Source organism: Ursus arctos, unplaced genomic scaffold (genome assembly GCF_023065955.2).
Source record: "Ursus arctos isolate Adak ecotype North America unplaced genomic scaffold, UrsArc2.0 scaffold_22, whole genome shotgun sequence".
Taxonomy (NCBI): Eukaryota; Metazoa; Chordata; class Mammalia; order Carnivora; family Ursidae; genus Ursus; species Ursus arctos.
Window position 1 is genome coordinate 27,998,359 of NW_026622897.1, and position 140,436 is coordinate 28,138,794.

Sequence of the window (140,436 nt, forward strand, 5' to 3'; positions counted from 1 at the left end):
TAAAAATGTAGACAGAAAAGGAACATTCATGTGTTTTTAAGATGTGAATGTGACTGAAGACTCGAAGATTCTACAAGGCTGTTGTGGCCTCTGGTGTGGCTGTTGCTGTACATAGACGTTGCAGACTTGTACTAACACACCTATAAGTTGGTATTTGTTAAACCTCATTTATAAAAGCTTTAAGAAAAAAATCAACTTTGCCTCGTTTTTTTCCTCTTATGTGCTCTTATGTTGAGTTTACCTCGTTTTCCTAGCATTTTGTTAGGCAAGTACAATTAAAATGGCACAATCTCAGGTTTAAAGAGAGACTGCCATCAGTTACCATCTACTTGATTTGGAGAGAAGAGTCTTTACTCAAGAGCAGCTTTGTGACTCTCTGCCAAGGACATGTCCATGTGTGTCACCGTTCATATATGGGAGAACTGTAGACTAGAGCACAATGACATTCTACCCCTCAAATCCAACTACCACATTTATACTAAAAACATATCAACACAGTAACCCTGTATTTTTGTTTCTGTAGTACTCGGATTAAAAACTGAACTGACTGAATTTTCTTCTGGTCACTTTTGGACAAAACATGAATTACACGTGTTTTAAGGTCACCTAACGGCATCAGCAGAAGACACCAAAGCCCTTCCCCCCCTTGTGGGAGCAGTCTTTGTGGACTAATGTTAACACAAACCAGCATTAGGGCATGCCACACATAGGCGAACTTTCAGGAGCAGGCCCACATTTACATTTGAAGAAGGATGTGTGCTGTTAGGAGACAGCTTCTTTCGGCACAGAGGCAGAGGGACAGATGAGCTGAACCTTAAAGACAAAGGGAGTCTTTTTTTTTTTTTAAACAACACATTTCTTTCTCACAGTTCTTGAGGCTGGGAGGGTTTTATTATTCTTAAACACTTAATGTAAATTAAAATGACTACCAGTAAAAGCCCTGTTCTAAAAGTAGAAATATTCTATTGAATACCAGAAGGCTGTATTTATGCTTAACCTTTATTATTCCATTTTAGAAAGCTGTACACTTTAAAAACCTGCGATTTATAAATAAGAATAAAAAAAATAATTACAATCAAAATTTCATCATTAGATACAGGAAACTACTGTACTGTAGGGAATTCCGACCAGATAACAGAAGCTTCATTTATATAAAAGAAAGCTGATCTGTTAAAGTTGTGTTCCTTAAAGACCAGAGTATGCTTTATCAGAATGAACTTGATACTTTCAAATGGAGTAAAGTTAGAATATTAAATAGCTAAGGCATTTCTCTATTATTTTACTTTTTTTTTTTTTTTTTTTAAACCACATATTGCTTAAAGAGAAATGTAAAAGGTTGGCCAGCCACACAGGTGAACGGTTAGAGTGCTGAAGTCACAAGAAAAATCTCGGCATCACACAGTAAAAGCCTCCCTCTCCCTGGTGGTGACGGAGGTGGACTCTGCCTTCCCACAGGCAGGAGACACGTCCATAGAGCTCTTGCCTCCTGGACACTCCCGAACGATTGTTTCAGTTGGCTGTTTTCAGGGGGGTCTTTCGGAGTGACCTCCTGGTAGGGGCTGGGTTATCTTTATTTCTGGCTGGGGACTTCACATTCCATTGCTGAGGCTGTGGAGGCCTAGGGAAAGGAAACAGACAATCATTCTCGAACTAAAGATAAAACCCTGACAAAAACATTTACCTCAAAAGGAACTCTTGGTAAACTTACGGTTTATCAGGAAGCGATAAACATAAAATGTCATTTCCTGGACACTGGGCTTCAGTTTTTTCTGAAAGGGAGTCAGACAAACAAATTCAGATTTCCCAGAACTCAAAAGGAGCTAATGCATCTGACAGGAAAGGAACTTGCCTTTGACTGAAGAAGGTGTCCGTGGTGTGCCTATGTAGCTGACTTCTGCCCCAAATGTGACATCATTGATGGTCTCTGGGTAAACATGGGGAAAACAACACCATTAACAAAAAGCCCGAGGAGACAGAGCTACGTAAAGTCCCCTGAGCAAGGTCAGTCCTGGAGCTTCCCCTACAGTTTCACTCAGTCACTCGTATCAATCCCTAAGCACTGTCAAATCCAAATCCAGGCGTGCTGTCAGGCCTCCATTTGACTTTTTGTGGGACTCAGTGGAGACTCTGTCCTCCTGGACACTCATCCCATCCGTGGTCTCCTGGCTCCCTCCTCCTCTGACCACTCCCTCAGACAGCTTTGTGGCCCCTGCATACCCACTGCTCACTGCCTCTGGCTTCTCACCCTCCCCATGTCTCTACTTACTGCCGGCACACCACTGACCCCCAACTCTATCCAGCTCCGGCCTCTCTTCTGAGTCCTGCATTTCCTACTGTCCCTCACTGCACTCCCTGAAGACACCTGGCCACCTCATTTCCTTCTGAATCTCAATCCTGTCAGTGGACTGTCCGAGACGGGACTGTCAGGCGTGAGAGGCTCCTTCTCCGTACCTAATCACTAACCGGTTACATTCGCCTTCCTCCTGTCTCCTGCCATTGCCTCCTCTCCTCCTCACTTGATATCCGCTCCTCTCACCCTGACTTAGCACAGTGGTCTCCACCCAGGGCCGCCTCTTCTTTTCAGTCCGCCCCTAGGAGGCAGGGAGCAGAGTGTAGGAACAGACTTGAATCAGACTTGAATTCTGGCTCGGGGTCTTAGCTGTGTGAACTACTCGAAAAACCTCGTTTCTTTATCTCCAAAATGGGATCCAGATGTACCCACCTCAGGGGAGTTATAGGGATTAAATGAGATTATTTCTGTTAAGTCCTCACCACAGGACTTGGTAAAGGTATGTGCTGAATAAAGGTGTTAACTACTGTAATCCATTAGCTGTTATTCCCTGCGTCCCTAGAGTTAAGTTTAAAGAAGTGGTGAGGCTGCCGGCTCCGTGTTCTAGAGGAAGGCCTGAAATCCAGCCTCTGTCCGAGCTGGACAGAACCACCTCTGTGCAAGCCGGTCCCCAGCTGCCTTTAGGAACCCGCGAGGTGCATTCACACGCTGCAGGCCACCATGTCCGATCCTCACTGTTCTCTTCCTGGTCTGGGCATGCAGTTCTGCCGCCTGGAGTGCCTCCCTCGTCTGACTACCATGCCAGTCCTTTGAGGCCTGGGTGGCGATGCCTCTCCCAGGGACTTGGTCCCTCCTTTGTGTCCTGTACCTTTCTGCATGCGCTGTCAGCCCACTTGTCAGGAACAGAACAAGGCTCAACAGCTGGCAGCTGACCGTTCTGTCAGAGCCCGCATGCCTCCCAAGAACACGTGTGACGTCAACTTTCTCCCCCACGCTGTAGCCTTCTTAGGAGTACCGATGAGATCCTCCTAGTCTGTTTTAAAGTCCACAGAACATCTGCAGTGCTATGTGCCTGTGAACGACTGAAGCTATTTAACTGGTAAGAGACCAGTATTTTCATCGTGCTGCCACTCAGCTGCAGTTCAAACTGCTCTTCCCTACGTACACATTTCCTTCTCCAGTTTGGAAGCCTGAGCACATCCAGGTAGGTACTGGGTCTCCAACCTTGGCAAAGGCAGCTATGCGGTGGCTCTCAGATCCCCTGTGCACTTTGTAAGCGCTTAGAACCAAAGGCAGGAGCATCTCTGCTGCCTGAGTGACAGCAGTAAGAGGGACTTGCTGAACCCCGCACGGATTTTCAGTTAAGACCTAGCTCTGAAAAGGACTCCTTTCCATTTAGCAAAGCCACTTTGCTCATGCTGAATACCACCGGTGTGCCGGCACAGTGGAGCTGGCTAGCTTTTTCCTCCTGCCTTCGTAGAGCTGAGACCGCTTCCTGACAGTCACCCCACCCGAGTTGTCAACAGAATGTGTATTTACAAACCACAAAACAGGACTCAGTGTTTTTACGTGATCTGATAATTTTCCCAGGAAGGAGAGCTAATAGGAGACCTTCTTCAAGCATTCTTTCCTGGTTCAGAATAAGGAAAGATGGCCACAAATTTTACATTCAAGAGCCTAGAGAGAGAAAAGTACTCCGTTGACCTGGGGACACCTGAGGGTCTTATTTCCAGTGCAAAGACAGCTCCGGACGTGCAAATTCAAGCAGTATTAATGCAGCACGCCAGGCTTCGCTGCTGAAGAACTCGGGCTGCTAGGAAACCAACCAAAGACTGGAATCGGACTCCTGGGGATGAGCAAAACTAAAATGAGACGCATTCGCCCTGTTTCTGCAGCATATGGTTCCTAATGCCAAAATAGAAGCACTCGGTTCCTCCGAACCAGGAACAAAGAACATACAGAAAATCTGTTTCAAAGAGGCTGAATTTTTCACATATATAACATGACACCTGTTCAATATACAGGAACCCCAAATTACTGCTTTTAATGACAAAAGCAGTTACAAGTCAGTTGTCATCTGAGGAGATGTGGGGTAGGAGCTCTGTTCATCAGGTACTCTCCCTTAAAAGGAGGACTTGATGGAAATTCTCTATAACCCAGTAAATACTCTAACAGATCACAGCATCACAGGTCAAAGAACTGCCCAGCAACTAGCCAGAACACACTAAGTGCTCAATAAATTTGTACTGACTGAACGTACAACCAAATGAACGGCTTGCTCCCGGGCTGCACCACTACCAAAGAGAAGAACACCCTAATGTGTTCTCGTCTTGCAGTCACACCCACGAGCAGCATGTGAGAGCAAAGGCTGTAGAAGGACACGGGAACTGCAATCAGGAGACCTGAGCTCAGGCCCCAGCTCTGCCATTCGTGCCATCACTTAACCCACTAACATCTGCTTCGCTCCTCCCGTGTCCCAGGCACTGTGGCAGGCCTGGTGGGTACAGTGAAGAGTGAAACAGCTTAGAAACTAGTTGCAAGGACAAAGCGGTACAGCTGATCCTGAACAACGTGGGGGTTGGAGCTGCCAACCCCTGCAATAGTCGAAAATCTGTATGTAACTTTTAACTCTCCCCAAAGTCAACTACCGACAGCCTGCTGTTGACCAGAAGGAAGCCTTACCAGCAATATCAACAGCCGACTAACGCATATTTTGTATGTTATGTGCATCGCACACTGTACCCTTATAATAAAGTAAGTTGGAGAACAGAAAATGCTGCTAAGACCATCACAAATGCTTTTAAGACAATTTTTGGTGCTGCACTGTAAACAGTCTGCACTAAGTGGACCCGCGCAGTTCAAACCAGCGCAGTTCAAGGGTCTGCTGTTTGTGGAGGTAGCAAGTACTGCCGAGGAGGTCAGAGTGCTAGGAGGGGGCACCTCATCTCGTCCGAAGGGTCAGGGAGGGCTGCTGCTGGAGGGTGAAGCAGCGGCCACCGGGGAATGGGAAGTTCTAGATGAGGACGTGGCGCACGAACGCCCCACGTGTGGCAAGAGAGGGTGTATGCGGGACCTGAGAACCCGGCACGGGGCTGGCGGGCAGAGGAAGGGGGAGGTGGAGAGCGAAGAGGTGGGAGGCACACCCACACATGCCGTGGACAGTAAGAAGCTATAACACAAGGTAATAAGAAACAATCCTCTACACTTCTAACTCACCTCGACTTTGAAATAACAGGAAAGAACAGAATGGGAGTGAGAAGACAGAGGCTCTTGGCACAGCTGGTGGTGGGTCCCCAACAGGCCACTGAACCCGAAGGCTCAGCTGGCTCCCGGAGCTGGCCTCGATGATGTACACGGTGCCTGCCGGCGTCGACTTGAGTCAGCAACAAAGCAGGGCTGCCCGAGGCAGCAGGGGCACTCAAGGGCTGGCTCCAGCTAGAATGGCAAGCACGCCACTGCCCGGGGACACTGTGCCTCAGCCTCCCTGTCTGTCCAACAGGGAAGCTCACGGGTGGCTGCGAGTTTAACTGAGCTCATGCATGTGAACACACTCAGAAGAGCGCCTGACTGACATTCGGCTAGTGCTCGGGCTGTTGCGTTATAAGTATCACGAGACACCATGTGACAAGGCACCACAATGCTGCTGACCACCAGGAGCACCTTCATCTAGTAAAAGACCTCCTTCAACAGGAGGAGTCTTATTGCAGCTCCCACAGACACACAGTGACTGAGGAGAGACTCAGCAGAAGCCGGCTCGTCAGAGGAGTACTTACTCTCGGGAGTACTGATCGCTCGCTTAGTTACGCGGTCCACAGCTCCACTGGACTCCTGCTCCAGGCTGTAGGATGTTGCTAGGATGAAACAGGAAAGTTTTAGCTGTCCAAAAAAACCCAACACAATTAGCAAGATCTATGATAAAGTTAATATCCCAAATAACGTGTTCTTACAATGAAGTAATTCAGAAAGACACCAAAAAATGATAAACATGAGAAACCACGTCCATTTTCACTAGGACTCAAAGAGAAGGAAATTACCATAGCCAGTTTTGATCTAGAAAGCCTGGCAAAGAAGATGGGGAACTGTAAGACCAATGTTTCTACGGAGGAAAATAGACACCGGTGTGCCACTGGCTCCTGCCGACATACAACTGCAGTGAATTACAGAAGGCAATCTGACACCACCAAAGGCTTTAAAAATATTCATGGGCTCTGAGTGCTGGGAATAAATCCTAAAGATTATATACTTCACTGTGACATTACTTCAAAAAATTGAAAAACACCTATATTTCTGAGAAGAGTGTAACAGTAAATAGGTTTCAGTACTTCCACAAGATAGAATGCTACAAAGCCACGGGGAGAAAAGTTAGGAAAGAACAGCTCATGGGCAAATGTTCACTATTATTGTCAGTATGTGCAGGGAAGTAGATTACAAACCAGAAATGCACACTAAGATCACAACTTTATAAATAAGGCCTAACACGTGTGTGTGAAGAGTGGAAAGACAGGAAGAATGAACACTTTGCTGCTAATGGGTGAGTTTTCCACTTCACTCTCTTTTCCAAATCTCTTCTTACCCAGAATCCCAAATCCCCAAAGTTGTTTGTTTTGAATATCAGAAAACAGAAATCATTTAAAAAAGGATGTGTCTTCGTCTGTATCCTCACTGTGTCCGAGGTACCAAACCCAGCTCTGCCATCGGCCCCTGGAGCTGCCCGGGACTTGGGACTTACCACGATGGCACATTTTGTCCAGGCTCTGAGAGCTCAACGCGAGCGGCAACCCTCCTGTGCTCCGCCTCCGGTGCCTGCTGTTGGACTCCACAGCTTTCTTGACAGAATTCAGGATTGCGATGGTGCTTAGGGACATGGGCCTGCGGAGGAAAACATGCCACAGACGTGCAGAGAGGAAGGGGGCGAAAACGCTGCAGTAACCGCCCTCTGCCTCTCAGGTGCGCCCTCATCCACACTCCCTGCAAATCTGAGCGAGGAGCCTGGAAGAGGCCACCGCGAAAACGCCCAGGGGGAAGGCACGGAGGCCCCGGAGAACGTGGTGAGAGGCAGTCAGCCCCGTTCCTGACGCACCGGCTCCATACCTGCCTTTGGGCATGAACCTCTTCAACAGCCCAGTCTCAAGGGAAGGAGACAGAGGCGGTGCTTGGCCAGCAACCGCTCTGGGTGTTGAGGGCTGGCTCGCAGCGGCGGGCACAGTGGCACCTTCCTGGCCAGCAAGAGCTGGCATTACTTCTAAACTCGGAGCAACCTGTCAGGGAAGAGAAATAAAGACTATTTACCTACTGACACTTTCTTTTTTAATGGAACCTTTACATGCCCTGAGCAAGTCCCGAAGTAATTTATTTTAAAAAATATGTCAGGGGCGCCTGGGTGGCGCAGTCGTTAAGCACCTGCCTTCAGCTCAGGGCGTGATCCCGGTGTTATGGGATCGAGCCCCACGTCAGGCTCCTCCACTATGAGCCTGCTTCTTCCTCTCCCACTCCCCCTGCTTGTGTTCCCTCTCTTGCTGGCTGTCTCTCTCTCTGTCAAATAAATAAATCAAATCTTAAAAAAATAAAAATAAATAAATAAATAAAAAATAAAAAACATGTCAGCCCTGGGCAAGTAGAACTTTCCCTTTAGAAAGTTACGGCAGATGTTATGGCATTAAAGAGAAAAAGGACTGAGTTAGTTTGCCTTCATCAATTTTTAATACAGCAGATCTGTGTGGATTTCTCAGAGAAGTGAGCACACTGCGTCTGGAAGTGAACAGCAGCTTACTACAAGTGACATTCTGTCCGAAACAGGGGCACTTAGGGAGCAGGACCACAAACTGAGACACCGAGGGGGCTCCAGTTAGCTCTGATCACTAGAACCACAGATTAAATAACCCGACGACCAGCTTGCTTTCTGGGCATTCACACACGGCCCCCAAGTATTACTATGATGACTTTCCAGACAAGTTCATGTGGCCTGCCGTGAGGGAAGGGAAGCCTCCCTGATCGAGTGATCCGTGTGGCACACATGGCAAAGGAACACACAGCGGTCCACGACCAGCAACCCGAAAGGGCTCGCCCCAACCAACCTCGGCTCCTGTGTGGGTTTCGAGAAGCACTGGGAAAGCTCGCAGCCGAGGGCAGACTGGAGAGGAGGGTCACACGCTACTTGTGCTGTGTCCCCCTGGCCCTGTAAGCCACCCCACTCACATCTGCTTGTCTTGCCAGCTCCTGCTCCTGGGCTAGCTGCTCGTTGTACTTCTTGATGTCGTACTCGAGTTCTGATGCCAGCTGCTTGTCTAATGCAAAGAAATCCTTGATTTCATCGCGGTAATCCTGCATCACCTCCTAAAACAGACCCAGAAGCATCTTTTAGTGTTTTCTTGAATAAATACATAAGCTCTGCAACACAACCTGATAAATATTAACAGGAACAGTAAGACGTGTTTTGCTGAGAGCAGACTATTTCTAGTACATAAACCAACAAGTTAAGTAACATGATGGTATTCTCCTGGGAAATGCCAACTGCACTTGTATTGACCACAGAAGCTAGTAAGCATGATGTGAGAGAATAACTATCAGTTCTGATCTTAGGGAGCGTCCTGTCTATCCGCCATTCAACAGGCAGTTTCCCAGGTTCCTGATGAGGAAGAAAGGTCATGGAACCACACAATCTGAGCCTCAAGCAGGCCTTATACCAGGGCACAGAACTGCCACTGATAAGCTACGCCCTTTCCATTCCGGAAGGCACGGTTGGGGATAGTGCTGGAGCTCGGTGGTCGGGCTTGGCTCTGGGTCACCACCAGTTTAAAGACTCTTGTAGTGTCACTGAGGCAGGCCCCTTAGGAATTCAAGTCAGATGTTAGATGGGCAGGTGGTACATGGCACTGTCCTGGCTCTGACAGGGCCTCTGGAGCAAGTGACAGGAAGCTGTGCAGTCTAAAAGTTGCTCATCTGTCTACACTAGCTTTCTCAGAGGACTGCAACTATGGTTCTACTCCCATCCTGTGTCTTCCTCTGAAGATAAGACAGAAAAGCTTTTATCACATGAGGCTAAGAACATTCTCAGGTCTTACAAGGGGATGCCGGGGACCAGGCCTCTTTGCTAAGAGGAAGAAACCATTTCACCTAACAGTATTAGAGGGAGATTTATCATAGCCCCACCTGTGAGAGAAGTCCCGACAAAGGGAAGGAAGTCTATGAACGCTGCCAGCCACCGTGAAGACAGGGCTACCCAGGCCGGGGGAGAGGACGGCTGCACGGCTTTCACGGAAAGCCGACAGTGAAGGAGCACGGTGCTGCTCAAGGCACCTGTGTGGCCCTCCTCCGGGCGTGTGCTCAGAAACCGGGGACAGACTTACTGTTCAGAGGCCTTTAAGTAGTTCATTAAGGACCTAAACTCTTTTTTTCCTCTCAGAGCTTTAAAACAGTCAGGGCAATAAAAGCATAAGAATAACTGGAAGTTCTCCTTTTTTCCCACACAATGAGCCTATCTTTCCTACCTTAACTTCCTTTAGTTTAAAGAGGTATTTGAAGAATCTACATTAAATGCAATTTGGTTGTAGCCCTTACTGAAAACAATTTTTAGCATTTTTTGAGGAAGAAAATAGCGTAGTGTAAACAGAGAAAGGAATAAAAATGTTCCGTTTATTTCGGATTGAAAAATTTTGCCAGAAAGGCCAGGGCCTCATTTATGTCTGCATGGCATGTGAACATATTCTGGGTGCTCAGACCACGACTTTTCATGGCCTCGGATCCCACCAGTGACGGCGGCCCAACCCCCATCAGTGCGCCCCAAGACCCACTGTTATTTCCTGATGTGGAGGCAGTGTTAAAGGAAAACATCCCCAGACTGAACATGATGCCCAATGTCACTTTATCCCTCACCAGAAGGAGCTAAGATGATGCCTTTGTATTTGACCCCAGTTGAGAAAGCCTTCCAAACGGCATCTCGAAACTGGCATCAAGGACACACGTGCTCCGCACAGAGAGTCAGCCCTTCATAAACTCAACAGCACGAAAAAGGCAAGAAGCAGCTTCTGTGGAACCTACGGTCAAACTCTCTCTCTGTTGAAAGGCCTGTCTGGCTGGTCGAATTCTAAAAAAGTGTAAAGCTGGTTTTTGTAGCATTTTGAGTTCCTGTGTTCACCGACCAACTGCACCATCGTAACTGTGACAGATCCTGAGTATTGAGCTAGAGGCGGGAGACACTGACCACAAAGCACAAGGTCATCTTTTACCCTGAGATAGGTCATGAGTTCCCGCAAAGCTGGGATCTTATTTTTCTCTAGCACGGTCTTCAGGGAGATGATAATTGGAATAATATTTTCTATGAAATTCTTCTTCTGAACCTGTAGTAACAGAAACAAAGGCATGTTTTATACAGATAAAGTTCTGAGACAAAGGCTTCTCCCTGACCTAGCTCCTTCTGCACGGCCGATCTACGGTACTACGGGGGCTTCCTGTTTATCTTTTATTATGATGCTGGGAACTGTCTAGGACCCAGCACCTTTGTCCTGGAGACTTTATAAGCATTATCTCAAAACACTCAGAAGGCTTTGTGAAGTAGGTTGGGGATGAGTGCTATTCTTATTTTCTAAACAAGAAACAGGAATTAGAAATAGGCTGAATAACTTGACAACAAACACTAAACCTCCACACAAACCCATCTCGGATCCAGTCAATTCCTCCCCTCGGCATGCTCCCTCTGGAATGAAAATGAGTTCATTTCTGACTACCCAAAAGGGCCATTTTGTATTCCTGCTGTGAAATGAAACATGGTTGAGAATGTCTAAGCATGAAAGAGTCAGTGTTGTATTTCTCTCTTCTTGTGTAACTTTGCACACATTTAGAAAAGGTTTATGTATTCATATAACACCTGATTTGACCAAGCCTTCATATTCTTAACCATGAATGATCACTAACCACAGATATTTTCTAATAAATCTCTTAGAATTAAAAATCATCATTATGGTAGCCCACATATGTAGTAAGACTTATCCTTCTGAATTTGGAAAGTATTCTTTTTCTTCTTAAAGTCACTAGGTTCCTCGCTTGTAAATCACCATTTCTAAAAAGTCTTATCAGAGTTCCTGAAATAGAAGGTCAATCAGTAGAGAAATAAACACTTTAATAAATATGAGACTGAGCAGGTGTAAGTATAGGGATAGGCTTAAAATGTGACTTAAATGCATTCAACTCAATAAATACTATCAAATGCCTTCTCTGTGCCAGACACAAAGCTAACCTCTGGGGATGTAAAAATGAAGCCAAGAATTCTTGCCTCCAAGCTACGTCTAGACCACACCGTGTGCTATGATGTGTGGCATGGTGTGACAAGTGGCAGGATGCTGAAGAACTTACAGAAGAGGAATGCCTAGGGAGGCAGGTGCATCTTTTGAAAAGATGTAGGAATTTGGCAGCAGGAAAGGAGGACAGGGTGGGAGAGGCCCTGCAGGCAGACAGACAGACCATGTGCAAAGGCACAACAGCAGGAGCGCACACCTCCCACTCGAGGAATCAACAGTGACCTGGAATGGAGAGGTCAGGGAGGGGAGCATGGAGACGGGAGGCGTGGGGCAGTACGGACACCCAAGACCTCTGTGTGCCTGGGCGAAGAATAAGGATTTTATTTAGAAGATGACAGAAAGCCACCAAACTAGACTAAAGGTAGCATTAGTGAGGTATAACTTATATGCAGTAAAATTTACCCATGCTAAGTGAACAATTTGACACATCTGACAATATGCGTCAGTATAGACAATAAATATGACAGTATAGGGTAACCAATACCACAGTCTGCATCATCACCCGTAATCCATCACCCTGAAAGTTCCCTGCTGAGCTCTGCAGCCAATCTGCTTCTAGTCTCTTTTAAGCAGGAGAATAAAATGATCAAATTTGTCCTTAAGAAAGACTGCCGTGGCAGCAAGGTGGTACACAGCCTGGACCAGAAAGAAACTAGAGACACGAAGGGTGCTGAGTAAGGAAACCACCGGGAACGGCACCAGCTTAAATAAGTGCAGAATGGGTAAGGGAGATGGGTTTGTGAGGTAAAATGGACAGCATCTGGAGACACATTGGATGGCGTCAAAGTCTATTTCTTTAGGGTCCAAAGCTTTTGAGACTCAGGTGGGAAATACAACCTAGTGATCGAGGCTAGTGTAAGAACCGGAACCTGGTGAGGATTATGGCAATTAAGCACCACTCTGAATCAGTCTGATTCCAATATTCACACTCTGGCCAAAGAAACCATGAGCCTGGCATGCCAGACTCCAGACTGGGGTAGTACTGGGTTCCCTTGTGGACAAGTTGGTAGATAACGGTTTGCTTCTCTACAATAGAGACCAGGAGAGAAGACAAAGAGGAGGAAGGAGAGGAGTAACTCAGTTTTGGCAGAGGAAGTCTGAGATGCCTGTGGCACACCCAAGCAGACAACTGGGGTGGGTCAGGCCACGAGGGAAGGTGGAGCTGGAAAGACAGAGGCAGAGTCGTCATCACTGCGGTGAGTGTTAAGGCCATGGGTGAGAATAAAATCCTCATCTGAGGTAGACTGCCAGTACTCAGGGAGTGGACGGAGGAGCACAGGGCTGTAACCAGGCCTGTTTATGGAACGACACACTCACTTGCGAGATGAGCCTCTTCTGAGCTTCCTGCATGACTGCACTGGCCAACGCCGTGTCATCTTCTTCCATAAGAAGGTCCTTATCTGCTTTAGCTCTCATAGCCAAAAGCTTGATCTCCTTTGAGCTGAGGACCTCAAATGTATCTGAGAGCAATTCACTGGCTTCCATGTCTAGGGGAAGGATGCCATCGGCAAAGGATGCTGAGAGAGAGCACAAAAGATCAGCTTCTGAGAAACAGTCCAGCCCCAGGGGGGGAAGGGTATCCCACAGAGCTAGGAGGGCCCATCTTGGCTTCAAGTGGGGGTCTGCATGGGCCCAGCTGATGTCAAAGAAGGAAAAAAATGGGGTCTTCCCATAGCATCGAGGTCTCACTTGTTATAGATCTGCTGAACCATTAGCCACAGGGCATTTCATTTTTAAATATACATTTTATCCCAAACACACCAGGCCTACCCAAAATACTAAGGCAGATTTTGGAAGTGATATTGAATCGTTGTTCATCTGTGAAGTGCTCCAGAAGAAATTTGTAGATTTTCATTCGCTTCTGCTTGTTTGTCTTTCCCTTCAGTGAAAACAGCCGCTTCTCTCTATGGTGAAACAGGACAATTTTACCACATCACGTGGGCAAGGGTACGGATGTTACTTTCAACAGCAGTTTGCAGCATCCTAAAAGCTGTCTACCCAAGGTGTAAGTGCACAGATGAGAGGACCGTGCTTCCCGGCGGCACTTCCCTCAGGACGCTGTTGCAGGGTGAATTGTCTAGCATCACCCCGCCCAGGAAGGCAGTCCCACTGCAAGGAGCGTGGGGCCCGGGGTCTGTGCCTCACCACGTGTACAGAGCAGCCACCCACCTCCCACTGCTTGCCCGACCCTTCCCGAGAGCTCCGCTGACCTCTCTGACTGGGGGAACTTGTTATACTTCTCATGCTTCTCGTAGTTATTGAAGTGGAAGATACACTCAATGAAGTGCTGAAAGAACATGACAGGGTTCCTCTTCAGTAACAGGTGAGCCAGGCAAAACTCCCCAAAACTGCAAAGAAGGCGAGAGAGGAGAAAGAGACCCGTTTGCTGTTTGCAGACAGCCTCTAAAATTACACGGAGAACGCAGAGGTGCTGGGGGAAACTGTGAATAAGGGAAAGGAATACGAAATCTATCCTAATACACAGCTTTGTCCAGACCAAAAGCAAGATATAAATTTAGCTTCTTTTGTCTGTCCTTGCTCAACAGCATCCTTTATGAATCCAAGGTCAGCATAAAGGCTTTTTATACCAGGATTCCTTTCAAAATTCTAACAAGGTGTTATTATTCAGCTACACTTCAAATGCGGGAAAACAACCAACTGACCCCAAACTGCTCTTCAAGCAGAATTCTGTGGTCCTCATGGCTGATGCAACGACAAACCACCACCTGAAAATGAACACTTGGCTTCCCCCACTCAACTTGAGGTTTGCTGCCCACAAGAATGAATAAAAACCAATTTTTGTAATTGGGACTTTTTCAAGAATTGGGATTAATTACAAGAGCCTCACAGTTCGGGTCAGTACACAGAGTGAAGCACTCTCACTGAGCTTTGGACTCATCAGCAAGCCCCAGGCACTCTCCTTTCTCCTGTGCCCCCAAATCTGGAAGAGGCATCTGACATGCACATACCAGGCTACCCATCTGAAGGGCAAAACATTAGTGGTTTCCGAAGCCAAAAGTACATGGACAAAAGCCAGGTTATCCAACCGCAGGCCCCAGACAGTTTGTCTAGTAGGGGAGAGAAGGCCAAGGCACAGGTGTTTGCTCAGGGGTCAGCACGGGGTGGTGCAGGGCCGGCTCTGATCCATTTATACTGTCCAGAAGAATGTTTTAATTTCATTTCAGAGTTAAATGCAATTTCCACGTACACAGGAATGCCGGCCAGCTCTCAAGGAGGGAGGAGCAGTAATGAGGATGACCCAAAGTGATTCTTGGCTTTGGGAGGCACGGGACTCATGAGAGATTCACCTTCTCTTTTTTTTTTTTTTTTTAAAAGATTTTATTTATTTATTTGACAGAGATAGAGACAGCCAGAGAGAGAGGGAACACAAGCAGGGGGAGTGGGAGAGGAAGAAGCAGGCTCATAGCAGAGGAGCCTGATGTGGGGCTCCATCCCATAACTCTGGGATCATGCCCTGAGCCGAAGGCAGACGCTTAATGACCAAGCCACCCAGGCGCCCCAGATTCACCTTCTCTTAATGGTCCTCCTGAGGCTAATATTAAAATCACTTTATATTCGAAGCATACACATCAATGAAAACACAGAGAAGGCAGTTCCAGAAACTTGATAGAAGTAAACCTAGGTAAAAGCTCCACTGCAAACAACGGCACTCTGACCACTCACCTAGCCTGACATAATTCTGAACACAAAACCAACAAAACTCTGTATCGAAAAGGGAATCCCCCGAGAAGTTCACGTGAGGCCAGCTAGAAGCCCCTGCTGATCCAGGAGCAGTCAGTACGTTCTACACAAACTGCTGTTTAGTAGACCTGGCTGAAGGGCAAATAAGGTCACAGCACAAGGTGAAGTTCTTTCTAAACAAGGCTTACTCTGGTAAGTTATCTGTGACCAAGAGTGGAGAAAACCATTAAGTAAACCAAAACCATTCCCCTAGAAACGAGACTTCACCTTCCTTTATTACAGTTAACCTACCATGGCATGGCAGCTCTTACAACTACCCGCATTTTCTCTTCGTATCTGAAGTCATTCGTGTGAAAATGAGATCAGACAGAACCCAGTACTCTCCACAAGAAGAGGGGTTGCTCTGAGCTTCAATTTGTGAGCTTCGACTTGATGTCCACTCAGAATTTAGGTCAAGAATATATACCAGTAGAGGTAACTGATGGGCAAGATACTGCAGTCTACCCTCTAGTGAATACCTGGCTTAACCAACTGCACAGATAAATCCAACAGTAACATAAATTATGCGAAGGATTCACATGCTCAGGGCTGGAAGCAGAGTCAAAGGACTTTGCATCATAGAAGCCGGAAACCACGGTCAATGGGTAATATTCAGCACTGTCTTGCTGTTATATTTACTGGGACTAAAAGGGCACATTTCAGCCTTGACTGCATTAAACTCACCAATCTTTCTAGCCTGATAAACTGGGGAACAGAGGTAATTTTGGGTTTTTTTGTTTGTCAGCTGAAAAGTTAAAAGAAATTAACATTCCAAGGAATTCTTCCTGGAGCATTCCTTTTAGAGTGGCAGAGGACAGCACTTTTCAGGAAACAGAAAACTTACACCGCCAAAGACACCTTCCTAAGAACTCTGCTTCTTTTCCCACCTCTTCTCATCCCTCAGGAAAATTAAAAGGAACTATATGTAATCACACCACCAATTCGGGGATACTGTCTAGCCATCTTACACAGCATTAATTACATTATACAGAAAACAAAAAGACCGGCTAAATCTGAGTCATAATAATCTTATACAAAACAGTTATTCTCTTACTAAGAATCTAAATCCAGGTTTCAAACAGCCTTACTTTCACTTTCACTTTTTAAATTCAGTATCAGTCGGAACATAAAATCGGACTTTTCTCATGTTTCCCATGCCGAATGCTATTCTGAAGCATCTATCTGCTCAATAAAGGCCACTGTTCACGGACTCCTATTCCCGATCTGTCCTACCTGGTCTATCTCAGACCCATTTATACCAAAATTCGATCTGAAAATCGAGGAAAGTTATTTCCTATAGCCATGTGATTCTTGGCTACCACCTCACATCCAGGCCCCCTTGTTCCCCTGTCCTCATCACCTCTATCACATCCCTACACTGTTCTGTTTTTTCTCTCCTGGTCTCACCTCCCCTGACGTGAGCGTACTCTGTACTCCAGTTCCAGGAGGAGTCAAGTGTTTACCCTCTCCACACTTCATAAATCAGGGCTGGCTTTCCTCTAGGGACACCATTTCCCACAGCCCTCTAAAGGGAAGGCCACTTGCTGCTTCTCCCAAATGCCAGAGTCAAGGCATGAGGACCACACTTTCCCTCCATATTATTTTCATTCATTCTTTTGCCAAATGTTCATTGGGGTGTCTCCTTAGTCTCAAGCTCTCTTTCAGGTGCTAGGGATACTGCAGTCAACAAAACAAAATCTCTGCTCCTCCCGGACGCTTATATTCTAGTAGGTAGTCAGATATTACATATACAACACAAAATATGTTGCCACAAGTGCTCTGAAGAAAAAGCTGCTTGGAGAAGGTATAGGAAAGAGGGAAGGGAGGGCTGGATTCTTCTACCTGACCCACGTGACAATACATAGCCTCCTCTACTGAGGCTCTGGCTATCTATTTTGCACCCCCCCCCCCCCCCCCAGTACTTGATAACTGCTTCCTAGTTTTCCCCATTCCAAATAATACCAACATCACTGCTATGGTCTGCATGTTTGTGTCCCCACCAACCCCATTCCTATGTTGGAAACCTAGCCCTAAGGAGACGGTATTAGGAGACTGGGCCTTTGGGATTAGTGTATGAGATTAGTGTCTTTATAAAAGATGCCCTGGAAAGATTCCTTGTCCCTTCTGCCACGTGAAGACACAATGAGAAGCTTGCTGTCTGGAAGATGACCTTTGCCAGAACCCAATCATGCTGGTGACCTGGCTTCAGACTTCTAGCTTCTAAACTGTGAGAAAGAAATTTCTGTTGTTTATAAGCTATTCAGCTGTGGTATTTTTTTTTTTTAAGATTTTATTTATTCGACAGAAAGAGAGAGCAGAAGCAGGGTGAGTGGCAGGCAGAGGGAGAGGGAGAAGCAGGCTTCCTGGTGAGTAGGGAGCCCAATGCAGGGCTTGATCCCAGGACCCTGGGATCTCGACCAAGCCAAAGGCAGAGGCCTAACCGACTGAGCCACCCAGGCGCCCCCAGTCTGCGGTATTTTGTTATAGCTGCTTAAACGGACCAAGACAATTTCTCAGAGAATCTTCAATGTCCATACTGATGAGCTCATTTAACCCCTAACTTTCTATTTTTTTTAATTTCATCAACTCAAGTGACCCTCCCATGTATGTTCTGTGAGCTACTCTGCAGCCCCATCCTGGACCATGTCACTACACCCGCAACACTCACTTCTGATATAAGATAATCCACTTCATGACCACACACACCTGTCCTTCCAGCTTTCTGACCACCCCCCTTCCCATTCCACTTGTTCTACAACCTCAATAACCCCTCTAGATGCTCAATTACCTCTTCTCCCAACCGATCTCTGTCTTCACTTTCTTTTCTAACTCAGTGACCATTATCTTAGTCATTCTCTTGCCTTGAACCTCTCTGGCCCTGCCCTGTGACACTTCTGCAGCATTTCCCCACTTGAGCCCAAACGCACTTGTTACGTATCACCCCCATGACTGCTGTACTACAAGGACACCACCTAGTGGGCAAAGGGGAAAATACATCATACAATTTTGGAGTCCCTGAACATTAGTGGGTGTATATGACAATTAAAAATGTCATTCAAATTTGCTCATGCCAGAATCTTCAGGAATTCCACCTGGGCCAGAAATAAATGCAACAGGCTCTGCCACTATAGTATCTTTAGAAGACTTGTATTAGCAGATGTGTATGGAAAAATTAATGTGTTTAATGCAAGTATATAGGCCCGACCTAAAAATAGGGGAACAGACTAATTTAAATTATAGTTAACAAAGGTAATCATTAGCTTATCAAAGCTGAAAATCAGGGCCCACATTTGAACCATGTGGTTTAAACAAACACAGAATATAGAGATAAAATGGAAAGTTTAAAAGGGATGTATCAAAATATTACAAGAGGCACCGATAATCTTACTATATAGTGTAAATACCTATCCATCCTTCTAATTTCTTTCTGATTCATGCTCTGATCAATTTTTTTTTAAAGATTTTATTTACTTATTTGACAGAGAGAAAGAGACAGCACAAGCAGGGGTAGCAGCCAGCAGAGGGAGAGGGAGAAGCAGGCTCCCCGCTGAGAGCAGGGAGCCCAATGTGGGGCTCGATCCCAGGACCCTGAGATCATGACCTGAGCCAAAGGCAGATGCTTAACAAACTGAACCACTCAGGTGCCCCTCTGATCATCTTTATAACAGGTTCTGTGTATGTTACATACATACTGACCAATGCTCTTGTTCACATACATGTATAGGAGCTGAGAAAAGGGAGTAAACCCAGAAGTGTAGGTTAAATAACCAATCTCACCTTCCTGGCTCATCACTTGAGAGCCTCCCAACACTTCTAATTATGCCTGCTTCTGGGCTACACATTGTAGAGAGGAGAGAGGGATGACAGCCAGTCTTATGGTAGCAGAGTAAAGGTAAAAGGGCATTACATCATTATTTTGGTCCGTTCTCAGTTATATAAACAAAAAGTAATAGTCTTAGTTTTTTATTTCTGACTCTAGATAGCATTAATTAGAATGTTAACCTTTTACTAGTTTATTATGCAAAATATTCCTCCTTGGAAAATTATACCCAAAGAAAACCGAACAGAAATTCTTCCATGGAACTCAGAGTAAATCACTGGTGACCATATTTAGAACCAGAGGGACCCATTATTATAAGCTATTTATAGCTAATGAACTCTATAAAGACTTTTTCCCAACTGTAGTAGCTTTTGCCATGGCATTCAACATTCCATTTTCCAATTGCAGAACTGCTTTAAAAAGAATTATTCATACAACATAATCTAGATTAACAAATTCTGTAAGATCATTCCTCAACCTCCTGAAAATAAATCCTCAAAAAAATTATAGAATGATAGTTATTAACAAGTGGCAAATCAATTCCCTTCCCTTCCAATTCTCAAGAAACACCCATTTCCAAGAAGCCTTGTAATTTGTGTACTCTCATTTCATACTGATTGTTTTAAAATTCCTAGAATTTCTTCCTTACAATTTCTGCACTTACAAGAAAGCATGAACTCTATCAAAATTGACATTTTATTGGCCTAGAAATCAACATAGTTAAGTCAACAGTTAATGGCTACAATTCCATATAATTTACCATGACAAACTCATATACTGCTCTTCATTACTCCTTTAGGGATAGTCAACAATGATAGCAAATGTAGTCAATGCTGAGATTATTTAACAGTCAAACTGGATGAGGGATTTTTTTTTTTAACTTATATGCAAAATAAAGCTTTGTTATATAGCTTAAAAATCTAATTCTCTGACAACTGCCAAAAGCTCACTAAATTCTAAATAACTCAACTCTAAACCAATTTTAAAGAAAGAGAACTAATATACACCAGAAATTAGGTAAATCATTCAGTTGTCTGACATGTGAGGAAAGAGTTACCTGGCGATGTCTGGGTGTGAATCTATCAGAGTGCTGACAAATCGAAAGAACAGAGAGCCCTTCCATTTCACAAATTCCTCCTGTATAAAAGAAACCAGCTTGTTTAAGGATGAATTTTAATATACAAACCCCAAATACGTTCAGTCATAAAACCAACTGCTAACTTTCTTTTGTTTAACATCACACCTGTCAGCTCCTCGGTCTGTCTGCGGCACATTAGCACATCTGGAGCACTCACTTCCCCACCATCTTGAAAGCACGTGTATTTGTTAATCACAAAGAGAAGTGGAGGGATATTTGGGTAGAACAGCATCATACCTACTCTATTAGGAAAATGACTCAAAGCACGTGGCTTAAAAGGGAGAGTGCCAATGGTGCGTTTGTCAGGTATCTAACCATATAAAGAAGCAAGTACATAGAACATACTAGACTAGATGTACAACTTAGTTAAATGCCTTCATATTAAAGGTCAAATATTATTTCTCCCTCACTTCAGGCTAAACATATGTTCTCGATGGCAAGAAAAACACTGAGTGCTCTGTTCACTAAGAGTGTAGAGTTCAGTAAGTTCTTTTGCACACTGAAATGTCTCATTGGACTCTCAAAGCAACTCTGAGACAGCCAGGGCAAACATGATCCTCATTCACAAAAGAAGAAGTTATGTCTAGAAACACTGACTAGTTCAAAGTCAAGGAGAATGACAAATTGGAACTAGAAGTACTCGTCCACTGAGTGTGTTCTTCTCTACACGGAACTGATTCACAAAATGAAACCTCACACTGGTTGACAGGATATCTGAACAAACACCCAAAATAAACATTAGGAAGTAACAATCTGTTTGAAAGGCTGTGCAGAACATCAGAAGAGTGGTATTTTAAACCAGAGACAAGGCTGATTATTTTTGGATTCTACTACAGAGCAGCGCATTTCTTGCGCTACTCAAATATTCCCTGAAACCAGAAGCAATAGCGGAAGGAAAAAAATGACACGTCCTGTTCTCAGACATACCTGCAAAAGATTGGTAAGCAAGATGAGTGTTTGCTTTCGGATGAATGGATGTGAATCCTTCAGACACACGGAGATATTGGGAATGTACTTATCCACCATGACAGTGTACCGGATACAAAGATCACACATGACGATGACAACATTGTTGCGAACGGCCACATCATCACACACTTCCAGCTCTCGCACAAGGGCCGGGATGCTCTTCTTTGCAAGATCCTCATGTTGTAAGCACAGCTTGCCTGTCACAGAAGAGATTAAGGTGTCTTGATTCTAATCCTATGCCTACATTTTCTCCAGATATATCTTGCTATGGGTTTTACTCGATCAAAGTTAAAACAGCATGTCAAGAATCACAAAAAACCAAAGGCAGACAAACCCATATTATTAAATATAAGGAAGTTCAAAATAACTAAAAAATAATGTCCCCCCACCCCTCCAGGGTTTTATGAGACATACACTAAGAGATGTTCCTTCACTGGAGTAAAACTTCCCTTTTAAAGTCAACATTTGAATTTCAGAATTATCTACTCATCTGGAAAATGACCAATAAAATCTAACAGATGATACGTTTTATTTTGATTATACACATACTCCATTGAAGCCAAAAAGTTTAATAATGAATTTGAAATCTGAGCTAGGTAAGTAGGAAAGAATGACCACCTCATTTTATTTCTTATTCACACTTAGAAGGAAGGCTGTTATTGAGTTTTGTTTGTATTTTTTTTTTAAGATTTTGTTTATTTATTTGAGAGAGAGAGCACAAGCAGGCAGAGGGACAAGCAGGCTCCCCACTCAGCCACACGGGGCTCAATCCCAGGACCCTGAGATCACGACCTGGCCAAAGTCAGAAGCTTAACTGACTGTGCCACCCAGGTGCCCGTTTGTATTTTTTTGCAGCCCGGAGAAATGTTTTGCTCTTATTCACAGTTCTTAGATTTTTGAAAAATAACCATTATCACAAAAAATATTCATAAATTTTATCCAGCATAAAATACACAATCATACTAAAACAAAATTCAAATTATAGCACAGAGGTCAGTCTTTTCGAGACTCACAATTTGATTCCATGGGGAAATATGTTTATTAATTAATTAGCTCATCTACCAGTTCTGGTAGGTATCAAATAAACTATCTCCTTTTATGAACTGAACTGCAAATTTATTTTTTCATTTCCAGAAATCAGTGTAGTACCTGGCATATAGTTCTTGATAAACAAACTTCATGGTGCCACATTATGAGTATTAAAAAAAACCACAAAAACAGGAACAGGTATAATTGTAATAAATTAACATAAAAACCAAAAGCTCCCTACAGGCAATGTCTTGAGTCTGATCATCTTGGGTATTTGCCAACCGGGAGCTCTCATTATCAGCTCTCTTTATCAGCATGCCTCTGAGCTGGGTGCTCCTATCTGAATTCCCTCCAAAATTCGTAAGAGCTAGAGTAAATATGAGCTCAGCATATGTAACACATAACTAAGGCTGGCTTATAAGAGACAAAAAGCTACCTATGGAACTAGATGGTATAAGCAATACTTTCTTCATGTTATTCTTGCTTACCCAAGGTAATGATGGCGTGTGCTCTAATCATGGAAGGCATGACACAGCCTCTGACTTGGGAGAGCGGCTGAAAGACTGGGGCTTCACTGCTACCTTGAGATGATGTTGCTACAAGGAAGGAAAAGAGGGCTTATTTACAGTATCTCAGGGGCTAACCCCGCCTTAAGACAGCATGTGATGAGGATAATTTCAAGTGTCTTACGATGATCCGCATCAACAGAAGAAGCTACAATGGACTGAATCAGAAGGAATGCTCGCTTCTCCACTCTGGCTGGACAAAGCTGGGCTATATCTCCTAAGGTAAAAATGTACTTCACCTGCAAAAAGAATTGGTTTTGCAGTAAAAATAAGGCAAAAGAAAAATTAACTCCAGCTAAAGACATGTCAATATTTTTTTTTGTGCCCCAAATTAAAAGAACTATTTTTTTTCCATAAAAACACATGGCCACTGTAAAAAACCAGTCACTACATGGTAAAATTCACCTAACCTTTTTTGTCACTATATATAGTAAATATATTTAGTGACTACATAAGTATGTTAAAAACTATTGATGTCATCATAATTTACTTCACTATTAGTGAACATTTATTTACAATGTTTGTAATCCTTTGCTATTGTTTGCATTTCTTGTGAAGAACACCTTTGTACCTTTAAACATTGTTTTACTTCCTTAGAAGTAATCCAGAGTTAAAGGGCATAAAACTGTTTTACATTTTAAAACATATTTCCAAACTGTCTTCCTGATTGGTTTACTATTTAGACTCCTATCAAAAACATAACTACCATCTTCCTCATAGCTGCCACTACTGTGTGTTTATGAAGAACATTCAACTTGATAGTTAATAACACCGTTTTTTCCTTATCCTAAAAATGCAAGGGTGAGGCTAAATAGTAAAATGTAAAAGGCTTATTTTATTTTTGCAAAGATTTACTTACTTATTTTAGAGAGAGTGTGTGCAAGAGGGGGGAGGGGCAGAGGGAGAGAGAGAATCTTAAGCAGGCTCTGCCCAGTGCAGAGCCCAACGTGGGGCTCGATCTCATGACCTGAGCCGAAATCAAGAATATGTATATTTAAAAAATCCTGAACATATGTGTGTTAGTGATTAAAGGACAATTTACATTCTATTTAAAGAAGAGTGAAGTAAACAATATTATACAAGGCAAAATGTCGCCATATATATTTTGACTGAAGGGAAGATTCTGGTGACATATTTAATAGTTGAAAAAAAAATTTTAGAGGGAAAAATTCATTGGTCAGCATAAGCATTTTTCTTAGTTTGGGCAGTGACCGCTCTGACAAATTAGAGGCAAGAGAGCCTCTAGAAACCCTGGGACAGGACCATCTTTTTCTTTTCTTTTTTTTTTTTTTTTAAAGATTTTATTTATTTATTCAACAGAGATAGAGACAGCCAGCGAGAGAGGGAACACAAGCAGGGGGAGTGGGAGAGGAAGAAGCAGGCTCATAGCGGAGGAGCCTGATGTGGGGCTCGATCCCACAACGCTGGGATCACGCCCCGAGCCGAAGGCAGACACTTAACCGCTGTGCCACCCAGGCGCCCCGGGACAGGACCATCTTACACATCACAGCCCTCTGAACTGAAAAGTCTGGATTCCTACTGATATTTTTATTACTAAAGTGTGCCTATTAATGCCTCAGCACAAATGGTCTCTTCTCACAAATCTAAACATGGTCCTCAGACTCTGGGTGCAAGTGTAAGTTGGCAAAGCAGAACACAGAGGAAACGTGCTCTACTAATTTTCAAATAGATGAGAAAAATAGCCAATTCTGGTGCAATGATGGCCTCTACTGAAGGGCATCAAAAAGTTTTCTTTACCGAGTGTCAGATGTTGGAGTCAGAATTACTACCCCATGTTTTGTTGATGGTCAGCCACTCGAATCAGGAAACTGGCTCTACATTTACTGGCCCACAGGCATCAATTGCACCGACACAATTTCTAAAGCAGGGTGCCATGTCATACAGTCTTGCTGCTTCAAGGTTATTTGTATTTTCAATTTTCAAATAATTTCACTGTATCATAGACATGGCTTCAGAACTACTAAGCACTATTCCCTAGTTCTACAGTCTGATATTCGAACAGCTTAGCAGACACATTATAATTTAAAAACACATCAGACAAGCCAAAAGAACAAAGAGCATACTCCCTTTATTACTTTCTTACCTTATTATTTCACGATACATACTGTGTTTTCCCTATGGGATCAGGTACCTCATAGGTTAACTGGATGAAGCATATCCCATCAAGTTTTTCCCCCAGATAATATGTACGTGACAGAAAAATGAATAGGACACCAACACAAAAATTCTTCTAAAAAAAAAATAAGCTCTAGGCTAGGAAAATCCTTTTCTTGCTAATAGCGTAAGAAATGCACATTAGAAAGTCATCATTAAAAAATCCCAACCGATATAAAGGAAAGGCATGTTTGAGAAAAGTAATTACTTACAAACAGGTCTTCATCCATATTCCCGGGTCCACTTTGCTTCAGAACTATTTCGGAGAGGGACTGCACACAGGTGGAGAGGACATCCCCACACACCTGCTTCAGTAATTCCTGTGGCAAGTCAAAGGTAATCTCTGAAGGACGCCATACATCTACAAGACTATCCATAAGACAACTTTCTCTGAAGAAACTTTACTGTCTCAAAGGCATAAATGATAAGCCATGAGAAGCCCTAGCCATCATGCTTTCGAATCTCTGCTCTTTCAGCAATCTGGCTAGAAGAACTAAGCAGAATTCACAAAGAACAGTATATACATACAGTATATACACACACACATATAATACACACACACCCCTTTCTTTCTCCATGTGCCCTTTAAGAGTAAAAAGCAAATATGTGGGAAGATCTAGTGACCTGATAAGAGATCTATAAACAGTGGTGCTCCTACATCAATAGAGGAAACATCACAATTCTTCTAGCACATGTAGATGGCGAATTAACTACTAGAGCAACCAATAAACTTTGAAAAGACATAGAATAAAAAAGAACAGTTGTTATCATTTTGAAATGTATTCATTAAAGACAAGTTTTCAGCCTCTTGTTAGTTAAAATAAACTCAAGTGGTCACCATCTCTAGTATACAACACTTCATGCCAGCTGAGAGCTCAGTCACATTCTACAGCTCTTTGACTACATTTTCTCTAGGAGGCCAGTCCAAAACACCCAGGTTGAGCTAAGTGGCTCCACTCTAAGACTTCCATGTTCTCCTGTGCACATTTCTATTTTAGGAATGATTATATTATTATTATTATTTTTAAAGATTTATTTGAGAGAGAGCAAGCGGGGGCGGGGGGGGGGGAGAAAGAGAGAGAGAGGGAGGAACAGACTCCACACTGAGTGCAGAGCCCGACCTGGGGCTCAATCCCACAATCACGACCTGAGCCTAAATCAAAAGTTGGGAAGCTCAACCAACTGAGCCACCCAGGCATCCCAGGAATAATTATATTACGTTGAAATCATCTGTTTCCATGTGCATCTATCCTACTATGCTGTGGGTGCCTGAGGAAGGGACTCTGTTTTAACCATCACCCCAGGGCCCAGCAGTACTACCACAAAATGGTGCTCAATGTTTACCACACTGCGGCAAACTATCAGTGTGATCCAAACGTTTTTTAGTTTTACTTGGCCTAAAGTGTTTCAAAATGATTGTCTTTATTACTTTTTATAAAATTACTATTCTTATTTTAATAGATTTGCACAGCCTGAGCTGTCCACCAGAACTTCTGAAATCTGTATGCTTTATCTTGGCAAGAAGACAAAGGTTATCTTGTGTGAGACCTCGAGCCTAGAACTGAACTGGGCTGGGAGTTGGACTGGAACTTTTGGAATCAAAGAATCCGGGAAAGAACCGTCATGGCCATCTAATCCTGGGGTTCTCTCCACACAGGGACTTATGTCAAGTTGTCTAGCTTCTCTGTGGACACCTCCAATGACTTAGGATGTGTCCTGAGACAAGTCCCTCCATTTTAGGCAGAACTCAGTATGTTTTTTTCTTTAGTTGGCCAATATTTGTCTCCTTGCAATTTCTACTCATTGGTCCAAATCAGTTCTCTGTGATGCCAAATAAATCTAATTCTTCTTTCATTTTAAGGTCCTTCATATATTTGAACTTAGCTAGGCAGCGTATCCCACATAATTCTTCCCTTCACCAGCTAAACACCCAGGTCCTTCAGCTGTTCCTTATACAACCCATTTTGCAGCTGCCTCACCGAATTGCTCTCCCATTGATATATTCAATTTTATCAACATTTCTCTAAGGAGTTGCCACTCAAGTTAAATTAGAACATGCCAACTTACATTTCACCAGTACAAAGAGAAGGACCATCACCCCACTTATTGTAGACACTATTTCTATTAATACAGTCCAACATCTCACAGACGGTTTCCAGTGATAGCCACAAAACACTATTAACTGGTACCAAGCTTACAGACAGCAACAATGCCACAAAACCTACGTCTTTTCATATACAGTGCTGGTGAGCTAGAGCCTAATCACCTATTCTTTGGGCAATTTGTTTTTCTCAGTAAAATACAGAATGTTCACTTACAGAGAAAAGGAAAAGAGAAGTATGTTTAAGGGAAACAACCAGTTTATACAAATTTAAAATATCCTAAGATTCTGGAAAATCTCAGGGCCTCAGTCCATTGTCTACTACCAAGGGAAGTGGTGTTGGCAAAGCTACAACCGTGGCCTTTTTTCAAACGTCATAGTAACTCTCTTCTAGTTCTCAATTTTTAAATGTGAAGATAACTGTCTTCCTCACAGACTCTAACAATGATGTAACTTACTGAGCTAACAATGTGGGCCATTAGTGAGCAGCCAGTGGCTTCTTAAGGCCCCAAGCCCACCGGTATTATAGGCCACTCTTCCTCCAGCCAGTGTTGGTGAAAAGAGACTGGGAATGCAATGTGAGGCCTTAGTTCCAGGCATGGCTCTGCCATTGATCAGCTGTGTGCCACCGAGACATGCAGGATCACAGTTTCATAATCTGCCATATACATTTCTCCCCACTTTTTCCTACATCTTTTTCCCTTGTGAAGAGCTTTTTGTTTTGTTTTGACCTGTTTTCTGCTATTCAAATATGCTCCCTGCTTAGGTAATGTTCCTTATTTAAAAGTTTTTCTTGGATCAAGAGATAAACGGCTAGAAAAATCAAACAAAGCAAGTATCCCTTTCACAAGACGAGCCAAAAGGTACATGCCAGGAAAACACCAGACACCATTTACATGGAAAGAGCTGGGCATTTTTAGTTAAGTACATTTCAACCTGTTTTCAGTCCTAAGCAAAAAAAGTTATAATATACTTTCTTATTATATCTGTTACTACAAATAGAAGATGTAACTTATCAAGGAAGGACTTTGTTTAAGGAACTTATATAAGAAAAGGAAGCATAGAAATGTAGCTGAATGAAGCAAAAAATATTTTTATTCTGGAAAACTTAAAAATATTCCAGCAGTTACTTAAATTAACTTTTGACTTCTAGAATCATTGTTAATAACCCCAGTCCTAAAATTTTTCATTATGATTAGCATTGTCTAGGAGTATATTTCATGATAAAAACAGAATGCATGGTAATAAAATAACTTATTAGAGAAACTGATATGAACATCTTTTAGGAAGTCAAAGTAATGGCTCTGTCTCATGCAAAACCCTGTTTTGGATTTGTGTGTATGCTCTACGGAAAACATGAGCTGTAGGCTCTGGACAGCTTTGGGGATGTGATACAAGAAGAGGTATAGAGTAATATAGCCTATGGTAACAGGACAGGTATTTTCCAGGAATATGACCTCTCAAATGATCAGAAATCATTTCCTAGAGGACACTTGTACCTAGAACCAGGGTGGTGACTCCCTGAGGGAACCCTGTGTCATTAGTAGCCAAGATCTTCTCGGGGAATGTCAACTGCTTATCACGTAAGTATTTCCTTGTAGTATTAGCTGCTGGAGACTATCCATTCTTGCAGGTTCTCCACAAAGAACACTCTTCAAACTTCAAAACAGAGTAATGTGTCTAAGTACAAATAAACGACAAACATATCCACGAGAGTTTGTAGCCTACCTGTTCCTCCACGGGTGTCTCTGCAGATGCTCTGCAGAGTCTTTGCAAAGTATCAACAGCTGAGCTGATCAACTCTAGAGACCACTGGAAGCCATTCAGCTTACACTTGACCACATCTAAAAAGAAAGTCAAAACCCTCCAAATTTAACTGCTTAAAATATATATAAAGTGAGAAGCAAAGCCTTTGCAAGATTCTCCAATAGACACTCACCAGTCACCTTGTCCCGGGTGCTCTTAGGAAGATGTTTTGCAATACGCCCAATAACACACAGAATATGTCCTAAGGTGTTTGAATTGGGATTCTGTTGACTAGGAAAAGGACATAAGGAGTATCAATATAGAGCCAAAATAAACTCTGTTGCCAACAAAATAGTCTCTGGATTGTTAATACCGGAAGAATGTAGGGTAGCATGGTTTAGGAGTCAAGTTGTAGGAGCATTAAGGCACGTAAATTACTGGGACAAGGGGTAAATTGAAAGGTTAAAACTTATTCTTATCCTTCATGTTTGTTTTTATACCAGAATTTAAAGACAAGATCTATGTATATGAATAGCTATGAAATAGCCCACTTCCTTAAAGACATGAGCTTTGTTTCCAAGAATCTTCAGTGTCTATCAGCAACTACATTATAAGCATGCAAACCTGCTGATTTTCTCCCAGGACTCTATTATTTTGGTGTAGTCCAGCCTGGGTGATGAGCAAGCAATCTTGGAGAGCAGCATCCAGGCTGGTGCAGAATGTTCTGTGTCAGTGTAGGATATTACATTGTTTATAAAACTGGATGAGAATTTCTCCTTCTTGGACCAGATATGAAAAGCCTTATTTAAATAGCGGCTGGAAAAAAAAAAGATGGGAAAGAACAATTGTAACTGTAAATATACAAAACTGTTCAGAGCAGCCCTCAGTGAAAGGTTACCAACTTCTGTTGCTCCAGGACTCCTCTGGCACATCAAACGTCTATGCAGAAGTTCCTGGCTAGTGACATATTTGATATCAAACTAGGTATCTTTAAAAAAATTTTTATTATCCAGAAGATATATTTATTCCTCCCCTTATAAAGTATTTATTTTTAAAGCAAAGAATAAAATTTCATAATTCATTTGAGACCCTTCTTATCCTCATTCCCTCCAAAATTACTATACAAACATAAAGGATAGGTTACCAACAACAAATGCAGCCAGAGTTTAGAGGGTTTTAGTGACAAAAAGCATAGACATTGCTGTTTTTTTCAATGGAAGGACTGGAGACAAATGACATCCTAGCATTTAAATATGGTGATATTAAAAGAGTTAAACTTTGCCATGACCTGCCAATACCACTCAGAAATACATATTTCAAACCCTCTAAAAATTAAAAAAAAATGCTTCTGGTGTATTAAAACGCTGGTGTTATGTCATTGTTTTATATCATTTCTTATTTGACTTCTTCCCACAGCACTGAACAAGATAACATGACTGATGAGATAAATGCAGTGTTACATATTTAAGTGAAGAGAAAAATACACTTCTTCCCCCAATTAATTTTTCCTAAACCGCTAGGAACATACACACTCACACACACTCACATACCAAGACTTTCTCATTAAGTGAAAATAAAAGGAATTCTCAAAGCATGGAGAAGACAACTGTAACAAAATAAACACATCTTCACATAATAAGCATATCCATATAAATTAATGGTTTTAATAAATAAGCTGCTGATTAAAAATCTATAAACATCTAGAATTTTACTGCAGTTACCTCATAACATAATTTATATCTGATTATGGTTCAAAAACGATATACATACAATTAACAAATACTTTAAAATTTATTAAGAAGAATCACACAAAATATTAAGTAATGTGTACTATAAGAGGTGAACAGAATGGGAAAAAAAGTCCTCTGAACTTCCAGTTTTAAAACCTCAAGTTTGGCTCTTCTGACAACTAACACCCTTCCACATCAGCTGAACAGCTCCCCAAAAGCCTCCCTCGATTAGCTTACCCCTCAGCCCCACTGTTGATCACCAGCCACTCCCTATCAAGTCAGAATGTTCTCAACAGATACTAGCCTGGTTCTTTTGTACAATACCATTGACCTCTATCCTAACATCAAAACCAATGGACTATATTCAGTCCCCATTTTCCATGACCTCTGCCAGACATTATTGACCACTCTCTCTGCCCTTGTACTCTGGTCTGTGGTCTACTTGTTGGATCTCTCTTCTTTTCCCTTCACTAATTCCTTTTCTTCAAACCACTCTAATGGCTGATTTTGAAAATTTCTATTCTTAGTCCTCTTATCTACAACAGAACCCTGGATGATCTCATTCATTACCAAAAGCTCTCCACTTAGACACGACAAAACATCACAAGCACACTTTTTTTTTTTTTAAGTTCCAGTTAGTTAACATATAGTGTAGTACTGGTTTTAGGAGTAAAATTTTGTGATTCATCACTCACATATAATACCCAGTGCTCATCACAACAAGTGTCCTTAATGCTCATCACCCCACTCACCTCCCCTCCAATAAAACTCAGTTTGTTCTTTATATTTAAGAGTCTCTCATGGTTTGCCTCCCTGTTTTCATCTTATTTTATTTTTCCTTCCCTTCTCCCCCATGTTCATGTTTTGTTTCTTAAATTCCACATATGAGTGAAATCATGTATTTCTTTCTCTGACTTGCTTCACTTAGCATAATACATTCTAAGTTCCATCCACATTGTTGCAAATGGCAAGATTTCATTCTTTTTGATCACCGAGTAATATTCTCTTACACACATCCCCCACATCTTCTTTATTCATTCTTCAGTTGATGGACATCTGGGCTCTTTCCATAATTTATCTATTGTTGATAGTGCTATAAACACTGTGGTGCATGGGCCCCTCAAATCAGTATGTTTGTATCCTTTGGATAAATTCCTTGTAGTGCAATTGCTGGGTCATACGGTAGTTTTATTTTTCACTTCTTGAGGAACCTCCATGTTTTCCAGAGTGGCTGCACCAGCTTGCATTCCCACCAACAGTGCAAGAGGGTTCCCCTTTCTCCACATCCTCGCCAACATCTGTTGTCTCCTGACTTGTTAATTTTAGCTATTGTGACAGGTGTGAGGTGGTATCTCATTGTGGTTTTGATTTGTGTTTCCCTGATAATGAGTGATGTTGAGCATATTTTAATGTGTCTGTTAGCCTTCTGGATGTCTTCTTTGGAAAAGTGTCTATTCATGCCTTCTGCCAATTTCTTAACTGGATTATTTGTTTTTTGGGTGTTGAGCTTGATAAGTTGTTTATAGATTTTGGATATTAACCCTTTACATGATGTGTCACTTGCAAATATCTTCTCCCATTCCGTAGGCTGGCTTTTAGTTTTGTTGATTGTTTCCTTTGCTGTGCAGACATTTAAACTGGACTTCCAACTCCTGCCCTCCCTCTGTTCAGAAATCTGCCCTGCCTCTACTTTCCGTACCTCAGTGAATGGAAATCCCATTGACCAGTTATTCTGGATAGAATCATGGAGACTTCAGGCCTCTAAGCCTTTGCATTGCTATTTTCTGTCTGGAAACACTCACTATTATGGCTGCCTGGTTAATTCCTACTTAGTCCACCTCTGGGAATAATTCAGCTCTTGCCACCATCAATAGGAAGCCAACCTAAGCTAAAAAAAGAAAAAAAGTTTAAAAAAAAATCACCAAACTGCTCTATGCCCTCCCTCTTTGTTCCTAAAACTCACTTTCTACTTAAATTGTGAATTTATTTTATCTCTTTCCATCTTCAAATCAAAACTTTATCAATTCTATACTTTTACTAAATATCTTTAAATATACTTCATTCTCCTCATTTCTACTGCCTTCTCCTTGATGCAGGCCCTCATCATCTTTAACTTAAATCATTTCAGTGCTGGCCTGTTTTCTTAGATTCTGGTTGTCTCCTGGTCACCAACCACAAACCCTTGCTACATAGCCTGTGAAACTGAAAGTGGAGCTGAGAGGCCTGCAGGGGGAGCTCTCAGGCCTACCACTGGTCATCAACCCTCCCCAACAGGAAGGGTTATGACTTGTATTCCCAAGAGGAACAAGCTGACTTTACTACTCCAGCCAAGAGAAAGGATTCCTCCTAGCCTGGCAACAGCCCAGCCAATGGAGAGTCACAACTCAGCCATTGGGAAAGCATCACCACCGTGAAATCTCACTTTCTTTCAATGGGCTTTCCTTCAAAGCAGCCCCTCCCAAAGTCCCCCTTTTCTCTAAATACTAACAGTTCCTCTCCTTTGATCACCAGACTTGCCTGTGGTTTGTCACAGCTATCCTATTCCTGTATAAACCCATTTTGCTGACTGGGTGTTTTATTTTCAAGGTTAACACTTCCTAAAATATAAAATCCTATATTACCCATCCACTTTAAATTCATCAGCAGCCTCCCCCTCTGTTTTCAATCTAAAGTTAAACTTTTTGGTATACTATGTTACAACTCTGCAGTGTGTGGGTCCTGCTTAACATCTCAGTTTCATTTTATGTACAGTCGGACAAGCACTGTTTCCCCACCCACTGGCTGTTTGTTTCCCATGGACATGCCCTTTTGCCTCCTTGTTAGCCTTCAAGATTCAAATTCAAAAGTCATCTGTTCTGTGAAGTCTCTCTCCTCCTGAACACTTCCTGATGTTCCAGCTACTTTGTTTATTAAAGAACATACCACAAGATATTGTTTACAAATGTTTATAGAACTCTATTGCACCAGCCCTTACTTTTCTTAATAATCCTTTTTGAAAAACTGATTCCCAAGCTCAGTGGTTCTCATACTTTTTCATCTTTGGGCACTTCTGAACTCAAAAAATTATGCACTACCTTGAAGAGCTTTGGTTTATGTGGCCTATATCCTGCTGTGCAGAAATTAAAACTGAGAAATTTAAAAATATTTATCTATTAATCTAAAAATAACAATAAGCCAATTACATGTTAACATAAATGCACTGTTTTACAAAAAAAATAACAATTTTTCTCGAAACAAAATAAAGTTGGTGAGAATAGTGTCACTACTTTTACTTTTTGTAAATCTCTTTATGATCTGGCTTAAACAGAAGACAGGTGGATTATTATAACTGCTTCTGTGTTCAATTTGCTTCAATATTTTATCATACAGTTCCGGAAAACTCTATTGTGAAAGAAAAAAAGTAGAAAACGGCACATAGGGGCGCCGGGGTGGCTCAGTCGTTAAGCGTCTGCCTTCAGCTCAGGGTGTGATCCCGGCGTTATGGGATCGAGCCCCGCATCGGGCTCCTCCGCTGGGAGCCTGCTTCTTCCTCTCCCACTCCCCCTGCTTGTGTTCCCTCTCTCGCTGGCTGTCTCTCTCTCTCAAATAAATAAATAAAATCTTTAAAAGAAAACGGCACTTAACAGCTTAATATTATGATCAAAATAGTCTGAGCTCATGAATCTATCACACTTTGAGGACTGCTGCCCTAGCTCATTTTCTATAATGGCTATTCCAAAACTCTTTTACACTTAGCACCCTAATTTTATACTCTCCTTCCTAACTTTGGGCAAATAATTTTTTTTTCTTGTGGTAAATATACATAATAAAATCTTTCATTTTAACAATTTTTAGGTGTACAGTTCAGTGGGGTCACACTGTTGTGCAATCATCCATCCCCAGGACTTTGTTATCACACCACAGTGAAATTTTGTACCCATTTAACAGCAACTTCCCATTGCCTTCTCCACAGCCTCTGCTAAGCACCATTTTACTGGTGATTTGCCAGGGCCACAGAATGGAATTTTACAATACAAAATCTAATATGTTTCTATTGTATGATAATTCCTCCATGACTACATGTAAAAGAGTAGAGAAGTATTTCTTACATTATAAAAAAAAAAAAAAAGTCAGTCAAAGTAGTGTAAACACAAGGTAATTGTAAGATCACTGCAGTATAGATTAAAATTTACCAATACAACAGGTGCTAACCCCTCACTACAGTATTCACTCTATAGTGTATGCTCAGTAAATGTTATCATCAAATGGGAAAAAAATACTGCAGTGGTATTAAGTCAACCAATCCAATAAGATGTCAGGAAAAGTTTAATTTGAAAGAACTAGGAAATCATCTTTCATAAAAATGAGTATGTGGAAAGTTACTATTAATATATCATGTTCATCAGTGCTTTTTACTACATATTAAGACATTAATTTAAACACTCAGAGAAAAGCAAAGGAGGTAATCAAAGGCTTCACAAAAAATTGTCACCCCAAAAATGCTAAGCAATTTGAATTGCGTCAAGAAAAAAAAAGACCAAAAATTGAGTCTTCATATATGTTAAGTAATTTGGAAAGCTAATTTTCCAAGATCAATACAGAAATTTTAATAAAAAACTTCTATGGCTTTCTATATGGAAAAGAAGTCACACAATTAACATACCTCAGTTCCTGGTTTTCTGTACTAAGGAGAGTAAGAAGTGCCCAAGCCAATACCTGGCTATTGTCTCCATTATGGAATTTATTGTAATGCTTAATGTTCTGTAACAGGAGCTGGTCAAGGCATTCCAGAGCCTTTTCCTGCACTGTGCTCTCACAGTCCATCACAGCTGGGATGATCCCTGTCAGCCAGGCTTTCTGCATCTGGACACATTCAGGCTGGGCCTGAGGAATTAAACATCATGAAGTCATAAAGAAGTCTGACACTACCAGAAGTCTAAATATAAGTCAGTGAGGCTGTGGTTGATACTTCGAGTCAGGTTAAAAACAGTCACACACACAAATAAACCATCGAAAATGAAAAAAAAAGAAATCAACATTTGAAATATATGTTAAAACAAAGTTCAATCTCCAATTACCGTGTATCAGTGCATACTGAAATTTTAAACTTAGGAAGTCATTACTGTATTATTAGTAGTAAATCAGCACATTTTGGTTAATTCAAGATCAAGAGCAAAAGATAAATATTTATCCCAAGAAGCAATTAGAATAGATGCTCACAGCGGAAGTCAAAGTATGCATTACTTATTGCTTCTATCATGAAGTAAAGAAATAAACATGCTTTTAAGATTCTTCAAAAGCTAATTATTTGGCAGAAGTAAATTACATATCACGTTAGTGTATCTGTTCTTTTGGCTGTATCATCTAACAGGTCTTAATGTGCAAAAATTAATCTAGGCCTCTGACCTAACCAAATTCATTTTAAAATTCATATTTCTATGTGAGATTTAAGCTGAAGTCAAGAAAAGGCTAATCACTAGCATTCTCTAGCATTAGTTCATAATTATATTAATGAGACATAATCTATTATATGTAATTGAAATACCTCTTCTCTTATACTGCATAATCCTATAATAGACTTAGTAGAATTTCCAATAGTCAACTTAATATTTAACAAGAGGTAATTGTTTATGCTGAATTATTTTTAATGTAAAAATCCACTGTTTCTCACCATAAGAAGTTCAGTAAGAGACTGTAAGGCCTGCTTTCGGACAGATACTGCAGGGTCCCGACATTGGTCCTGCAGAAGTGACAGCTCTTCTTTCATACCTGAGATGTTGCAGTGTTTCAGAATACTCACTAATACCTAGAAGGAACATATGTAATATGAATTGATGACTTATTCATAGTAAAAAGACACACTGTAGACAAAAATAAGACTTAAATCTGTGGTTCTTAACACTTTTGAGGTCACAGATCCATCCCTCCACCGGGTAATATCCCATCTTTTCAGAATCTGATGAAAGCTAAGGCCTCTCTCTGGAGAAAATTTGACATACATTTTACATAAACAAGTATTTACAAACAAATTCAGGGGTTACATGCACCCTATCAAAATTCATCCATGATCCCCAGATTAAGAATCCCTAATCTAAAAAAAGAAGTTAAGGATATAAAAATAAGATTCTTAAAAAGTCAACATCCCAGCTTAAAAACAAACAAACCTTTAGTTCATCTCTGTAATATATATATATATACAACAAGATCAAAAGGAACAAATGTTAAGTGAAAAAGAAGTTAAATAATGACTATGGCTGGGGTTTTTACAAAATATTTCCAACTTTTTAGTGTTAAAAAGAAGGCACATTCAAGGATATCTAGAAAAAACTCACACCTGCAGTGCAGACTTCCTGACATTGGTCTTCTCATCCCTGATTCTCTTTTTCAGCATTGCCATGACACATCTCACTGTTGAGGAAATGTCAAAGAATCGTTATGGTCGGAGAAAACAGTATCTAACATCTCACCACAGAGTACTGAGAAAATACTCTAAAAAATTGCCTAATTAGCTTGTTTTAAATCCCAAGAAATTGAGTACAAAATAACGTAGAAAAAGAAGAAAAGTCAAATAATTAGGTATTCACCATAATGCAAAGGGCAGAATAGTATAATTTTAGAAGGGCATAAATTCTGGAATATTAAAAGTCGTTTTTTTTTTTTTTAAGATTTTATTTATTTATTTGACAGAGATAAAGACAGCCAGCGAGAGAGGGAACACAAGCAGGGGGAGCGGGAGAGGAAGAAGCAGGCTCATAGCGGAGGAGCCTGATGTGGGGCTCGATCCCAGAACACCGGGATCACGCCCTGAGCCGAAGGCAGACGCTTAACGACTGTGCCACCCAGGCGCCCCTAAAAGTCGGTTTTTAATCCTGACTCCTGTGTCTAAAATTCTGAATGAATTATTTAGCTTTTCCACTTTGTTTAGCTACAAAAAAGGAATATTTAATCACAATTAAAAAAAAAACTAAATAATATGTAACAGAACTTTAAAATTTTTTGATCATAGGCCCCTTTACACTATTAAAACTCTCTGAAGACTCCTAAGGGCTTTTTTGGTAAAAATCTCTAGTAAAATGATTTAATAATTCATTTTAAAATAGGAAAATGTGTCACCATAAATGGTACATTTTTAAATAAAAACTATATTTCCCCCTAAAAAACATTTAGTGACAAGATGGCACTGTTCTACATCTTTGCAAACTCTTTAATGTCTGGCTAAATAAAAAACAGTGGATTCTCAGCTCTCCTTCAAAATCAGAATGCTTCAGAGTGCAGAGTCTTGATATTATTATGAAAACAATATTAACTTCAATGACCTGCTGAAGGAGGCTAAGGGATCCCCAACTACACTCTGAGAGCTGCTGATGTATAAGGAAATATATTATGAAATGAAATAGAGAATGGAAAACAATAGAAAAAAATCAATGAAAGTAAAAGTAGGTTACTTGAAAAAGATAAATAAAATTAATAAACTTTTAGCTAGAAAAAAAGAAGATTTAAATTTTTAAAATCAGGAAAGGAGAGAACATTACTACTGCCATTACAGAAATAAAAAGGATTTGCAAAGAAATACTATGAACAATTTTATGTTACATTAAGTAATCTAGATGAAATGGACAAATTTCTACAAAGATAAAAACTATGGAACTGACTCAAGAAGAAACAGTTTGAATATACTTTTAACAAGTAGTCAAAAACCTTCCCACACACACACATACAAAAAGACCTTAAAACAAAACAAAACAAACACCTTCCCACATATGCACAAAAGCCCAGGACCACAGGGCTTTATTGGAGAATTCCACGAAATGCTAAAACAAAAATGAACATCAATTCTTCATAAACTCTTTTAAAAAACAGAAGAAAACACTTCCCACCTCATTCTATTAAGCAGTATTACCCTGAGAGCAACCCAGATAAAAACATCTCAAGAAAAGAAAACAACAGACCAAAATCCCTTGTGAATATATACATTAAATCTTCAACAAAATATCAACAAGTCAAATCTAGCAAGATACAAAATGGATTATATACCATGCCTGGGATTTACCCCAGGAATGAAACATAATCAATCAATGTAACTAATATACCTTAGCAATACAATAAAGGACAAAGATCACATGATTGTCTCCACAGATGAGGAAAATGAATTTGCAAAATCTAATATCCTTTCATAATAAAAACACTCAACAAACTCAGAAGAGAAGGAAACTTCATCACACTGATAAAAGTCATCCTGAAAAAACACACAGCTAACATTGCATTCAATGGTGAAAGACTGAAAACTAAGTACAGAAGAAAGACAAGGATGTCCGCTCTCTCCAATTCTTTTCAACATTGTACTAGAGGTCCTCGCCAGGGAAAGTAGGCAAAGAAAAGACAGAAAAGGCATCCAGATGGAAAAGAAAGAAATAAAACTCTCTCTGTTCACAGATGGTATGAGCTTATACATAGAAAATCCTAAGGAATACACATACAAACACACACAACACACACACACACACACACACACACACACTTAGAACTAGTAACAAATTTAGCAAGGTTGCAGGACACAAGGTCAAAACATCAAATATCATTGTAAAAACTAGCAATGGACAATTAGAAAATGAAACTAAAACTACTGGAATTTATTATAGCATTAAAAGGATAAAATATTTAGGAATCAACTTAAAAAGCAAGAATTATACACTGAAAACTGAAAAAATATTACTGAAACAAATTGAAGAAGATCTAAATAAATCGAAAGGCATCCCATGGCTGAAGGGCTAAATATTATTAAGATGGCATTACTCCCCAAAGAGTTCTACAGATCAATCCTTACCAAAATCCAAGTTGGCTTTTTTTTTTTTTTTCAGAAATTGACAGATGATCCTAAAATTCATATGGAAATATAAGAGACACAGAATAACCAAATTTACCTAGAAAAGCAAGAAAAAGGATGCAGAAGCTATACTTCCTGATTTCAAAATTACTTCAAAGCACCAGTAATTAACACAGTGTGGTATTGCCTTATAAAGATAGACAATGGAATGTCAGTGAAATAGAACTCAAAGTACAGAATAAGCCCATATGTCTATGGTCAGTTGACTTTTGACAAGGGTGCCAAGAGCATTCAAAAGAGAAAAGAAGTCTTTTAAACAAATGGTGCTATGTCAAACTGGATATTCACATGCAAAAGTTGGACCCCTACATCACACCATATGCAAGAATTAACTAAAAATTGATCAAAGACCAAAACATAAGAGCTAAAATTACAAAACTCTGAAAGGAAAACATAAAAGCACATCTTTGTGAAAAATTAGGCAGTGGTTTCTTAGCTGTGACACCAAAAGCACAAGTGAAAAAAAGAAAAAGTGGAGACCTAGACTTTACCAAGGCTAAAATGTTTTATGCTTCAAAGAACACCATCAAGAAAGTGAAAAAATAAACCCCCAGAATAAGAAAATAAATATTTGCAAATCATATATCTGATAAGGAATTTGGATCCAGAATACATAAAAAGCTCTTTCAAATCAAAAATAAAGAAAAATAACCCATTTTAAAAAATGGGCAAAGAACCCAAATAGACATTTCTCCAAAGAAGACATATAAATGGCCAATAAACACAAGAAAATTTAACATTGTCAGTCATTAGGGAAATATAAATCAAAACCACAGTGAGATAGATACCACTTCACATCCACTAGGATGGCTACAATAAAAAGAATAGACATGACTACTGTTGGTAAGGATGTGGAGAAATAAGAATTATTACACATGCTAGTGTGTAAATGTGAAAAACATACAGTATGCCCACTCTGGAAAAAGTTTGGTAGTTACTCAAAATAGTAAACATAGAGTTACCATATGACCCAGCAGTTCCACTCCTAGGAATATACCCAAAAGGAATGAATATATTTACATACAAAACTTGCACAAGAATGTTCATAGCAGCATCATTCATAATAGCCGAAAGATGGAAACGACCCAGAAGTCCATCAACTGATAAATGAACATACAAAATGTAGTATTATCCACACAACGTACTATTATGTAGCTGTAAAAAGTAATGAAAAACTGACATGCTACAATATGGATGAACCCTGAAAATGTTTTGATAAATGAAAGAAGCCACCCACAAAAGAACACATATTGTACGCTTCCATTTATGTGGAATGTCCAGAACAGGCAAATCTGTACAGACAGAAAGCAAATTAGTGGTTGGCAGAGGCTGGGGGAAGGCGACAATGGGGAGGAACTGCTTATGAGAATGGGGTTTCTTTTTTGGCAAAGGAAATATTCTGAAAATTGATCAATTTTGTAAATATAGTAAAAACCATACACTTCAAATGGTGAATTTTATGGTATGTGAATTACAGCTCAAAACAAAGGGATTCCCCCCCGACCCCGCCTCCCCAAGAAACACTAAGCACTTAACTTGCTAAGACTGGAGTCAACACAAACATTCAACAGTTTTGCAGAATAAATTTTTTATAATATTTTAGGAAATCGGTTTATATACATAGTGAGTTATTGCTCTGAATTTAATTTGAGTAACACATGCTAATACTGAGCCATATAAATCTAATTCCATGCTGACCTTTCAGGCTGAAATAATAAGTAATTATCCTCACGGCATTTTACATAGACCTCAACACTTACCTGACAACATTACCATTTTATACATACATATATAAACATGTAGGTAAAATCTGTTCACACACACATTTGTTATTCCCACTGCTCCACAACAGATGGAGCTATGTTTTATTAAAGTCTGTATCTACAATGCCTGGCACAGATTAGAAGGGGCCAGATAAATGTTAATAGAATAAATTAATAACTCTAATTATATAATTAATTCTCTACACATATATATACTCTCACTTATCTATCTTGAAAACATTATTTTCACAAACTCTGACAACAGCCCTCTGTGAAAGACAGGGAAGGTGTTAGATTCAGAAAGTTAAAAATCAGGATGCTTGGTTGGCTTCCATGTCTTAGTCAAGCAGCTATTCAGTACCAGAATTAGTACAATAATTCAGACTGCCTCTCATTTCTAAATAGAGTGTTCCCCACTATTTCATGCTATGTCATCTTATAGATGAAAAAGGAGTCCAGAGAAGTAAAGCGACTTTTTCAAGATCACACGCTAGACAGACACAGGATCTGGTAGTAGGCTCCAGGTCTACCTACTTACCAGTCCAGATTTGTTTCTTTCCCTCCTGAATCACATTAGCACTTAAGCCATCCCAGATTACTCTGGGTTCAGTAAGTCAATGGAAGAGATCAGGCATCACATGTATTCAGAATCCTGGAGGCCATGGGAGAGAGGACCCCACAACCATTCCATACAGTATGTATGGTTTATCTTATTGATAAAGAGAAATCATAATCTGAATTCTGAATTGGATTTTTCAATGTGAGCTTCAATTCACAGTTCCCTATCATTTATTAAAAGTGAATTCTGGGATGCCTTAATCAGAGTCAAGATGACATGGTGAAAAAAGTAATGAGGAATTAAAAATAGGAACAAGATTGGATACAACAGTACTCATCATCTTTTCCTTTTTTTTTTTTTTTTTGTGATGACTTTTCTCCAAACACAAATTTTTTATGTGTGGCACTTTCTCTAGTAGCTGGTCCCTTTTCAGTCAGCAATCCCAAGTGTTCACAATGACTGCCTTTAATAAGGAAATAAAATATTTGCTAATATTCTCTTATGTGTTACAGAAATACTGAGGTTCAGTACATAAGTGGAATGTAGCTTGTTCTTTACCATAAGATGAAACAGAGTACAGTGCAAGGACATTAAAGATATAATAAAATAGAAATTATTCCACTTTTAAGAAGAAAGATGTTCCAATTGTTAAGGGTGAATTAATCAGAAAAAAAATCCAAGATTTTTAGACTCTACTTACAGTTGTCTGAAATCCAACAGTTATTACTCATCTGATAGTAATAAAATCTGACATACCCCCAGATCCATCTGTTTCACCACTGCTGTCTATATTGATCACCCCTGAGCCTCCAGTAGGGTTAAGTGTTTGCCTCTGATAGGAAAAAGCTTAAAAACAATAAATTAAAAAAAGTTCAGTCATTAAGGTAAAAATTTGTTACACCTCTTAGTAATACAAGCATGGGATATTACACATTTAAATTACTACATCATTATAGAAATGAATTTCAATTTCCTTGATGAAGAAATAAAGTTCAATACTAAAAAGGTAAATATGGAAATAGAAAAAACATGTCAAATACCCAGCAAGTCCTTTAAATAAAAAAGACAATTATTCAATATTGGAAAATATATTCACCCATTACCTGATGAATTTCTCAGTAAGGTACCAGGATGGCTCTCTATTCTTGAAATTGCAGGACCTATAAATAAGTAGATTGACAAGATGGAAAAATGTCATAGTATCATAAGCCCCAAGTAAATATTCACAGAATCACCAAAATCAAGATAATTAGGCCTAAAGACAGGACAGATTCTAAACTGCTGACTATAATGTCCTCCTTGGTATGCATTGGAAATGGATGGATATTAGGCCCAATATAGCCAATACCCAACAATGCAAAGTAGTAGTATAGGTAGCCAGCAATCTCACCTCTAAAACATGAATATCTAAAATACTCTAAAAGGCCTTTCAAACTGATCAGGCTTGGGGCGCCTGGGTGGCACAGCGGTTAAGCGTCTGCCTTCGGCTCAGGGCGTGATCCCGGCGATCTGGGATCGAGCCCCACATCAGGCTCTTCTGCTATGAGCCTGCTTCTTCCTCTCCCACTCCCCCTGCTTGTGTTCCCTCTCTCACTGGCTGTCTCTATCTCTGTCGAATAAATAAATAAAATCTTTAAAAAAAAAAAAACTGATCAGGCTTGTCGAACAGGCATACCTTGTTCTATCACACACTTCACTTTACTGTGCGTCACAGATACTGCAATTTTAACCAGATACTGCAATTTTAACAAATTGAGAATTTGTGGTAATTGCAACAAGCAAGTCTATGGGTGCCATTTCTCCAACAGTATCTGCTCGCTTTGTGTCTGCCACTTTTTGGTAACTCTCAAAATATTTCAAACTTTTTCAGATTTATGGTGATCTGTGAACAGTGATCTTTGATGTTACTATTATAATTGTTTTAGGGTACCATGAACCATACCCATATAACACAGCAAACTTAATAAATATGTGTTCTGAGAAGCAGAATGAGAAGTGGAGGCTGGAAATGTGACTGAATTGCTGCAATCTCATGATAAAACTTGAACAGATGAGGAGTAGCTTCTCACGGGTGAGCAAAGACATTGGTTTCTCAGGATGGCATCTACTCGTGGTGAAGAAACTGTGAGGGTTGAGAATGAACTCTGATTTTGGAAGAAAGTTCTACTGTGGGTAAAATGCTATTGAACAGTATCACCTACTAGAGAAATTATTTGTGAAAAGAAGAGTCAATTGATGTGGCAAACTTCATCGCTGTCTTACTTTAAGAAATTGCCACATCCACCCCATCCTTCAGCAACCACAACCCTGATCAGTCAGCAGCCATCAACACTGAGGCAAGACCCTCCACTGGCAGAAAGACTGCAACTTGCTGAAAGTTCACATGGTACTTAGCATTTTTAGCAACAGAGTATTTTTTAATTATGGTAAGTACTTTTTTTAGACATAATGCTATTGCCATCTAACAGACAACACTGTATTGTAAACATAACTTTTGTATGCACTGGGAAACCAAAAAATTCATTTGACTTGCTTTATTGCAATATTTGCTTTACTGTGGTGCTCTGGAACCAAGCCCACAATATCTCCAAGGTATGGACTGTATTTAAAAAGTTATTCAACAACAAAATACAGTCAAATTGGTTTATGAGGGTAAAAGTATATCATACTGTATCTATGACTTTTGCAACAACAAAGAGTGTTTTCCCTTGCGGTCCAATTTCTTGAAAAGCACAAGACAGGTTCCATGTCACAACGGTCACCACACTTACTGTTAATCAGAAGTTCCACTATGCTCTCCGATGCAGTGGTAACAGACACCTCCAGGCAATGTGCAAAACTGGACAGTGCCTTGCTGCGGACAGTCGGTGCCTTGTCTACACAACGGTCAAATAGAATTTCCTGCACCAAGAACTTATGCTTTAAGATCTTCTGATGCTCCAACGACAGAGTGTTATCTACTGCTCTTTCAGGCAGTTCCAACAGAGCTAAGACAACATCTAGAGTAAAAACCCTGTGTGGGATCTGATAAAACAAAATCATAAGAATCTCCATCAGACAGGAATAAACACCAAAGGATCCCTTGTGTATTCAGATCTGTCTGTCAGGAGGTTGCAAAGCCAGGAAACAAGATCTTATGCGTATCTCCTACCTTGGAACTTCGTGAATATCTGTAAAGCCAGGCAATGAATGTAGCATACTCCCTACTGGGAAGTTTGCTGAGCAGCTGGACCAGGGACTGGGCTGCATAGGTCCGATACTCTGATTTATCAGTCACCTGAAACATAAGCATTGAGAGGCTATCCAGCCAATATCTACCTACAGGACAACTGAAACACATGTTGTGATACAAGTGGAAAATTAGTGAATGTGACTAGTTCAGTGAATCTTTAAATGTTATAAAAATGACTAGCAAATTTTAGGTTTCAGACCCCATTGAAAACTAATCTATGAGAAATCTAGAAATACAAACTTTTAACACATAATTTCAGAGAGTTTATGGACCCCTAGAATCCAGTGCATTCAAGTTAAGAATCATTTGTCCAAACTGCTTTAGAAATTGAAGAGATAATCATAAAAATTTGAACATTAACTGGATATTTGATGATATTAAGGAATTATTGTATATTTTCTTTGGCGTGTTAGTATTTTGTGGTTATGTTTTCAGAGTTCTTCTCCTCTAGAGATACGTAGGAAATACTTAAGCCACAATGGATATGGTGGAATTTGCTTAAAAAAGAAAAAAAAACCAATGTTCACATGTGTTGAGGAAAATTACACCTATAGAGGTATAAATGACAAAAAATTGTTGAAGGTGGGTGCTCGTCACCCTATTCTATTTATTCATATGTCTGAAATTTTCCAAAATAAAAAGGATTCTCCCCTCAAAAGAACACTGTCATTGGAAACATGTAGTGAAAATATTAAATAAAACTACTTTCTGTAATAACAGACTCATTCCCAAGAACAACTACACATACAAGCACACACGTTTATCTTCACATATATTATCTCTTTGTCACATCATCATTATCATTACTATTACTATTAAAGCAAATGGTACCTTGGCACAGATGTGCTGGAGTAAGATACGAAGGACTGGGAATACATCTTCCTTCAGTTCATCCACAAGTGAGCTTTTTAAAAAAGAAAACACATCTATTGTTTACAACACACCAACCACACAAAATAGTAATTTTTCGACTCTGTTCTCAAACACCATGACCTCTACGTTTTAGAAATCCTGAAGATTAAAAACGATTTACCCCATATTACAAGCATTGTTTCAGTGAATACAGTAAAACAGAGTTTCACAGCAGAAAACCATTCACTATGTCCTATGTGTGGTTTTAGAGAGCTGCCACCAAGCAGAGAGTTAAAGTCAGGCAGAAGCAAAGTACAATCTTCATATGACTTTTTTGGCTATTTACAAAATTTCACATTAAGACTCTAAAATATGGGGCACCTGGGTGGCTCAGCTGTTAATGTCTGCCTTCAGCTCAGGTCATGATCCCAGAGTCCTGGGATTGAGCCCCACATTCAGCTCCCTGCTCGGCGGGAAGTATGCTTCTCCCTCTCACACTCCCCTTGCTTGTGTTCCCTTTCTCGCTGTCTCTCTCTGTCAAATAAAGAAATAAAATCTTAAACAAAACAAAACAAAAAAAAAAAACACCTCTAAAATATATCCTTTTGGGGTAAATAATAATAAGATACAGCACCACCTTGTTGTAGCTCAGTGAAATGCTACCATTTCAATGGCTTTGTTAACAATACCTCTCCAAACTTTAACCCAAGAAGATAATTGGTTTTTTTTTTTTAAGTTTACTTATTTATTTTAGTAATCTTTACCCACAATGTGCGCTCAACCCCATGACCGCAAGATCAAGAGTCACTCACTCTTCTGATTGAGCCAGCTAGGTGCCCCAGATTATTATTGTGATGTCCAGATTTGACCCATTGTTAGTGTTTATCTGTACCATTATATGGATACTACAGCAATTGGAGACATCATGAACTATTATGGAAGAACCAAAATGGGTGTTTCCACTTAAAGCATCTCAGTTATTTAACGTTTTAAAAAATCCCTCACAAGAGATATTTGCTCAATGATCAGATGATAGACTACATATACCTGGATTCTACCATCCACACCCCACAACTCCAACTAAACTATATCCCACGTACACCTGCAGGCATGTACACACTCTCATATACTTACCACTTCATTCCACTACCTCCACAATGTATGCCAAATATTCAATAAAGGACGGAAAGAAAAGCCAATGACATAGCAAATATGTCTTCCTCAATAAAGCTGAAACACGGAACTTTTTAGGTGAAGCTATGTGATTCATGAGGGGAAAACTGGTCTATCAACTATTGCTAAAGAAATAAAAACTGACTTAATTCTTCCCTTTAGGAAGTATGGTCTGTAGGGGGAGGGGAACAGAAAAGTGAGAAGAAACAAGGAAAAAGTGGCAAAGAACAAAGAGAAAGAGACTCAGAGAAGACACAAATACAAAAGGAAAGGAAGAGGCAGACTTGCAAGAGAGGCAAACACTGAGGCAGATGATGATAAAACAGAGGAGAAGCAACTGTCATTTCTCAGAGCCTGACCTTACAGGCTGGTGGGAATCAAGCTGGAGGCTTGTGCTGGCCCATGAATTATAGACTCTGTATCCTTCAACAATGCCCCAGTGTAGAGGCTACCAACAGTGACCCAGGCCACGTGAACCAGAGGAGCTCTGAAGTGCTTTACTTTGACCCTCAAAACCACAACAGGCCAGAAATCTGTTAGTTTCCATAGGTGTCAGAAATCTTGGTTAGTACAGGGCCCAAGAGCCTTAAGGGAGAGTGATAAAGAGAGTGAAAATCCAAGCTGTGTGTGCCTCACCTGATGAACTGGACCGCCTGGTTTCTACCGTTGATGACTGATGTTGTAATACTAAGGGGAGCGTGATGGGCTCCTTTGCCTGCTTCTAACATTAATATCACATTTAGCATTTGATGGAAAACACAACCTATAACCTGAAAGAGAAGAAAATTCTATTTAAGACATGATAAAGAAGCCAAGGGCCTTGAAGACAGCAATGCAGACCACAGTAAACCATTTCTTTTCTTTTTTTTTTTTTAAGATTTTATTTATTTATTTGAGAGAGAGAGCATGCGTGCACAAGTGGGGGGGAGCAGAGGAAAAGGGAGAAGCAGGCTCCTCATTGATCCAGGAGCCCAACACGGGGGCTTGATCCCAGGACCCTAGGATCATGACCTGAGCCAAAGGTAGACACTTAACCAACTGAGCCACCCAGGTGCCCCAGGGTAAACCATTTCAAGCTGTGTGAAGATAAGGTTGACATAGTTTTTGGGTGAACACCAGAAATGTGCTTCATGGACAATTACCAAATATTCAATAAACACATGATGGAAACAGTGTGAAAACACTGCTTACACTCAAACTGTAATCCTGAAATTAGGGCAAATAGAGGATTAATTGTCACTTCTAAATGGCAAAAAAATGCTGCTGCTAATTCCTTATAGAACAAGGGAAGAATGGTACCTTACACTTGTGTTTTACCTGAAATTACAACGCACCTTCCAATATATCACCTCATATAATTTACTCGACTAACCAATTCATTCATCCTGTAAAAAAAACATGTACTGAAAACCACGAATGTGGCAGGTACTGTGTTAAGCACATTCATGTATGTTACTAGATTTAATCTTAAGTCTCACAACAACTGCATAAGGTAAGCGAGACATTTCTATTTTATATATATTATTATTATTTCTACTTTATACCTAATACAAGAGCCTCCATGGCTAAAACCAACATGTCTAACATCAAGTCAACACTCTCACAATTAAAAAATACTACATCTTGAGAGACACTGTGGACCTAAAGTCATAAATTTCCCTATCCAGCTAACCTTTACAAATGTTACAGAGCGTAGAAATTGAAAGTGCTCATGTGAATTCTATCCCATCCAAATTTAAACACAGAAATGAAAATGGTATAATAAATTATAAAATACGGCATGTTTTCTAAACAACAAGCATGGCGTTCAGCATCTGACACGTTCTTTCACTTCCTCCTCCTGACAACCCTATGAGAAGACTGAGGCTTTGGAAAGGCTGAATACCGCATACAAGGAAGCGCAGCTGAAGCAGGTGGAGCCAGAATTCAACCGCTGATGTACACATCCTGGCCCAAAGCTCTCAACCTACTTCTTTTTTTCTTTTTTTTTTTTTTAAGATTTTTTTATTTATGAGAGAGAAAGAGAGAGAGAGGAGGAGCTGAGGGAGAGGGACAAGCAGACCCCAAGCTGAACACCAAGCCCAACGCAGGGCTTCATCCCAAGACCCTGAGATCATGACCTGAGCCGAAACCAAGAGTCAGCATGTAACTGACTGAGCCATTCAGGGGCCCTTGAACCTACTTTCTAACCAACATGCAACTCACCCTAGAAATTAAGTGTAGCACAGCCACCAAAAGTCATAGGACCTCATTCTATCACTTTTTTTGTAAAATCTTGTATTATTAATGACATCCAAGTTTAATAACAGCATAATGCTTGAACAACCCTGACTCCACAGTTTAGATAGGGATACTGTTAAGGTAACTCAGGGAGCAAAATCCATATATGAATACTAACTAGGGGTGATAACCAGTAATATTTCTATAGAATTCTCAACTAAAATGATATAAACACTAATAGAAATACTGAAGCACACATGAAACTTGCCAGGGAAAACTTGAAAATTCCATGACTGTGTTCTTTTGAGAACAATCTGGTGACTGTTTCTCTAAAACACTCTGTTCAGTGTTCTTCCTACCTAATTCTCACTGGCACTATTTTTTGTATGAAACCGAACAATAATTTGCCATGGCCTCCAAGTATTTGAATATCAGTTTGGTTATGAAGAACAGGCAGCAAATAGAAATGGTGATGCTTTTTACGCTACAAATGATATAAGGTCATGAAAATGACTTGGTAAATTAAAATGGCATCACACCAAATGCTGCCAATGTTTTTCCATTATATGATTCGGATGCTTTCAATTCAACTAGTACTTAAATTAAATCTTTTTCTTCTTTACCGTATCTCCTTCTCCATGAATGGGGGAGCAGAGCAAATACAATCCATGATACGCCAGTTCTGGGACATATTTTGCTTGGTTCAGGTTTCTAAAGAAAAAAGGCAAAAGATTAGTTAATGGATATGATTTTACTCAGAATCTTCCATAACCCTATAATAAAACACATCCAAATGAATAAATTCTATTTGTGTGCCAATTAGGATAAAATGGCATTTTATACTTTTGCTAGAGCAAAATTCTAGCATTGGAAGAATTAGTGGCTCACCTGGCCTGTGTCACATGAAATTCATGAAGAATTGGTTCAAAATTAGTTAATGCAACGAAGACCTGGAAAACAGATACCAAGAAGAGACCTGATTTTTCCTGCTCATTAAATATTAGCCATCATCTCTGCCCTTTGAGGTTGCCCCAAGGTTTTTTGGAATTCTCACTTACTTCTATACAATTCTGTATACACTGTGGCTTTTCTTTCAGGGAAAATTTGGACAGCAGCCTTAAAAAATTCTTCAAAAGGTGAAAGATGGCATTTCGAATTTGACAAAGGTCTCGGGCAGAAAAACAAATATTTTCTTCATCTTCCTGTTCTTCTATTTCATCCACCTAGATTATAAAGAAATGTATAGGTGACTGCATAGTAATGCATAACACTTTGTCCCATGGTTTTCAATGTACTCAAATCCAAGTCCAGTTAAACGCCAGGTGGTTGCTGAATTGCTGAGGTGATGTGACCCTGATCAGGTTCCTTAACTGCTCTATCTCCACAGCCAGAACAATAAATCATTGGACTAGATGACTGCACAGTAGCATCTAGCTCTGTATTTTTGTGTCAATGGAATTCTTACGTTTCTTAGTTTTCATGTCAAAGAACGTCCACCATCCTACCTAGTCATCACACAAGAATTTGGAATTCAATATTATTCCATTACACTCTTATGGACATGAGTCCTCGGGATACTTCAATCTTCCTCTCTAATGACAATAAGATAATGTTGCAAATATACCTGTTTGGATGTTGCCAAGCATACCTGGGAACAAGGCTGGCAAGAGATTGTGGGGAGGTTGGAAAGATGACAAGGTAGAAACCTATTCTCAGTAGTACACAAAGTATGAGAACAACTTAAGGTCATACTGGATAGTTGATGATACTTTAGGATCATTTGGTTATAAACATGATGCCCAAAACCATATTTTAATATAAAGTTAATTCTAAAATCACAACCTTGTGTTGGTACAGATATTCTTTATTATTCCATTTATTTCTTACCTCAATATCTTCTTTCCTGGGTGGCTTTCCTCTTTTCCTATTCCCTCTTGGATTCACCTCAGAGTTCTTAGGCTGCTCCTTCTTTCTTTTCCGATTCAATTTAGATTCCTGAGGCCAGCTCTTCTTTAGAATCTGAATACATTTGTCAAACATCACTTGGTGGAACACTTGATTGGCTACACTGCCTATTTATAAAGAATAAAGAGTAGGTGGGTTAGATGTAATTGTCTTGAAATAGAGTCTGTAATAACAGATGAAAAATTAGTAAGTAAAAATGAGCTTATCATTAACTCTAAACAATGACTCTTTAACAAAAAAGTAGCATTCAACTTCAGCGTCAGGAGATGAGAAATAGTGCTGATCAGAAATAAATAAGATACCCATATCTGACCAGGGAGTAACTGGCTTTATACTTGTCACGCTGCCATAAACTATAAAACTGGACAAAAATGTATAAAATAACCATTTTAAGACATGGAGCAATAGGCAGCATAGAAACACAATCTCTGAGGAAACAAAAACAAATGAGGTAAACCCTAAAATTGCCCCAGTTTTGTGTTTTGAGGCCATTTCTGGACAACAGCAGAAAATGGTGAACCCAAGTGCATTATGACAGTGTTACTAAGTTGAGAATACAGAAATAGGAGTCAGGAAGGCAACGGTAGCTGCAGTTTATGGAGCAGAGTACTAGAAAAGAGGAAGCTACACAGAAAAAGAGCTTCAGAGATCTCCATAGGGCTGAATATAAGCTATGTCCACAGAGGGTAAAACTTTACGAAGGCAGGCAAAGAACAATTTTCCAAGGAGGTAGAAGATGAATATTTTTCATAACTCACAGGGAGTTGAGAAATACTTGAGTTCTGGCCAGCCAGTGCTGGCACCTTAACAACTGGAGCATTTAGTAGCCACCTTGGAAAGAAACACACCTTAGGGCTAAACTAGCTCTAGAGTACAGGCTACTTCATATCTGCTCCAACAAAGCTTTAAAACAAGCCTCAAAAGGGTCAAGTTAATCCAGGGATAACTACCTTTAAATATATTAAAATATACTTAAACACTATCTGAAGGGAAACAATGATGTAACAATGTTTCCAATGCTGCATTATGAATATGACTGTAATACTGTATGCCATAAAATCTTTATAAGGATTTATTCATTAGCATATAGGCTAGGCTACCACGAAGTAATTTTTTTTAATTTAATTTAATTTATTTATTTATGAGAGAGAGAGCACATGCATGATCAGGGAGAGAGGGAGGGAGGGAGATGGAGAGAATTTCCCAAGCAGACTCTGTGCTGAGCTCAGAGCCCGATGTGGGGCTTGATCCCATGACCTGAGATTATGATCTGAGTCGAAACCAAGAGTCAGATACTTAACTGACTGAGCCACGCAGGTGCCCCAAGAATATGATATAATCAATAACACCAAAAGTGGGTTCTTTGAAATGATCAATACAATTAATAAACCTCTATCTAGATTGATGAAAAAAACAATAAAGAAATACAAATTACCAATCAGACATGAAAGGGAATATATCACTATAGATTTTACAAACAAAAAGACTTTCAAAGAAAACTCCAAGCCCAGATGGTTTCATTATTGAATTCTACCAAAAATTTAAGGCAGAAAAACAATCCCTTCTTCACAAACTTTTAAAATATAAAAAAGGCAAGAACACTACCCAACTCATTCTGTGAGACTGGTATCCTGAAAACCAAACCAGACAAAGACTTATCAAAAAAAGAGTACCTCCTATGAATACAGAAGCAAAAATCTTCAATATTAGCTGTGCTCGCTTTGGCAGCACATATACTAAAATTGGAATGACAGAGAAGATTAGCGTGGCCCCTGCACAAGGATGACATGCAAATTCATGAAGTGGTCCATATTTTAAATAAACAAACAAACAAACAAACAAATAAATAAATAAAATATTAGCTAACAGAATCTGGCAACACATGAAAAGGATTATACACTATGATCAAGGAAATGCAAGACTGGTTTAACATGAAAATGAATCATCATAATACACTCTATTACTGGAATAAGGATCAAAAACCACATGACCATCTCATAGATACAGAAAAGCAAATAACAATTCAATACTCTTTCATAATGAAACACTCAATACACTAGGAATAACAACGTCTTAAAGGTGATCCTCAAAACACCCACAGCAAATCTTATCCTTAAGGACAAAAAACTGAAAGTTTTCCTCCTGAGATCAGGAACAAGACAAGATGCCCACCTTCTGACTTCTGCTCACACTATGCTGGACCTGGGATCGAGCCTCATGTTGGGCTCCCTCTGCCTCTCCCCCTACTTTTTCTCTCTCAAACAAATAATTAAAATCTTTAAAATGTTGTTAAAATGGCAACACTCCCCAAACTGATCTACGGATTCAGTGCACTGTCAAAAACCCAGAAGCCTTTTTGGTAGAAATTGATATGCAACTCCTATAATTCACATGGAAATGGAAGGGACCCAGAATAATCAAAATAATCTTGAAAAAGCACACTGTGATTAAAAACTGAGTATCAATAGCATTCCAACCATAATCCAGAAACATTTAAAAACAGAAGGTAATTGGCAAGAAAACCACTTGCTGGAAAGCTGCAAGTCATCTATATTGAACAACACTCTTCACTTTGGCATACATCTCAGCCTTAATCAGAAGGAACTGCATCTAACAAGTGAAGAGAAGAACAAAACTAGGTTCCTAAAACCACCACTTTTCTGTGAGACAGCTCAGTTACAACTGAGACACTGGTTAGCAAGACCAAAGTCTTTAGGAACTTATTTCAAAAATCATTACTGGGAGCTTTAACAATAATACAAGTTAATGTTCAAGGTTTTTTTTTTTTTATGTCTTTTTACTAATTCCCAAATCATATGGGATAATTATCATCCTTAATATTTATTACAAATGAATTTATGTAAACAATGACAAGCAGCAACTTTAGGTTCTCCAGATGCATCCCCCTCTATGCTCCATTCTCTCTAGCATTGGGTTTGGGGGTGGGTAGAAGGGACTCTTTTACTGCTCATAGGAGGAATAGCCACCTAAGAGCTCTGACAATAAAGGAATAGAACAATGTTCATAAATAGACTACTTTCCTTTGCTTTCCTTCATCAAGCATTACTAGCTATTCTCATGCTTTCTTTATTAGAATGGTTTTAACCTATTTTTCCATATCTGCATAGGAGAGAGATTATATATAACACAACGACTCCCCAGCAGTCTTTTTCAATCTGGACTGGGAGTCAGGAGATGAGTGGGCAGTATCAGATTTTTATACTAGGTAGGGGTGGGTGGGAATGGAGCTCTTGTAGCTTGGAAACAATTCTCCTCAAGCCTAACCTCTCTCAGATTAATTGCATTAGGTTATAGACACACCACAGTAGAAAACAAACACATTTAAAGAAACAAGGGAAAGATATTTCCTGAACACCTGTAACATGCCATGTATTTTACAGACATACTATCATTTAATCCTCAGAACAACTATGAGATGGGTTACTACTGTCCCATTTTAGAAGCGAGAAAACGAAATATAAGGGCTCAAAACCATGTTGAAATTTCAAATACATATATATATATATATTTATTCTATCATATCAAATATACATACCTGGTACTTCCAACAGCAGAAAATAAAGGCCAGCAGCATGAAGGCCATATTGTCGATACTGCACACTGGCACTTTTCTTATGGACTGTTTGAACGAAGTGATAGAACAATGCCACCAGTGCCCTGTGGGAAATACTGTTCTCAATGAAGAAGGTCCAAATGCTCTGCAGGGAGGGAAAGACATAAAAGCCAAGAGTTAGAAAAGTGGGAAAATCTCTTATTTGATTTTTGCAAGTATTTAGTACCTTATTAAACAAAAAAACCCCACAAAACAAAAAAAAAAGAACAGACCAACCTGGCTCCTAATTATAAATTTCAAAGGGACTGAAACAAAAAATTAAAATGTACTATTCAAAATTACAAAGATAAATAAGTATACGAGAAATTCAAATAATCAAATTTTCAAAAATAACTTGGGGATAGGTTTGACGCATATACATTCCTGAAATTATCATAGCTAAAAATTATATTAAGACCTTTGGGGCACCTTATATTAGTGTTTACTCAAACAAGTTACCCCTCTAAATTAAATGTACTCAAAACCATTTATCACTCTAATTACCAACTGAAGAAATCAGAGTGTTTACTTAAACTTAAATGTTCTATGGGCAATAGGAGCTTGAAAAGTTTCTCCCTCAGCAGATTTCAGAAGTGGCCTAGGTGAGAAAGGAAATACACCCTCGACTATAAACCACAATTTTATTAATTGTATCATTGTTCCATGTTTTGCCAATTAAACACATGAAGAGGAAATGGGTTATTTCTATACACCAAACATAGCAGGAGCTAAATATAGTTTATCCTGGAGTATCTTTAAAAAAAACCATAGGCCCACAAAAGTTCAAGAAATCAGGCCTTGTACTTCCTGCTTTCCTGAAAACAGGGAAAGTGGCAGGTAATGCCCTGGCCTAGCCACACTGCTTAGCATGTGCCACTTTACAGAAGAGCCCATTTAGAATCCTATCAGCACTCTGCATTTTTTCACCATGAAACTTCCAGAAGAAATCACCTCCTACCCTTTATAACAGTTACCTCCTAATGCCACTTCAGCTCTACTCCACTCATCTGTAACTGTGACTCTGCAGTTCACCAAAAATGATTCAATCACCTCTGCCCCAACTTCCTTGTGTCAGGACTCTCTGCCTGCCCACGACCTCTGCAGCATTTGATGTCTGGCTACTCCCTAGTCTTCATATCAACAGTCACCACACTCTGACTGCTTGCCTGCAGATCACCTTCAACCAGTTTTTTCAGTCCTGTCCTGTCTCTTCTCTTCCTCACTGACCTCATGCATTTCTGCACTTCACCCATCCCCTTGATTCAGATGGCTTTATCTATGTTGTTGAATTTTTACTGCTTTCTAGTCTTCCAATTCACATTACCAGTGGCCTATTACATCTCCCTAAGAATTTCCTAACAGAATCTCATGTTTAAACGCCTAAACTGAACCTGTAATTTTCCCACTTGATTTAGCTATTAGCCATCAGGATTTTATAACAAATGAACCACATTCTTTACGCTGTTCTTATCATACTCCTTATAAACTGTATACTAAAAAGGCTAAGCTTCAGATTATAATAATGACTTTCATCGTCCACTTCTAACACGTAAAGACTCCTGGCTTAATTTTTAACCTTTTTTTTTTTTTTTTTTTACCTCTGTAGATCCATGTTCTTCAGTAGCAAAGGGGAAAATACTTTCATATAGTTTTGTGAATGCATTCAATCCAGTGTCTAGGATTTCTGCTTCTATGCTGGGATCCAAAGGCTCAGTCTCTGTGAAATCCAGTTCCCACACTGTGTCCACCCATTCTAGCGGGAAAATGCAATTAAATAAAAAATTTTCTATAACATGCAAAACATCAACAGCCTTTAGACTCTAGGTACATTTAAAAAGAGAAAACTTACTAGTCACAACTCGCATTTAAATATACAATACAGGTGTAGCATAATTGAAAGCAGGAAAGGTTAAAAAATCTTTTTTAATTAAATTAGAACTGACAGCTGGCTATTAGATTGATCATCTTCTAAAAATATCAAGAAGGAAAACACTTTTTAGATATGAACGACACTTCAAAACACTGAACAATATGAACTTTCCCATAAATTCAATCTGGAGGAAAAAAGGGAGGTTAATAAAAGATTGCCTCGGATGTCCCTTTGTGAAAATCTTACAATCAAGTTAATAAACCCAAATAAAGTATGCAGCATAAAGGGACACCTGAGGCAACTGACTGTTTAACATGCTTTAATTATTCACTCATTCTTTCCTAATCATTCTCCTAATAAATATAATCCTCTTCCTAAAAATGTTCTTGCATCTTTTCCTGCCTCTTTTTCTCTGATATTCTTCCACTTATCTTATCTGCATATTTTTAAATGCATACCACATTTCTGATCTAATTTCTGGATCACAACTACCCAAGTCCCAATGAAAAAAGAAAAGATATGGTTTCAAGAAATCAATAAATTCAATAAATGATAGGTACTATTATTATTTTTACAATAAATCAGAGTTAAAACAGTAATAGGTATGTAAAACAGTAGAGAGCATAATAGAAAATATTATGGGGGAGGTGGGAAGGATGACAGAAATGGGAAGGATGATTCTGCTTCAACTGGACCTAAATGTAGGAGATTACCAGGGAATGAAATGCAAAAAAGTGCATCCCAGACAGAGAGAGAACAAAGGGAAAGAAAGTACAGCCTGTTTAAAAATTAGCAAAATAGTTACAACACAGAGTCTTAGTGTGAAGGGTGAGAGTCATTATTAGTATTTATTCTGCAGTTACTATGTGCCAGGTACTAAATCTTCACAGAACTCCTGTGAGGTAGGTAATATTATAATCCCCACTTGACATGTAAAGAAACTAAGGCTTAGCAAGGTTAAGCAACTTGCTCAGTGATACAGAGATGCTAAGCTGAAGAGCCAATCCCACTGTTCTGACTCCAGAGGTTATGCTGTTGGAAAAGAAGACTGCAGTGAGGGGTGAACACTCTTATAGGGCACGCCAAAGATTTGGTCATTTATTTAAGATATAGAGGGGAAACATTAAAGGCTTAAAGACTCGATAGGGTCACGTTTGTGTTTTTAAAAGTGATTCTGGTAAAGGTGTGGGGAATGGGCTGGAAGAGCTGGCATGAGAAAGAGGCTAGGATATAGGCTGGCTGTAATGAGGGCTTGCTGCGGGAGAGCAGCATCAGGAAAAGGAGCAAGGAGGACCTGAGAAACATCTCTGAGGGGAGGACAACCGGTGGTTGTGAGCATGAAAGATGATGAAAGAATGCCATGACTCCCAGGTTTGTGGATTGTTTGGTACCAATAACTGGCTTTGGGAATCCCAGTTTCATGCCTGTGACGTTTGAGGGGGCTGTGAGACACCCATTTAAACCAATGAACACGAAGTTCAGGAAATAAATCTGAACGAAGAAATAGATTTGCTATTTAAAACCAAAGAAATGGATGAGACTGTCGGTGAGGATTTACAGAACAAGCAAGGGAAGACCGAGAAAAGATGCAAAAGAACTAAAGGAGATCGGACAATACAAGCTTTTTCCCCCTGATCCTTTACTAGATTAAGCCCCTATTCCAGACCCGGCTCGCCAATGCCTAGAGAGCACAGACCTGGAGACCACAGACTTTGCCGAGAGCCGAGCGCCCCACCCCCACCCCAGGCCCGGGCAGAGGAGCACCGCAGTCGCAGAGCACCACAGCCCGGCCTCCCCGAGAGTCGCGGCCTCGTTTTCTCACCAGTGCTGAGATCCAACGGGCACCAGGGCTGCAGGCCGCTCCCAAGGCCCGGCAGCGCCACCATTATCTCTCAGGAACCGGCTAGCCTCCGCGGTGGTCAACTTTGAAAGCTCGCTCCCGCGCGCGCTCCGAGACGTTCCTGCGGACCAATCACAACGTGGGGAATTTCCTACCGACTAATCATCGCGCCCAGCCGTTTTCACTCTATTAACCAATCAGCAGGGTCTTCTGCCGCATGCGCAAAGAATGGGGCGGGCCAAGGATTGAGATTGAGCCAACATTTCCCGGGGTGATTTTTTAGGTTTCCATTTAAAGTGGGGGTCAACAATTAAATTAAAGCTTAATAGAATCTTTCTCGCCTTATCTTTTTAAATGGGAGAATTTGAGACAGGATCCTTCTTGTACTAAATGTCACCTTTGCCCCCTTCAAGCGACATTTCCCGTGCGTGTCAAAGGGCTACCTTTACCCCGTCAGACAGCACTCGAACGTTGTACATATTCGAACGTGGATGGTAGCCTAATGTTTCCCGAACTAAAACAATAAAGGAAAACAAAACAAAAGCACCTAGAAAGGGTATCTGCAGTTCTTTTAATTTTACGGGATTTGTGGCCCCGAATTCTGGAAAAATGCTGTAACTGCCATGTCAACTAAGGGAAAGACAGGCCGCTCTGCCTACCACTGCACATGCGCAATGAGCACATCTCCCGGGGGGCCGGGTGGCGAAAGCTACAGCGGCAGAGGCGAACGCATGCGCGCGGCGTCTCCGGCGCGTCCGGGCTGGAGACTGCGCCCCCCCGCCGTCCCTCGGCACCCCCGCCCGGAGCTGCCGAAGCACCTCCGTGCGTTGCACTGCTAGAGGCCGGGGCTGGCTCGCTGTGCTTCTCAGCGCCGCACCCCACCCGGTGGGCGGTAGCGGCCACGCACGCTCGGGCTCTGTACTGCCCCCCTCCAGTTGCATTGCCCGCCCTAGCCCCTCACTGCCGCCGGCGGCTCGGGCTCGCCCGGGACTGGCGAGTCGCGGTGCACTGGTACCCAGGGCGCTGCAACCGGCCCTGCCTCCTCCCCGTGAAGCCGGGAGTCGTGCCGTCGCCCCCCGTCTGGCAGAGAGCTGGGTCCAGCGTCCAGCCCTCCGGCCTTCGCTTAGGGCCCCCACCCCGCAGAGAGGAGCGGTCCTACCGAGACCGGCCCGGCCCGGCCCGGTGGTGAGATGAGCTTCTTCGGCTTCGGGCAGAGCGTGGAGGTGGAAATCTTGCTGAACGATGCGGAGAGTAGGAAGCGGGCCGAGCACAAGACGGAGGACGGGAAGAAGGAGAAATATTTTCTCTTCTACGACGGAGAGACGGTCTCCGGGAAGGTGAGCCTCGCACTCAAGAACCCCAACAAGCGTCTGGAGCACCAGGGCATCAAGATCGAGTTCATCGGGCAGATCGGTGAGTGGGCACCCCGGGCCTCCCTCCCCGGCCGCCTCCGCCGGGCCAGAGAGCCGACTTGGGGGTGGGGGCGCGGGGTGGTTCCAGGCCCAGCTCCAGTGAGGCCTTTCGGAGCCCCTTGTCCACTGCAGTCTGAGGCCCGCCGGCCGGCGACTGCCCCTGCGTTGCCGGCTTCCCTGCCAAAAGTGACAGTGCATCGCGAGGATGGTGGGGGTGGCCGAGGGCGAAGGGGAGCATCCCTGCCCACAGCCTCATTGTTGTGGGCACCTTGCTCTGGGATACCCTAGTTGTCCCTTCAACATGCGCTCAGCTTTGCTTCCTGCCTCCAGGATTTCCGAGTGAGATGCTCCTGCCTAGCCTGCAGGTGGGTTTGTTAGGGGGAGACCTTTCTCCAGTACTGCTTTTGCCATTGTCTGGACATCCACAGCTGTCAGACCCAAGTTAAGGTGGTCCTCTGTGCCTCACTTAGTTCACTCCCATCCATCCCCTTTTTCTTTTCCATGTGATATAGGAGAGAGCTCACCACCCTTTTGTCTCACCTTAGCTCTGATCTCCTACCCTTGGACCTGTTTTGAGAAAGCAGCCCTGCAGTCTTCTTTCTGTCTACTTAGCCTGTGTTTCTGAGACTTCCTCAATAGAATGCTAGTTTTCAGTTGACTAATTTTCTCCTTACAGACCAAAAAAATGGTCCTTCTGTGTCCAAAATTAAATGATCAAAATTTCTCAGTGTTCCAATGATCTTCAAACATAATTATTAATAATTAAAACTAGACAATAAAAGGCAGTAACAACACAGAAGATTTGGGAGCTGGCAGTCAGAGTGGGGTTGTCTCTAATTCTAAGACTATTTGAAGTCTTGTGTTTTTAAAAACTCTCAGGTACTTCTGAAATAAATGGTCTTTGTCATTAGGTTAGGAGTAGATTCACAGTAAATACTCATGTGGGCTGAAAAAAACTTCTGGCAAAAGATTCATACCTGTAGCACGTGCTGCACGTAGGACCCTGTTCTTACAGTCTTCCTGGGAAAGCTCGTTAAATACTCTCTCTCATATCCTGAGAGTTCAGCAAAGAATCTGTTCTCCCGTTTTACAGGGGCAGGAAACACTGGCACAGGTAGTAGGAATCCTGGGAAAAGGAGTCTGTGTGGCCAGTGCTTTGGTTGAAGTATTTGCCTCTGGTATTTGAGAAAATGAAATTAGGTCAAAGATTGGCTGATCATATAGGAAACTTTTTTGCTATTTTAAATCCAGAATTTGAGTTGCCTTTTATGTATAGGAAAGGGGTTAAAGAGAGAGTTTCATACCCTCTACTCTCCTGTCTCTAGCTTGGATAGGGTTTCTTAACAGCAGTACTGTTTACATTTGGGGCCTGGATAATTCTTTGTTGTCTCAGGATATTTAGCAGGATATTAACCTGGCCTTGACCCACCAGATACCAGAAGCACCCCAAAACGCACCCCCAGAGATGTCTTGAGATATTGCCTTATATCCCCTGGAGGGTAAAGTCACCCCTAGTAATGGACCACTGGGTAAATAGGATGAATCCAAAGCATTTTATGCTAAGCATAATGAAGAGATAGTCGAGAAGTACTTGTCTACTTAGTATCTGTATTTTCAAGTAGTCGTTTTAAAGTTATTACATGGATTCTTTGGCTCTGTAATACAAGTATAAACAGGCACATTTAGTCTGTGTCTTATCCCATCACTCCAGGTGGTGGTGATACCTCTTCAATCCGTGGAAGATAACCAGAGTGTCCCCCACCCCCGCAATGTGAAACGAGCTGTTCAGGGGAATGTAGTCAAAGCGTCCCTCTAGTCTAAGTGAAAGGGAAGTTTAGGGAGCTGCTTGCTGTCCCTGCCCTGCCTGGTTTCTTGTCTGACTCCTTGAATCATCATCCCTGCTGGGTTTTCTCCCAACCTTTTAGCTTCCATTGATAACTCTTTCTGAGCCTCTGAGCACTGTGGGTTCTTGTTGACCCTGTGACTTTGAGGAAGCTGTGTGTCTCTCTGGGTCTCAGCTCTCTCACCTGTAAGGCAGGGATAACAAAAATCACCTTGTGAGAATAATGTTGAGCTGTCAAGGGATAGCTTCATGCAGAATATGGTCTATCTGTATCAACAGTCTACTGATCTCAGGGCACCAGAGCGAGGCTAGTGAGTAACTTTGCCGAGGTTGTGGTAGTGTGGTTTTCTCCTTCATTGCACTCTTGACTATGAATGAAGTGGGTGGAACTTTGGTCAGGCTCATGGGTCTGGCTCTGTGCGTGATGTTACAGTATAGGTCTTGCTGTATGGGAGTAAGAAAGTTGATATCGTTGGGCTCTGTCCACCTTCCTCATTGAATTCCATTTTAACTCAAAAATGTTCTTAAAAACTATAGTCTCTTGGATTTGGTTTCTTTTTTCCTTCCCTCCTTCCTTTCTTTCTTCTGGGGAACAGTTCCACAGCTTGAAAATCAAGTTCTTTATGTAATTAACCTTCTTATCCTTATGATTAATTTCTTTTTCCTCCTGATGAAAGTATATTTGTCCCACTTGTGTATTCATTAGAAGGACAGCCTGGTACATGATTGAGGGTCATGCAGACAGGGTGACTTAGATAGGGCTCAGTTTATAATAGCACAGTCTTTGCTAGGGTCTTGTGAGGACTAGAGATAATGTATGTGATGCACAGGTCTTGGCACACATAATAGGTACTCAGTAAAAGGAAGTTAAAATGATTATTGTCATTTTCTCTTTCCCTATTAAGCTTGACCCATCAGGAAGTTTCCAGGCACTAGAAACATGTTGCCTTGCAGTCACCCTGATTGCTGTGCAGACAGTCCATAGGGAATGTTTGGACCAGGTTAGCCTTCCCTTTGGTCTACTTGTCTGCTTTCCCCCATTGCTTTCCATTGTCTTCTCCTGAACGGCATGTTAGCCCAAGTGGAAACCTGTGAAAGGGACTCTACACAAAGTCCTTGCAGAGACAACTGTTTGGCTCTCTTTTGCATTGGACCTCTCTGGACCTCATTCCTCATAGTGACCCAGACCCTGCTCAGAAAAGCTGCTGTTTCAGCCTTGGTTTTAGAGGTAGGCAGGAACAGAGGTAACTTTTGTTTCCTGTTCCTTCTCTGTAACTTGCTCTGGCAATCTCATCTGGACCCATAACTTCTGTGTCTTTTGTGTTCTGATGACTCCCAACCTCTATCTTTGTCCTGACCTGAGCTCTCTCCTGTGTTCCATGCCTGTGTCTCCAACCGCCTGCTAGGCACCTCTACCTGGATACCCCACAGGTCCCTCAGAAACACATCCAAAGCAGAAACCTCTTTCTTTCTCTGCTCCAGCCCTAGCCCTCCTTCTCGTCCTGTTTGCTCCATTGTGGCCTGTGTCACCTGCGTCCATTCAACCTCAAAGATCTGGAAGTCATCTTAGACTAACGCCTCCTCCTACATGCCCCGTTGGCTCTCCAACAGCTCTCCAATACGTCCCCAGTCTGTGCTTCCTCTTCTTGCCAATACTACTGCCTTTATTACCTCTTTTTGTGGTCACCTCCTAACTGGCCTTCCTGCCTTTGCTTTCTTCGTCTTTCAGTTCATCTTCTGTAAGAGGAAACTTTCAAAAAGGCAGTTTGGACATTGTCAGTCCCCTCCTTAAAATTCTGCTCACCAGCTTCTTATTGGTTAAAGGGCAAAAGTGTACCCGGCTCCTTCCTGAGTAGCCCTGCCTTTCTCTCCAGCCTCATCTCACCCTTAACCCTCACCTCTTATAGTTTCCTCAAAATATGTTCCTTCTAGAATCTTGGCATCTTCCCTTTGCATGTGGACATCTTTCTGCAAGGTATGACCTTCCACTCAGGCTCTTACCCATGCTTAAAGCGCCCAGCACACATGATATCCGTAACAGCCTTCCCCAAGCTCCCCAGGCTGACTTAAGCCCTTCTTCCACTGTTCTTCCACAAGGCCTCATTAGTACCTCTTTTCCAACAGGGTATGACAAACTTGTGACTTTTTTTTTTTTTTCCTAGTCTGCCTTCCTCACTAAATTCTGAGTCCCTGAAAACCGGGGACTGCCTTCAGTCCATCATCAATGTGGTGGCTAATCTCTAGTCTCAGTGGCTAACACAAAGTAGGTACTCAATAAATATTTGCTAACTGGATACGTGGTCAGATCTAGGAATTTGCAGAAGATGTTCTCTGGATTTTTTTTTCTCAACTCCTCCTAGATGAACCAGAGTTACCTGAATGAAGGAAAGGGGGAGTGCAGGTTGGCTTTGCTACTTCCTGTGAAGAGGGAGGGCGTCCTGCTGGCCCTTGTGGCAGAGGCATTGGTCAGCTAGGTGTGGCCCTTACTCGAGGCCACTGAGAGCTAAGATGACTCACCCGCCAGCAGGCACCTGGGCACAGCCTCTTCCCAGAGGGAACTAGGGCACAGAAACGTTAAAGCTGAGGTAGGCTCACTCGCTGTTGCACATTTCTTTAATCATGCTTTCTTAGGCCAAGTTGAGGCTGATTCCTCCCTGTCTGCGAGAAAATACGAGTCATCAGACCTGTGATTCACTCAGTTCTACCCCAACTACTTGGATGTTGCAGTTTGAATGTTACCCCCTGAGAGTATAAGAAGGTCCTGTTGATTCACCTGTGTTGTATATGTTTTCTCTTACCCTCAGTAAGTTTTTGAGCCACATTGGGTTTCTTCCTTCACCTAGTATGCTTTTTCCAATGACTTGGTCTGTTGTAATAAAGCAACAAATGTGTCACTCTAGTATGGGATGGCCCACATTTTAGAAAAAATGCAATGTGGTATATAAGAAGCATGGAGGGAAATTGTTTAATTGTTAGAAGAGACCATTTTTTAAATGGACTCATTTGGGGAACCGTAATGCAAGATATAAGGCAAAGCTGGGCCATTTTGGAGACTAATGAAATAAACCAAGGTAATTAGAAGGTCAGACTTACAAAGGAGGGCAGATATGAATATCCCTCTCCTCCAAAACCAAATAGGTAATATCTGGATTTTTTAAAAAGTTTTTAAAAGTAATGCCACTGGGGGCGCGTGGGTGGCTCACTCAGGTAAGCATCTGCCTTCCGCTCAGGTCATGATCTTGGGATCCTAGGATCCGGCCCCATGTCCAGGGCTTCCTGCCCAGCTGGGAGTCTGCTTCCTCCTCTCCCTCTGCTCCTGCCCCCCACCCCCCACTGCCACTTGTGCTCTCTCTCTCTCAAATGAATGAATAATATCTTTAAAAAAAAGTAATGCCGCTGAATGGATCTGAACCTGTCAGTACCAGTCAAGCCTGTACTTCTAAAGATTTTATTTATTTATTTGAGAGAGAGAGTGAACAAGAGAGAGAAAGTACAAGCTGGGGGGATAGGCAGAGGGAGAGGGAGAAGCAGACTCCCCACTGAGCAGGGAGCCTGATGCAGGACTTGATCCCAGGACCCTGAGATCATGACCTAAGCCGAAGGCAGATGCTTAACTAACTGAGCCACCCAGGCACCCCAAGCCTGTACTTCTGAAAACTCCGGAGGCTTTCTGTATTTTATTTCATTAACCCTTGAAAAGCTAAGTATAAGGCACATTGAGATTAAATGGATCGATTCTGGCCTATTAGTGAGTTGTTGCTGCATCTTGCTGGGGATGGGCAGCCCAGGGGTGTTACTGCTCTAGCAAGTGTACCGGGGTCCTGGAGATCTCAGTGGATGTGGCCAGCCTGAATCTCGACTGGGTTGCCAGTCAGCAGATAGTGGCTGGGAAAATCAGGACGGGGCTCTTTGGAGGTCTTTTTGCCCTTGCTGACTTAATGTTTCTTCTAAGACCTGCATGAAGCTTGGACCAAACATGGTCCCGGCCCAGTAGCAGGTCTCAGGCTGTCTTTAACAATGACCCTGTGATGCAAAGCTGGCTCAATTTCCTTCCAAAGTGGCAAATTCACCCCTCAGCCGTTGGTGGCAAGTTTCATCATGAAAACATCCTGACTACAAAAGTCACTTCCTCCTGTTGGAATCAAGAAAGAGGCTCAAGACAGGGAAGTTACCTTAACAAAAAACATGGTCAGTTCCTACTTCTAACTTGAGATGCCTGGTTACTGAGGGCTTTTGAGGTTGGGGAGAACCAGGGATGACTTGTCACTGCATCTTTGGGATAGAATACAGGCAATTTATAGCCTCTTGATGGCACAGCCTCTTGCTGAAACAGCCTTGTAGTTTCTGTTCTAATTTATGTAAGAGGAAACCAAACTTTCTGGCAAATAGCAAAGTATGGCTGCTATTTCTGCCCCTTTGCACCACAGTGTTTGCAAGAGCATTGCAAATGGCTTATAAATTATACATTAAAAAGCCCAGTCCAGCTCCACTCAGACTACACACTGCCACTCTTCTGTGACATTTAATGCAGGAGCTGGTATTAGCATGTGTCCAGGAGGAAAAGCACTAGGGAGAACGTGACGCTATGCAGGGAAGGACCTCTCCTGCCAAAGATGGCCACAGCCAGGTGCCCCTGCTGGGTCAGGCAAAACATTGGTAGGATTCTTAGATGCTGGCAGTCTGCTCTCTGAGCGCTCTTGGGTACTTCTCTGTTTTGTTTCTCATGTTGACTTTGGTATGTGTGATCACAGTTGTGTATTTTTCTGTCCTTCTCTTTCCATCTTTTTCTCAACTCGGATTTCTCATTCAAAGTTCATGGTCGTTGGGGCTCTGCTCTACCTGCTTCTGTCCCCTGAAACTATGGCCAGAACCCAGTGCTTGGGAGCTAAGACACCAGGTCCACTGCTTAGGGGGTTATTTCCCACGTAGGTATCAGGACCATCAACAAGGACTTATGTAACAATGGATCGGTGAGAGTAAGTGAAGGAGCCCTTGTCACAGTGGTTCTGTTCCTACCTGATCACTGCACTTCCTTACATTTATTGGGGGACACAATTACTGGATTTTAAAATAGAAGCAATGGATTGCTCACCTTTCCCTGTCCTTCTCCCCCTGTGGGTTGTAAGTGTGGTCTCCCATTTAGCAACTTTGTAGATCATTACTCACTACCCAGAATGCTGCCTGCTACTGATTCCATTTAGTATTTGGAAGAGAAGGTGGTTGTTTGTAATATAAAGTGGATCAAAGTGTAACTATATAGGAAATCAGCAACAAACTGTAATCACAATGTAAATTCACACAGAAGCGGCAGCACTAGTTTGGGATTAAACCATACTAATGCCACCTTCCTGAGTTGGAGGAATCTTAGGACAGAGCCCACTCTGCTTTAGAATGCTTCCCTGTCTGGGGCGAAAAAGGCTCCCTATGGACTAGGCTTGTCAGGACCAGCTTCTAGGGCAACAAGGGTTGATTTTGCGCTCAGACTGAAAGCACTACTTGAAACTATTTTCTCTTTCTGGGCATGGTTCTCCCCTGGGGCAGGGCTGGATACTGCATTTCTTGGGCCTGAAGCTGCAGTCCTAATCAGGGCTCAGACCTTGTGCTGTCTGAGGCGGATCCACGCAAATGCAGCTCTGCCCCACTGCCCTAATGCTCAGGTTGTCCCTGAGAGAGATCGCCTGCTGTGCTCTGGAGATGTGGGAACTGGCCTAGTAGGCTGTTGTCCCGGACACTCCTCTCTGTGGACCCGTTTCTTTGTCCCCAAGCAGCCAACAGCAGTAGTACTGAATGCACTCTACCAGATTTATTTCCCCTGTTGATCTACCCTGTCAAATGTTGTAGCCTCACATAGGACTGGAGCCCAGAAATGCCCCCGAAGTGGTACCTTGACTGTAATGTGGCCATGTATACTCACAGTCAGTATTAAGTGTCCCCTGTGCACAGCCAGGTACTGAGGGGGTGCCAGGAACTAGGCCTTATCTCTAAAGACCATGCATTTAGAAAAGTTAACACTTAAATAGCAGAGTACAAATAGGCATAATAATAGAGGATAAATTGATGGCATGAACTTATAATTAAGATTCGAAATCCAGAGCTATTTCCAGAGAAGGATGAATTTAGAGCAATGCCTCTCAAAGTGTGGTCCCTGGACCAGCAGGACTAGCATCCCCTGGGAGCTTATTAGAAATGCAGATTCTCAGGCCTCACCCCAGACACTAGGGGCAGGGCTGAGCAATCTGGTTTTAACAAACCCGCCAACTGATTTTGGTGCTCATTGAAGTTAAGGACCCCCCCCCCCTTATTTAGATGGAGGGAATAACACTAAAACTTCTGCATCAGATTGGCCATGTGGATTCCTCTTTTAGGAATCATAACAGCTAGCAGCTAATATGTTTTGAGTATTTGCTATCGCCTGGGTACTATTCTGAGTACTTTACCTGCATTACGTCCTCTAATTCTTACAGAACCTTACAAAGTGTAATGTTATTACTCCCTTTGTACCAGGTCATAGAAAGAGATTCATTCTAGCAGGAAATCTGTTCTAATCTCAGCTCTGCAGCCAACAATGAGTCTCTAAGCCAATCATTTGACCATGCTATGCCTCAGTTTCTTTCTGTTAAATGAGTGAAAAGGACTGTCTTAGCTACTTCAGAAGGTTATTATAAGGATGATATGATTAAAGAACTATGAACATGCGTTCAAAAGTTAGAAATATTTTTAGAAATGTTTTTAAAGCAATGTAGTACTTTTGATGCAGTTCCCTCATCCATCTCTCACTAAGATACTGTCCTGATATGCTGGAGCAGGGTTATGTTGGGTTTTTACTGTGCCACTGGATTTCTCTGTATAAAATTGAAGTGTTTAGAAAGTGGGGAGGGAAGGAGATCAGTATATGGGGAATGCAGTGAAGGACCGAGATTAGGAGAAAAAAAAAGTCAAAAACAAGGGCCAGGGGGAGTTTTTTGGGGGGAGTTCTGTCAGAAGAGGGGTCCTGAAGCCTGCTTGCTAAGCCCCGTGGAGCTCGGGGTCTCGTAGTAGAGGCTGATGCTTTCTCTCCAGAGCTGTACTACGACCGCGGGAACCACCATGAGTTTGTGTCCCTGGTGAAGGATTTGGCCCGGCCCGGAGAAATTAGCCAATCACAGGCCTTCGACTTTGAATTCACCCATGTGGAGAAGCCGTATGAGTCATACACAGGCCAGAATGTGAAACTACGGTAAGTTGTGCCTGCTGTTTCCCCACCTTCCCCTGAAACTGTTCACATTTCTGAGGCTTTTTATATAGGTATCAAGAAAAAACGGGGCGCCTGGGTGGCACAGCGGTTGGGCGTCTGCCTTCGGCTCAGGGCGTGATCCCGGCATTGTGGGATCGAGCCCCACATCAGGCTCCTCTGCTGTGAGCCTGCTTCTTCCTCTCCCACTCCCCCTGCTTGTGTTCCCTCTCTCGCTGGCTGTTTCTATCTCTGTCAAATAAATAAATAAAATCTTTAAAAAAAAAGAAAAAAGAAGAGAGTTGAGAGCAGTGGTGTGCTGGTAAATGGTTAACAGTGGGCTCTCTGGGAGGAAAAGCCCTAGTTTGTAGCATTTGTCAGTTTCTGTAGTGTAAATATTCCCACCATGGCCAATTGCAATCTCCCAACCTAATGTTCCTGATTACAGAGTTGGGGAGAGATGTACAGTAGCCACCTTGACATAGTTAGATGTAAATTTCCCCCAAAGCAGAGAGAATTGTAAAAGGTAGCAAAATTATTAGGAAGCAATGAGTTTTTAATATATATTTCCTTTGTTTTTCATATAATCTTAATTATAAGTTTTTATAATTTAATTTTAAATAATTCCTATGTTTAACAACCGGCTTTTAAAATTCCTCAAGATTCAACGGTCAGCTTTTATACCCTGGTACATGCTGTCCCCAGCATACCATGAACTGCACATCAGGACATACAGATCCTCAGTCCAGCTCTGCCACACAAGAGCAGTGTGAGCCTGAGCTCTGTCACTCAGCTCTCTCGCTTGAAAAGTAGAATAGATTTGGATTCTAGTTCTAGATCAGTCCTCCATCTTTTGGGGTGATGGGAGTGTAAAACATAACACAGTGTGATGAGTTTTTTTTTTTAATTAATAAACACAGTTTAAGTACATAGGACTGTTTTTATAAAAGTGTTCCAGTTTCTGAGGATGGAGACTGATTCTAGGGCCTCTGGGGTTTAAAAAAAAAAAAAAAAAAAAATTCCAGAGAAGCTCTAGACTCTTGGATGTAACCTGAGATTATGCGATGTCACTGAGATAAAGCAGACTTCCTCTGTTACTCAAGACACCTGGTTCCAACCCTTGATGCTATCTCATATGATCAGCTCGTCTTCATCATCTTAAGGCCTGGTGGTGCGGACTACAGCAAGACCTTCCCTCCCCTTCTCTTCTCTCCCGGGTCTCCCCTCTTCCATCAGAAGACTGATCGTATGCTCTTCTTTTTCAGTCTTTGCAGAGAGGTCTAATCATTGACATTACTCAAACTAGAGACATTGCACTCAGAAAAACCTTCACAACCATAAGGATTATCTAGTTGTCACAAAGCTTGGCTGTGGGATTTATTATTATTTAATTTTATTTAATTTCATTTTTTTGAGAAATTTTATTTATTTATTTGACAGAGACAGAGAGCACAAGTAGGCAGAGCGGCAGGCAGAGGGAGAGGGAGTAGCAGGCTCTCCGCTGATCAGGGAGCCTGATGTGGGGCTCCAACCCAGGACCCTGGGATCATGACCTGAGCCGAAGGCAGCCGCTTAAGCAACTGAGCTACCCAGGCACCCCTATTTAATTTTATTTTTTACAGTGGATTGCTCCTAAATGTTTTTATTTTTTTATTTTATTTTATTTTATTTTTTTTTGAAAGATTTTATTTATTTATTCGACAGAGATAGAGACAGCCAGCAAGAGAGGGAACACAAGTAGGGGGAGTGGGAGAGGAAGAAGCAGGCTCATAGCGGAGGAGCCCGATGTGGGGCTCGATCCCATCACGTCGGGATCACGCCTTGAGCCGAAGGCAGACGCTTAACCGCTGTGCCACCCAGGCGCCCCTCCTAAATGTTTCTAAATCAGAGAGAAAGGTGTTGAAAAGAGTGCGGTGGTTCCTCGGAATATTAAAAATAGAATTACTGTATGATCCAGGAATTCTGCTTTTGGGTACATACCCAGAAGAAGTGAAAGCAAGGATTCAAACACAGACACGTACACCCATACTCATAGCTTCTTGTTCACAGCAGCCAAAAGGTGGACCAACCTGAGTTCCATCAGCAGATGAATGGGTAAACAAAATGTGGTATATACGTACAGTGGGATATTATTCAGCCTTTAAAAAGGAAGGAAGTCCTGTCATATGCTACAACATGGATGAACACTGAAAGCGTTGTGCTAAGTGAAATTAGCCAGTCATGAAAAGACAAATACTATATCATTTCACAACATTGTGAATGTACTTAATGCCCCTGAACTGGATACTTAAAAATAATTAAAATGTTAAATTTTGTTGTATATGTTGGAGGAGAAAACCCTTTTCCTCTATCCATCTTAGGTTCATTGGCTGAGGCCCTGCAAATCCGACTGAAGACAGGCTAGCAAGAGAAAGGCAGGCCAGTTGATTCACATGTGTGTTGTGCATACACATGGAACTCAGGGATTGGTAACACAAAGGGGTGGTTGGGACTTGGAGCTTATGTAAGCATCTTAACAGAAGAATGATAATTTTACAGAGAAGCGACAAGACAAAGGAAAGGGACTTTGAGCTTCTAGGGACAACAAGTTGTGGGAAGGTAAATATATGGGAGAAACAAATGGAAGGTAAGAATCCTTTTAGCAAGATTTGTTAGGTGGATTTCTCTAGTGCAGCCTCTGGGCTGGTGGCAGTTGTCTCTGGTGATTAAGAATGTCCTGCTCTTCCCTGGTAGAGTGGGGAGGGCAGAGAGTTTTCCTGTGTCTGCTTCTCGTCAGTTGCTTTCAGTTCGATATAATTGTTATGCCAAAGTGGCATATTTTGGGGTGGTATACTCTGAACTCCTTCTGTGTTTTACCACAAAATAAATTAATGAATAAAAAAGAAAAAGGTGTTGCTGTTCAATTAGATGAAGACATTAGGACTCATGTTGAGAAAGTGAGGAGGTCAAGAAGGGAAAATTCGTTAAGAGCAGCTTGTAGATGTCAATTCCAGATGGAGGGCTTGTATCTTACTGCTTAGGCCGAGGGGAAACATGAAGAGATCACTATTTCTTTTGTTTTCAGGTGGGGGAGTGGTTCTTTTGGATGGTTCCTATAAAGTCAGCATGTCCTGGGGCGCCTGGGTGGCTCAGTTGTTAAGCGTCTGCCTTCAGCTCAGGGCGTGACCCCGGGGTCCTGGGATCAAGCCCCGCATTGGGCTCCCTGCTCCACTGGGAGCCTGCTTCTTCCTCTCCCACTCCCCCTGCTTGTGTTCCCTCTCTCACTGGCTGTCTCTCTCTCTGTCAAATAAATAAATAAAATCTTAAAAAAAAATGTAAAAAACCCCCAAAACATGTCCTATTTGATGAATGGGTGAGCGCAGAGACAAAATTGTTGGAAGGCTAGCATGAGGTCATGAGTGTCTTACCTTAGTGGACACAGCGGGAGTGGGCAGCAAACAAGGAATTTAACGGACAGCAACAGAACTGACCAGTGAATGTAGATGCAGACAGATGGCTATCAGGAAGAAGGGATGGTTTGTAGTGAAGATGATTCATCCGATTTTAAAGTCTAAGGCACTGGCAAAATAGAGAGGTACAAAAGTTCACTAGACAATCGGAAATGCAAGCCTGGCACTCAGGACAGAGAAATGCACTGTTGGGAGTCTTCTTTTCAGAGGTAAAAACTGGTACATTTTTCAAGGAGGAGAGCTGAGGGAGAGAAAAGCCCAGGCAGGACCTATGAGAGGGATAGGAAGGTGGGGGTGGGAGGGGAGGTGAAGCAGGTAAAGCCCTCCTGTGGAACCTTGGGAAGAGCATTTCAAGGACGAGGAGGAAACGTTTTACTGTCCAGTGTTGAAACCGAAGCTGAAAAGGCAGGCTGCTGGGTTTGGCAACAGGGAAGAAGCTGCAGTAGTTAGAAGAGAACCCCTCCATGACCACTGTCCCTGACGAACGGTCAGGAGTGCAAGGCCTGGAGAGTGTTTTGGGGATTGAGGAGTTTGGGCCTTTATATAAAACTCAAAGGAGGAAGCCTTTATTGGAGAGGGATTCGATATACTGAGGAAATTGGGAAACTCGAAGGCTCAAGAATGCCAGGCAGTAGTTCTCCACCACAGCTCCCATATTAGAATCACTTGGGAGGTTTGAAAAATGTTGACGCCTGTGTGCCTCTGCAGAGCAGTTAAATGTCAGCTCTGCCTGGGTATCTGGATTTTGGAAGCACCTCCCCCGAGGGCGCTTGTAATGTGCACCCAGATTGGAAGTCATTCTGCCAGATGGAGGAGGAAAAGGGTCTCTCTTGAGAGACAGAGGTACTGTTGGAAGGAGGAAAGGGTGGGCAAGGATACAGACGCACATTTAGGACCAAAGTAAGAAACAGCACAAGCAGAGAAGGGAGAGAATTATAAATCTTGACTTGGAAGGTCTTCCTCTTAGTGGAATGAAAGCTGTGTCTTCTACAGAGAGTTGGGAGAGGAGGCTTGAGAGCCTGAGCAAGTAGAAAAGGGTTAGGAACAAATAAGTACCTTGGAGAATGTGGCAGAAGTTACTGAGATGAATAAAAGGATTGCCAAGCATCAGTCAGGGCCACACAGAGGAGAGGAGCCAAATGTGTCACTGATCTGGTTAGCAGCTTTCTCCAGGAACAGCTGACAGGTGATGCAGATTATCTGAGTTTGTTTAGAAGAAAATATCATTAAGGGGGTGTTTCTCCATTCACTGGGAATTAGCAGAGTAAGTCAAGGGACAGGATGCTGGAGATTGGCCGTGCTCGAGCAGCTGACTGGAGGGTCAGGCTTGGCACGCTAAGCCCTTCACGGTTGTGTCTCTGTCTTCTTCCCCTCTTGTCCTCTACCACAGCAACCCCTCCCCAAGGATCCAAGGTTCAGCCAGAGACTTTCTTTGTCCAAACCAGGACCTCTCCCACTTCTGCTGCTTTACTTATAAGGTCTGCTCTGCCTGAGCGCCCTTTTTTTCCCCCCATAGCACTTGATTCCTCTACCTGAATTAGCACTTGCCGTGTGTTCTAGTATTTCTGTTAGCTGGTCCACCTTCCCCAGTGGACTGTGAGCGTCCCATTCGTCCTATGCCTAGCAATAAACGTTTGCTAAATGAAGAGCTGACTGACTTTCTCCATTCCCTATCCCTCCTGTTTAATTTGAGGGACTTGGAAAATGCTAAATTGATTGAACATTGGTAAATAAACAGGCGTGCAAATATAAGAGTGTAAGACAGATGCCTGTGCCTGAAGACCCAGGAGTTAGTTGAAGAAAAGCCCGCACACAAATACACGGTAGGCAGTGGCGTTAGGATAACTTGCTGTGGGAGTATAGAGCAGAGAAATCACTTATATTTAGGGCAACGCTCTGAGCCGAGAGGCTGGGCTCGGACAGGCATTTGGGGGAAAGGTCTTTGAACTCCCTGCAACTGTAATTGCAAATTCTGTGCTTAAGTGCATGTGTTCATTTCTTCCTGGGAGGAGGCTCCGCAGAGGTAAATTCTCGAAGGAAGACAAAGCCCCAAAAGTTAACCACCATAAGAGCTTGTCTCCAGTCTGCCTGGTGCATGGATCGAGGCAGCATGTGGAGACCGGGAGTGTTCCTTCACGACACATCTGTCTCCTACAGGTATTTCCTTCGGGCTACCATCAGCCGCCGCCTCAATGATGTCGTCAAAGAGATGGACATTGTAGTCCACACGCTCAGCACGTACCCAGAGCTGAACTCCTCCATCAAGATGGAGGTTGGGATCGAGGACTGCCTGCACATCGAGTTTGAGTATAATAAGTCCAAGTAAGTATCCAGGGCCCCACCGTCGTGGAGAATTATTGAGGGAGGTAGGTAAGATAGGACCTGATGAGAATACAAGTGGCAGAGCCCTGGCCACGGTGGCTCGTAGTGCTGTAGGGGAGGCCACTGACCTGGCACTGTGAATATATGTGCCAGGCTGCTGAAAGGTGGACCAGGAAATTCAACTTCATTTTACTTAAACTAAACGGAAATTAAGAAGGTACATTTAAGTTAAATATCCTACATTGTCTTTCAAGGTCAATCCAAACTAACTTTAAGGTTATTTTGGATGTAGATACAGCTCTTTCCTTCTACTGACGAAAATAATCTCAGAATACAATTCCTGTTAGCATTTGTATCCTATATACAGTATGTGTCTAGAAATCAATGTGAAGAAACCACACAACGGCCATAGTTCACTGCTTCCTCCTGAACTTAAATGAATTATATAGCAAAGAACACCTGGTGCCTTTTTATGAGGGTCTTTAAATAATTTTGACTGGCAAGTTGGGAAGCTGTGTATGTTTTAAACTGTTTGTTGTCCAAACATGAAAATATTTAAGTGCGGGGCCCCTGGGCGGCTCAGTTGGTTAAGCATCTGCCTTCAGCTCAGGTCATGATCCCAAGGTCCTGGGATCGAGCCCTGCATTGGGCTCCTTGCTCCGCGGGGAGCCTGCTTCTCCTTCTCCCCCGTCCCTCCCCCTGCTTGCACTTTCTCTCTCCCTCTCAAATAAATTAAAAATCTTAAAAAAAAAATAAATATTTAAGTGCTTGTAAATCATGAAACTTACTGACACTTCAAAAGTATACCACAAGCATCTTTCTTTTCAGTATAATACATTCCTGAAAATGTTTGAAAATCAGATATGCAAAAGTAAAAGTGTATTCTATTCACAGAGAGCTGAAAAAAGAAATTAGAGTCTCTAGGGTTCTTACTGGGGAGACCCTCATATCAGACCCACTCTTATCCAGGGGGTCAGATAGTAGGGGTTAGGAATAGGGCTTTTTAAAAAAAAAACTAGCAACATACGTGCTTCCTAGAACAGGGGTGAGGGAAAGGCCTGTTTTTTCCCCTGCCCCTGGCCTGGAACTACTCGTGACGCAGAACGGGCCCTGCTTGACATGGCCCCACCTGTGGAATGGAGTGGGGCGAGCTGGGAGGGAGGTTGAGCTGGGCCAGGCAAGGACACATAAGGAAACAGCCTTCTTCCGCATTCTCCTCACAGCCTCAGAGCTCTGTGGGCCTTCTGGAAAGGAGCCACCAAAAGTGCCTGCCCACCAGCTCTCCAGCTACCTGGTAGAAGGGGTGGCTGGCAGGGAGTGCTGCCTTGTAGGAGGAGCTCAGAATAGCTGTCAGTCAGCCAGATGTTCAAGACCAAGTGTGGTATGTGAAGGGCTCTTTAGAGAGCCCACCCCATGACCCCAGGAACTGGATGTTCCGACCTGTCCTGCCTTTTCGGAGCAGGCTGCTGTGTAAGGACACACTGTCTCTATCATATAGTCCCATTCTGCCAGTAAGGATTGGCCTTGGAGTAAGATTAGCAGGTACTAACATGTTTGACCTTGGGTTTCTCCTCTGAAAAGTGGAGACAGGTTAGTAGGTTTCAAACACATACAGAAAGGATGAAGTGAAAGAAGAGTGGGGTCCAGGGTTCTAGGCCCTCCACAGGAGTTTCTCAAGTATTAATGCTTCTGCATAGGATTTCATTTAGAATAAAGAATGTTCCGTTTATCAAAGTTTAAAAACCCCTAGAATCTGTGCTCTCTTAGCATTCCTTCTCAAATGCTGCAAACAGCCTCCATTCTGATTTTGTAAGTGTTCTTAGATTATCTGCTAAGAATGTCTGCCCAGTTAGACTGTAAGCAGAAAGGCAACATGAAATAGTGGGGAGAACACAAGCCTAGGAATTAGGCATCAGAGTTCACATCCTGTGTCTGTCCCCTACTTAAATCCTTGTTCAAGTATTTATCTTCTTTGAACTTCCTTTTCTTCACCTGTAATATAAGGAGGTTAAATTCTAAAGTTCCTGCCAACACTCCTGTCCCATGATTCTGAGCTTCAGGTTTGAAGATTTTCCTCTCTTCCTGTAAGCCTGTTACAGGCCTATGCACACGCAGACCACTGGTATTCCAGACTGACTCGAAGAGAAATTCTGGAAAGGTCAGAAAGCGTTATGCAGCATGGCCAAATTCATAAGAGCTCACAGAGCACAAGCCATGTGAGCAGGGCCCAGAGACAAGGTGCTGGTGGAGCATAACGCGTGCATCTTGCTCTGCCGCTCCTGCCTGGACTGTCACGTCTAGCAGACAGAACTGTTTGCTGCAGACGATTGAGGCCCAGTTGCCAAAAGACATTTTGTGAGCTCAGAGCGAGACCTGGTTCCTACCTTTGTGGGGCTGGCTTCCCACACATTGGGACATCTAAAACAACACGAACAAAAGGTATAAAAGAAATTAAAGTGCTGAGGAGATAGATGAGATGGGCGAGCACAGGGTGGGTGATGTAACATGCAAGAGGAATGTCCTTTGAGTTGTATATGGAAAAATGGAACAGAAGTTACTATGATTCCAATAAAGAACATATTGGGAAATCATTCTGCAAGGGCAGTTGTGGTAAGAACGTGGGTGCGTGTGCACTGTGATTCCCATCTTCAACCAACCTGCTTGGTGGCGTCTGCTCCCCAGAAACCCAGGAGATCTGGAAATGTGCAAAGTTTGGCTGCCGTATTCACATCTTATTTTCTCTTCCCCAGATACCACTTGAAAGATGTCATTGTAGGAAAGATCTACTTCCTCTTGGTGAGAATCAAAATCAAGCACATGGAGATAGATATCATCAAGCGGGAAACGACAGGCACAGGCCCCAATGTGTACCACGAGAACGACACGATAGCCAAGTATGAGATCATGGATGGGGCGCCCGTGAGAGGTGAGCATCCTGGCACCCAGCCCACAGCTGCCTCACCCGTGCCCCCAGGTCCCGCACAGAGTTTTGGAGGGGCCCAAGGGATTATACAGCTAAAGTAAGATTTCCTAGTCACCTATAATTTCTCATCTCTAATCGTTCACTGTGGATCCCGGTAAAGAGGAAAAGGAGGGCTGGGTATGTGGAACTCCAAGCTCCTTCCCCACCTTCACCCAGAAAAGCTCCACGTTGGCCTCGTCTACATACTGAGCTCACACCTCTTAAAATAACAAAAGCTTGGAAAATACTGGCTTAGCAGATACAGTTTGAACGTTTTACTACTTTTGGCGTTTTTGCTGCTAGGGAGCAAGAGATTAGCGCAGAATAATCATTTGTGTTCCTTAGTTCTAGCTCTAGCCAAATGATTCATTCTCCGAATTCATTCACCAAGTGTAGATACTCTGGGTGGTACTACCAGGTGCACAGACAGCACTGGGAAGGGGACAGAAAACAGTACCGCACTGCCCACCCCCACAGCTGACATTACCTCTGGAATGAATGGAGCCGAAAGCTTTGTTAGTTGGGGAATCCGTGATTATTTGGGAGTAGCAATCTTTATGTTCCCCTGGCTCCGCAGCCACTGATCACGAAGAATTATGTTTGCATTTAGAAGTGCTTGGTTGTGCCACGGTTTTATTCAGCTTGTTCCCACGTGTGTGTTCCATGTGGAAGGAGGGGACAATGACAGCAGATTCTTGAGCATCACCATGCCAGGTCTGGGGTCGGGGGCGGGGATAGGACTGAGCTCTCCTGACTCTCTGAATGTGCCATTTTTTCACCAGCTGCACAAGTAGAGCCACTTGTCATTTTCTCTGAGAAATAAGACAAAACAGCAGATAATTAATGGTGCATTTTATATTTAGCTTTAGACTACATTATAGGTTTGGCCTTTCTCAGTAGAATTACTGCCCTAATTTCATTTCACTTAAATTAGGAAAGGCAGGGTGTTAGAGCTGCAAGAGATCAGAAATACCACATAGTCTGATTCCACAATTTCCCACAAGAGGAAATTAAGGTCCAGAGAAAGCAATAGACTAACTCAGAAGTCATAGAACTGGTTTATGGAGAACTAAGGCCAGAATGAGGATTTTCTCTTTTCCAGACCACTGTACCACTGTGCCAATCCATCTCAGAGTGGACATGTATTTTGGAGGGCATGCACTAACTAGGATGGAGGAAAGTGGCATCGAAATTGCCGGGTGACATGATGAGTTAGCTGGGGTTGGACACTTGGCTTGTGAAAACCCAACGACTAGACACATTACGTATAATCAAAAGATGCTTAGCAGTAGGATCCCATGCTGTTCAGACTCACGGGTCTGTGTATCAGGGCAGTGAGAGAAGGTGCAGCGGGACCTGGGGTGGAAGTGCAGAGTCACCTTTTTGCTTCAGCAGATCATGGAGCCGCAGAATGCGAATCCCCACCAGGCAGAAGCATTCCCTTGGTGTTCCATGACATGCTCAGGTGGCCTCTCCCCTGCTGTGGGCAGAGAGTGCCTCGGTATCAGGTAGGTTGGGTCACTTTGCCCTTTGCTCTGATACCTGCCTGGCCCTTACAGGAGAGTCCATCCCAATCCGGCTCTTCCTGGCGGGCTACGAGCTCACCCCCACCATGCGGGACATCAACAAGAAGTTCTCTGTGCGCTATTACCTCAACCTGGTGCTGATCGACGAGGAGGAACGGCGCTACTTCAAACAGCAGGTGAGGCCCGGGCACCTCCCCAAGACCCCTGGTGGCCCTCGAGCGGACAGATGAAGCAGAACGGTACGGGGGAGAGAGTCTACATGTGTCTGTGCCACTTGTTAGTTCACTGAGAGGGAGTCCCACAGCAAGAATGAGGGCTCCCACCTGACACATCGAGACTGCTTCCTCAGGCCCAGGCCCTGCCACCACTCTACCCGTCCTGCCCACACATCAGAAGGCGCTCTGGGGTGGTATGGGCAACTGCTGTCACTGGGGAGAGAGAAGCAGAGGAGGTTTTGCTAAGATGCCCGGGAGAAAGTTGGAGTCTCTAGGAACCCCCACCCCCATGCCTCCCTCTCAAGGTAGCCTGTTGCCCCTCACCCCCCCATTCTGCAGGAAGTGGTGTTGTGGCGGAAAGGCGACATCGTACGGAAGAGCATGTCCCACCAGGCAGCCATCGCCTCACAGCGCTTCGAGGGCACAACCTCCCTGGGTGAGGTGCGGACCCCCAGCCAGCTATCTGACAACAACAGCAGGCAGTAGGCCCCCAGGGCCAGGAAGCGGCTGGGCTTCCACCCCAGCACCCCTGTCTACCAAACACCAGCGGCTGGGGGAGGGGGAGGACAGTGTGATGCTCAACTGACCTGTTACTTGCAACCTGAAAACAAATCGTGTTTTGACTTAAATTCTTTTTTCTAAAGAACCTAAGGGGCTTGGATTGGGAGGCAGTCTCCTTGAGATTCTGCAGCTGATGTGGGAGTAGGGAGAGGTACCAACCTGGTCTCTCTGGGGAAGAGAGCCTTCTGTTGAGGCCTTCCATGTGGGGCTGCCTTGCATTTTAAAGGAGAGCAGAGAGCAGGCATCCTTGGCTCCTGGGTCTCTGAGCTTCCTGATACAGGATCTGAGCATGTCCCTGGATTTCTGAGCTGCCAACGGGGCCCGGGGTAGTCGCATCTTATTCTCCCCTCTGCTACCCCTGCCCTATCCTAGATGGCAGGGGGAGACTCAAGGTCAGGAAGCTGCCTCTTTGGGAGTCTTGGATGTGGTGCTTTGAAGTTTCCACAAGCCACCTCCTTTCTGGGCTTTCTCTCACTGCTGGCACCCAGGCACCTCCCTTCTTCATCTTCTACGGACTCTTGTCAGTAACGTCCTGGAACAGAAGCCTGCGGAAGGGCCTTTGGCTGTTATCCCCTCACCTGTGAGAAATTCTGGGCACAGAGACACCCTGGGGTCGGTACCATGCATGGATGGCAGCGGTGTTGAACCCAGGAGGCCAAGCCAGGCCCACTGAGGAAGAAGTATGGTGACTGTGCGCGGTAGCTGTCTGCCTTCACCCTGGGACTGTGCTCCCCAGCCCCTGGGGCTGGATGGTTCTAGGGTATTGCTCTGTGCTATAGCAAGCCTAGACAAGGGCATCTGTTTCCTTTAAGAGATCCCGGGAAGGGGCCCTGATCTCTTTGCTTCCCTAAGAATGGATCCTCATCACTCCTTGCTCTCTCTCCATTTAGTTTCTGGGAATTGGGGCTTGGAAGTGTCTTACTGTCGCCCATGTCCCCTCACTCTCTGAGTTTCAGGAGGGACGTCAGAGCCTCAGCAGAAGGCTGCTACACAACTTCAGAATACTTCTGCTTGCCAAATTATGTCTTCGTCTTCACCAGTTGACTGACCAGAGTTTAGGACCATTGATGTTTTTGTTTTAAAAACATACATAAAAACTCTTGTTACGCTAAAGGAGAGGGGGACTTCCCTCTGTTGCACTGTGTGTGGGCCCAGTGGAGTAAAGGTATTGACATCCTTTTCTGCCTCATCTGGAAATGACCTATTGGCCTCCCTTCCCTTCAAGCAGACCCCCTGGCCAATAAGTACAATATTTGGTTGTCTGAGTTCTCCATAATTTGGAAAGCAGAGGGGTTGGTTCCTGTGTCATCTTTTAGTGTGGAAAATTCAGACTCCTCTTTTCCTCAGAAATCAGTGCAGTCATGAGCCTCTCACTGGGCAGGACTCATGGGTCAGGACTGAGACTGGAGGAAAAGATACTGGGATGACACTTGAGGTTGACTGGGGACAGCAGAACCAAGGAAGGTAAGGTGGTTCCCCCCCATGCTTGGACCCCGAGTACAGGTGCAACGGACAATCCCATGGGATCAGGATTACCCACCCAGTTGCCCCTGGATTATCAAGGTTGGGGCTTAAGTGTGTAGGGGAGGCAGGTTCTGTGTTCCTTGCCTTTTCCACAACATGAGATTAGGCTCTGGTGTGCCTCCCGTAATAGCTGGTATTCTAACTAGAAAGGACCTGTCAAGTCCTCTGCCTCCCAACTGACAACCCAAATTCATTTTCCAACTTTCCTAACATCTTAAACCTTTCTTCTGGGAGAACTAGAAGGTAGAATTTGATTTTATTCTCTCAGGAGCTGTGCATAAGCCAGGTCTTGTTTTCCCTCACTCTGCCCCCATTCACTCCTTGTCTGTGCAACTGTGGAGGTAAGGGGAGGCCCTGCCCCCACCTTTACCCCCATACCTGGGAGTGCATAGGTACTAAACCAAGCAGTGCAACTTATAATTAAGCAGCTGCAGTGTTTACATGTTTCTTAATGTGTCGTCTTTTCAATGGCTGTATTTTAAAAAAAAGAACACTTGTTTCAGTTGTCTCTCTGATTAAAGGAAGCCCCTGTGGCTTGGAGGCATTGTGCCCATGGTCCACCAGGGTCTGTGGTTTCTTGTCTTACACTGTCCCACTCACACCCAAGGGGAGAAAAAACAACCACCCTGATCCAGCACAAGGCCTGCCCTCACCATGGCCTCAGCCCCTGGCGAACAGTGATGTTTTATTAACACCTGTTTTAGACAAGCACATGCTGAGAAAGGAATTCCAGTTGTACCCTCATCTGGCAAGCTGTGCCAAAACTGCTAATGGTTCACACTCCTGTGGGGCGCAGATGACTTCAGGGGCAGGTGCAGAAGGCCGGTGTAGAAAGACGGAAGTTCGTTTCAGTAGGTGGTAACAGACTGAACCGTGCACCCTGGTATTTGCTACAGTAAAGGAAGATGGTAGAAATAAGCGGGCATCTTATCAAGGGGCAGAAGATCTACGGTGGAGTATTCTATTCCAATGCCATTTTAAAAGAACAGCTTCCTGACTTTGATTCTAATGTTTTATTGGAAAAGGTACACGAAAACCACCTATGTACACAAGGCCAGGTGAACGTAACACGCGAGCCGCCACACACCTTCTTTCGTCTTATAAAAGCTTGGTTTCTTTGAAGTAATGTCTTGCGCATTCCAGCAACAGTGTTCCAGTTAACTTGGCTCCTTTTCCTCCAGGCTCAAAATAAAATTAAACTCCTCTACCAAAGAAGGGGAAAAGAAAGCAAAGTATTATTTGTGTGTCTCCCCTTGAACAGGGAGGTTGTGCTGGGCATTTCACATTGTTACTGAGGCAGTAGTCATTCATTCAGAAACTGTTTATGGAGTGGTTCAGTATGTCCCAAGCACTGCGAGGTAGTGGGTACGTAGTAATGGCTAACTCCGGACATATTTCCTCCCTCATGGATGTTACAGGTGAGGAGACCAGCTCAGAAAAGTTCAATACCATGCCCAAGTTTAATCACTAGTAAATGTGAGTTCATGGAGTCCTCCTGGTATGTGGGTAACATAAAGCAAAGGGCCCGCTCTTACCTGGGGTCAGGGGCTGAACTGAGAGTCTCTGGCGAGTGAAGAGAGCCATATTTTTTAAGGGGCCTCCAGTGGTTTTGTGAGCTTGGTAATGGGTTTTGAGCTCAGCCAGGGTAATGTAACGCTTCATCATCCGAACAAACTGGACATCCACCTGTATGACAGAAAGACACGTTCAGGTCGATTCTGTCCACGGTGTGTTTTAGCTTCTTGTGGGAGGGCCTTATGGGCAGGACTGCCAGTGTTCTGTTCTTATCCCCAAAGCCAGGGTAACCTCATCTGAGTGTAAGAGCTGGACTCTGTACCTTAACCTAAAGACACCGCACACCTTCTTCCTCCCTCTCATTGTCCATCCGTTTCCTCTCATGAAATAGGAAAAATAGTAGTCTTTACCATGGACCATTTGGGGTTGTCTTCTTTGCTGGATGGGTCATAATGGGGATTGTTTTTCTCAAACTGTGTGTGGTCTGGGTAAGCCTCCTTCACAATCTGAAACCAAAACCAAGTCTCAGATCATTTGCCTGTAGTCAGCTCCATGGCCAATTTTTAATTCAAGTCCAACTTTCACTTCTGACCCTGCACATACTCAGCTCTTCGTGCTGTAGGGCCACTAAATCTGGAAATAACACAATCTAGAGCAAGCCCAGGAAATCAAACCTGTTTTGACAAAAATCTTAAAAGTAGGTTTAAAACCAAGTATTAAAGTTTATTATTGGTACCACTGTTTTTCCACCTGCAGTTAATAATCTTATCTTAATAACTCCTGGTTTGGAAGAGCTATCATCAGGTCTGTTTTTGAGTGAAAGACCAAGGCACAGAAATGAAGTCTGTACCAGGGGGACCTGAAATGAGGCCTGCCATGTTATAGTCCTTGCTGTATTGGAAGGGGCCAGGCTGGTTTTTCCATATTCTTGTGACATCAGGGAAGGGGAGGAGAGTACTTCTTTTTTTGTTACTGATCTAAGCTGTGTTCCTTTATATCTATATGAGGAAGTCTCCCTGAAGGGAGAGGGATTAAGACGAATGCTCGTACAACTAACCTTCACAAGTCCTGCAATGCCTGGCTCTTTGCAGTTGCTATGGTAGAAGAAGGCTTCTTGCTCCAGCTTCATGGCTCGAAGGAAGTTCCGGGCCTATCCCAGGGGACAATAAACAACAACTATCCACCTCACCCCCTGGAAAACACTAGTTAGCGGAAATCAAGTCTGCTTTTTTTTAGAGGAGTTTTTTTTTTTGCAGCTTCTCTCCAATTCAGTACGTGCCTTTGCCAAGATACCCAGACTTGTATGCAGACATTGGCCAGAACACAGGCCATTTGTAAACTGCATGCAGAGGAATTAGGGTAGTTTTGAATACATGTTCAGGTTTGGGATCTGGCAAAAAACAATGTTGGCCAAGAGATTTTGCTACTGAATAAGTCCTAGGAAGGAGGCAGGCATTTCTCTGACCCTGGGTCTCAGGCCCTGCTCTTTCCCTCTTACCTGGTAGTTGCGAACACCATCCCAGCATGCTGTCTGCTTGGGCTGTGCTTTAAGATCCTCAATGCTGAACTAGGCAACAGAAAATGAATTCATTAAACAGTCTTAGGGCCATTTGGTAGTATATGGAAGTAGACAGTTTCTTCCCCTATGTTGAGGGTACTAGTTGCTGTAGTGGAAGTCTGTAGTTTCCTGCGAAGTAGTTCCACAGAGCCACTTCTACTGGGCAAATGTAGAGTACGCTTTGTGTTGCCTTGTTATCCTTGCTAATTAAAAGGTTTAGTTGAATAGATAATCTAGATGATAAAATAATCTGTCGGTTATTTGTATTTCACTCATTAAATATTATATATTTCTATTTTCTCCAGGCTGTTATTAAAATTGATTTAATTCACTGAATAAATACTAACTGTTGGCAGAGAGATACGTAGGAGTATGGTAGGTGGCAAGAGTAAGGCAACCCAAGATTGAAATGTTGCCCAGGTGAGGGGTTGGCAAACTATAGCTTCATGCCCATGCCTGATTTTGTTACTGGAGCACAGCCACACCATCGGATTACTTGTTGCTCATAGCCACTTTCTTGCAATAACAGCAGAGCTGAAACAGCAACCTTAAGACCCAGAAACCTAAAATATTTATTATCTGGCCTTTTATGGAGAAAGTTTGTCACCCCCTGCCCTAGATAAAGGATTCACAAGACAGTTGCTGGTAATAAGTCCTGCTAATTTTATTCCTTATAATCTTTTTCCTAACCCTACCCTTCAGAGAAGCTGGTGATGGAACCCTGTGGTGTCCCATATTCACTTCTTACTTGAAAAAACAACTTGACGGGATGAGATACCTAGTCTCACCTTCACATCTACACCTTTCTCTAGTCGGCTTTCTGGCTCGGACTTCATCAGCCAGTAATTACTTAGATTCTTCCCACTGTCTTTAGAGGCTGAAGTCTTCTCCGGGCTGGAGTTACCCATTGTAGCTGATGCCCCTGCTGGGTTCTTAGTCTTGGTACGTTTTCCTGCTGGTCCCTTATTGTCTGCAATGGAAGCAAAAAGAAACTGGTCATGCCTGCTGAGAAGTAACGCTCTATTGTGGGGAAAGCACATGCTTTGGAATCAGACCTGGATCCAAATCCTGGATCTGTCAATTACTGGCAGTAGCAGCTGAATTGCTGAACTTCAGTTTCTCTATAAAAATGGGACAGGAATGCCCACCTTACAGGGTATCTCCTGGATTATCCATTGAGTGGGATAAGAATAGCGTACGTGGTCCTGGGTTGGGACTGATAGAGTCCCTGGTTTCTATTAAGTATATTCTTTTCTTTCCCTCACTCTCTTCTGTGCCTTTGCTGAGGCTCTCTCTCCAATAAGGAAACTGAACACCTACTCCACAGACTTATTTTGAAGATTAAATAATGTAATGCAAACAATGGGCTTAAATAATGGCTGGCATTATAATAAATGCTCAGTAAATATTATTCTCATCACCATCTCGTGGTTCTTTTTTTTGCTTGCTTACTGTGCTTTGTGGCCTGCCTCCTGCTCCTTGAAGGTACCAAGGTGCCAAGAGAGACGTTGGATAAGACAGTTCATTCTGGACTTCGCAGACGTGGCAAAGATGATTTTTTCCAAAGAGAATTAGAGAAAATGTGCCTGGAACATAGTAGGCACTCAATAGCTAACAGTTGTTCAATTCTTACTATATAAGCTCTATTTGTTACCCTCACAATAACTCAGTTAATCTACATAATGTATGAAATGTTCTGTTCATCTGCTAAATGTGCCCCAGATTACACATTTCAGTAAATGGTATAATCAGGAACTGTCCCCTGGTCTATCTGAATCCACACTTAATGACCATACTACACCACCTCTGAATTAAGTCCCAGTTCCTACATCAGCTCTCATTAAGTATCATTTATAGATGTCTAGTAGTTAGATCCTCCCTAGCCTAGTTTTTAGGTGGTCCCTTTGGAGTTAAGCACACTGCAAACACCATTATGTGTTGTTAAATAACACAGTGTGTTGTAGTCAGTCCAAAAGCACATTCTCTACCTTCAGTTGCTTTGTTCCTGTTCTTCATCTTCCATTCATCCTTGTGAATATAAAAATGGCATCCTGTTTTCTTTGCCTGTGGGAAGCTTTTCCATTCTTTAAGGATGGACTCAAGTTCCACTTCCTTCTCAAGGTGTTCCTCCCTGCTCTCATACCCTTAAGCCGTGGTTTTCTAAGACACTTTCACTTATGTCTGTTTGCATTTTCCATGAGAGCACAACCGTATGTTCTTTACCTTTGTACAACCCACCCCGTATCTACACGAAACAACTATTGCTTCAATGAACAAACAGAAGAGGCTCTGGGTATAAGCTTGGTGGGAAGAGAAAAGAAGATGGAGGGCAATTAGGGATAACATTAACAAAAAACAATCCACAAAGGATTTTCCCCATAGGCAGGGAGTTGAAAGTGAACAGTATTTTTTTTTTTTAAGATTTATTTATTTATTTGAGAGACGGTGTGTGTGAGAGCTTGGATATGAGCAGAGGGAGAGGGACGAGAGAAGCAGTGTCCCCGCTGAGCTCCATCCCACTCTTAAGATGATGACCTGAGCGGAAAACAAGAGTCCCACGCTCAACGGACTGAGCCACCCAGGAGCCCTGAAAGTGAACAGTATTAAACAGATCCTAGAGAAACTTGCTTTACAGGGCTGCCTTTTTGCAGCCTAGGTGCAGCTCACCTGGCCCAGCAGGCCCAGCAGCCCCGGCGAGCCTCTTCCGGGGTTTCGGCATGGTTTTCCTGCGGGAGCTGAAGAGCAGAGGATTCCAAATCAACCAAGAGAAACAAGACGCAGCTCTGTTATCTGCCCCCAGAAACCTGCGCAGAGCAAGATGGAAACAATGAGAGGAATCTGAGTCTCAGCCCCGAGGGGCTTTTGCGGAGAACAGATGCAACTGGGCTTGGGCCCCTCAAATCCTCCCCAGTTATCTACACCCCCATCTCCATCTTGCATAACCTGCCGCTAAAGTCTCCTCGGTTCTCTCCCTGATCCTTCTCTCATTCAGTCACCACTCTCCCGAGCCACTGATCCCACGACTCCGCATACAGAACCCCACCCAGGCGCCGAAGGCCGGCAACAGAGTCCACCCCGCTCTAAGTAACATACGGCACTTTCGCACCGCGGCCGTAGGGATCTCTGGGAGTTGTAGTCCCGCTCTTTAAGCAGGCCCGCCTGAATCCGGGCCGTGAGGGCCGCTAGGTGCACTACAGCTCCCAGGGTGCACTGCGGGTCGGTGTCCTGGACCAGGTTCCTGCGAGCTGGTTCTGGCCGGAGTAGGAGCTGCTGCTATGTTGCGGAGCGGATGTTGGCGGCTGAGAGGGTGGCTCTACCGCTCGCGCGGCGCTCTGCGGGCCCCAGCCAAGAGCGGCCGCCGGAGCTTGGTCTCCTGCATAGACCGTAAGACTCACCTCGTCCGGTCCCCGGGCGAGGAGGGGGTGCCGTGGTCTCAGCGCCCACAGAGTGCTTGTCAGCCCCGGCTCGCCCTGGGCGGTCACCTGGGCCATCACCCCCGGGCCCACCTGCCCCTTCCCGCCGGCCGATCTCCCCATTCTGTCCACCTGGCTGGCTTCTCTGACCTCCCTCACTCTCTGCGGCCTCCATCTGTTGCGCCCCTGGGCCTCGTCTGCTACTCTTCCACCCCACTCCCAAACTAGCCTGGCGTCGGAAACGGGTGCTCCAGGCCGCCCTCTGGCATTTTAACTCTGTTCTCCCTCCTGCCTATGTCACAGGGGCCCTCTGAAGATAGTTGAAGAAAGGAAAATACAGCTTAATCTTTGTTGTTGATATTTGCTAATTGTTCAGGTCTTCCATAAACGTACTTGGTAGTATCAACCTCTTGATACCAGGTTTAATAAGTAAATAAATTCATTTACTTATGAATACAATAACTAAGGGTTTTATAATGATCCTCACAACTCTGAGGTAGATTCTGTTATTATCCCTGCTTTCAGATAAGTAGTAGGTGCACAGAAACCCCTGGCTTTGTTTTGTGTTAATCCTATGTTGTTTACAGTTGTAAAGGTAGTAAAAATGTAGATAGCTTGGGGCTGGTTGTGGTAGATAAAGCAATGCTCCTTCTTTAAGTGATTCAAGATTTGCTCACATAAATTTTGTGACTTACAACCTGTAGTTATGAAACACTTTTACTGGTAAAATTCCCATTGAGAAATAATTATGACTGAAAATGGGAAACTACCCAGAGTTGACAGACCTGAATGTCTTCAGGGACCACGCAAATAATTTGGATGTGAATAACAGGAGTGATGTGGGCCTAGGCCCCCTAGGGATGCCCAGCCACTTTATGACTCTGTCCACTACCTAATCATGTTTTTTCTTCTGGAAAAAAAAAAAAAAATCTTTTTAATAAATGTCACTTTTCTTTGTAACAGATTCGGTATGAATCCCTTAAATTGACACCCAGATCTATGGTATACACTAGTATAGAATACCGTTTTCTTCTCCGTGTCCTAAAACTCCTTCGCAAGTTGCTGCCCGTTCTAGCAATTGGAATTAGGTAAACAAGGTCACTCCTGCTGATTCCAAGGCAAAAAAGGAGTTGTTCTGGCAACAAATAGATTCAATACTAGGTTAATATTCAGTACTAACTAACAAATAGGTTACATATGCGGGAGTATTTCCAGCAGCTGGTTGTGTAGCTTTAGCCAGTGAGGTACTTCTACACCTTTTTAAAACAAAGTATCTCTTAATTAGTAAAATGAAAGGAAACTGCCCTTTCAATGTATCATTCTACATCCTAGAATATCAGTGGAGTGATTAACAAACATTTGTTTCATTGCATATTTTAATAAGTAAAAAATGATTTTTAAGAGAATTATAATTTGTATTTTATTTATTATATGTTACATATATTCATTATGCATACTTCCCTCATTCTACAGATGAGGAAATTTACTCAATATCGAGTGCAGGCCCCTCATTTTACAATGGTATAACTGAAGTTATCAGAGGGAGAGGGAGAGAGAGAATCTTTTTTTTTTAATTTGAATTCAATTAATTAACAAATAATGTATTATTAGTTTCATGGGTAGAGGTCAGTGATTCATCAGTCTCATATAATACCCAATGCTCATTACATCACATGCCCTCCTTAATGTCCATCACCCAGTTACCCCATTTTCCCACCTCTGTCCCCTCCAGCAAACCTCAGTTTGTTACCTATGATTAAGAGTCTCTTATGGCTTATCTCTGATTTCATCTTCTATTTTTTCCTATCTTCCCCTATGATCCTTTGTTTTGTTTCTTAAATTACACATGTGGGTGAGACCATATGATAATTGTCTTTCTCTGATTGACTTATTTCACTTTGCATAATACCTTCTGGTTCCATCCACGTTGTTGCAAATGGCAAGATTTCTCTGTGTGTGTGTGTGTGTGTGTGTGTGTGTGTGTGTGTATGTGTATGAGTAGTATTCCATTGTATATATATATACACCACATCTTCTTTATCCATTCAATAGACACCTGGATATTTTCCATAGTTTAGCTATTGTGGACATTGCTGCTATGAACACTGGGGTGCAGGTGCCCCTTCAGAACCCTACATTTGTATCTTTGGGGTAAATACCCAGTAATGCAATTGCTGGGTCATAGGATAGCTCTATTTTCAACTTTTTGAGGAACCTCCGTACTGTTTTCCAGAGTGGCTGCACCAGCTTGCATTCCCACCAACAGTATAGGAGAGTTCCCCTTTCCCTTCAGCCGGGAAAGAGAATCTTAAGCAAGCTCCACACCCAGAGCAGAACCCAACCCAGGCTGGCTCTCATGACCCTGAGATCATGACCTGAGCTGAAATCAAGAGTCAGATGCTTAATGGACTGAGTCACTCAGGAGCAGCAGGCCCTTTTTCTATTTAGCTTTGCCATTTTACATTTTACTCTGTGTGTTGGCTTCTTGAACTCTGCTAGTAACTCCAGCCAACTTTGTGAAGTCTAGTTTTTGTTTTGTTTGTTTTTAATGTATTTTGGGAACTCAGGTATTTTTATTTAGTTACCATGCTTTCTTGTGTATAAGTTGCTTTTTAGCTTGCCTTTTCCACTTTTTTCCACCAGGCAGCTCTCTCATTTTATTAGCATTCCCTTATCAAAAATTGGGTTGGATATTACATTTCAAAATGTATATATTTGCACCTAAGATTTGCAAACACCTATTCCCTGTTTACTTAGGATACAATTCAAACCTATTTCTTGAACATTTTGTTTTTTGAACTACTTGTTTTACTCTAATAATAATAACAGTAAACATTTATTGAGCTCTTGCTGGGCCTGAAATTCTGTAGCACCTCTCTTTATACTGTAAGATTTACATTATCACCATATTTATGATAACCTTTGTGTGAATGGACTGTATTCATCTTTGTAACCCCAGCACTGTTCCACGGTAGACATTCAATAAATACTCTTTTGTGAATGGTCTTTGAGCTATGATCTGCAAGAGCATTTCTTCAAGACTTCTGCAAACAAATGACCTGACTCTCAGTCAGGAACCCTGAATTATTTATCCCTAAACGTATTCCTGTGAGTAACAACCAACATAAGTTTCTACGCTAGGCTTCTCAAAGTAGCCTAATCTCTAATCCTCACAAGTATTCCTTTCTGAGTTTCCCCAGTACAGACAGACTGCTTTCTCCTGGCTCACATAGCCAGCCACTACTGCTGCCCATGCCTGCCACCTGCTCTTCTTCTCTAGTGGGAGGACTATGCATTGCTATTAGGCACTGAAATAAATTACTGTCGAGTATGGCTCCATAGTCTTACATTAATGCTCTTTAGCATCACCCCATAATGACCACGTCTTTAGCACTAAAAGATGAAACCTGAGAAGGTAATAGAGTGCAGCAGTTCTTTCTGCCTTATGTTTTACAGCCACCGCTGTCCCTCAGGGCTTCGCTTGGAAAAGTATAGGCATACACTTTATTTTTTCCTACACACCTGCAGCATGTGGTCCTTTCAAAATGACAGTAGTAAGAGACAACAAGAGAGACATAAACATGAACAATGTAAGTCTGATTCACTCTGTGTAGGTTGCCGATCCCGATGTAGACTCCCAGGATGTGTCGTCCCATCTTTTCTAAATTGGCTACACTATCCCCAAAAGGTGGTGGTTTTCACGGGAGCTTTGCTGAGGCCGTTTACTTTCAGCTCTGGCTTGCTGCTAGCTGGAAGTCTGCATCACTTTGCGAAATAGGAAAAATATTTTACATCTTACTTAACTAGCTAGTTGACTTGGATGTCTGCTTTCTAATTCAGTCGCATCTTACTCTGTGCAGTTTTTGAAAAAAAATCTGTAAAAAATGGTGTTCATGTCATTTGGGAAGTGGCTATTTAAAGAAAATGCATGAAGTAATCATATTGTAAATTAATAGTTATGTTTATGTTGGTAGATAAAGTTCTCTTTCTCCTGAAGAATATCACCTCTGATTAGATTAGTAGTCTTTTATTAGATGTTTAAGGTTCTAGAGAAACTTCTCCTAATAAGGCCATACTACCTACCTGGTGATGTCAGTCAATTCATTGTCCTTGGCTTTTAAGTATCTTAAACCCCAAAGTGAAGGAGTTACCCAAAGTCACATCACTGATAGTTTATGATAGAAAATGTTCTGAGAATTCTGAGTCCATTGGGTAAAAACAGATATAGTAAGGCCTTAACCATGTTTTCAACACTGGAAGACTTTTTTCATCATCAGTGTTATCAGTGAATGTCTGCGATTTGCCAAATGTACAGCCTTATTAGGGGATCTTTTCCTTAATTTGAAAGGTAAACCAAAGTATACATATCTTCCTTTTCCAAGTGATCTTTTAAAATGAATATGTTGAAACAGACAGACAGCTATAGAGATTCATAGATAGGACAGATTTTCCCAGGATACCAATACAGAAAAGGTAGGACATCCTAAAGGGAAAGAAATGTTTACTATTTTTTTACTAATGTCAGTGTGTGTTTACTATTTTTTAATGTGGATTTATGAAGAGGAAGAGATAAATAAGAGTACTGAAAGAATAAGAGCCAGCCAAACCACTGGGGAGGAAAGAAAAAGGGAAAAGGAGATGATGTATCAGAGAAATCATTAATGGTGGACAAGGCCATTCTATGGATGTTAAAGTTTGTACTGTATAAGAGAAATGCTGCAGCATGTCCCTGTCTCAACTTCATGTTTCTTGATCTTGGCACTACTCTTCCCTGACCCCTGTCCTGGAACTGAATATATGCAGTCTTATCCACAGCTTCCTTGGGACTGAATGAAGAGCAAAAAGAATTTCAGAAAGTGGCCTTTGACTTTGCTGCCCGGGAGATGGCTCCAAATATGGCAGAGTGGGACCAGAAGGTGGGAATTTTCCTTGTGGCTAGACATTCCAGCAGATGCCTCCTATGGTGACCCTGTCTTCATCCCCTTGTAGTCCTAACTCTTCCGTGTTTATTCTCCTCGCACAACTCTTAATGCAAATGAGAGTACTGGTAATGTTGTGATTCCTTTCCTCATCTTGTAAAGACTAGTTTTGTTTTTGTTTTTGTTTTGTTTTTAATTGTACAAAGATTTGGACACTCTTAAAACCAAGGCAATTCTATTGATGATTAAAAGGAACTTTAATGCTAGAAAATCGTGCTTATAGAATGCATTTTAACTGCTACTAGAGATAACAAATAGCCTATTAAGATAATATATACACTCTCCCAAATGCGAACATCTTAATCCCTCATTGTGCCCTTTAAAGAAACGTCCATCTGTGAATGCCTAACTGATGACCCTGTTCTCTTTTGTACGTAGGAGTTGTTCCCAGTGGACGCAATGCGCAAAGCTGCTCAGCTCGGCTTTGGGGGAGTCTACGTACGAACAGATGTGGGTGGGTCTGGACTGTCACGGCTCGATACATCTGTCATCTTTGAGGCCCTGGCTACAGGCTGCACCAGCACCACAGCCTATATTAGCATCCACAAGTGAGTGCCAAAGCTTGGTGAGCACAGTGAAGTATTCATTGGGTTGACTGGGAAATTTCAGGTAAATAGGGAAAAGTTCATCTTTTCAAGTTGATTGCCATTGAGGAACCAGACTATAAAAGTTCACTCTACTCTCAAAAAAAAAGGGGTGGGGCGCTTGGGTTGCTTGGCTCAGTCGGTTAAGTGTCTGACTCTTGATTTCAACTCAGGTTGTGATCTCAGGGTTGTGGGATTAAGCCCCATGTTGGGCTCCCCACCCGCCTTACTCGCAAGCACATGCACTCACTCACTCTCTCAAAAAAAGATAAAAGTTCATTCTAGGTCTGCTGCTGCCTCTTGGACTTGAGTCTGTCATTTTGTATGTTTCTTAGAGAATGAGGTCTGTCCTCCTTCTCCCAAATCCTAGATTGAGCTGGAAGCAAACAGACTTCTCCAGGATAGTGGTCAGGGCCCTGTTCCTGTCTTCCTCAACCCAAAGATGAAGCCCCCAGGAATTTGTCAAAGTACATATAACTCTTTGATTTTTAGGGAACCCATTGAACCTAGAAGTAGCATGAACATCCAAGTAAGAAATACTTTGGCCCTGGTTATCTCTGGGTGGTACGTGTTCCACGAATATGTTTTTTGGTTTTTTTTTTTAAGATTTTATTTATTTATTTGACAGAGACAGAGACAGCTAGCGAGAGAGGGAACACAAGCAGGGGGAGTGGGAGAGGAAGAAGCAGGCTCATAGCAGAGGAGCCTGATGTGGGGCTCGATCCCGGAACGCCGGGATCACGCCCTGAGCTGAAGGCAGACGCTTAACCGCTGTGCCACCCAGGCACCCCACCACGAATATGTTTTAACCCAGGTCTTCCCTTTATTTTATTTTTTTTTAAATGATTTTTTATTATATTATGTTAGTCACCATACAGTACATCCCCGGTTTCCGATGTAAGGCTCGATGATTCATTAGTTGTGTATAACACCCAGTGCACCATGCAATACGTGCCCTCCTTACTACCCATCACCGGTCTATCCCATTCCCCCACCCCCCTCCCCTCTGAGGCCCTCAGTTTGTTTCTCAGAGTCCATAGTCTCTCATGTTTCATTCCCCCTTCTGATTACCCCCCCTTTCTTTATCCCTTTCTTCCCCTACTGATCATCCTAGTTCTTATGTTCCATAGATGAGAGAAATCATATGATAGTTGTCTTTCTCTGCTTGACTTATTTCACTTAGCATTATCTCCTCCAGTGCCGTCCATGTTGTAGCAAATGTTGAGAACTCGTTCTTTCTGATAGCTGAGTAATATTCCATTGTATATATGGACCACAACTTCTTGATCCAGTTATCTGTTGAAGGGCATCTCGGCTCCTTCCACGATTAAGGTATTGTGGACATTGCTGCTATGAACATTGGGGTGCATATGGCCCTTCTCTTCACTACGTCTGTATCTTTGGGGTAAACACCCAGTAGTGCAATGGCTGGATCATAGGGTAGCTCAATTTTTAACTTTTTAAGGGACCTCCACACTGTTTTCCAGAGTGGCTGTACCAACTTGCATTCCCACCAACAATGTAGGAGGGATCCCCTTTCTCCACATCCTCTCCAACAATTGTTGTTTCTTGCCTTGTCTATTTTTGCCATTCTAACTGGCGTAAGGTGGTATCTCAGTGTGGTTTTGATTTGAATTTCCTTGATGGCTAATGATTTTGAACATTTTTTCATGTGCCTGTTAGCCATTTGTATGTCTTCATTGGAAAAGTGTCTGTTCATATCTTCTGCCCATTTTTTGATTTGTTTATTTGTTTCTCGTGTATTGAGTTTGAGAAGTTCTTTGTAGATCTTGGATACCAGTCCTTTATCTGTAGTGTCATTTGCAAATATCTTCTCCCATTCCGTGGGCTGCCTCTTAGTTTTTCTGACTGTTTCCTTGGCTGTGCAGAAACTTTTAATCTTGATGAAGTCCCATAAATTCATTTTAATCTTTTGTTTCTCTTGCCTTTGGGGATGTATCATGAAAAAGGTTGCTTTGGCCGATGTCGTAGAGGTTGCTGCCTATGTTCTCCTCTAGAATTTTGATGGATTCCTGTCTCACATCGAGGTCTTTCATCCATTTGGCGTTTATTTTTGTGTATGGTGTGAGAGAATGGTCAAGTTTCATTCTTTTGCATGTAGCTGTCCAGTTTTCCCAGCACCATTTATTGAAGAGACTGTCTTTTTCCCACCGGATGTTTTTTCCTGCTTTATCAAATATTAGTTGCCCAAAGAGCCGAGGGTCCATTTCTGGGTTCTCTATTCTGTTCCATTGGTCTATGTGTCTGTTTTTGCGCCAGTACCATGCTGTCTTTGTGATCACAGCTTTGTAGTACAGCTCGAAATCCGGCATTGTGATGCCTCCAGCTGTTTTTCCTTTTCAGCAGTTCCTTGGAGATTCGGCCAGGCCTTCCCTTTAAAGTTGAATCTTCTCAGTGGCGACTTTTCTGTTCCTATTCTCTGTTCCTCTTCACTGTGCTTTGCTGTTTGTGTTTTCCTTCCCCATCCCTTCCCCCCTCAGATTTCCTTTTCTCCATATTAACTCTATCATTGTCTTTTCTTCTTGGCGTACCGGTCAGCATGTGTGTCTGGATGATTGATACCTTTGGAAATGAGGAACAGAGGCACAAATTTTGCCCACCGCTTTGTACCATGGAGAAGTTTGCTTCCTACTGCCTCACTGAACCAGGTGGGTCTGCCACTGACAGTGAGATGTAGCAGGGGATGCTGCTGAGGCGAAATCACTCGGTACTGTCTCGTGCTAGTGACACATATGACACTTGTTTACCATGAAGTTGGTCGTGGAGTGTCACAAACCTAAGAGGGCTCTAGGGCAGAGTGTCTCCAGGCTGCAGATTGGCGCCTCCTTGTATTCAGTGTGCTGGGAGGTGGAAAATGGTCTAATTGCTGTCCACAGTTTTCAGCAAATAGAGAGAGTTCCTCTGGCTGTCTGTGTTTTAAAGTATGAAATGCTGAGCTGTTGGTTATAAGGGAAGATTTCCTTGGAAGTGGAACCATGCTGGGGCCCCCTTACCTTCACTGACTTTCTCTCCCATCCTTTCTGCTTCCTTTTGATTTCTGCCTTAGGAAGTGGCAGTGATGCTGCCTCCCTTTTGACCTCAGCGAAACGACAAGGAGATCATTACATCCTCAATGGCTCCAAGGTACCAGCATGCCCACCTTACCGAACACCTTGGAGATTGTTCCCATCTTCCTGCTGACATCGCCTGGATCCTTGCTATCTGCGAGTTAATATTTCCTAGGAGTTTTACACGTTGGGTAGAGAACCTCTGATCTGTTTCCCTTTATTTACCTTCACTTTCTCGCTCTTCTGATCTGATTCCAAATAATCTTGCTCATTTTTGTCTGTCCTTTTTATGGTCTCATCAGCTAGATCCCTGACCCCCCAGTCAGCACAGGTTCTTTTTACCCCTCCTTCATTTCTCTGTGCCATCATGCCTCTTAGGAGTCCTACTATCGGAAGGACTCCGATTGTCTTCCCAGGTGTTAGGCTCCAGGGACGGATGTGTTTCCTGATCCCTGTACACCCCCTCTCCAACCCCCAGGCCTTCATCAGTGGTGGAGGTGAATCAGACATCTACGTGGTCATGTGCCGAACAGGAGTTCCAGGCCCCAAAGGCATCTCGTGTATAGTTGTGGAGAAGGGGACCCCTGGCCTCAGCTTTGGCAAGAAGGAAAAAAAGGTGAGTGGCTATTGGACACGAAACAATTCAAGTTCAAACAATTCAAGAGTCTGCCACCTGCCAGACCAACCTCTGTTCTATTTCAGGGAATAGGTTACCTACTTGCTAACTTGACTTGCATGCAGTTGCTTCTATTAGGATTTCAGCAGGAGCATATGGAATAGAATAGGGCACAGCTGAAAGAATACCATACCACTGGCAAAAATGGGAAAGTGCACCAGTAAGTTTCATGAGCTACCTGTCTTTTTAGTGTGAGGGATTTCTCTGACATCTGTCCTGCCTCCACTTTTGGCCTGTGTTTCTTATCCAGCTTCTTATTCTGGCACATTCTTTTATCCCAGGAAGAAACATTTACAGATCTGGTGGTGACTACAAGTCTAAGGGGTGAAAAGCATATGGGTCACTTTTCTTCTTTAAATAAAAATAAAACAAAACAAAACTCATTGGAGATGGTTGTGAGTGTTTCAGTAATGTAAGAGGGAGAGTGTTTCCATAGGTGCTTTGAAAAGACATTCCTGGGATATGGCAATCCCAGGGCCAGACCATGAATAGTACAAGTGTGGTTCCGTAGCTGTAGCTGGTAGTAAGATGAGACCCATTCAGATTTGTTAGGCTGGGGGACCAGAATAGTCATCTCCCTCCGATATGTACTGTTATACTTAGGATTTGGGGGGAGAAGTCAGGTAATGAAGTGACCCCTAACTATACTTCTCCTTTCATAGCTCCTAGGATTTCCATATTTCCCCTCATGAGCTTTCCTGATATTTTGTAAACTGCCAAAGAGTTAGAGTTTTTAGTGCCCCTTTTCACTTATAGTATAGTAGGTTTTTACTAGATTCCTACTATGTGCAAAGCGTGATGCTGGCTCCTGGGGGGAGGAGGATACAAAAGTCACTCCTAGCCTTATTTGAAATTAGAAGACATACGTTGTCTTATCTGCATAAGGTATATAAGCTGTAATTGTGGCATTTAAGTTGTATATGTGATATATAAGATAAATAGTTGTGGAATATCTTAATTCTAGGAATGTCTGCTTTGGATCATACAACATGGACTTATATAGTCTGACATAATTTTACAGGATCAAGTTATACTGATTTAGGTTGTTTGTGAGTGATTGTTTCAACACACATAGGTAGTATCCACCTCAGTATTTGTGATATCTGTTGACAGAACACCAAAGCTGTCCAGTTTCGTGCCTAGAGAAAAATCGCAAATAAGTTCCAGAAACAAAAAGTGTATCTTTTCTTCCTTTTGTTTTCTGTTTTCTCTCACCTTTTTTGTTTGTTTGTTTTCTCTCACCTTTAAGTGTATACATTTATCTTTCTTTTTAAATTTCTTTTTTAATTATTAGTTTCGCTTTATTTATTTTTTAATGTAAGGCAAATTTGGAAGGACACCTCTGTATTCATTCAACAGTTGGTGAGTGCCCACTGTGTGCCAAGCATTTGTAAACAGTAGGGGTAGAGCAGTGAACAAAGACAAAGCTCTGCCCTCATAGGATTTACCTGTCAGCAAGCAGGGACGGGCAACGGACATGTAAATAAGCAAGGTACCATCTGGTATTGCTCTGTGCTACAAAAGAGATAAAACATGTTGATAGGACACTGAGGAGAGCTTGAAAGTTTCTGTAATATGGCTGGACTCCCAGAGGTCATGACTTGAGATCACTAGAGGTCATGAGATGAGATCCAGAGTATTAGAAGAAGCAACATAAGAATTCTGGGCAGAGACAACAGTAGATGGCCTATTGGGGGAACCAAAAAAAAAGTTCAGTATGGCCCTAAGGTAGTGAGCAAAGAAGAGAACAGTGTGGGAAGAGAGCAGGCAGGGGCTTATAGGCTGAAGTGAAGAGTCAGTGCCCTGAATGCCACCCTGTTGGGCAGCCATACAGTGCCTGATTTTTGCCAGGTGGGGTGGAATTCACAGCCAACCTGTGCCGTGATTTTTGAAGACTGTACAGTGCCCGTGGCCAACAGAATTGGAAACGAGGGACAGGGCTTCATCATTGCCATGAAAGGACTGAATGGAGGGAGGATCAATGTTGGTGAGCACACAACAGGGTGGGACAGGGAGGTAGCCCGGCAGGGGCAAGCAGCACTGTCCTGGCTCAGCTGAAATGCTGGCACTCTTCCTTTCCAGCTTCCTGCTCCCTAGGAGCTGCTCATGCTTCAGTTGTCCTCACCCGAGACTACCTCAGTGTTCGGAAGCAGTTCGGAGAGCCTCTGGCCAGTAACCAGGTAATCTCCCAGTGGCCCCTGCATTTGCTTTCCACTCTGCATGAGACCTGCTCTGTGGCCCACATTCTCTCGGAGGGTGAGGTTATGAGTTTTCACTAGAGTGCTGCCCCCGTCTGAGAACATGTGTTCTAATTTTATCCGTAATCTTTTTCAGGAGGTGGTACGGAAGCACAGGGCAAACAAAGTAGGCTTAGAACTCACGAGGCAGTACCTTTTCTCTGTAGAAGAGGCAGGGACTTTGAAGCTTGGGGTCAGTTAGAAAAGGGACCTCACGAGAGATGTCTTATAGAGGGCCCCAGATCAGGTGCTGGTCTAAGCCTGTGGGTCCTGTCCGGTTCTCTTCTCCCCTGGCGCTGCAGTACCTGCGATTCAAACTGGCTGATATGGCGACGAGGCTGGTGGCCTCACGGCTGATAATCCGCAACGCAGCAGTGGCTCTGCAGGAGGAGCGGGAAGATGCAGTGGCCCTGTGCTCGATGGCCAAGCTCTTCGCTACAGATGAATGCTTTGCTGTGCGTGATGATGCCCTCTGGCTGTCTTGGGTGGACAAGGAGCAGCTGCTAAGTCCAGGGCTGTTGAGAGCCATTAGTCCACTCCTGGGATGCTGCCGAGATCACCTTGGGGCTTAAGGATATAAATGAACTCATGAGAGGCCTGCTTGGGAGCTCCCAGAGCTGACTTTTTACCTGCTCTGTGCCATTACACATTCAAATCTGTCACTGTCATTTGACTGTGTTCTAGATGAGACACTACCTTTGGAAGAAGGTTCAGGGCAGCCCAATGCCTGTTGCTCAAATTCAGCACTATGCTATGTTTAAAATGTCAAGCGCAGAACTATTCCCACATGAGGCTGCATTGCCACTAGATGGCACCATAGGTAGCGTCACCTAGTCCCAGCCAAAGTACTTGCAGGCCTGCTTGTCCCCGGCAGGTAATAAAGCCAGAACGGCACAGCTCTCTGAGTTGCCCGCCTGGTGGGAACTGACAAATTTAGTAGGTGAACTTCCCTTGTCTAACCACACAGAATACGGAGCCCCTCTCTGGGCTTGGCTGGTTATCTGTAGGTTGTTCTTCCTCGTATTAGTTTACAGCAGGCTGCCAGATTGGGGGCTGGGGTAGAAAGAGAAGTCATGTGTTCCCCCAATCAAAGATGTCTCATCCCTGTCTCCCTGAAGATCTGCAACCAGGCTTTACAGATGCATGGAGGCTATGGCTACCTGAAGGACTACGCTGTTCAGCAGTATGTGCGGGACTCCAGAGTCCATCAAATCCTAGAAGGTAAAAGTTGCCAGAGCCGTTCTCCAGAATGCTTCTGGGATCGCCACTTTCTTCAGCCTGTCTGTCCCCACGCTCACTGGTTCTGAGGGTTCCATCAGGCCCTGTCTGTCTTTTGCCTTCCTCCTTCCTCTTTCTCCTGACCCTGCTCCGGAAGTGTTTGTGGGTGTCATACAGAGCACTAGCTTGGGAGTCGGGGGCTCTGCTTTGTCCATGGGTAAGCTATCAAGTCACTCCATTCTGCTCTTTTTCTTTGCAAATTTTAGAGAACACTCAAACTCAGATAATATATGGGAAAGCATTTTGAAAACGTCAACAGTAATCGACTTTTATGAAGTGCTTGGTCCTCAGGGATCCCAAAACTTCTGTACAGGGCAAATGTGAGCTAATTTGATCACAGGCAACTTCTATAAATTGATGATATCTCTATCAATATTGCTAATGGATTTTTCAGTATAAACTAAATCATGTGGGTATTTTTCCTGGCAATCACAGACTGGATTGGCCTGGAAAATGGGTAAGTTGCTGGAGGCCGGCTCAGAGCATGGCATTTTCCATGCTCCACACCAGTGCAGAAGTCTGGAAATTACATGACTCTTGTCTTATTCGCATAGGCAGCCAGGGGTGGTTACATTGTAGGAGAGCCAGATGGGGCAAAAGCTTGTTTAAGTGACTTTCAGTGATACAATGTGGGGCTGCTTCCAGGGAGGCATAGGAGAGACCCATGGGCATTGGTCTCTGTCATTTTCAAAGCATTCTTGAACCTGAGGAGGTACCAGAATCACCCAGAGGGCTTGTGAACACAGATTGCTGGGCTCCACCCCCAGAGGTTCTGACTCAGGGGTCTTAGGTAGGCCTGAGAATTTTGCATCTCCAACAAGTTTTCAAGTGAGGCTGCTGCTGTGTGTCTGGGAACCACACTCTGAAACCCACTGCTCTGGTGTTACGTTCTATCACAGGCTTCTAAAAGTTAGAGTCTGCTTTCTTCTGCAGACCTCATACCTGAAATATGCCAATGAGCTCGGTCACTGGTGCTTAAGTTCTCCATAGGCTTTTTCCTCTGATTACTCCTGCAGTTACTTCCATACCCAGCATTTATGAATGACAAGTTTAGTAGGTAAACTTTGTTGTCTAACAACATGAAACTTCACCTTTATTCTGACTCTGTCTTTTAACCTTGTAAGAAGAAATGGGAAAAGCCAGGTACATTTTTTTGAGGCCATGTCATCATCCACTTACAGAAAATTTGGCTCATTGGTCTTACTTTGGTATCGCTTTCTTTCATCGTGGACTTTGTTATAGGATAAATCTGCAATTTTAGGTTTGATTTTATTTGAGATGTGTGATTGCCCATTCCTCATGGAGGTTCATATTTCTCTTTGCATTAAAGCTGCTATAAAAATGAAGCAAGAAATTGATCCCTCCTTTCAGGGAAAATATTTTTGTCCTTTTAAAATTCACTTTTCTGATTGGTATATTTATTGTTGAAAGCTTATAAAATATAGGAAAAGTTTAAAAAAATCATTCATGTTTCCACATTCAGAACTAATATTCTGGATTCCTTTTATACGTAAGTCCAAAAAATCTCCTCTGGGGCTTTTTCTGTGCTTTTGTAGGTACATTTTTTTTTTTTTATGTGAAATATAGTTGCCATATAATATTATATTAATTTCAGGTGGGCAACACAGTAGTTCAACAGTTGAAATAGTTTGAGAAGGAAAGATATTAACTCTTCTTTGAATGTTTGGTAGAATTCCCCTCTGTGGCTGTCCAGTCCTGGACTTTTCATGGTTGGGAGTTTTTTGATTGATAATTCAGTTTTGTTACTCATGATCGGTCTATTCAGATTTTCTATTTCTGATTCAGTCTTGGAAAATTGTATGTTTCTAGGGATTTATCTGTTTCTTTCTTCGAGGTTGTCCACTTTGTTGGTGTATCATTTTTCATGGTGGCCTCTTGTAATCCTTTATGTCTCTGTAGTGTTGGTTGTAACTTCTCTTTCATTTCTGATTTTATTCGCTCGACTTCTCCCTTTTTTTTTCTTAATAAGTCTGGCTAAAGATTTATCAATTTTGTGTATCTTTCCAAAGAACCAGCTCTCGGTTTCACTGATCTTTTCTATAGTTTTTTTAGTCTCTGTTTCATGTATTTCACCCTGAACTTTATTATTTCCTTCCTAATACTGACTTTGGGTGTGTTCATTCTTTTTTTCTAATTCCTTTGGGTGTATAGTTAGATTGTACATTTGAGATTTTTCTTTTTTCTTGTTTTTTTCTTTTTTAAGTAGGCTCCACCCCAACATGGGGCTTGAACTCACAACCCTAACTCTACTGACTGTGCCACTCAGGTGCCCCAATTTTTCTTGTTCCTTGAAGAAGAAGTTCCTACACTTGCCTATTAGACTGCTTTTGCCGTGTCCCAAAGATTTTGGAACTTGTCTTTCCATTTTGATTTGTCTCACGGTATTTTTTTTATTTCCTGTTTGATTTCTTTGTTGACCCATTTGTTGTTTAATATCACGTTTAGACTCCATGTGTTTTTTTACCATTTTTTTCTTGTAATTGATTTCAAGTTTTATACCATTGTGGTTGAAAAAAATGCTTAATATGAGTTCAGTTGTCTGAAATGTATTGAGAGTCATTTTGTGGCCTCCTTGCATGTGACCTATCTTAGAGAATGTGCACTTCCAAGTGTACCTGAACAGAATGTGTATTCTGACATTTTTGGATATGTTCTGTATATATCTGTGAAGTCCTAAAGTCCTTTCTGTTCTAACATGCCATTCAAAGCCACTATTTGCTTATTGATTTTCTGTCTGGATGATCTGTCCATTGATGTAAGTGGGGTGTTAAAGTCTCCTACTATTATTGTATTACTGTTAATTTCTCTCTTTATGTCTGTTAGTATTTGCTTTATATATTTGCTTTATTTATTTAAGAGAGAGAGCACACAAGCAGGGGAAAGGAGCAGAAGGAGAGGGACAAGCAAACTCTGTGCTGAGCACAAAGCCCAGCGCGGGGCTCGATCCCACGACCCTGAGATCATGACCTGAGTCAAAATCAAGAGCTGGACGCTTAACTAACTGAGTCACCCAGACGCCCCTGTCTGGAAAACTCTTTATCTCTCCTTGCCAGGTAGACTATCTTGGTTGGTTTTTTTTCTTTCAGCACTTTGAATATATCATACCACTTTGTTCTGCTAAAAAAATCAGCTTATAGCCTTATGGGTGTTTTCTTTCAGCACTTTGAATATATCATACCACAAAGTTTCTGCTAAAAAAATCAGCTTATAGCCTTATGGGTGTTTTCCCTTGTACAACTATTTGCTTTTCTCTGGCTGCTTTTAAGATTTCTCTTTATATGTAATTTTTACCATTTTATTTATTATATATATGTATATTATATGACTTGCTATGGATCTCCTTGATTTATCTTATTTGGGGCTCTATGTACTTCTAGAAACTAGATGTCTGTTTTCTTCCCCAGAGTAGGGAAGTTTTCAGCCATTATTTCTTTAAATAAGTTTTCTGCCTCTTTCTCTCTTCTCCTTCTGGGACCCCAGTAGTGCAAATGTTAGTATGCTTGATGTTGTCCCAGAGGTCCCTTAACCTATCCTTTTTTAAAATTCTTTTTTCTTTTTGCTGCTCACCTTGGGTGCTTTATACTACCCTGTCTTCCAGATTGCTGATCCATTCTGCATCCTGTAATCTGCTGTTGATTCCCCTTAGTGTATTTTTCATTTTAGTTACTGTATTCTTCAGATGTTTTTTGTTTTATGGTTTCTGTCTCTTCGCTGAAATTTTCACTAAGTTCATCCAGTCTTCTCTCAAGGCCCCTGAGCATCTTTATGACCATTATTTTGAAACTTTATCAAGTAGGTTCCTTATCTCTGTTTTGTTTGGTTCTTTTTTTGAGGTGTTGTCTTGTTTTGTCACTTGGAACATATTCTTGTCTCCTCATTTTTGTTTTTGTGTATCAGGTAAGCGAGATTCTCTTGGTCCTGAAAGGAATGTCCTGTATTGAAGGCATCCTGGGGGCTCAGTAGCGCAATCCCTCCTGGTCACTAGATCCAGGCACTCCCAAGGTGTCCCCTATGTGGTCTGCATGTGTTGTGCTGCTGTGTCTGGGCTGTAACTACTGTGGGCATGCTGGTGGCTGGCTGCAGGGCCCACCTGTGCGTCTTGTGGGTGTGTTAGTGGGCGGCAGGGACTTTGGGTGGGGGCAGGCACTGGTCCCCACAGAGGCTGCCTGCCAGGGGTGGTGGTTAGTACCTGCTTGGAGGGACATCTGCTGGGTTGAGCGTGTTGAGCCAGGCAGGTCTGCAGGAGAATGCCAGGGTGGGGCAAGCAGTGCTAGCAAGGTAGGGTGGGTGTCAGATCTTGCTCCTGAAACATCTGGCTAACTAAACTGTAGGAGTATAAGAAAAATGGCATTTGCTAACACTTCCATTCCCAGACAAAGTTCCTACAGATCCCTGCCCCTCTGGCACACACCTGGAAATTATTTATTAAACCTCCCTCATGCATGACCCAGGAGCTTTTCAATCTGCTGCCTCTGTGCTGGGCTCCGAGAGACTGATACTGCGTGTGGGCCCTTTAAGACTAGGGCCTCAGTTTCCTGTAGCTCCCTGGCTCTGCTAGAGTTAAGCTCCACTGATTTTCAAAGCCAGACATTATGGGGCCTCATCTTCCCAGTGAAGATCTCCAGGGCAGGGGCTGTCTGCTGTGGGACTTGAACTTCTCGCTCCTCAGGAAGGACCTCCACACCTGTGATATCCTTCTCCTCGTGGGTCACTGTGCCGTGGGTTTGGTTCCCAGCGGTCTCTGCCCCTCCTGCCCTTCTCAGTGTGACTTTTTCTGTATAGCTTTAGCTGTGGAATAGCTGTTCTGCTAGAGTTTAGGTTCTCCGAGGGAGTTGTACTGTACATAGTTGCAGCCTTAATGTGTCCATGGGAGGAGCTCAGTGTGTCCATGGGAGGAGGTGGGCTCAGCATCTTCCTACGCAGCCATCTTCCCCTCTCCCAGGAGAGGTGTTTTTAAAGAGTACATTTATTCCTTACTTCCTGACATTTTTCCGTACTTTGGGGAGGAGTCTGATAATCCCATCCCACTCAGGGTTAAAGCAACAGTTGTGGTTTATATCCACTACTACCCCGAGTGAGGCTTGGAGCCCCGTGGTTAAAGCTCTACCAAGCTCTCAGACTTTGCTGCGACTAAATCCTTCATCCTTCCTCCCCCTTGCAGGTAGCAATGAAGTGATGAGGATGCTTATCTCTCGAAGCCTGTTTCAGGAGTAGCACCCAGACTTGATGTTCGGGCATGATGGTCAATGTGTAACTCCAATCAGAGCTTTCATGTGGACTGTTGTGTTGCAGATGAGTCATGAATTACATTGAAGGGCTGAGCTCTTCCAGGTGGGCCCGAAGTGTTGGGAGCAGCATCAGCTATGAGACTGGGACAGAGTCCTCAGCAGAACTGGAGGAGCTGCCCTGGTTGAGAATGTCACAAGAAGACACACTACCTTGTTTTCCTAATGCAAAAAGGTGACCAGTGAAGACTCAACACCAAGTCAGAGTCCTTTCTTGGACCCATGTCTTGATTTGTCTGCATTTTGGTGGTTCACCGAATCCCTCTTCCAGGGATCTGAATACTTCCGTTGAGGGTTTTTCCTGATGATAAAGCAAAGGTGGGGGAAAGGAGAAATGGAGAAAAAATGTCCTCCTATCTTTTCCTGTGATCTGCTAAAGATGCAGAAGGTTTCTGTGGGTTGCATTTCCTTTGTAGTACTCCTGTGAATGTAAATCATGATAGAATGAGCATTTGGGAAACCTTACTTCTCAGTGTGATTTAGGGTATCTCTGCACTTGTTCACTTTCCGAATCTCAAGGGCTGAAGTTATTTGGAACTCTGAATATTTGTTGCTTTCTTTTTTACAAGTGTGTGGTCAAAGAATGTTATTCAAGTTTCTATAACCCTTCCTGATAAGTACTTTGAGCATATTTTCTTTCTATCTGAGTGCAAGGAAATGATAAGCGTATAGAAGAGAGTGATCTGGCAAAAGTGATAAAGTAGGAAGGGATTCAGAAAGAAGGTAGAAATTAAAATTAAACTTTTATAAAAATGTATAATATGTAAAGAGAACCAAGAAAGTCAGACAGGAATGGAGCCTTTCCTATCAGACAGGAAGGAACCAGGAGCAGAAAAAGTGCAGAATTTGTGTGGGAGCTGTTTGCAACTTTGTTTTGTTGTGCTTTGGGCTTGACATGGGATGGAAAGAAGATGTAAATTGAATCTGGATGGAGAGTTATGAAAATCAAAGTGTAGTTTTTATTTCATAAGTAGTAGAGAAGCCGAGAAGGTTTTTATGAAGATATGATGAGATAATTTGTATATAAGAACATTCTGGAATGCTTATATAAGCAGGATGAATATGAGTGAGGAAGGACAAAGATAATGCATGTCCAGTCTGTAGGTTCTGGAAGTAATCAAGGTCTGAGGCAATTTGAGCCTGAACTTGGAAGGTAAAGGAAGGAGGAAATGTGAGCAGGTACAGACCCATGTTTAGAATGTTTGCTGTGGAGCATCGGACATGAAGGTCTCCCTAGTAATGGGGCTGCTTTTTGGCATCCACTTCTGAGGCTCCTGTACAGATTTGAAGCAAAAATAGGTGTCATATTAATGTCTTACTATTTGTGTCCATCATAAGAAACTGATGAAATGCTAGTTATTACAAATGCAGTTCACACCGTCAACCTCCGTTACTATTCAGAGTTCAGTTTCCTAGCAGCCTAGCAAGGGATTTGACCCCTATGGCCAGAACATAGGGACATTCAAGCTAACCTCTATCACTGTTCATTTGGCTGTCCCATAAATGAAGCCAAAAGGAGCAGAACAAATAACGTCTTGAGGAAAACCTCTGTGCCAAGTGCTACGTTAGGTGTACGATATATACAGATAAGCAAACACAGCTTAACTTCGATGGACTTACAGGCCTGGAAGTCTAGTAACTAGGAAACACAATTTCGGTACGTGGAGCAAGAACAAACAAGTTTACAAAGTGCGCTGGCGCACAAGTAGTCTTGCGATCCTAAAGTGATGGCCTCAGTGAAAATTGGATTTCCGAGTTGTCTTCATAATCTCTTAAAACTATCTCCCCTGGGGCGCCTGGGTAGCGCAGTCGTTAAAGCGTCTGCCTTGGACTCAGGGCGTGATCCCGGCGTTCCGGGATCGAGTCCCACATCGGGCTCCTCCGCTGGGAGCCTGCTTCTTCCTCTCTCACTCCCCTGCTGTGTTCCCTCTCTCACTGGCTGTCTCTCTGTCACATAAATAAATAAAATCTTTAAAAAAAAAAAAAACAAAACTATCTCCCCTTATAATACTCTGAAAGTTGAGGGGGAAATCTAATTGCTCTGATTATATGTCCATTTAAACAGAAGAATGTTTAGGTCACCCATTAAAATTGTCATCCTTTGTAGATTCAGTAAATTAGAAATGTCTTATTTACTTATTTGCTTTAGTGATTATCTGGTTATACTTTTTTTTTTTTAAGATTTTTATTTATTTATTTAACAGAGAGAGAGAGACAGCCAGCGAGAGAGGGAACACAAGCAGGGGGAGCGGAAGAGGAAGAAGCAGGCTCCCAGCAGAGGAGCCTGATGTGGGGCTCGATCCCAGAACGCTGGGATCATGCCCTGAGCCGAAGGCAGACGCCTAACGACAGCGCTACCTATGCACCCCGAGGTTATACTTTTTTTTAAAAAACACTAGGACTTCTCCGAAGTACTTTCCTTCAGATTATCTCCTATATCTCATAATTTTCAGAAGGAGTTCCTTGCATGAATAGGTCCTTGAGATACTTGGGTTAAATTGATCTGAACTGAATTGAGTAACAACCCTGATGAAAACAGCAACTACCAATGTTTCTGTTCAGTTAAGAGACTGGACTATGGATTCAGGCTCCCATATCTGGATTTGTTTGCTAGTTTTGTTCATTAACCATGTCACTTTAAGAAAAAACACCTAAACTCTTTGTGCCTGTTTCCTTATGTGTAAATTGGAGGTAATAAGGGTCCCTGCCTCATAGGATAGTTGGTGAATCAAGTGAAAGAATCCATATACCCGGCTTTGAACAGAGTACATTAAGCACTCTGAAACATTAGTCAATATTTTCAATCTCATTTTATAGGTGAGCATAGTGAACTGTAAAGAGATTAAGTGGCTTGCTCAAACTGACACAGGTACATGGTGAAGTGTTAAGACACACCTTTGGCAAGAACCTTTAAAAAGTTAGAATCATGACTAGTCATTTAGTGCTGAATACCACATATTTCTGGTCTGCCTCTCTTCCAGGTAGGTAAGTGGCAGCATTGCATTTTCCTTTTGCCAACTTTACAGAAACGTATACGTACATAAACAGATTTCTAAGGTTTCTCCCAGGATCTTAGAAGGGACCCAGAGCTTAACCTTCCTTAGTTTCACAGTAAATTTCCTATTGTCTGCCCTCTTTGCTTTATCTGAACATCTCCATATATATTCTTCTATTCAAAATTTGTTTCCCGTTTGCACTCAGGCTGTCATCCTTTAGGAATTATAATCACCCAACCACCATATGAATGAATGCTCTCCTTTTGAGTATGGACGGGTGAGGAGTGCCTGCCACAACATCATGACAAACACTGGAAGAGCATGGGTCCCTGCGTCCACACTCCAGCAATTCCCAATTAGTGACTCCCTTGGGAAGGACGAGAGGAGGATCTGAAGAAGCCAGAGTTAAGTGGGAGCCCAATGGACAAGTTTTTCCAACTGAAATCCAATCTCATGCTTGGTGGCCTATGGCAAATACTGCCTGAGAAGGGAAAAAATGAGCCAGGATAGACAGAACATTCTTTTCATTGCTTAAAATGGAGCAAAATCTACCACCAAGCAGGACCCCAAAAGCTTTTCCCTCCTCCAGGAGGACTCAGATTTCTCTCTGTTACTATAACTGAGGGTAGTGGTAAATGTGCACCCACTTTTTCTTCTTGGCTACTTGTCTTTTCACCTGGTTTGTTGATCCAACGTCCAGAACATTCTGGTTAGGCAAGAAGACTAGAATATTCTCTTCCTACTACCACAAACAGAAAGGAATCTTAGCTCTGTCTGGTCAGGCATTCTTAATCCCCACAGAACAGAATGCGGGATTGCCAGTTCTCTTCACACCAACAGAGGAGGAAGAATATTCTGAGCCATCATGCTCTGGATAAGTGGGGCCTGTGATTTATTTCTAGTGCAGTTTTACTCCGTGTTGGTTTGGTTCTCTCCCCTCCCCAACTTTAATATGGGCATTACAGTTTCCTCAAGAGCTATATAAAAGATACTCCAAGATAGTTCACTGGTTCTCTTCCCCAGCTCTCACCCCGATTAGGGCCCTGAGCTGCTCACACTGTTCTGGCCTTTCTACAGAAAATCTGGAAGTATCACTGGTTCCCATTTTTTCTTTAAACTAGTCTGTGGACTTAACGGGCCATAAGATTCTTCCACCGGACTCAGGTTGTAAGTCAGAAATATATTTGATTCATCTCTTTATTGGTCCATTCCTCACATACAGTAGAAGCTCAATGTTTTTTGAGCAGATAAAGACTGGAAAAAAGCCATCACCCCCAATGTGATACTAATTGTAGCTGCTGGCAAGTACTTTTCTAGGAATAGGCAAGATACACCATCAAAAGTCAGCTAACTAGATGCAAGAACTTGGATGGACCTCCAGGGAAGTTTGGTGAGTGAAAAGCAAACTCGGAAGGTTGTGTACTGCATAATCCCATTCATATGGCATTCTTGAAATAATGCCATTATAGAGGTGAAAAACAGGATAGTGGTTGCCAGGGATTTGACTAGGGGGAGAGAAAGAGGGTCTATAAAGGGGGAGCATGGGGGCAGGGGGGTGGGCCTGTGGGGGTGGCCACAAGTAGGTTTGCAACACAGGAGTTGCCCAGGTGTAATCTGAAACCAGCCTTTCCAAAGAAAGGCAGTCCGCTCAGGTTGGTAGGTTGCAGGGGTTGTTTTGTTTTGTTTTGTTTTGTTTTTGTTTTTTTAAAGATCTTATCTATTTGACAGAGAGAGCACAAGTAGGCAGAGGGAGAGCGAGAAACAGGCTCCCCGCTGAGCAGGCAGCCTGACACAGGGCTCTATCCCAGGGCCCTGGGATCATGACCTGAGGTGAAGGCAGATACTTAACAAATTGAGCCACCCAGGCGCCCTGGTAGGTTGCAGTTTTAATAAGCAAAGGGAACTTACATATGAGTCTTGTCTTGGGCAGCAGCAAGACAGGTGGATCCCTGGCACCAGCCTGTTAAATCTTAAAAAATTTTGAAAAAGGAAGCCTCTCAAGTGCCCAGGTCCAGCTCTCAGATCAATCAGTGGTCTCTCTCTTTTTTTTTTTTAATGTTTTTTTATTATATTATGTTAGTCACCATACAGTACATCCCCGGTTTCCGATGTAAAGTTCGGTGATTCATTAGTTGCGTAGTGGTCACATCTTTTTGATCAGGTTCCCCAACACCACACAAAGCCACAGATGTGATACAATGGCATAGAACTATACATGCAGATACATGCAAGTGAGTATGCACATCACTGGTGAAATCTGAATAAGCCTCGTGGATTACACCAGTATCAGTTTCCTAGTATTGATACTGAATGCTATGCAAGATGCTACTGTTGGGGGTGGAGGAGTAAGGGGTACCTGGGACCTGCATACATGCTTTTTTTTTTTTTACAACCTCTTGTGAATCTATAATTACTTCAAAATAAAAAAAAAATTAAGTTAGCCACCTGATGAGAGACTATGCTTGCCAGACCTAGCCTTCCCCATCCCCTGCTATTGGAAGCAGCCCTGGTATGGCCTCTACTCCCTGCACTGCAGTTCCCTCGACTTGCTTAGGTGAGGGCACAGGTGACAGAGGGTTTGAGCCAAGGGAAAGTGGGAAGACTGGGTGAACAGGGCAGTGGTGAGCCAGGTGTTTGGACTGGTCTTTAATTTTCAAGCCAGTGGGTCTGTGCCTGCAATTCAGGCCCTTGAGAGCAGGGTTCAGAAACCCCCTTCTGCTCCATAGCATTCCTCAGGGGGAGATCAAGACCCTTAGAGGCCTGAAAAGATTAGTGTCCTCCTTCTCCACCCCCATAAGCAATATTAAATGATAAAGGATCTTGTATACCAAAGAGTTGGATTTTGTTTTGTGGTAATAAAGAGCACAGATGGACTTTAACATGGAGAGGACCTTAAAAGATTTGCTTTTCAGAAAGCTTGTCTAGTAGAGGTCGGAGGAATGTGTTGAAGTTGGAAAACCAGTTTGATCGTTGTGGTCAGCAGCAGGAGAGAAATGATGGAGGCCCACACTGTGGCTATGGAAGTAGGGAAGAGGTGCAGGCATCCATTACGGTGAACTGAAAAGTCTTGGTCACAAACTGGGTGTGGATTGTTATTGAGGAAAGAGCAGAGGATGATTCCCAGGGTTGGAGAAATGGGAAAATTAGGGAAATGACAAAATAGTAGAAGAGTGGGTTTGGGGATAAGAATAATTAACTAAATTTTCAACAGGCTGATACGATGCTCACTGGAAGACACCCATGTGAACTGTGAAATAGGCAGATGGGCAAATGGATGTGCCCTTCAAGGGAGGGATTCAGGCTGGACATGCCAAAGCTTGCTCGCCCACACACCGAGGCAGACTGTCCATCCTTTTCATTAGTGCTGCATTCTGTGACTTCATTAGAATTCCAATCAGCTGTTACCTCTCCTGAATGTATTTACAGTCCTCTAGGGTTTAAAAATCTGTTGTCTTTGCCCTCTTCCACTATTTCACTGGTGCTTTGCCAACCTGTTTTACTTATGAAGGAAATATTTTTTTGTATATATAAGCCCTTAGATAATTTCTTAAACAGTGTATTTAATATGATGCTACAACCAGATCTTATACAATCAGGAAGGTGTGAAGACTTGCTATATTCAAAACCAGCATTTGTTGCAGGGTTGGCAGGAGAGCAGACTAAAGCATGGGCTTAAGTAATTCACAAAAACTCTATTGTATGAATGACCACCCTTGTCTCCTTGGTCTGCTCTAACAAATACCATAGATTGAATAGTTTAAAAACAAACATTTATTTCTCACAGTTCTGGAGGCTGGGAAGTCCAAGATCAACTTGCTCCTGATTCAGTGTTAGTGAGAACCCAATTCCTGTTGTGCAGATGGCCACCTTCTTGCTGTGTCCTCATATGGTGGAGAGAGAAATCATCTTTCTCATGTCTCTTCTAGAGCCCTCACGACTTCATTACCTCTCAAAGCCTCCATTTCCAAAAGGCTTGGTCACAAACTGAATGTGGGGTAATGTCTAGTAGACATACCATCACATTGGGGATTAGGGCTTTAATATATGCATTTTAGGGGGACACAAACCCTAGGGGTCAGTCCCTAGTGAAGGACAAAACAAACTTTGTTTTGGATATATTTCCATCATTGTATACATCACAATGTAATGTAGTGTTTCAACCTGTCAGACTCAAAAGATGCAGCTCTGTTTTATTCATGAGTCCTTCTCATTGTCCTGAAAATTTCATACATATAGGAGAAAATAAAAAATATATTAGACCAACAGAAATAAATTTAATTACTAGGGGGAAAAATTCTCAAAGAAATTAAGGGACTTACCTAAAGTCATCCAATTAGGTGAGAAACTAGTATTAGAAATTAGGACTTCTTGGGGCACCTGGGTGGCACAGCAGTTAAGCATCTGCCTTCGGCTCAGGGCGTGATCCCGGCGTTATGGGATCGAGCCCCACATCACGCTCCTCCGCTATGAGCCTGCTTCTTCCTCTCCCACTCCCCCTGCTTGTGTTCCCTCTCTCACTGGCTGTCTCTATCTCTGTCAAATAAATAAATAAAATCTTAAAAAAAAAAAAAGAAATTAGGACTTCTTGGGGTGCCTGGGTGGTGCAGTCGTTAAGCATCTGCCTTCGGCTCAGGGCGTGATCCCAGCGTTCTGGGATCGAGCCCCACATCAGGCTCCTCCGCTAGGAGCCTGCTTCTTCCTCTCCCACTCCCCCTGCTTGTGTTCCCTCTCTCACTGGCTGTCTCTCTCTGTCAAATAAATAAATAAAATCTTAAAAAAAAGAAAGAAAGAAAGAAATTAGGACTTCTCAATGAAATAACTGAATCTAACAGTAACTGAATCCAATAGTACATTAAAAGACTCATTCACCACAATCAAGTGGACTTATTCCTAGACTGCAAGCATGGTTTAATATTCACAAATCAGTCCACATGATATGCCACATTAATGAAAGAAAGGATAAGAACCATATGATCCTTTCAATAGATGCAGAAAAAACGTTTGACAAAGTACAACATCCATTCATGATAGAAACTCTCAACAAACTAAGGTTAGAGGGAACATACCTCAACATTAAAAAAGGCCATATATGAAAGATCCACAGCTAATATCATCCTCAGTGAGGAAAAACTTGTTCCATGGTCAGGAACAAGATAGGTATGTCCACTCTCACCATTGTTGTTTAACATAGTACTGGAAGTCCTAGCCTCAGCAATCAGACAACAAAAAGAAAAGGCATCCAAATTGGCAAGGAGGAAGTCAAACTTTCACTATTTGCAGATGACATGATACTCTATATAGAAAGCCCAAAAACCACCAAAAAAAAAATTGCTAGAACTGATACATGAATTCAGTAAACTTGCAGGATACAAAATCAACATACAGAAATCTGTTGCATTTCTATTTACCAATAATGAAGCAGCAGAAAGAGAAATCAAGAATCAATCCTATTTACAATTGTACCAGAAACCATAAGATACATATGAATAAACATAACCAAAGAGGCAAAAAGATCTATACTCTGAAAACTACAAAACACTGATGAAAGAGATTGATGATGACACAAAGAAATGGAAAAACATTCCATGCTCATGGTTTAGAAGAACAAATATTGTTAAAATGTCTATATACCCAAAGCAGTCTACACATTTAATGTAATCCCTATCAAAATATCAATAGCATTTTTCAAAGAGCTAGAATAAACAACCCTAAAATTTGTGTGGAACTACAAAAGACCCCAGATAACCAAAGCAATCTTGAAAAAGAAAAAACAAAGCTGGAGGCATCGCCATTCTGGACTTTAAGTCATCTTACAAAGCTATAGTCATCAAGACAGTATGGCGCTGGCACAAAAATAGACACCTAGATCAATGGAACAGAATAAAAAAAACCAGAAATGAACCCACAACAATATGGTAAACTAATCTTTGACAAAGCTGGAAAGAATATCCAAAGGAAAAAAGACAGTCTCTTCAACAAATGGTGTTGGGAAAACTGGACAGCAACATGTAAAAATGAAAGTGGATCACTTTCTTACACCATACACAAAAATATATTCAAAATGGATGAAAGACTTAGATGTGAGACAGGAAACCATCAAAATCCTAGAGGAGAACACAGCAGTAACCTCTTTGATATTGGTATGTCTCCTGAGGCAAAGGAAACAAAAGCAAAAATAAACTATTGGGGCATCATCAAGATAAGCTTCTGCATGGTAAATAATCAACAAAACTAAAAGGCAACCTATGGAATGGGAGAAGGTATTTGCAATGACATATCTGATAAAGGGTTAGTATCCAAAAATCTATAAACAACTTATCAAATTCAATACCCCAAAATAAATAATCCAATTAAAAATGAGCAGAAGATATGAACAAACATTTTTCCAAAGAAGACCTATAGATGCCAATAGACACATGAAAAGATGCTCAACATCACTCATGATCAGGGAAGTATAAATCAAAACTATAATAAGATATCATCTCACACCAGTCAGAATGGTTGAAATTAGCAAGACAGGAAACAACAGATGTTGGCAAGGATGTGTGGAGAAAGGGGAATGCTTTACACTGTTGGTGGGAATGCAAACTGGTGCAGCCACTCTGGAAAACAGTATGGAGATTCCTCAAAAAATTAAAGATTAGAGCTACTCTGTGACCCAGCAATTACACTACTAGGTATTTATCCAAAGGAAACAAACTATGATTCGAAGGGCACGTGCAGTACAATGTTTATAGCAGCAATGTCCACAATAGCCAAAATATGGAAAGAGTCCAGATGTCCATTGACAGATGAATGGATAAAGAAGAAATAATACACACACACACACACACACACACACACACACACACTATGGAATATTACTCAGCCATCAAAAAGAATGAAATCTTGCCATTTGCGACAACATGGATGGAACTAGAGGGTGTTATGCTAAGTGAAATAAGTCAGAGAAAGACAAATACCATATGATTTCACTCATGTGGAATTTAAGAAACAAAACAGATGAATATAGGGGAAGGAAATGAAAATTGAGAGGGAGGCAAACCATAAGAGATGCTGACCTCTAGGAAACAAACTGAGGGCTGCTCAAGGGAAGGTGGGGGGAAGGGATAATTGGGTGATGGCCATTATGGATGGCACTTGATATAGTGGGTACTGGGTGTTATATGCAACTGATGAATCACTAAATTCTACCTCTGAAACTAAAAAAAAAAAAAGAAAGAAAGAAAAGAAAGAAAGAAAGAAAAGTTAAAAGTAGGACTACCCTATGATCTAGCAATTGCATTAGGTACTTACCCAAAGGATACAAAAATTGTGATTTGAAGGGATACATGTACCCTAATGTTTACTGCAGTGTTATCAACAATAGCCAAATTATGGAAGGGGCCCAAATGTCCATCAACTGATGAATGGATGAAGAAGATGTGGTGTACACACACTCTACATACACTCTACACACATGCACACACACACACACATGCACATGTGCACACACTGGAATATTACTCAGCCACAAAAAAGAATGAAATCTTGCCATTTGCCATGATGTGGATGGAGCTAGAGAGTATTATGCTAAGTGAAGTCAGTCAGTCAGAGAAAGACAAATATCATGATTCCACTCACGCGGAATTTAAGAAACAAAACAAATGAACATGGGGGTAAAAAAGAGAGGCAAACCAAGAAATAGACTTTTAACTATAGAGAACAAACTGATGGTTACCAGAGGGAAGCTGGGTGAGAGGAATGGGTTAAATAGGTGATGGGTATTAAGGCGGGTACTTGTGATGAGCATTGGGTGTTGTATATAAGTGTTGAATCACTAAATTCTGCACCTGAAACTAATATTTCACTGTATGTTAACTAACTGAAATTTAAATAAAAACTTGGGGGGAAAAAGAAATTAGGACTTCTCAGTAGGCTTTGCTTTTTCCTTATCTGTATTTTTATGACCACTCTTTATTATTTTGACAGCTCAGATGACCATTTAATATGACATTGCTTATATCTTAACATATTTACCAAGTACTTGTATTCTTATGGCTTTTTTGTTTTGAAGACGATTTTTTTCTCTATATAAAAAAAGCAATTATTTTCAAAGAGAACTTTTCAAATTTTCATTTACATTGGTACATTAGAGAGCCTAAAATCCTGTAATTGTATAGCAATTGAGTTAACTATTTGTAGAAATCTATCAATTTAGTCTTATTTAATTTAGTCTTTTATGTTTTGCCAATTCTCCTATAATATTGTGCCAGACTCTTCCTCTAATATCAGCATTGTTCTGAACCACGGATGGATTGCTTGATTACTTTTATTGTTTAAAAAAAAAGAGGCATTTTCTCTTATTGAAATTTTCTTCTTTCATACGCCATGGAATTAAGTCACAATTGTTGGAGTCGAGGGTAGCCAAAGAGAATGTTAAGAAAATCTAATCCCTTCCCATCAACCAGACTCCTGATGACTTTCACATCTGGTTCTATTTGTGGAAATGGCCTTAGCCACTGTCCCTTTGCTCCTTCTATTGGTCTCACTAAATTCTGTTCAATGTCTTGCCAGTTTATGACCATTCAACTTTATCTTTCTTATCTGACCCCACCAACATTCTTTGGAATTGAAGCTGAAGTCCAGCTGCCCTTGATGCTCTAATTTTTCCCCCCACCCTCTGCTTCTTCCATCTGTGTCCAATAACCACCTGTTACTCAGAACTCTCCAGACCCCATGCAAGGTGATTGTTCAGTCAAAGGACACTCTGGTTGGACTTCAGTTTTCTCCTTGATGGGAAAATCCAGCATATTTTTCCTGTGAGCAAGAACTATGTTCCAGAATTATTTTTCCCAAGAATTATCTGCAATTTATCTTACCCACTCTTATATTTGTGGCACATCCTTTGTTGACTGGCAAGCACCATTTCAGCCACCTTCGGTTGGCTGTCAGAGAACCTGCCACCTTTTCAGTAAGACTAGTGGCAGCAGTATTTGGGGACATTTCATGCACAGCTGCTGGGTTAGTGGGTCATTGACCTTCTAAATATTTAGCATTTTCATAGCTGAAAATTGTTTCGACTCCTCTTCTCCAACCCAACTTGGGTTTCTCTAAGCTCAAACAACCTGTCCCAAGCTAGAATGAAGTCTCAGCTCCACCATAGATTCTCTGCAGTTGACCAGGAAATGTCTTTTTTGAGGAGATTCAGTGGGGTATGACCAAAACCTCAGCCTTCCTTTTTATAATATTTAAGGGATATCTGGGCAAAAAGAAAAGAGTACTACCTATATCTTGCCATCAGCTTTTTCTTAGCTATGAACAGTTTGATGGGTTTTCCTGAATAATTCTCTTATAAACCAAAATTCAACCTTATCTGATTATAGATAGCTATAGATGTTATGATGATCATGGTGTATATACACAGAAGATCCAACGATGTCAACTTCATTCTCTAGATCCTTCATTTCCTAAAACCACAGGTCAGAAATATGTATATGGGCCCAGCTTCTGAAGCATCTAAGCATGCAGTCCTATATGATCTAATAATTATTTTTATTACTATCATCTTTCATGAGTAAAATTAGCATGCACAAAATCCTCAAGGGCAAAGTATCAGTATGAGAAGTTTGTGGCAAAGCTTAATTCAATTTCCATCACAATCCTGGTAAAGCATGTCTCCTTCTTTAGCCTAAGGGAAAATGATTCATTTTCCAAAGATCAAAGTTCATTTTTCTAAATGACTGCTTTTTTTGAGTCATTAAAGACAGTCCCTGGCTGCTTACTGATCCCCAAACTGTGCCTTCTTTTTGCAACATTCCTCAGTGCTTTCTTCATCTTCATCACTGACATTATTTCTCTTGATTCAGGAGGACTCCACCTTCATTAGGTGGCTTCCTAAATTATGCATTCACTGAACAAATACTTATTGAGAGTCTATAATGTGCCAGGTGATGTACTAGGTGACCAAATACTGTCCCTGTTGTCAAGAGACAGATGAAAAATAAGTGAATAGACAAAGAAAATCACTTAAAGTTTATTAAGTATTATGAAGGAAACAAAGGGTTGGGAAAGAGAAAGTGGGGCGTGCAGGGAGGGAGCTACTTTAGGAACAGAATCCGTTAGAGGGAGGTAGTCATTTGAAGGATGGGAGGGGAATATCTCAGATTGAGGGGGTAGCACATGTAACACTCCAAGTCAGAAGAGACTAATGTGTGTGAAGATTTGAATGGCTGTAGGGAAGTCAGGAGGGGAGAGTCACTGCAGAGATGGGCTGGAGGCAGGGGCCCAGAACCAGAGGGACAAAGTCTACATGGATTATTGAGGTCTGGTCATCCAGAAAGCAGCCCACCAACTATGGTGACTATCAAACAAATCATCCAGAATTGATTGTTTTTAACCTAGGTCCAGAACAGCTCTTAGTGGTCCTGCAGAGATAAGCCTTCTGGGGAAAGCAGGGCATTTGGGTTTTTATCCACAGTGCTCTGACAAGCCACCACATGGGTTTACATAGGGGGAGGAGCAAGATGGTTTGATCAATGTTTTAAAATCATTCTTGCTGTTTTGTGGAGAATTAGACTGAAGGAGGGTAGAAAGAGTGGTAAAAAAAAGAATAAAAGTGGTAAAAAAAAAGAATAAAAAAGAATAAAAGAATAAAAAAAGAATAAATAAAAAAAGAATAAAAAAGAACAAAAATTAATTTCCCTATATTTTGGTATTTTGCTTCTTTAAAGGAACTTGATTCTCCCATTTTGTGTTTTAGATAACAGGCGAAAGCAGAAAGCAGGACAGCGTCCTCCTAGCTTTCCTTGGTGCCAGCTGTCTCTTCTTTCCTTCCTTCCTCCTTTCTTCTCTTAGTGAGAAGGGGCTGTGGATGCACATTTGTCATACTTGTCAACACTCTGCTGAATATTAAGCCAAAATAAATATTTAGAAAACTTTGTTCCTAAATTGCAATTAAACTGTGAATAACCAAGATATTAAGAGAATGAGATTTTATTTGCAAATTGAGTAGATAAAAATATATTTCTTTGGGGCATCTGGCTGGCTTGGTGGGTAGAGTATGTGACTCTTGATCTCTAGGTCATAAGTTCAGGCCCCACACTGGGGGTAGAGATTACATTAAAAAAATATTTAAAAAATACACACACACATACACATATATACTTCTTTGGCTTCAGGGGTGCGTTGTGGAGCAGAGTAGAGCTCCATTTCCCCAGTCAGAAGACCTCTCAACCCTACCTCCCCTGGGGTCTCTCGAGGGCTAGTGTGGGTTTTCTGCAGTGGTGAGAGGGAAGAGAGGATTCCTCCCTCTGTTTTTTCTTGTTCCCTATAAAGCTGATGACTTTGTTTGAGGAAACAAACTTAAGCCTTATAGGGTCTGTTTTCTACTTAAACTGAAATGATGCACACAGGCATAAATTTACCTGGGCCTGTGTTTTGTTCCTCAGCTCTGAATGGTCATTGATTCTTGTTACACAGTTTTTAGGGTTTAGGGAATTGTGACAGATCTAATTATGTTTTTTTGAGTCACGATTTCAGTTATATTTCTTTTCATAATAAACCTGGAGTAGCGAAATTAAAGAATTCCTGAAGAATTCCACAATCGTTATTCTCCCCCCCCCACACACACACCTTATGGCAGATCTGAGGCTATTTTGATAGATACAAACAAATGGAGAGTCTTGTTTATATAAGATGTTAACTAATTAATTTGTCTGAAAAATACTAGTAGTCACCCTTGGACCAATACAGTTTCATTTAGGAAGAACCCAAGGTTTCATTTTCATGGTAGAAAGTCGATCTGACTCAGCTGTGATTTTACCTAGTCTGCCATAGGCCTGTGCCAATCCACCATCTCCTAATACAAGTAGTTCAAGAAAACAGGGATGAATATCTTAGTTCTTCCAGTGAAGCTATTCTATATTTCTAGCCTATGAGTGCAACACTTAGAAGATGATTAAGAAAAACTAGATCTTCATTACATTCCTGTTACAGTATAGTAAAACATCTTAAAGTAGAGAATGCAGAAGATGATCAGACTTTTTCAGAGAAACCAGTATCTTCAACAGAAGAAAACTGGCATTTCAAGAAAAGTTTAAACACATTGACAGGAAACGTGAAGAAAATACATATTTGGAAAATACCTTCAATAATACATGTGAACCTAAATCACTTGCTACTGGGTCATGCAGTGATCTCCAAAGCGACTTGGAGAATGGGATCTTCCCAAACAAGGATTAAATGAAGAAAAAGCAAAATTGGTGAAGCAGATCAGAAGAAAGAAGACCTTCTTCAGAGGTGAAAACTGGTTAAAATGTATAGGTCAGAAAATGACTTGTCTCAATTACGGTTGTTAATAAAGACAGTGGAGAATCTGTAGCCAGGTGTTACTTTAGGAGTTGCAATGAGCTATGTCTAAGGAGAACAAGAAACTTGACCTGACTCAGTTGATAGACCACTGTGGTCTATCTGACTACTGTGGGTTAGATGATAAATTGCTACACTATAATAGAAATGAAAGAATAATTTATGGGTGCTTAATTTATAATTTTTTTCTCCAGAATATTTTTGAGAATGACAACGTAAAAGATACTTAATACATTTTAAAAGGAAGATAGAAACCATTAGGGCTTCCAGAAAGGTATCTTGATGAACATCAGTTTAGGGCACGTTGTTATACAAATATAAACTAAGTTCTAAAGTGAAAATTTAACATTTTGGATAAATTTGTCAAAGAAAACTTGATATTTAAAGAAATGTGAAAAAAAATTAAACCATGTTTAAAAAATAATTTGGCCATCTCTGGAAGTCAGTTTTAATACGTTGTTTTGTAAAAAAAAAAAAAATGTTTTATTTTATACCACCTCACACTGATCAGATGACTAAAATTAACAACTCAGGAAACAACAGATGTTGGCGAGGATGTGGAGAAAGGGGAACCCTCTTGGTTGGAATGCAAACTGGTGCAGCCACTCTGGAAAACAGTATGGAGGTTCCTCAAAAAGGTAAAAATAGAGCTACTCTATGACCCAGCAATTGCACTACTACATATTTATCCAAAGGAAGAAAACAATGATTCGAAGGGCACATGCACCCTAATGTTTATAGCAGCAATGTCCACAATAACCAAACTATGGGAAGAGTCCAGATGTCCATCACCAGATGAGTGGATAAAGAAGATGTGGTATATATATATATACCAGGATATTACTCAGCCATCAAAAAAGAAGAAATCTTGCCACTTGCAACAATGTGGACGGTACTAGAGGGTATTATGCAAAGTGAAATAACTCAATCAGAGAAAGACAATTATTGTATGATCTCACTGATAAGTGGAATTTAAGAAACAAAACAAAGGATCATAGGGGAAGAGAGGAAAAAATAAAACAAGATGAAGTCAGAGAGGGAGACAAACCATAAGAGACTCTTAATCATAGGAAACAAACTGAGGGTTGCTGGAGAGGAGGGAGGTGAGGGGATGGAGTAACTGGGTGATGGGCATTAAGGAGGGCACATGATACAATGAGCACTGGCTATTATACAAGACTGAAGAATCATTGACCTCTACCTCTGAAACCAATAATACATTATATGTTAATTGAATTTAAATTAAAAAATGAAAAAAAAACCTTAATCTTTGATATTTGTGTTAATTTATCCATTAGATTTGATTAATTCTTGGAAACAACTTTAAAAATTTTCCCATAAAAATGTGAATAGGTCTCTTCTTTAATGTTAGGAATTTGACAAATTTAGTAACTTGGGAAATTAATAGAACTCAATTTGAAGTTTTTTTTTTTTTTTAAAGATTTTATTTATTTATTTGACAGAGAGAGAGACAGCCAGCGAGAGAGGGAACACAAGCAGGGGAAGTGGGAGAGGAAGAAGCAGGCTCTCAGCAGAGGAGCCTGATGTGGGGCTCGATCCCAGAACGCCGGGATCATGCCCTGAGCCGAAGGCAGACACTTAACGACTGTGCCACCCAGGCGCCCCTCAATTTGAAGTTTTGATTAGAAGACAAGGATTTTTGTATAAGACCCTCCTAACCTAACAATTACTTCATTACAAGCACTTATTTTCCCAGGATGGGAAAAGTTGGTTGACAATAGAGTATTTTCTATGACATACAAACTGGTGTTCTGAGGGACTAGCACTTGCATTTTCAACTGAAAGTAACACTTGTTTACTTGTTGAATAAGTACTGTATGCTGGAAATGCATGCACTTGTCATGGTGTGGGAAGAGAACTTAGGGATACAAAAATGCTTAAAATGTGGTTCTTGACATGAAAGAACTTATCAGATCACTTGTATCACCAGGGATTAGCTCCTTAGGCTGGGATCAGAGCCCCCAGATCCTGGGTGCCACATGCTGTCCCCAGCGAGCATGGCTGCCTGAGGTCCACACAGAGCCACTTTTGAAGGAGAGACCTCTTCTGAGAGATTGCAGGAGAGAAGGCAATGGGCCCCAATGGAAAGCCTTCCTAGAATTGAGACATCCTGTTCCCTCATCAGCCCTCTGCAACCTGTCTTTGCTGCCTGACCTTTCTGAATGGGAGCTAACAACCTGACCAGAGCTACCCCCAACACCTGCAGCCTCTCAGAACCTCTTCTCTGCCTTGAAACACAAGCATTCTGTCTCCTCAAATGTTAGCATGTCAACCTCAGAGATAATTGAGTCCATTCCCCCATAAAAATGGATGCAAGTTGTTTTAAGGTCTTGTAGTTTATCTATGGATAAATCAGATCAACCCATGGCCAGTTATTTTCCAATGCCACTGATTCTTTGGTGGGTCACCTGATACTATGTATAAACCTGACATCAACCCCATTCATGTGAAGACCTCCAGGTATCATTTTCCACACATTCCTGGGCATGTAGGCTCTAACTAGCAAGAGATGTCCAAACTCACCAGAAGATAGCTGTAATTTCTTCCACACATGCACACTTACAGGTGGGTCCACTGAAGCATGGGAGCATGCAGTGTTCTTTGGTCTGGTGACCACTTTTATTTTTCAGTCCATTGCCCTTAGAAAAAACTCAAGTAGCCACTGTTCTTAACATCAATGCTCCAATATCAGAAGATAGTGTGACATGATGCAGAACTGCCTTTGGCAACTTGTTTCCTTTAAAAAATAATTATGTTATCAAAGTTATATATGTAAATAATTATAAAAGTCAAATAATTTTGTAAGACTTTTAGTGAAAACTATAGCCCTCTTTCCCATCTTTCTCCACTGATCTACAGAGTCATTTTCAAAACTTTCACCTATTTTTTTCAGCTATTATCTCCAGATTTCTAAATAACATGCTTAAATTCCTACATATTGATTTTCAATTTTGAATCAGTTTATTTCTTGATATAAAAAATTAAAATTTACTCCTTCTACTCATCCACATAGTCTTTCTCTCTACCTATCCTCCCAGTACAGTTATACCATGATTTTTGGTTAAGTCAATATTCATTTTGGTTAAATATTTAATATTTATATTTGATCAAATTAGTATGCATATTTTCTTTTTGGAAATCTTGAATCCTGTCCCAGTTTACAACTGAGATACCAAATAAGATAAATATTTGTCTATACTCCAGACTTTGAAATAATAAATTTTCATCCCACAATGTAGCCATAAAGCTGATATCAAATAAAATTAAATATATTAGTAAATATATTTAGAAATATAATACTAAATACTAAATAATACTAAATAAATATATTTAGTAATACTAAATACTAAATATATTTAAATACTAAATATAATTAGTAATACTAATGCAAATACTAATATAATAATTAGTATTGATAGTTATTAGTATTGATAATACTAATTATCATTAATACTAATTAAAAAATAATATAAAAACAAATATTAAGAGAGAGATGTTGCAAAGTACAAACCCTAAAATATCTAGTTTGAATTGACTTTCTGTTCTGGGACAGTAAGGACAGTGTAAAAGTTTGGGATAGGCTTTGGGCAGGATGCCAGACTCCAAATGAATTGCTGACTTAAATGTTAAACATAAAACTTTAGAACTCTTGGTAACAAGGATAGAAGAAAAATTTCAGAATGTGGGACTAAGCAAAAAAATTCTTAGACTTAACACCAAAAGTGTAATCCAAAAAAGGAAAAATAGATAAATTAGACTTCATCAAAACGACACGTTTCTGCTCTGTGAAAGCCCTGTTTAAATATATGTATATTTTAATTCCAATACATTTAACATGCAGTCATATGTTTCAGGTGTACAATATCATGATTCAACAATTCCATTTAACACCTGGTGCTTATCACAAGTGCACTCCTACATCCCCATCACGTATTTCAACCACCCCCCCCACCTTCCCTCTGGTAACAACCAACAGTTTGTTTTCTATATTTAAGAGTCTGTTTTGAAAGATCTTATGAAGCTGAAGGAATGATAAACTACAGACTAGGAGAAAGAATTTGTAAACCACATTTCTAGTGAACTGCTAGTATCTGGAATATATAGTGAACTCTGAAACTCAAAATAAGAAGCAATGCAATTAGATAAGAGACATTTCACAGAAGATATATATGGCTAACATGCACATGAAAAAATGTTAAACATCATAGTTATTAGGAAATGCAAGTTAAAACCACAATGAAATATCGTTACACAATTATCAAAATGACTACTATTAAAAAAATAAAGACAAGAGCAAATGCTGGTGAGGATATGGAGAAATTGGATTGCTCATGCATTGCTGGTGGGATTATCAGTGAAAAACAGTGTGGCAGTTCTTTTATTTTTTATTTTTTATTTTTTTAAAGATTTTATGTATTTATTTGACAGAGATAGAGACAGCCAGCGAGAGAGGGAACACAGCAGGGGAGTGGGAGAGGAAGAAGCAGGCTCCCAGCGGAGGAGCCTGATGTGGGGCTCGATTCCAGGACTCCAGGATCACGCCCTGAGCCGAAGGCAGACGCTTAACGACTGCGCTACCCAGGCACCCCGGCAGTTTCTTTTAAAACTAAAAATGGATTTACCACGTGACCCAGCAATTTATCGCAGAGAGATAAAGACTTATATTCACACAAATACCTGTACATGAATATTTTTTTCATAGCAGTCCACAGTTGGAAGCAACGGAGATACCTTTAATGGGTGGGTGATTAAGGAGACTGGGTACATCCACACACAGTACACTTCAGTAGGAAAAGGAGCAAACTATGGATATACCTAATAACCTGGATGTATCTTCAGACAACTATGCTGAGTCAAAAAAGGCCAACCTCAAAAGATTACATGTCATATGACTCCATTTATAGAACAGGCTTGAAATGACAAAATTATAGAAATGGGGACCGATTGGTGGTTGCCTGAGGTTAGGAACAGAGAGGGAGGAGAGGGGGAGTGGGTGTGGATATCAAAGTTCAAGAAGAGGGATCCTTGTGGTGATGGAAATTCTTTGTATCTTGACTGTCTCAATGTCAATATACTGGTTGTGAGGTTGTGCTATAGTTTTGCAAGATGTTACCATTAGGGAAAGTAGGCAAAGTGTAAGGGATCTCTCTCTATTATTTCTTAAAATTGCATGTGAATCTATAATTATCTCATAACATAAAGTTTAATTAAAAAAACATTAACAGGAATAGAAATTAGCATGATGATAAAAGAAATAACCCACTAAGAAAGTAACATAAATTTAAATATAAGTAAAGCAAACATTAAATTTTAAGTAGAAATTGACATATCCACAACAATAGTGGGGTCTTTTAATACACTTCCACCTTAAGTTTATAGACCCAATATAATAAAATTAAGTAAGAGTATAGATTTAAACAACACAATTACGCAAGCTATGTCCTGGTGGACATATATAGGACCCATCATCCATCAAATAGAGACTGAAAATACTTTTGAAATATTTGTAGGAATTGATCATGTTCAGCACAAGTTTATTTTTAAAAATTCATATAGAGAATCTTTATCAACTAATAAAAGACTAAAACCCAATGGAAAATTAGTTATAGTCACAATAAAGGAATTAATAAAATATGAGACACAAACATTCAATACATCTATAAAATGCTGTCCAATCTCACTAAGATTTAAAATAAATTCTGTTCATTTGAAGATATTCTAGATTCCAATATCCCAAACAGGCAGTTTTCTTTAATTCAGGGTTATCATTCTCTGTTGCTGGGTATGAAACTTTCTGGAAAGCATCATGCCAATATATTAACAGTTATCTAAACATGCTTTTACGAATCAAAATCACAATGAGATACCACCTCACACCTGTCAAAATGGCTAAAAAAACAACACAAGAAACAACAGGTGTTGGCGAGGATGCAGAGAAAGGGGAACATGCTTGCAGTGTTGGTGGGAATGCAAACTGGTGTAGCCACTCTGGAGAGCAGTATGGAGGTTCTTCAAAAAGTTAAAAACAGAACTATTCTATGATCCAGCAATTGCACTACTAGGTATTTACCCAAAGGACACAAAAATACTGATTCAGAGGGGTACACACACCCCAATGTTTATAGCAGCATTATCAACAATAGCCAAACTATGGAGAGAGCCCAAGTGTCCATTGACTGATGAATGGATAAAGATGTGGCACATATACTACTGGGTATTTACCCCAAAGTTACAGATGTAGTGAAGAGAAGAGCCATATGCACCCCAATCATAGCAGCATTGTCCACAATAGGTAAATTGTGGAAGGAGCCGAGATGCCCTTCAACAGAAGAATGGATAAAGAAGATGTGGTCTGTATATACAATGGAATTTTACTCAGCTATCAGAAAGAACAATTACCCAACATTTGCAGCAACATGGATGGTACTGGAGGAGATTATGCTAAGTGAAATAAGTCAAGCAGAGAAAGACAATTATCATATGGTTTCACTCATTTATGGAACATAAGAAATAGCAAGAAGATCAGTAGGAGAAGGAAGGGAAGAATAAAGAGGGGCGGTAAACAGAAGGGGGAATGAACCATGACAGACTATGGACTCTGGGAAACAAACTGAGGGCTTCGGGGGGGGGGGGGGATTGGGATAGGCTGGTGATGGGTATTAAGGAGGGCACGTATTGCATGGTGCACTGGGTGTTATACGTAAACAATGAATCATGGAACACTAAATCAAAAACTAATGATATACTGTATGGTGACTAACATAACATAACAAAAAAAGTTTTAAAAAAGATGTGATATAGATATAGATATGATGGAATATTACTCAACCATCAAAAAGAATGAATCTTGCCATTTGCAACAATATGAATGGAGCTAGAGTGTATTGTGCTAAGCAAAATAAGTCAGTCAGAGAGGGACAAATACCATATGATTTGACTCATATGTGGAATTTAAGAAACACAACAGATGAACACCTAGGAAGGGGGAAAAAAGAAAAAAAATATGATATATTATGTTGCTTTTCAATGGAAGGTTCTCTAAATATCTTAAGTCCATCAGGTCCAATGTGTCATTTAAGGCCAACATTTCTTTATTGTGTTTCTATCTGGATGATCTATGCATTGATGGAAGTGGGCATTAAAGTCTCCTACAATTATTGTATTGCTGTCTATTTCTCCCTTTTGGTCTGTTAATACTTGCTTTACATATTTAGGTGCTACTATGGGAGCATGAATATTTATAGATGTTATATCCCCTGTTGGATGACCCTTTTATCATTATATAATGACCTTCTTTGTTTCTTATTACAGTCTTTGTCTTAAGGTCTATTTTGTCTGATACAGATATAACTATCTTGGCTTTCTTTTTGTTTCCATTTGCATGGAAGATCTTTTTCCATCCCTTTATTTTCAGTCTATATGCATCCTTAAATTTAAGGTAAGTCCCTTATAGGCAGATATAAACAGGCCTTATTTTTCTGAAGCCTAAAAAATCCTAGAAGTGAGCACCAGCAGTAATGTCTCTGACATCAGCCATAGCAAAATTTTTCAAGATGTATCTCCTGAGGTAAGGGAAATAAAAGCAAAAATAACTTATTGGGATTACATCAAAATAAAAAGCTTTTGCACAGTGAAAGAAATAATCAACATAACTAAAAGGCAACCTACTGGTTGGGAGAAGATATTTGCAAATGATAAATCTGATAAAGGGTTAGTATCCAAAATATATAAGAACTGATACAACTCAACACCCAAAAAACTAATAATCCAATTTAAAAAAGGTAGGAGACATAAACAGACATTTCTACAAAGAAGACATGTAGATGGCCAACAGACAGAAAAGATGCTCAACATCATTCATCATCAGAGAAATACAAATCAAAACTACAATGAAATATTACCTCACACCTGTCAGAATGGCTAAAATTAAAACACACACACAAGAAACAACAAGGGTTGGCAAGCATGTGGAGAAACGGGAACCCTCTTGCACTGTTGGTGGGAATGCAAATTAGTGTAGCCTCACTAGAAACAGTGTGGAGGTTCTTCAAAAAGTTAAAAATAGAATTACCCTATGGCCCAGTAACCGCAGTACTGGCTATTTACCACCTCCCCCAATACAAAAACACTAATTCAAAGGGATTCATGCATCCCTATGTTTATAGCAGCATTTTTACAGTATCCAAATTATGGAAGCAGCCCAAGTGCCCATCAATAGATGAATGGATAAAGAAGTAGTATGCATATGCAATGGAATATTATTCTGCCATAAAAAAGAATGAAATCTTGCCATTTGCAATGATGTGGATGGAGCTAGAGAGTATAATGCTAAGCAAAATAAATCAGTCAGAGAAAGATGAATACCATATAATTTCACTCATATGTGGAATTTAAGAAACAAAACAAATGAGCAAAGGAAAGAGAGAAAGAAACCAAAAACAGTCTTAAATATAGAGAACAAACTGATGGTTACCAGAGAGGAGGTGAATGGGGGAAAGTAATGGGTGAAATAGGTGATGGGGATTAAGGAATGCATGTGTTGTAGACAGCACCAGAAGATTATGGAACTGCTGAATCACTATATTGTACATCTGAAACTAATATAACACTGTATGTTAACTATACCGGAATTAATAAAATAAAATAAAATAAATAAAATAAAATAAAATAAAATAACTGGATCTTAGTTTTTTTCTTTGTTTTTGTTTTTATTTTTGTTTTTGTCTTTCAGAGAGTGGGGGAGGGTGGAAGGGCAGAGGGAAAGGGAGAGAGAGACTCTTAAGCAGGCTCCACGCCCAGAATGGAAACTCATGACCCTGAGATCATGACCTGAGCCGAAATCAAGACTCGGATGCTTGACCTACTGAGCCACCCTGGCACCCGTGGATCTTGTTTTTTAAATCCATTCAGTCATTCTATCTTTTGTTTAGAGAATTTAGTTCATTTACATGTAAAGGAATTATAAATAAGTATGGACTTATTGTCATTTTGTTAATTTCTGACTTTCTTGTGTTCCTTTCTGATTTGATGATTTTCTGTAATGTTTTGCTTAGATTCCTTTATCTTTGTCTTTTGTTTATCCTTTTACTATAGGATTTTGCTTTGTAGTTACCATGAAGCTTACATAAAATAACATGTTAATGATAGTTAATTTTAAGTTGATAGTAACTTAAGTTTGAATGCATTCTAAAGCTCTACACTTTTACACCCTCCTCCACATTTTATGTTTTTGTTGTCATAATTTGCATCTTTTTATCTGTGTATCCCTTAACAAATTATTGTAATTATACTTATTTTTTTTTACTACTTCTTATTTAACTTTCATACAGGTTTATAAGTAATTAACCTACCACTTTTACAGCATTAGATTATTCTAAATTTTGCTACATATTTACCTTTACCAGTGAAATATATGTTTTCTTTTACTCATTAGTGTCCTTTTGTTTCAGCTTCAAGAAGCCCTTTAACCCTCATCTTGTAAACCCCATCTAATGGTGATGAACTCCCTTAGCTTTTGCTTATCTGGAAAACTCTTCATCTCTCTTTCAATTGTGAAGAACAACTTTGCTGAAATATTCTTGTTTTTTGTTTTTATTTTTGTTTTTTTCTTTCAACATTGTGAGTATATCATGGCACTCCCTTCGGGCCTGCAGAGTTTTTGCAAAAAATCTCCTGATTGTCTTATGGTAATTCCCTTTTATGTAATTAGTTGTTTTTCTCTTGCTGCTTTTCATTTTTATTTTTATTAAGTTTTTCAAGATTTTATTTATTTATTTATTTATTTATTTATTTATTTATTTATTTGACACAGAGTGAGAGCACAAGCAAGGGGAGTGGCAGGCAGAGGGAGAGGGAGAAGCAGGCTCCCAGGGATCCTGCTATGGGGCTCGATCTCAGGACCCTAGGAACATGACCTGAACCAAAGCCAGATGCTTAACCAACTGAGCCACCCAAGTGCCCCTCTCTTGCTGCTCTTTAACTTTTTCTTTTTAACTTTGGACACTTTAATTATAATGTGTCTTGGTGGAAATCTATTAGGGTTTATCTTTGTAATTTTCTGGGATTCTTGGATCTGGATGTCTGTTTCCTTCCTCATGGTAGGGAGGGCTTCTGCCATAAATTTTGGGGTTCTATTTTCTTTTTCTCAGACACTTATAATGCAAATGTTGGCCAGCTTAATATTGTCATTTAAGTCCCTTAAGATATCTTTGCTTTTTTTTTTTTCACTAAGTAGGGAGATACTCAGCCATTATCTCTCCAAATAAGTTTTCTGCCCCTTTCTCTCTCCCTTCTCTTTCTGAGACCACTATAATGTCAATTTGGTCCACTTACTATTGTCACATAGTCCCTAGAGTTATCTTCACTTCTTGCATTCTTTTTTCCTTTTGCTGCTCCTATTAGATGTGTTCTAATGCTCTGTCTTCAAATTCACTGATCCTTTCTTTTGCTTCATTGATTATTTTGTTGAACTGCTCAACTGCATTCTTTTTTCTGTTCACTTATTTATTTTTTAGTTTTATGACTTCTATTTGGTTACTTCTTTGTATTTTCTATTTCTGTTGAATTTTTACTTTTTTTCATTCATTCTTCTCCTGACTTTGGTGAGCATCTTTGTACCTTTCATTTGAACTCTCTATCAGGTAAATCATCTATCTCTCTATTTCATTAAAATCTGTTTCTGGTTTTATCTTATTTTGTTTGAAATATATTTCTCTGTTTCTTCACTATCCTTGACCTTCCATGTTAGTTTCTGTTCATTAGATAAAACAGCCCCTCTCCCAGTATTGAAGGAGTGTTCTCTTATAGGAGACAAACCTGATCATTCAACCCTGCCCTAGCTCTAGGTTATCTCTCAAACTTTCGTCATTGTCCATGCCACCTACTTTATTTTTAGTGGCTCTCAGTAGTTAGTGAAGGTGTGTCAAGACCTGTCAGTGTCCCAAATGGGACCTAGATGCAGGCTGACTGGGAACCAGACTGTCAGGCATTAGCTTTTATTTATTTTATTTTTTTAAGAATATTTCTTCATTTATCATTTGAGAGAGAGACAGAGAGAGTGGGGCAGGGGGAGAGCAAGAGGGAGAGAGAGAAGAGAATCTCAAGCAGACTCCTCACTGAGCATGGGGCCGGTTATGGAGCTTAATCCTACGACTCTGAGATCATGACCTGAGCCAAAAGCAAGATTCAGACATTCAAATGACTGAGCCCTGCAGGTGCCTGGGCATCAGCTTTTAAAGTACACAAATGTACCTCTTTCAGGAGAAGACTAGTGAGTGGAGTTTCTGTCTGCTCACTCTGTACTGAGCCCTGGGGTGATAGCCAGCTAGAAACTGTTTCTTTCTTTGCTACCATCCCACTGAACCTGTGAACACAAGCCTTGGTGGGCACAGAGCTAGGCTATCAAGGGATGTATCCTCTGGGTAGCCACCACAAAAACCATAAGCTGTTTTTTTGGAGATGCTAATAATCTCACATGAGACAGATGGAGAGTGTGAAGATGGCACCTCCAGCCTCACCAGGCTCTGGAGAGGACTGTAGTCAGCCCCTCGATGTTAATTAATTAGAAGCTTACCCCTCAGACCACAGGTATGAAAACAAGCTAATAGGCCTCTTTCACAGATTCTAGAGACCTGGGGTAAGGCAGAGGGAGAGCTCAGAGATAGCACCCACCAGCCTCCATCTCCAGAGAACACCTTAGTAGGCTCCTAGTTGTGTACCAAACCAGAAGCCTGCCCCTAAGGCTGAAGTTCCAGGGCAGGCAAATCGAACACTTTCACAGAAATAATGGGCGTATGCTTCAGTTTGCTTTTTGCACTGTGCCCTGAGAGTGGTAACATGCCCAGAACTGTCTCTCCATTTGTTATAGTCTTAGGGGTCCCACAAATGCAAACCCTGCTAGCCACCAGAGGTAGGCGATCAAGGGGCATTCCCTGGGCAGCAGCCATGAAAGCTGGAGTAGCAGATGTAAAAACTTGGGCACCAGGTCCCTGTATAGCTCCCTCCTGGGAGACACCAGATCTCTGGAGCATGGCAGAAAGAGTAAAAATAGCAACCACTCTCTGAGATCTTTGAAGAAGATTAACATCGACCCTTAGATGTGTGTTTAATTAAAGGTCTAGCCCTCAGGCCACAGCTATGAAGTTAAGCTAATAGGGTTCTTTCAAAGAATAGCTGGGTGTCTTAGTCTGTTGCCTCTCTGCTCTGCCCTGGGGGAGATTGGTTAAGAACTCTTTCTCCATTTATTATAGTCCTGTGAGACCCAGAGCATAGCTCTGCTAGTCATCAGAGCCAGATAATCTAGAGATGTCACCTGGCTAGCCCCCACAAAAATTGTGGTACCAGGTAAGGGTACAGCTGCTTCCCAGGAGCTACCAGTGAGCTGGAATGAGGCAGAGGGAGAAAACTAAGATGGCACCTGCCAGCCTCCATCTTTGGAGAATATTTCCACAGGTCCCTAGTTATGTGTAAAATTAGATGCCTCTGCCCTTCAGGCCAATGTTTTTTTGTTTTGTTTTGTTTTTTTCTTTTTTTCTTGAAAGAGGAGGAGGGGGAGGGGCAGAGGGACAGAGAGAGAATCTTAAGCAGGGTCCATGCAAAGCATGGAGATTGACACGGGGCTCACCTCCTAACTCTGAGATCATGACCTGAGCCAAAATCAAGAGTTGGGTGCTTAACTGACTGAGCCAACCAGCTGCCCCAGGCCAATGCTTTAAGATAAGCTAATAAACCTTTTCCACAGAAAGTCGGGGAGCTCTTTAGTCATCTAGCTCCCTCCGTGCTGACCCCTGGAGTGAATGAGTTTATACATGCGAGCCCTCTAAGAACTGTTCCACACTGTGCTATAGACATATGGGTCTCAAAGACACAAGCTCCATTGGCTTTCAAAGCTAGATGCTCTGGGGACTCATCTCTCCAGTATGGGTCTTAAAAGAACGCAAAAGAATGCAACATGCAAAAGAATGGAGCTGGACCATTTTCTTACACCATATACAGAAATAAATTCAAAATGGATTAAAAATCAAAATGTGAGACATGAAACCACTAAAATCCTAGAGGAGAACACAGGCAGTAACCTCTTTGACATTGGCTGTAGCAACATCTTACTAGATATGTTGCCTAAGGTCAGGGAAACAAAAACAAAAATAAACTACTGGGACTACTTCAAAATAAAAAACTTTTGCACAGTGAAGGAAATAATCAACAAAACTAAAAGGCAACCTACAGAATGGGAGAAGATATTTGCAAATGACACATCCAATAGTCAGTATCCAAAATATATAAAGAACCTACCAAACTCAACACCGCAAAAAACAAATAATCTAATTAAAAATGGGTAGAAGACATGAACAGATATTTTTCCAAAGAAGACCTACAGATGGCCAACAGACACATGAAAAGATGCTCAACATCACTCATCATCAGGGAAATACAAATCAAAACTACAATGAGATATCATCTCGCACCAGTCAGCATGGCTAAAATTAACAACACAGGAAACAACAGGTGTTGGAGAGGATATGGAGAAAGGGGTACACTCTTGCACTGTGGTGGGAATGAAAACTGGTGGAAGTACTGTGGAAAACAATATGGAGTTTCCTCAAAAAGTTAAAAATAGAACTACCCTATGATCTAGCAATTGCACTACTAGGTATTTACCAAAAGAATACAAATATACTAATTCAAAGGGATACATGCACCCCAATGTTTATAGCAGCATTTTCTACAATAGCCAAATTATGGAAAGAGCCCAAATATCCATTGACTGATGAATGGATAAAGAAGTGGTATAGTATATACAATGGAATATGACTCAGCCATAAAGAAGAATGAAATCTTGCTGTTTGCAATGATGTGGATGGAACTTGAGAGTAATATGGCAAGTGAAATAAATCAGAGCAAGACATACCATATGATTTTGCTCATATGTGCAATTTAAGAAACAAAACAAATGATCATAGGGGAAAAAGGAGAGAGAGGGAAGCCAAGAAATGGATTCTTAATTATAGAGAACAAACTGAACAAACATTTGCTCAACATGTAGGAGTTGCTCAATTAGTTTTGGTGTTTCTTTTCAGAGGAAATTGTTCCCTATGTACCTGCAGATTTTGTATGCCCATGGGAGGAAGTGAGTTCAGAGTCTTTCTACGTCTTCATCTTGGACCAAATCCTCCATTCTTCCATTTTGTAAAAACATTCACTTACATGTCTCCTTCTTATGAGGCTTTCTTTGTCTACCCTGTCTGAGATAGTGTCTTCCATATACAAACTCCCTGTCTTTCCTTTATCTTTCTCTATAGCACTCACCATCTAACATAGTATAAGTTTTACATATTTATCTTTTCTTCATTTATCTACCATGTCAAAATATAAACTCTATGAGGGCAAGATTTTATTGGTTTATTATTTTCCTTTGTTTTGTTATCTGCACCCTGAATAGTGCTTGGAATAGTGTAGGTTCTCAATATTCATTATTTAATGAATAAATAAAAATTAAAGAATGGTGTTATGCAGAGAGAAAAATTCTGTATTTTTTTTAGGCCCAGAAAAGGGATCTCAAACATTTAAATACCATGTGCTTAAGTGGGATGATCTAATTACAACTTGATGAACTTGGTAAAACGATTCTAAAATTCATCTGGAATAATAAATGAATAATCAGGAAGACTCATTACATAGATGAACAAAGACATGGACTTGAGCTATGTAATCTGTGCTTGTTGAATTGTTTAAGAATATTCAGATCTATTATAGAAAACAAAACAAGTAGAAAGAATAAAACTCAAAGATGTGTGAAGCATAGATAAATTAGTCAGCTGTGAAACTTGTTAGATGAAGTATGTAGATCCTATGTGTATGAACACAGACGGGGTTGGAAGGACCAAACATAAATTAAATATTTATGACACTCTGAGAATGCCTTCTTAAATTTTCATCCTATATACTCCACTCTAATCAAACCCTGTACATAAGCCTGAATGTTCATAAGTTAAACATATATGAAGCATATGAGGCCCTCAAAATTCGAGAGGTCCTAATTCCTTCTTCCATTGGTGGTACTTATTCTGGCTTTAGGTATCTTCTACTCAAGAAACATTGATAAGGGGAGGAGTTAAGACACCAGAGGAATAGGGGGACCCTAAGTTTGCCTCATCCCTCGAATACAGCTAGATAGTTACTGAATCATTCTGAACACGCAAGAAATCAATTGGAGGTCTGAGAAAACATATGTTGCAAGTCTACAAGCAGAAAAGCCACTGTATTTGGAAGGTAGGAGTTGGGAGATTTGAATCCGGTGTGATACAGCTGAGGCTATGGCAGCAGGGAGGAAGACTGCTTAAGGAGGTTCCCGCAAAGCATTATAAACAGTGGAGTGCAAAACTGGAACTCTAAGAAGTCTGCTATAGTGGGGGGGCGTGCCTGGCTTAAAGATGCTCAGGTGGTGAAGCAGGATGGAATCCCAGGTGTAACAGAGTAGTGTGCAGATCCCCGGGATTGCAAGAAGAAAGGCTGGTGCATAAGTGGGGCACTGTTCCCAGGCATAGGAGCATAGAAGCCAGCTGAGACCAGTGTGAGTATAGGTGCCAGCTTTCTGCTCTATGTCGCCATAAACTGTCGCCATGATACAGAAGATGAAATTATGCAAAATAATGAAGCCGAAAAGAAGAGGGAAAGAAAACTATTAGATCATGAAGGTAGACTTGGGGAACTCAGTGATTGCATAAAGCAAAATAATACCCATATTATAGGACTCCCAGAAGAAAAGAAGTGGGAAAAAGAGGCAGAAGGTTTATTTGAACAAATTACAGCTGAGAACTTCCCTAATCTGGGGAAGGAAATAGGCATTCAAGTCCAAGAAGCAAAGAGAACTTCCCTCAAAATCAACAAAAATAGGTCCACATGTTGATGTATTATAATGAAACTTGCAAATTACAAAGATAAAGAGAAAATTCTGAAAGCACTGGGGACAAGAGTGCTTTAAACTACAAGGGTAGACATATAAGGCTGGCAGCAGACCTGTCCACAGAGACCTGGCAGGCCAGAAAGGACTGGTGTGATATATTCAATGTGCTAAATGGGAAAAATATGCAGCCAAGGATATTTTTTCCAGCAAGACTGTCTTTCAGAATAGAAGGAGAGATAAAGAGTTTCCAAAGCGAATAAAAACTAAAGGAATTCATGACCACTAAACCATCCTTGCAAGAAATATTAAAGGGAAAACTTTGAGTGGAAAGAGAGACCAAAAGTAACAAAGACCAGAAAGGAACAGAGATGATCTACAAGAACAGAGACTTTACAGGTAATACAATGGCACTAAATTCATATCTTTCAATAATTACTGTGAATGTAAATGGACTAAGTGCTCCAATCAACAGACATAGAGTATCAGAATGGATAAAAAAATAAGACCCATCAATATGCTGCTTCCAAAAGACTCATTTTAGAACCAAAGACACCTCCAGATTGAAAGGGGCAGGTGGAGAAACATTTATCATGCTAATGGACATCCAAAGAAAGCTGGAGTAGCCATCCTTATCAGATAAACTAGATTTTTTTTTACTTTTTTAAGATTATTTATTTATTTATTTGAAAGATAGAGAGTGTGCACGCACAGAGGGAGAGGGAGAATCGGACTCCCCATTGAGCAGAGAGCACAATGTGGGGTTCAATCCCAGGACCCTGAGATCATGACCTGAGCTGAAGGCAGATGCTGAACTGACTGAGCCACCCAGGTGCCCCCCCCCCAAGAGAAACTAGATTTTAAGCCAAAGACTCTAATAAGAGATGTGGAAGGACATTATATCATAATAAAGGGGTCTATCCAACAAGAAGATCTAACAATTACAAATATTTATGCCCCAACTTGGGAGCACCCAGATTTATAAATCAATTAATAATAAAAATAAAGAAATCTATTGATAATAATACAATAATAGTAGGGGATTTAAACACCCCACCTACAGTGATGGGCATGTCATCTAAGCAGAAGATCAACACGGAAACAATTGCTTTGAATGACACACTGGACCAGATGGACTTCACAGATATATTCAGAGCATTTCACCCTAAAATAGCAGAATAAACATTCTCCTTGAGTGCACATAGAACATTCTCCAGAATACTTCACATTCCAGGTCACCAATTAGGCATCAATAAGTACAAAAAGATTGGGATAATACCATGCATATTTTCAGACCACAATTCTATGAAACTTGAAGTCAAGCACAAGGAAAAATTTGGAACGACCACAAATACGTGGCGGTTAAAGAACATCCTACTAAAGAATGAATGAGTCAACCAGGAAGTTAAAGAAGAATTTAAAAATTACATGGAAGCAAATGAAAATGGAAATAAGACCATTCAGAACCTTCGGGATGCAGCAAAGGCGGTCCTAAGAGGGAAGTATATAGCAATACAGGCCTTCCTCAAGAAGCAAGAAAGTCTCAAATACGCAACCTAACGTTACACCTAAAGGAGCTGGAAAAAGAACAACAAATGAAGCCTAAATCCAGCAGGAGAAGAGAAATAAAGATTAGAGCAGAAATCAAGGAAATAGAAATTAAAAACAAACAAACGGAGAACAGATCAACAAAACAAAGAGCTGGCTCTTTGAAAGAATTAACAAGATTGATAAACCCCTAGCCAGACTTATCAAAAAGAGAAGACAAAGGATCCAAATAAATAAAATCATGAATGAAAGAGGAGAGATCACAACCAACACCACAGAAATACAAACAATTATAAGGGAATATTATGACAATTATATGCCAACAAATTAGGCCATCTGGAAGAAATGGATAAATTCCTAGAAATATATAAGCTACCAAAACTGAAATAGGAAGAAATAGAAAACCTGAACAGACCAATTACAGCAAAGAAATTGAAACAGTAATAAAAAATCTAACAAACAAGTGTCCAGGGCCAGATGGCTTCCCAGCAGACTCTAACATTTAAAGAAGAATTAATATCTATTCTTCTGAAGCTGTTTCAAAATATAGAAATGGAAGGAAAGCTTTCAAACTCATTCTAGGAGGCCAACATTACCTTGATCCCAAAACCAGCATTACCTTCATTCTGAAAAGGAGAATTACAGACTAATATCCCTGATGAACATGGATAAAAAAATTGTCACGAAGATACTAGCTAATGGGATCCAACAGTATATTAAAAAGATTATTCACCACAACCAAGTGGGATTTATTCTTGGGCTGCAGGGGTGATTTGACATCTGCAAATCAATCAACCTGATACAGCACATTAATAAAAGAAAGGATGAAAATCATGTGATCCTCTCAACAGATGCAGAAAAAGCCTTTGACAAAATACAGCATCCTTTCTTGATAAAAACCCTCCACGATTTAGGGATAGAGGGAATGTACCTCATCATCATAAAAGCCATATATGAAAGACCCACAGCTAATAGCATCCTCAATGGGGAAAAACTGAGAGGTTTTTCCCTAAGATCAGGAATGCAACAGGGATGTCCACTGTTGCTCAACACAGTATGGGAAGTCCTAGCCTCAGCAATCAGACAACAAAAAGAAATAAGATGCATCCCAATCAGCAAAGAAGTCAAACTCTCACTCTTCACAGATGATAAGATACTCTATGTAGAAAGCTCAAAAGACTCCACAAAAAATTATTAGAACTCATACATGAATTCCGTAAACATGCAGGATACAAAATCAGTGTACAGAAACTTGTTACATTTCTATATACCAATAATGAAGCAACAGAAAACAAAACCAAGGAACCTATCACATTTACAATTGTACCCAACACCATAAGATACCTATGAATAAACCTAACCAAAGAGGTAAGAGATCTGTACTCTGAAAGCTATAGAACACTTATGAAAGAAATTGAGGAAGACACAAAGAAATGGAA

General features: G+C 41.5%; 4 protein-coding genes, 1 non-coding gene and 1 pseudogene across 7 annotated transcripts; 4 read left to right on the forward strand and 2 right to left on the reverse strand.

Moving 5' to 3' along the window:
- Positions 1–985: 985 nt before the first annotated feature.
- NCAPD3 (non-SMC condensin II complex subunit D3) lies at positions 986–59,225 on the reverse strand. Its single transcript, XM_026505375.4, has 35 exons — positions 58,531–59,225; positions 56,437–56,591; positions 54,782–54,944; positions 51,148–51,332; positions 50,319–50,483; positions 50,149–50,210; positions 49,884–49,971; positions 47,677–47,810; positions 45,847–45,919; positions 44,935–45,060; positions 44,555–44,807; positions 42,887–42,943; positions 42,540–42,629; positions 36,912–36,985; positions 36,249–36,383; positions 35,241–35,461; positions 29,493–29,684; positions 29,062–29,159; positions 28,851–28,966; positions 25,234–25,341; positions 22,971–23,085; positions 22,769–22,876; positions 21,210–21,448; positions 20,202–20,281; positions 13,794–13,931; positions 13,354–13,487; positions 12,901–13,100; positions 10,516–10,626; positions 8,486–8,623; positions 7,382–7,548; positions 7,020–7,159; positions 6,064–6,141; positions 1,850–1,924; positions 1,709–1,769; positions 986–1,618 (listed from the first exon to the last, which is right to left on the reverse strand). Exons 1-35 carry the CDS (start codon positions 58,592–58,594, stop codon positions 1,510–1,512), a joined length of 4,452 nt encoding a protein of 1,483 aa, XP_026361160.1. The 5' UTR covers positions 58,595–59,225; the 3' UTR covers positions 986–1,509.
- On the forward strand, positions 52,938–53,042 carry LOC113260219 (U6 spliceosomal RNA). Its single transcript, XR_003317859.2, has one exon. It is a non-coding gene; the product is annotated as a U6 spliceosomal RNA (small nuclear RNA).
- A 5-nt stretch (positions 59,226–59,230) lies between the features above and the next one.
- Positions 59,231–82,132, forward strand: VPS26B (VPS26 retromer complex component B). Its single transcript, XM_044386520.3, has 6 exons — positions 59,231–59,961; positions 68,863–69,019; positions 74,620–74,784; positions 77,535–77,710; positions 79,306–79,448; positions 79,827–82,132. The coding sequence occupies exons 1-6, from the start codon at positions 59,739–59,741 to the stop codon at positions 79,971–79,973; spliced, it is 1,011 nt and encodes a 336-aa protein (XP_044242455.1). The 5' UTR covers positions 59,231–59,738; the 3' UTR covers positions 79,974–82,132.
- A 438-nt stretch (positions 82,133–82,570) lies between these two features.
- On the reverse strand, positions 82,571–87,748 carry THYN1 (thymocyte nuclear protein 1). 3 transcript variants are annotated; one of them, XM_026505373.4, is made up of 8 exons: positions 87,589–87,746; positions 87,313–87,380; positions 85,434–85,615; positions 84,586–84,654; positions 84,145–84,237; positions 83,498–83,593; positions 83,108–83,258; positions 82,571–82,776 (listed from the first exon to the last, which is right to left on the reverse strand). In XM_026505373.4, exons 2-8 carry the CDS (start codon positions 87,362–87,364, stop codon positions 82,730–82,732), a joined length of 690 nt encoding a protein of 229 aa, XP_026361158.1. In that variant the 5' UTR covers positions 87,365–87,380; positions 87,589–87,746; the 3' UTR covers positions 82,571–82,729. The 3 variants fall into 3 exon arrangements, with proteins under 3 accessions (XP_026361158.1, XP_026361157.1, XP_048073036.1); XM_026505372.4 differs by having other exon boundaries at positions 87,313–87,449; XM_048217079.2 differs by lacking the exon at positions 83,498–83,593 and having other exon boundaries at positions 87,313–87,449; positions 87,589–87,748.
- A 115-nt stretch (positions 87,749–87,863) lies between these two features.
- ACAD8 (acyl-CoA dehydrogenase family member 8) lies at positions 87,864–106,730 on the forward strand. Its single transcript, XM_026505367.4, has 11 exons — positions 87,864–88,029; positions 92,874–92,974; positions 93,416–93,585; positions 96,181–96,290; positions 96,689–96,765; positions 97,168–97,305; positions 99,217–99,352; positions 99,448–99,545; positions 99,905–100,057; positions 100,721–100,823; positions 106,063–106,730. Exons 1-11 carry the CDS (start codon positions 87,921–87,923, stop codon positions 106,113–106,115), a joined length of 1,248 nt encoding a protein of 415 aa, XP_026361152.2. The 5' UTR covers positions 87,864–87,920; the 3' UTR covers positions 106,116–106,730.
- A 13,446-nt stretch (positions 106,731–120,176) lies between these two features.
- Positions 120,177–121,760, forward strand: LOC113260171 (swi5-dependent recombination DNA repair protein 1 homolog; annotated as a pseudogene).
- Positions 121,761–140,436: the final 18,676 nt, after the last annotated feature.

Coding starts and splice junctions, on each gene's coding strand:
- NCAPD3 (XM_026505375.4), bottom strand. CDS start 58,594: ATGGTGGCGCTGCCGGGCCTTGGGAGCGGCCTGCAGCCCTGGTGCCCG. Junction 50,211..50,318: donor GTATACAGAATTGTATAGAA/GTAAGTGAGAAT, acceptor TCTGTTTTCCAG/GTCTTCGTTGCATTAACTAA. Junction 1,770..1,849: donor GACACCTTCTTCAGTCAAAG/GCAAGTTCCTTT, acceptor ACTCCCTTTCAG/AAAAAACTGAAGCCCAGTGT.
- VPS26B (XM_044386520.3), top strand. CDS start 59,739: ATGAGCTTCTTCGGCTTCGGGCAGAGCGTGGAGGTGGAAATCTTGCTG. Junction 77,711..79,305: donor GGATGGGGCGCCCGTGAGAG/GTGAGCATCCTG, acceptor TGGCCCTTACAG/GAGAGTCCATCCCAATCCGG. Junction 79,449..79,826: donor GGCGCTACTTCAAACAGCAG/GTGAGGCCCGGG, acceptor CCCATTCTGCAG/GAAGTGGTGTTGTGGCGGAA.
- THYN1 (XM_026505373.4), bottom strand. CDS start 87,364: ATGCCGAAACCCCGGAAGAGGCTCGCCGGGGCTGCTGGGCCTGCTGGG. Junction 84,238..84,585: donor ATGGTGTTCGCAACTACCAG/GTAAGAGGGAAA, acceptor CCCCTGGGATAG/GCCCGGAACTTCCTTCGAGC. Junction 82,777..83,107: donor AGTTCAGCCCCTGACCCCAG/GTAAGAGCGGGC, acceptor CTTCTTTGGTAG/AGGAGTTTAATTTTATTTTG.
- ACAD8 (XM_026505367.4), top strand. CDS start 87,921: ATGTTGCGGAGCGGATGTTGGCGGCTGAGAGGGTGGCTCTACCGCTCG. Junction 93,586..96,180: donor GCCTATATTAGCATCCACAA/GTGAGTGCCAAA, acceptor CGTACCGGTCAG/CATGTGTGTCTGGATGATTG. Junction 96,291..96,688: donor CTACTGCCTCACTGAACCAG/GTGGGTCTGCCA, acceptor TTTCTGCCTTAG/GAAGTGGCAGTGATGCTGCC.